This window comes from Falco cherrug, chromosome 17, assembly GCF_023634085.1.
Source record: "Falco cherrug isolate bFalChe1 chromosome 17, bFalChe1.pri, whole genome shotgun sequence".
NCBI lineage: Eukaryota > Metazoa > Chordata > Aves > Falconiformes > Falconidae > Falco > Falco cherrug.
Window position 1 is genome coordinate 4,013,474 of NC_073713.1, and position 114,287 is coordinate 4,127,760.

Genomic DNA, 114,287 nt, shown 5'->3' on the forward strand with positions numbered 1-114,287 from the left:
TTGCACAAAACCCCGGAGGGGGAAACCACTTGTAGCTGCTCTGCAGCAGCAGGCGATCCAAAGCCCCCCTCTTTCCCCGCATGCCTGAGCCCCGCTGAGCCCCTTTTCCCCAGGAAAGCCCAAGACCCAAATTTATCTCCTGCTCCCGCAGCTCAAAAGCAATGCTGGGGAGGTCGCCCCGGCTCTGCTAGTGTTCGGTTTAGGATATCTCAGCAAGGCTTAACACAGAGGAAAAACAACCCAGCCTGGGCCAGAGGTTGAAGGGCAGAGGGTGGTGGGATGTCTGGGCACGGCGTACTGGTCCCATTAAGCAGCGAGCACCATTTCCAGAGCGGAGTCAAGTACTGGCAAGTCACAGGGCTGCGTCTGACCCTGTGCCGTGGTACTACAGTACGGTTGCTTGTGGCTTTTTTGGAATGACAGCTCAAATCTCAGGTCCGTAGTGATCCCTTTTAGCCCTGAAAAACTTCAGGCGGGCGGTTTACAGCCTGTCCCGGACCAGGGTGTACAGGAGCATCCAGCCACGTGCTGAGTGCTCACACAGCCCCATCCCAAAGCACCATAGGATAAACCTCAGCCAGGTGAGAGCCCACGGGGAATAACACCATCCCCACTACGCAAGGTTTACATCCCTCGAGAAGGAGAGGAAGGAGGTTAAAAAAAAAAAAAAAATACAGAGTTAAGCACCATAAAATCTACACTGGTCAGGTCATAAACATGAGGAGAAAATGAAAATAAAGCCACCACCTTCTAGCCTGGCCCGGGGCTGCTGCTGGGGCTCTCCAGCCCACCCAGGCTGCAAGGTCATCACCAGCAAGACACCAGTCCCAGCACCTCGTTGCACCGGTGGCTGGACAACGTGATGTGCCGTCGTTGCGTTGGTAAATCCTTTTGATCCCGTTTAGCACAAGTGTTGGGGGAGTCCGGGGAGGGGGGAGGTAGGCTTGGCCCTGGGAAGACAGGGGAGGCTTCGACTGTGCACTTTAGGGGTGTATCCCTGCCTGTACTCGGATCCATCCCGGGCAGTGACTCTCCTTGTTTCCATCCTCGTTTTCCCCACCCCCCCCAACTCCCAGTCTCCGCCGGTGGGTTTCTGCGTCATTCGGCGGCTTCGAGGTAGATGTTCGTTCCCGCTCTGTCTCAGAGTGACCTGGTCGGTAAAAGCCCTCTCTCCCAGGCGCGTGGGCTGTCCGTGCTCTGTCCCACACCCAGGTTCCTTTTTGTTCCCCCCAAATTTTTTCCTGATTCCCCCCACCCCCACCCCATTTGCTATGTGCTATGGACATCTCCCCCTCTCCCAACCCCTGGCTGCTGCTCAGCCGCATCCAGCCAGAGTAACACCATGCCCTTCCTCACAAACACCCCTTGACCTGCTCAGCATGGCCTCAAGGTGCAAAAATCCAGCTCCTGTGGCTTCCTCCGAAAATTGCAACTCTCCCTGGGCAGCAGGTGCCCGGTTGGGACCGAGCACTTCAGCGCCCGTCTCTTGAAACCCCGACCGCAGCTCTTGGAGCAGGGAGACCAAGGTCCAGCTTCCCACACCGGGCAGGGCTCCCCACACAGCCGGACATCAGCCGGCCGCTGTGCTGCATCGCATTCAGCGGCCGGTTGGCCGTAGGAGTCGCGACAAGCCACCGAACGCTTCTGCAAGCCATCGCCGCAGGTGACGGAGCAAGCCTCCCAGCCACCCGCCGCCCACTTGTAGGAGGGACGTTTGTAGCTCGGTCTCCCACCGTCCAAGCGGTTGGACAGGCTGAGGACGCTGTTGTTGAGGTCTGGGGAGGTCTTGCCCTCCTTCTTGTAGGAGGACTTGTCCTCCTTGCTCTCCTTGGGGAGGTAGAAGGAGTAGCGTACCCGAGGAGGGGTCATCTTCCCCACGGAGAGCACCTCCAAAGTCAGGGGTTCCTGGATGGGCTTGAAAGCTTGGAGGCTCTCGACAGCCGTGCCGGTGCCGCTGTACCGCAGGACGCTGCCCTTCACCATCAGGTCCCTCTCCACGGCCGAGACGATGAAGTGGCCGTTCAGCAGGTACTTGCCCTGCCCGTTCTTCAGCGCCAGGTAGTTGTCGTCACTGATCAGCCCTTTGTAGCCTCGCTGCCTGATGTCGATGTTGGAGGCGCCCGCGGGGATGACCACCACGAAGTTGTAGCCGTGCCTGGAAGTGAAAAGCAGGTAGGGCAGGCCATCAGGCAGGGGAGCATCCCGTTACGGCATGCCCCTGCCCCGAAACTCTGCAGCTACAGCTCGGAGATCTTCCCACCCCTACAATTATCTCCTCCTTCCTTCGAAGATCATTTTGAATCTCCTCCCTCAACAGAGTTTCACCTAGGCTGAGGTCACCCAGATACGGGAAGATGCTGAAACTCCTCTGGCTCAACAGCATGGACCTACCAGAGGTAACTCCATCAGCAGAAACCGACAGCATGTTAAATGTGTCCTGCTCCTTCATCACTAGCACCAGGACAGTTTGCTCAGGACCCCAGGCACCATCTCCAGGACCTTCCCGCATCCGCCCCAAAAAGCAGAGCTGGGAGAGGGGAAAGCGCACGTGGTCACCTAGCACTTACATGGGTTTGGTGAACAAGCCTGAGACCTTCTTGCAGCTCTTGTTGTCTCCTCCGCAGACGCTGCATTTATCAAACTTCTTCTTGGAGCCCAGCTTCCCGTCGCAGCCCGCTTTGATGCATTTGCCCTGGACGCAGACCGAGGTGGAGTCTGGGGAGCAAGGGGTGCCATCTACAACCTGTACAAGGGTGAGCAAAACAAGCTGCTGCATCTTCCTCTGCCACCCCACAGAGCCCCGCAGCTGCGGCCATCCAAGGTGGGGCTACCTGAATCCAGCCAGCCAGCCCTGAGGAGATGCTAGCGGGCACCGTGTCGCCCTTCGCTCATGCTCTGCTTTGCAGCTGGGAATTTTAAGGTTTCTGAGAATTGTTAGGTGGGACTACATCCCTTTCTGGCCCTTTTGATTGCATCGGTGCAAAGGGAACAGGCTGCGATGGAGACACAGATAACACCACCCTGCTCCGTCCCTTGTCTGGCATGCACATCGCTTCCCCGGCACTGTCGTTATCATCCTCTATTTCAGGATCATGAACATATCCCAGAGGCACCTTTCCAAACCCAGAGGAAGACCCTCCATGGACCAACTTCAGCCCTGAAATAAATAAGCTAATACATCCAGGCTGTTCCATACCAGCCTGGTGGATTCCCATCCTCTACAACCTCCTGTTCCATACCAGCCTGGTGAATTCCCATCCTCTACAACCTCGTCTAACACCAGCTGCCCACCAGACAGGGAAAATTCTTGCATTCCCAGGCATGCTGGAGTCATCCTACAGCTGAGATGCTGACCCTGAGGATCTCCCACCCACCTTGGGTGCCAGCACGTAGAAGTAGCCGGTGCCATTAGCCCGACAGATGAGCTTGCATTTATCCCGGGGCGAGACGCCGGAGTATTTGGGGACCCAGGAGACAGAGGCGGTGAGGCGGTTGGTGCTGTGGCTGTAGCCGTTGAAAGCCTCGCACTGCTCCTCACGGAAGCTCTTCCCTGGCACTGGAAAAAATGGGAATGTGCATGGGATCAAGGACCAGCCTGGACCTTCGGCTCCAGTTTTATGGGGTTTTTATACGTCATGCACCCAACCACAAGCGAACTGAGCTCCAGCCCCTTACCTGCAGCAGGGCAGGGGTCCAGGTTGCAGGAGCGGTACTTGACGCGGATGCCCTCGCAGTAGGAACCCCCGTTGGCAGGTACTGGGTCGGTGCACTCCCGCTTGGCCAGCTGCACCCCACCGCCGCACGTCCGTGAGCACTGCCCATAGGGTGCCCACTTTGCCCAGCCACCGTCCACCTGTGGGGATGCAGGGGATGAGATGCTGCATCCCCATCACCACCGGCTCCACCCCAAGCAGGGCTCTCCAGCCTCAGAGCCATCCCTTTGTAAGCAAGACCTCTACCAGCTGCTCCCCAACCTGCCTGGGGCTGGATGGAGCGGTACAGCACCATCCCTCCCTGAGAAATAAGCAATACCCAAGGGTCCTCCACCTCTTTTCACATCCGTGTCTCCCCGCCAGCTCCCCAGCACCAGGAGGAGAGGGATTGCTCAGCCAGCACCCAACACAAAAGCTCAGGGTGACCCCACGGGATGTTTTTGAGGTTCACGGCGCAGGTACTCACCCTGTACTTACTGATGTTATGCCTCTCAACACAGGCACCCTTCAGGCAGAAGCGCCCCTCGCCACAGCCCGTGCCATCCGCCCAGGGGAAGTGCCGGGTCTGGCAGACGATCTGCCCGCGCGCCTTGCCCGTGCACCAGAGCTTGGCACAGTACTGCATGTACGGGCAGGGCTTGGAGCCCACGCCAAAGGCCAGCTCGCACTGCTGGTTCAGGCTGTAGCTCGTCCCCGGTAAGTCTTCGGGCAGCGGGATGGGTTTGGCAGGCTGGTCCAGCAAGCAGTCTCCTGCAGAAGTGGGGATGGAGGGGTCTACTGGGTCCTTGGGGGGTTCTACAGACCAGTGTGGGGTGGGAGAGCATTGCTGCGGGGAGGTGAGGGGTGGCCGCCGGTAATTTGGACAAAGCTGTCCCAGCCACGCGCTGCCAGCGGGACCAGGATGCCCTGGAGGTCAGCTGTATCCCAGACCCAAGAGACTCCATCTCTTAGTAACCACCAGCAGCTTCAGGGCAGGCATCACTGCTGGGGTCACCTCGGCACCGAGGAAGCCTGGCCGTTGCAGAAATGCTGCCAAACTCCTGGTTTCCTTCTAACTTTGTTTGCAGAGTGAGGAGAAGAGTCACTCTACATCCCATCAGCCTCTCCCAGTAACCAACCGCAGGGATGGATCCTGCTCCCACAGGGCAGGGACACAGGTAAGGGGGCACGGGGTGCAGGAGGGCTCACCGTGGCCACTGTCTAGGAAGTCAGTGATGATGGCAGCGCTGCAGGCTGACCAGGGGTTGGCACGGTCGATCTGGATGAGGGTGGGGGACATCATGTGGTTGGTCTTCAGCCGGCCGAAGACCTCCTCGCAGGCCTTCACGTTGTCATGGGGCATGTTGAAGACGTGGCCTGAGGGGGTTTAAAGGAGGGCAGCATGAATAACCCTGCTTGACATGCAGAGCAGGGCCTCACAGATTCTTGAAATGGGGAAACTGAGGCACAGAACAGGGCAGACCACTGCAAGGATTGCAATGGCTGCGGGCAGCCCAGGAGACATCTGGGGAAGGATGATGCTCGTGCACACCCTGGCTCTGCCTGCACGACTGGCACACATGAGCCACCCTGCCAGCAGCATCCCTGAGCCAGCAAGATTTCCGGCACTGTCCCGGCTGCTTTGTGCACGTGGAAAGCACATGGAAGGGCAAGGGAAGATGCAAAGAGAAGGAGACTTCAGCACTCTCCCCGCTCCCTCCTCCTCCTCCTCCTCCCCACCGAGCAGGGCAAGTGTCTCCAGAGGTAGGTGTGCCCTCTGCCTGTTATTTCAGGACTCCTGAATCCTGGATACCCAGCCGAGGTAGCAATCACAACAGCAAACTCTTTTGCTTTCTCAGCAGCTCTTTCCCACCCAGCTCAGGGGGGGTCTCATATGCCCCAAGGTGGAGTTTCCCCATCACTGGATACCGGTTATTGTCTGATCTTCCGGAGGCCAAAACCAGGGTTATTTTGAACCTCGTCAGCTCCTGGCATTTCTCCCGAGAGGAAGAGGAGAGCAGGGAGCCTTACCCAGCTCGTGGGCGGTGGTGAAAGCCGAGGGCAGCCCGTCGTCCTCTATGACGGAGCAGCTGCGCTTGGGGTCACACATGGTGCCTACATCCGCCATCCCCAGCGTGTCGCAGGTGGTGGCACCACACAGGTCCTGCAAGGCACGGAGGCAGCGGGTTAGTCCTGGGGCCAGCATGGGCGTCACCATTCCTCATCCCCACACCATTCCCGGTACCCCACAGGGAGCTGATCCCCAGCCTGCTGGGGGGAGCAGCCCGAAGGGATGGGGACCACATCAGGCTGCAGGGGTAGGAGACCTCAATCCTGACCCAGACCAGGCTGCAACCCTGTGTTTGCCTTTAACCCTGGCACTGGGGATGCTTTTTGTGCATAGCATCCTCCCACGCCTTCAGTGACAGCTTTTCCCACCCAAACGGCTCCTCCAGCCAGGGTGGAATTGGTTTCGGCACGGAGGAGTCAGTCTGGCTCCCATTTTCATCGTGAGCTCAAGGACCGGACCCAGGCGGGTGGATGGGAACATACCTGGACTCGGGGTCACAGCTGACCCCTTTTTCTCAGCTTCTCCCTAGGAAGAAGCAGCCCCTGGGCTGGTCCAGAGATTCCCAAAGCTAAGGGAAGTGCTCCTGCCTCTCCAAGCCACTTTGCAGCCACTCCTCAAGGAGCAACGAAGCCCAGCTGATTGAAGGAGGAACCAGACCAGCCCCCCCACCCCCGACTCAAGAATGGCCGGACCCCATGCAGTTGCTGCCAGGATAGAGGATGGGAAAGGTCTCATCATAGGTGAATCTGCCCTTCTTTGGGATCTCAAGGGGCTTGTGCAACTAAAAAGTCCATTTGAAGATGTGCTGCTGCTGCAGCCTGGCAATAGCCTTGTCCTTGGATGCCCCTTTCCCATGCTGGGGTCTGTCGGTGGCTTGGGAGGGCTGGAGCATCGTCCCCATCCCTTGGTGCTGTCCCAGCTGGGCTGGGAGCTGCCGGGGAGGCTGTGCAGGAGGCAGGGAGCTGCTTTCCACATGAAAAGAAAACGTAAGGGACTTGCCGGGCGCTCCCATACTATAAATAAGTGTGATTCATACTCAGCGCTTGCCCAGCCAAAGCGCCTGGGTTGCTCGAAATCTCGCATGAGCTGCTCTGCCAACATTTCCAGCAAGGTTTCCAAGCTGAAGGCATTCCCGCGCAGGCAGGTTCAGCCGTGGGTAACTAACAGTCCTGATGACTTCAGAGAGCCCCAGCCAAGGCTGAGATGGCTTTACCAGGAGACCTGTGGCTACAGTCTGGAGGCACAGAGCAGACCACGATCTCTGGAGAGGTGAGGTGAAGAAACGCCTGGGTCCGGGCCGGCTATTGCAGCTGGTGGAAAACCCCATCATACAGCCAGGTTCAGCTCTCGCTCCGCAACAGTTTTCCCTGTCAGCTGGGACCTCGCTGCATCCGTGATCCCACTGTGTATCACTGCCGGCAGGAACAAGCAGATGGCAGCCCCGCATCCCTGGTGGCACACCACCAGCACTGAGCACGGGGTGACCAGGTGGGGCTAGCAAGCCCAGGCACAGGGTCCCCTGTCCCAAAAAGCCAGTGCCATTGCCATGCTAAGCTCACCCAGGGGTGCAGCTTGCCCAGTGCCCCCTGCCTACGCTCTTCCCTGAGGCAGTCCCACAGCTGGAGATTTGGGGGGTGAAGATGGGACACAGGGGGATGACACAACATCACAGGGAAGAGGCGGCCGCTCCTGGCTCCCCACTCACTGCTCTTTGAAGAGTCGCTGTTTCCTTGCTGGCACAGCGAGCTTTTGGCTCCCAGCCCAACACCTGCACTGACACACTGACCCACTTCTGGCTCTTGAACCTTGCCTGCCGGCTGCGGGGATGCATCAACGAGTGCCTCTTAACGGGGTTTTCCCAACCCCCTCAGCCACAGCCTCCCAGGGACAGCCCACTTTGAGAGGCTGGGCGGCATCTCTGCACTCTAACGAGGGGTCCCGACTCCCCCAAAACACCTCCTCCAGCCTTGCTGGGGGTCCAGCCTGCGCAGGAGGGGAGGTGATGCAAGGATGGAGTTACAGAGGGGAGGAGAGAGAAAGACAAGCGGTTTAAGGTGGGAAAGCAGCATGCAAAGGGCCAGCTCTGCCTCTGCAGGATGTGCTCGCCATCACTGGTACCCCCCACTGCCAGCCGATACAGGGAGGATGCCCCAAGGGGTTACAGGCGACCTGCTCCATGCACCATCAGGACTCTCCTGCCAGCCTGACCTTCATCTGTGGGTACTTCCATCCCCTGGTGAACTTCTCAAGATGTTCTGTAGGTCGGTTGGCAGGGAATCCTTGTGGCTAGTGCATTAATTTCCCTGCTCAGCGAGCAGGTCATAAGCACTCTCCCTACCATGGGGGTTTCTGACGTGCGTCCAAAGCAGCCCCAAAAAAGCTGAGCCTTGAGCTACAGAGCTCCAAATTCCCCCACAGCATCTGCTGCATGTTAGGCTGCAGCCAGATGTTCCTCAGTGCGACATCCCTTTGATTTTACAGTGGGCCAAAGATGTTCAGCAAACCTGTGCTGGTGGGATGGCAAGGTCCAGGGTGGGTGGGAAGCATGGCTGAGCCCTTTCCCATGTGCATGACGCTGTTTCCAAGAGGCAGGAGTGCAGCTGAAGGCTGGATGTTCTGCAGGACCCTCCAACAAGCACCGGCTCAGGTAGGAAGGTGAAGGTCCCACGGCCACAGTTGCTGGCAGATCTGCGCCCACCGACTGAGTGGGACCGAGCTCCCCAAAGGCAAATCCACGGTCCAGCGTGACCGACATCAGGAAAGAGCAAAACCGAGTGGGAGAGGACAGTCCCATTCATCAGCAACTCGTTGACACAACTGGCAACTGCCTATCAACTGGGCTCGAGATGAAATTTAAGTTGGGGGCTTATGTAACAGCTTTTTGGCAGGGAGATAAGCTTCGGGGTGTCAGGGGACCACAGATGGATACACTCAAGGAAGGCAGATGTCTCCTCCATCGTGTGCCTTTGCACCAAGCTTGCTTTGGGATTTCAGGAATGGATGGTTTAGCAATGTGTAAGAAATGCAGCTCAGCCGTGATCTGCAGCTTTCAAATCGCTGGGAGCGAACCCGTCCCACGTGTGGCTCCAGTGACCTCACCAGGTTTCCATCCGAGATGGAGCTGGCTCGTCCCCACAGGGGTGTCAGCAGGTGTCCTCCTCTTCACAGCCACCCTGCACAGGCAGGAGCTGCTCCAGCAGGCTGGGGTTCAACCCTGCCTCTGCTCCAGCGGGATTTACAGCCGGCTGGGGGACATGGTCCCTGCCCAGGGCAGGGGGACAAGCAGGACTGGCAGGATGAGGTCTCACATGTCCTGCACAGCATCATTCCTGCTCCAGGCCATCGTCAGCCCGCGCTGACCCCAGGCTAGGGGCAGCTGAGCACTGTACCCTTCCCACCCACAAGTGCTTGACCTGGAAAGACGTTTTGGGAATGGTCTCCTGCTGTTGAGGGGAGTTCCCGACCTGTCCCAGAGCCAAAAACAACTGGGCAGGGATGGGGAAGGAGAAAACACAAGTCACTCTTGCTTGGCCAAGCCTGCTGCGGCCAGGGGAGATAGTGGCCATCCCCTTCAAGCTGGGCTTATCCTTCCCCCCCCCCCCCCCCCAGTGATTTGGGGGTGCAGGTGGCAACACCCCTTAGCCTGGCACCGCACCAGTGTCAGCGCTGTGGCGGGGAGAGGAGCAGCCCCCGGAGGAGGCACTGGGAGGGGTCTTGCTGCTTCGGTGTCCCCCAGTTCACAGGGGTGGGAGGACGGCGAGCTCACTCATCACCCTGCATCCCACGTTGCCTGCGGAGCCCTAGTGAAACGCAGCCCGGCAAAGCCCCTTTCCACCAGCCCATGGCAGCTGTGAGGAAGACTCTTGCCTCTTCCTCCCCCCCACAAAGTGCTGGCCGTATTTCTGGTGCTTTTCTTCCAGCCCTGAGCTGGGTCTGCGCGGAGCAGCCAGCATGCAGAGGAGAGGTCCAGGTTCTCAGGAGGACTTCGCGCATGAGTCAGAGGAAGCAGGGAGAGGGTTTGTTTTTTTTTTTTTTCTTGGCAGGTGCCACCATCAGTTCTTCCCAGCTGGAGAGGGGGAAGTGGGGCCACGCTCCTCCTTTTCTGGGCTCAGACCCCGCGTTTCGGGGTGGTGGCTGCTGAGGCTCCTGCCAGGAGGCAGGGGATGGAAGGGGGGTTTCTGCCCCTGCGGGCAACCTGCCTTTGTGCACCTCCTGGCCTCGCTCACCCCAGCAGGGCTTTCTCCGGGCTGCTGGCCAAAACCTGCCCAGAGGAGAGCAAGGGCTGGCTCAAGCAGGCTGGCTCCCCACCTCGCTCCCCCCACCCCCGCACCTGAGGGTGGAGGGTCCCTTGGGAAAAGGGGGATCAGCCACAAGTGCAATGGTGCACAGGTGGCAGGAGGTTAGCAGGGTGCAGGGCTCCTTGAGATGGGGGACGGCTCTGCGGGGTCATCCCCCCTGCACCCACCTGCTTGGTGAAGAGGATGGCGGTGTCCCAGTACTCGGGGTGCTTGTCGCTGACCTTGTTCCACTTCTTCTGCCAGGCGCAGAAGTTGCGGAGGGTGAGGGCGGCGTTGCTGGTGACCTTGGGCCCCTTGTCATCCTGCCCGATGAGGAGGAACTTGACCACGGAGATCTGGATGGGGTTGCGGATGCTGGGGTGCTTGTAGAGGCGGGCGGCCGTGGCCATCAGGGTGAGCAGGTAGTGCTGCAGGTCATCGCCGTGGAACTTCACCATCGACTCGTCCGCCACCACCAAGGTCTCCACGTAACGGGGGACAGAGGCAAAGCGCTTGGCTCGACCCCCTTTCCCCCCCCCCGCGCCCCTGGTACTTGTACAGCGCCTGCAGCACGCCGGGGGTCAGCCCAGAGCCCACGGCGCAGCGGGATGCTCCGGCCCCGACGGGGCGGCCGGGGCTGCGGCGCTGCAGGCGGTGGGCTCCCCCGGCCGCCCCCCCCGCCAGCGGGCTGATGAGATACTCGGCCCCCCGGTAGCCGAAAGCCCCCCGGAGCCCCCCGCAAAGGCTGAGGGCGGCGAAAGACTCCCGGTCGGCGTTGACATCCCCCGAATAGAAGCAGTGGCGGAGGCCGGGGAGGGGGCTGGCGGCGCCCGGCGCGACCCCCAGGTAGTGGGCGGCGAAGGCGGGCGCGATGAAGTGGGCGTCGGGGGAGAGGTGGAGGTAAAAGTCCTCCCCGAAGGCCGAGAGCTGGAAGACCACCGCCCGCCCTCCCCGGGGGGGGCTCGGCGGGGCCCCGCCTGAAGTAAGAGCGGCCGTTGATGTCGGGGTCCAGGCGGAGCGGGGTGACCACCGCGGTGTCGGCCGGGTCCCCCCCCGAGGGCAGGCTCAGCCCCGGGGCGCCCAGCAGCAGCAGCGGCAGCAGCGGCAGCAGCGGCAGCATCGTCCCGGCGCGCTCAGGGCCGGCGGCATCGGGCTCCGGGGGAGGCGGGAGAACGCGGGACCCGGCCCCCCCCTTCCTCTCTCCTTCCTCCTCCTCCCGCTGCTGCGGGTCCCGACGCCGGGGAGAGGGGGGGGGCGGGGCGGGGGGAGCGGAGCGGAGCGGCCGCGCCAGCCCCTGCCCCGCCGCTACCTGCCTTGCGGGGCGCCCGGGCTTATATGGGGCGGCAGCGGGGCGGGGGCGCGGGGCGCGGCTTGGCCCCGCCGCAGCCACTCGGGGCCGGGGGGGACGGCGGAGCGGGCGGGAGGGGCGCCGAGCGGCGGGGGCGGGGGGGCGCGGGGGGGCGGGGGGGGGGGAGGGTGGGATGCGGTGGGATGGGATGCGGTGGGATGGGGATGCGGGGGGGATACGGTGAGATGCGGTGGGATGGGATGCGGTGGGATGGGGATGCGGGGGGGATACGGTGAGATGCGGTGGGATGGGGGATGCGGTGGGATGCGGTGGGTTGGGGATGCGGTGGGATGGGATGCGGGGGGATGCGGTGGGATGAGATGCGGTGGGATGGGGATGCGGTGAGATGGGGATGCGGATGGGGATAGCGTAAGGTTGCGGTGTGATGGGATGCAGTGGGGTGCAGTGGGATGCAGGTGGGGATGGGGATGGGGTGGAGGTGCAGTGGGATGCAGTTGGATGCAGAAGGGGTTGGGGTGGGTGTGGTGGATGCTGTGGGATGGATGCAGTGGGATCTAGATAGGGATGGGGTCAGGGTGGAATGGGGTGGGATGCGGAGGAATGGGATGCAGTGGGATGGGAATGGAGAACAGGGATGGAGGTGTGTTGGAATTGGATGTAGTGGGATGGGGGTAGGATGGGGATGGGATGAGGCGAGATAGGATGTGGTGGAATGGGGATGGGGATAGAATGGGGGTAGGAATCAAATGGGGTGGGGACAGAGTGGGATGGGGTGGGGTGGGATGAGAGGGAATGGGGTGGGTTAGAACGGGGTTGGACTCTCTTCACTTGTCTTCTCGCAGTGGGGAGAGGGACCCCTGCAGACCCCCCAGGGATGCTCCCTCCTGCCACTTCCTGGTCATGCTGGGTCCTGCCTGAAGCAAAGGGGCAGGATGAAGCTCTGTGGCCCCCAGGGTCGGGGTCTGGTTGGGCAGGGGTGTGCGATGAAGCTGAAAGACCCTCCGCTCCACACTGGTATTGGCAGCTGAGGTTTTAGCTCTCAGACTTCTTCAGGAAGATTATTAATATGTTTTTCACAACCTGGGTGAGTCTAGCGCTGAGATCTGGGCTCCTTCAGACCCGCCACCCCAGCAAAATGCCACCCCAGCAGCCCCACATTCTGGGCCTCCAAACCAGGGGTATCCAGTGCTCTCATCCCTAGGGGAACGGCCTGCGGTGCATCCCTCCCTCTGCTCCCCCAGCCCCACTCAGTGACTCCAACCGAGGGGTAAAGGAGCCATTTCCCCTTCTGAGAAAATGCTCAGCCTCCCTGCATGCCCAGGGCCACCAAAAGGAGCACTCGCCGAGCGTTAATACCCGTAATGTCCTCTCCTTTGCGGCCCCAGGACACACCACATGGAGTATATGGAATTTCCCCATGCCCGCCAAACCCAGTGATCATCAGGATGGTGTTTGGGACCAGGGAGGATGCTGGGGCAGCTGATGCTATTGGGAGGTAAGAAGATCATCACGGCTGGGAATTTTTTGGAGCAGGACAGCAAAAAGGAGGGCAGCAAAGAGTTCTCGGTGACCACCTGTGGCTGAGGAACAGATTTATTGATGGCAATAAGCACCCCGACATCGGGACAGGCTGCACAGGGAGGTGCCCAATGGGTCTTTCCCCCCCTGCAGCAGCTGTTTCCACGCAAGCTGGTTTTGTGCCCAGAGGGAAGGATGGACATTTCTGTAATACTCCAAGCTACAAGCAGACATCCAAGTCATGCACGCCCTCATAGCCCACGCTCCTTTCCAGCACTCCGGGTTGATTTAAGGATAAAATTAAGGCCTTCTCATCGTCCAGGCTGGTTTTGATGTGATTTCAAGCTTCAAGAAAGGCTGCAAGCACAGCTGAAGAATTTGTGCATACGTGAAATATAAGCCAAGGCTGTTGCTTAAGACGCAGAGCCCACAGCCTGCAGCCTGGCTCGTTTCGATGCCAGCGCTTCCCCCATGCTGTGGTTTGCTCAGTCGTGTGCCTTGCAGCTGAACTTGTGACCCAAAATCATCAGCTGACTGCACTGGGCTCCATGAATCAGGGATTTTGTTTGCTGGCCAAAGTGCAATGTGTACATGGATGTCGGTAGGACCACAAAAAGAAAAACGGGCAGCGCAGGGAGTGGAGGTGCAAGAGGAAGAGGACACAACCTTGAGCATCTCCAGGTGCCAGGAGGGGATGTCTCCTTCCCACAGCACTGCCCTGTTCAACAGGGCAAGTTTATTCTGGAGACCACAGCAGCATCCAGGGTGGCACATGGTCCCAGAGGTGCCACCTTACAGTGGCAGCACCCAGCTCTGGGCTGAGCACATGGCTCCTGGGGACATTTTGGGAATGAAGCTTATTTGTGAAGCTGTGTCAGAGTCAGTTCCTGAGCGGGACATTGTGCTTCCTCCTGCCCCCACCTCCACTGTTTGCTCTTTGTGGCTTTGTGTTTAAAGACAGTAAAATCTCATTCCTTTCACGTGCAATGGGTGGACAGCAACACTTGCATCATCTCTGATGGTGTTTGGTGGGGAAAGGCACAGCAGAAAACCCCACAGGCTGGGACATACACTGCAAGGAGCTCAGGGGTCTGTGCCCTACAGAGATATGGATGAAGAGCAGCTGGGAAAGGGAGCAGAAAGGTCCCTACGTGCACTGTGAGAGCACCTTGGCTCCAGGTACCCCAGCCTAGAGCTCATCATGCCAGGGTTGGTCATTGCTGTCCCAGGAGCTCCAGCCCCTCCATCCGGTAGATCTTCTCCAGCAGCGGAGGATGAGTCAAACAGAAGTGTCCGGACTTTACCTCCAGCCTGGAGAACATCTGATTGCCTCCTGATGGGGAAAGGCAGGCAGAAAATGCGAGTGTTTTGGCTCTGTCTGAGCTGCGAACTGCTCCGTCCCGTCAGACACTGGGTTTTAGCTGGACTCGCTCTGTCCCGTGATGTTAATGGCGTGCCAGCATCCTTGGGGGTGACGTGAAGGGATGGATCAGCTGGCTGCTCTCCCACAGCCTCCCTTGTCCTCTCTCTCTCTGGACAGGTGGGAATCACCTACCCAAAGACAGAGCTCGGTTTCCAAGCTGGATTGTCTGCTGCCTGCGGTGAGTAGAAAAGCTGCTGAGAAGATGGAGCAGATACTGCCCTTAGGCCTCACCCTTCACAAGCAGCTCCGAGGGCTGCTGGCATGTCTCAGAGCACTCCAGAGAAGAAGGGAGGCGTATTTTTATTTTATTTGTTTGTTTTTCCCTCTAGCTCAATGTGATTTTCCCAGTCCCTGTCACTAGAGAGGACCCAGACAGAGCCCTTGAGCAGTCCCAGGGTTGCAGTATCTGCTCGGGGCGCTTCTATCTCCGCAACACATCTGTCTGGAAGCGGGGTGGGTGAAGGGGAATATCTCTGTTATGTCTCCTGCCAAGGCGAGGGGGCAGATTACAGCGATCAGCCACAACGGGAGGGTGAGGACAAGCTCCCTGCTTTGGGGGACCTCCCAGCAGCTGCCTGCACCCCACAGCCCCTTACATCTGAACGAAGGAGCCAGCCCAAGACAACCCCTTGGTCTCACTCTGTGTGTCTTTCCAGGTGCTTGGGGCTGACCCTGGCTGCTCTTCAACCCCTGGAGTTTGCCTGGGTTTAATGGTAATGGGCCGGATATATGTGGCCTAAGGAATGCACATGATAAGTAGGGAACAGGGATGGAAAATGCCTTTGGACCTCACCGAACAGCTACAGATAATGAGGTGCATTAAGGTATACAAGGTAAATCAAATTTTTGCCTAGAAACCACTGTAAGGTAGAAAACTAACTCACCCTGGCCTAATCCATAACTCGTCCTGATCCTGAAATATCAGTGAGCTTCGAATATATGAGCTGGTCCACAGTGTAGACCCTCCTTCTCCCCACTTTCCTCCTGTTTCATCCGAAGCGCCTCCGGGAAGTGACGACAAGTTATTTTCTTTCCTTTTTCCATCACTGTTGTGATGCCAAGGGCGTGAATTTAGGAATAAAGAAAAAGTGGTGGTGTGGGGGGGAAATCCCCCAAACCTTGCGTATCACCTGGCTGTTCCATTTCAAGAAAGAAATAGTTTGAAATAGCCCATCTGAGAACTCTAGGCAGAAGGTAGAGTGGAAAGGTTGTAGGCAGGGAAAACCTGGAATTGTGAGCCGGTCGCTTGTCCTGGGCTGGAAGGCTGGCAGGTCGAGGGGCTGGGCTCTCACCCAAACGCTCTCCCACATGGGTAGGAAGGAGGATCCTCTCCAGGGGCTGAAGATGAGTCAAAGTGAGCTGTTAGGCGGCTTTCCAGGAAAGGAAGACTTGGAGAAGAAAATCTGGCTGGATCTAGAAAGGGTCATGGAAGGAGAGATGTGCAACCTGAGCACGTGGAGGTCTTAGTCACCTAAAACCTGCCCCATCCTTGGTCCAGGAAGACGCTGAGTTTAATCAGATTTATTCTGGCTGGGATGATAGCAACTGGAGATGGGCAGCCATGGGTTCCCCATGCAGCCTGTGCCGTTCTACGCAACAGGGATGGCAGCAGCACTGTACCCGCCCTGTGGGAGAAGAGGATCTGGGCTTTAAACACCTTCAAGCACACACCTACAACAACAACCTACTTGCAACACAACCAAAATCAAATCGGCCCTCTCCCCCCATGCACGGGTGGGGAATCTCTGTGCCTTGGCTCACTGCTCCTGCAGCAGGAGCATCTCTGCTGCCTTCTCGCGTGGTCCCGTCACGTCACATCTGGCAGAGCTTCGACATGGGACAGAAAAAAATCATAAAGCTCAGTTTTGCCAGATTTCCAGCCAGTATTGCAGGTCCTGGGGTGGCTGATAGTTCATATACCCAGAAAGCATCCAAAATTCCCCTCTTTCTTCACCCCCCTTGGTATTTAAGGCTGTTTTCTGTTTAACGGAAGATAGAGGTTTTTCCAAGGTCTTTTAAACCAGTGAGTGGAAATTTAGAGGAGCTAGATGTGGTCCCACACAGCCCAAAAAATGGTATCACACATTTCTTATCACTCATACACACACCTCCAGTCCGAAGATTTATGGCCCAGGGCTACACAGCTCTGTGTTGCACCCGCCTGCCTGAGGCAGGGTCCATCCTTGATTAATTAGCTGTATGCGATGTTCATGTGAGAAATACATAAACCAAAGATGCAGAAAGACCCAAGCTTGCAGAAGGGTGAAGCTGCGGATCTGGGTAAGCCTGAAAGGTTCTCAATATTATGTACATCTGGAATAAACCTGGGGTGCTGGAGATCTACAAGCCAGCTGCCAAAGATGCTCATCACTCAGGGAAACCATTATGGAGTTCATTCATTTTCCTCAGCCCATAAACTATGCGAGTGTGGGATAGGGAGGAGGGGGAGATTCAGATGTGGGATTGGGGTGGGGTTTTTTTCTTTTTTCTTTTCTAGAGAATAGTATTTTTCACTATTGCATTTCATCATGGCATAACTTGCCATATTTATTTAGCACTCTGTGGGCTGGTTCATAGGAAAAGCAGCCCTGGGGCAGGCTTGGAGGTCTCTGTCAGATCTGGAGGTTTTTAACCCCAGGTCGGATGCAGCTTTGCAAGGGGTTTGGGGAAGGACCGAGCAATCCTTGGTGGCTCTTCTCACTGATGGGCTGGTCTCCGGGCACCTCGCAAGCCTCGAAAGCCAGCCAGGAAGCGGAGAAGCAGCTCCCCAGGGAGTGCAGAGCCTGGGAGGAGGCTACAGTGCTGGAAAGAGGATTTAGCCCTTGATTTTGGAAAGCCATAATAAACCTGCTTCCCTTATAGCCGCTTTGAGTGGCAAACCCACCCTGAGGCGAGGTTGCCCTCTGGTGACACTTGCTCTGTACATCAAGGTATGCCACGGAATGGAAGGCAACGGTTTGCATTACGAGTCAAAGCATGATTAAAAATGGAGAATAAATCCGGGGGTGCCTTAAGATGGTTTAGAAATCAGAGGCAGAATCCTTGCAAATCAAATCAAATAATCAAATGAAATCAAATCCTTCGCTCTCGCAGTACCCAGCTGATGATGCCTCTAGGGCGCCAAGAGCTTTCAAGGCACCTTCATCAGCTGATAAACTGAGGCCCAGCCTGGCTGTCCCTGCCCTTCCCTAAATCCTAAAAATCTGATTTCCCCAGGTCTAAGGGGCTCAGTAGGAATTAGGGTTTCCCCAGCATCCCTCTGACAGCTGCTGAGCCTCACGCACTGTCGGTGCACCGGCTGCTGCACCGGTGGGGGGGTGTGTGTCAAACGCTGCGCTAAGGGGGAGGCAGAGCCGGATTGTTACGGGGTGCTGAGGGGTTCCAGGTACCAAATGTTAACTAAGCACCACTTGTAAGGCGGGGGGTCCCTCTCGTGGTTATGCTTGCGCAGCGGGGGTTCGGCGCGGTGCTTCCAGGTTTATGCCACGTTGTGATGCTTAATTCGCTTGCTGGTTCCCCCACGCTCCAAACCAAGCCCAGACCCCCCCCTCCTCATGCAAACCCAGGGCAAAAACCATCTCCCTGAATCTCACCTGCCAACCTTGGCAGCTAAGGGAGTTTCACTGAAGGTCATTTGACAGGACACGAGGCCAGGGCCCTGATTTAAAGCCCAGCTGCTTTTCAGGGAGGGATTTCTTTTCGCCAGCTTACTTTAAAAGGAAAACTAATGGGATTGCTCCTTTTGCCATCAAGTGGGTTTTGCACTGCAAAATTTTGCTGCTGCAGGACCCGCTCATGGCAGCAAACTCACTGGGATGGGCTGAGGGTTTCCCACCACGCAGCATAAGGCGGCACTGACATCTAGTGGCAATGTTTTTTGAGTTTATAGCTGCTTTCTTGCTCAAATTATTCTCCCATATGTTTTCCCTGGCCTGAGGGCAAAGCAAACAGGGGAACACCTAAAACACCAGCCCAGCACTGCAAATTTGGATGCAATCCCACTTGCAGAGCAAGGAGGGCACAGCAAAGCATCCCAGAGAGCCCTGAAACAGGGCAATCTCGCTGCTGCAGAGCGGGAACAGCAAATGCAACGCAGGTCTCACCCTGGCAGTCAAAACCCCTCTGGGAGCTGGGTGCCAGGCAGCAGGAGCACAGGGCTTGGTCCTCTGGGAAGGATGCAGGAGGGAGCTGCCGGCTGCCTGGCTTTGCAGAGCTAGGGAGATGCAGAGGAGAGCAGGGCTGATGTTTGCAGGCTGTGTGATCAAAAGGGTCTTTAAATCACAGTGACTAGGGAGTTAATGGCTTTCACATGCTCAGCAGCCCCATAGAAAGGGGAGCCGCAACCCCCAGGGACAGGCAAGGTTTGGTGGCAGTGTGTCCTGCAAGGGGTTAAGACACAGGAACCCCGAAAAACCTTGGGGTGCCTCAACCTCTGCTGGCAGGAGATGCGGAGGGGCAGCCAGGTGAGGTTCTGCTGTCTCCCAGTGTGCCTTTGAGCTGGTTTGTAACGAGCCCAGGGAGGCTACAAGAAATTCCAGCTACTGTTTGTTGAGCGAGCCGCTAATGAAAACCAGCGGTGCCTTCCAACTAAGATGCAAGCATGTCCTCTGAGATCAAAGATGCAGCTCTGAGAGCGGAAAGCCAGGAATAAATTGCATCCTGTCGGACAGACATGCCCACTGTCGCCCACAGCCTTACCTGTCCTCATTCAGACCAGGGCCACCACGTCCCTTTGCCCACCCTCAAGGCGAAGCCCAGCAAGATGCACGCCTGTGCAGGCACCTTCACTGGGCTTTGGGCTTGGAGGAGGCACTTCTGGCTTCTGGTCCTGCCCCTGGGCTTTTCTTCTGATTTTAAAAACCAAACTGTGTTTTCTCCCCAGCCCAGCAAAGCCCACCCTGGCCACTACTGAGAAGCCACTCCAGCTGCAGGCTGAGCTCCCTGCCAGGAGAGGAGGGGGCTGCAGGCTCAGGCTGCCCCAGGAGAGCAGCCAAGGCACTGGGTGTCGAGGCAGCACATAAGATACGCAGCCCTGGCAGGATGTCTCAGACCAAACTACACCGTGCCTGGCACTGCTGCTTTTTTAATTATTTATTTATTTGTTAAATTATTATTTCCTCCACTCCTACGGTAGCAAAACCCACACTTTAAAAAGAAGTAATCAGAGCCTTGGCCCCAGGGCAGCACTGCTATTTAGAGCCAGGGCTCTGTGTTTACTATATAGGTAGGGATGTGGCTTTTAAGTGGAGATAATAATAGAGGGGCAGATGTAAATACATCCTCCGGTAAAGGGAGAGCAGCCTTTAACCCTGCACCCCATTGCTCAGCTGTGGCCTGACTCTGGTTTTCCAGGAATCCTGAGTTGCCAAATGCAATTCTTTACCCTTTTGGATCTTTTTAAGATTAGGTTAAGGGAAAAAAGAAAAAAAAAAAAAACCCCACGCAACAACCCACAGTGTAGAGGAGCTGGTCCTTGGGCTTGGCAAGGTTAAAGGAGTACGAGCCCAGCCCTGAGCATGTCCACTCCCTGTAAAAGGTTGAGGAAATCAGGATACGGAGCAGGATAGGACCCACCAGCCCCAGGCTGTGGCAAAGACATCCCAGGGTACCGCAGTGCCGCACAAAGGGTGCTGCCGAGGCCAGGAATCTCATGAACTCATGGGGAAGGAGGGCTTAAGAGGAAAGAAGGAGTAATATATAAGGAGTGATTTCCCTTTCTCCATTACAGCTGGTTGTTCCCTGGTGCTGAGCGGGTTCCCAGCCAGGGACAGCGTGTTTCTGCCCATCTCCTGATGTTTGCCACCGCTGAGCACGTGGCAGTAGTTACCTGGGTTTACAGCCAGAGACTTTGATACTCCTGCAAGGCAATGTGGCTGGGAAGGAAAACTCGGTCTGAAAGAGGGAAATGTGCATTTTAAATGAAGCTGCACAATATATCCATTTCCCACCCACCCCACCCCCCAAAAAAAAACCAAAAAACACAAACAAACCAATAAAATAAAATAAAATAAAATAAAATAAAATAAAATAAAATAAAATAAAAGGGACAGGAGGAGCTGGCTGCATCGTTTTATTCTCGTAGGTATTTTCCGGAAGACTGATTTAGCCCGTTGCTGGAGGAAACCCCACGTGGACCCGGCTGTTGGTTCAGGGCATGGAAACCTCCTTGTCCGTGTCACAGGGGCCCGAACCCTCCGTCCTTGGCTGGGGGAAGGACGTGGGAACCCGGGCGAACCCTCCCGAGGCACCTCCTGCCTCCAGGCTGGAGGGAGATGCTGGCACAGGACCCGGGGGGGGGAGGGGGGGGGGGATGTTGGGGACAACGGGAGAGGAGCTAGCCCGCTCGGGGCAAAGCCTCCTACGGTGTCCAGGTGTGGGAAAGGCAGCCGGGTGCCAGCCCCCAGCCCCTGGGGCAAGACCACCTCCCCGAGCCCCTGCACTGCAGGATCGGGCCCGGCGGGCAGGGGCTGGGCTGAAGGGGTTAATGCTGGAAGAGTAACAGGCTGGAGTTGACACTGGGAGGCAGGCGGGGCTCCCGGCGCCTGATTGGCCTCAAATCGCATCCAAAAGTGGGTTGGTGGTTTTTTTATTTTTTTTTTTTAATAATTTTTTTCTCTCTCTCTGCTGCTGCTTCTTCTTTCTTTTTTTTTTTTTTTTTTTTTTTTTCTCTTTCGGTTCTCCTCCTCCCCCAGGCTCTGGCTGGCAGGGGAGGGGAGTGGGGAACAGCGAGAGATCAAAAATAAACCTCTTATGTCAAAGCCGGGGGGAGAAAGTATAAATACCGCGGGCGCGGCGGCCGGCGCGGAGGCTGCGGGGGAGCCGGCGGAGCGCGGCGGGGCGGCGGGGCCGGGCCGGGGATGGGGCCGGGGATGGGGATGGGGCGGCGGGCGCTGCTGGGGGGCCGCGCCCCGCTCCACCTGCTGCTGCTGTGCCACGCGTGGGCACTGCCGCCCCCCCCGCGGGAGGCGCAGCCGCTGCTGCCCGCCCGCCTGCCCGCACCGCCGGGGCAGCTGGCCCTGCGCCTGGCCGCCTTCGGCCGCGCCGTCGTCCTCCGCCTGCGCCCCGACGCCGCTTTCCTGGCCCCCCGCCTCCGCCTGCAGCGCCTGGGGGGGCGCCGGCCGCCGGGACGGGCGCCGCCGCGCCGGGGGTGCTTCTACGCGGGGGGCGTCGAGGGGAGCCCCGAGGCGCCCGCCGTGCTCAGCCGCTGCGGCGGGGGGGGGCTCCGCGCCGCCTTCCTCCTCGACGGGGCGGCCTACGAGCTGCAGCCGCTCGGGCATCCCGCGCCCGGGCCGCCCTGGCGCCGCCTGCACCGGCTGCAGCGCCGCGCCGCCCCGCCGGGCCCCCCCGCCGCGCCCGGGCCGCCGCCGCCCCGCCGCGCCCGCCGCTTCGTCTCGCAGGCGCGGTACGTGGAGACGCTGCTGGTGGCCGACGCGTCCATGGTGCGCTTCTACGGGGAGGACGTGGAGGTAAGGGCTGCCCCGCCGTCCTGCCGTCCCCCTGTCCCCATTGCCCCTCCATCCCGTCATCCCGCCACTCCTCCGTCCTGTTGTCCCTCTGTCCCCTTCATCCTTCCGCCCCCTCCGTCCCCTTCCTTCATTCCTCCATCCCCATTGCCCCTCTGTCCCCTTCATCCCCTTCATCCTGCCACCCTTCTGTCCCCATCACCCCTCCATCCCTCTGTGCCCTCCATCCTCATGTTCCTCTTGTCCCTCCATCCCCTTCATGCCTCTGTCCCCTTTATCGCCTCCATTCCTCTGTCCTGCCCTTTCATCCCTCTGTTCCCATCACCCCTCTGTCCCCTTTATCCCCTCCATTCCTCTTTCCTCAAGCTCTTCCATCCCCTCCATCCCCTTCATCCCTCTGTCCCCACTGCCTCTCCATCCCCTTCATCCCACCACCCCTCTGTCCCCACTGCCTCTCCATCCCCTTCATCCCTCGCTCTCCTCTGGCCCTGCTGCCCTTCCATCCCTTCATCCTGCCACCCCTCCGTCCCCGTTGTCCCTCCATCCCCTCCTGCTGCCTCTCAGCCCCTCCATCCCCCACTGCTCCCCCAGCCTCTGCTGTGCACCCGGACCCGCAGGCACAAGCAGCCCCGGGGTGCCAGGGACCACCTTGGGTGAGCGAGTAGAGAGCTGGGGACAGGGTGGGGGACCTTGGGTCTGTCCCCACCTTCCCCGGCTGCGGAGGGGCTGTCAGTCCCCGGGGCAAAGGCTGCAGGGCTGATCTGTCTGTGTTTGGGGACACTTTGCCAGACTCAGCATCCATCCCAGGGAGCCGGGGTCTGCACAGGCTGGACACTGCCATGTCCCGTCACTCTGGTGTCCCCAAAGATGAGGGACAGAGGGGGTTAATGCCTTTCTTGCTGCAAGGGAATAGCCTGCTGCAAAGCGATGGGCTTAACTCCCGGATAGGAGCTCGGGCCAGATAGTAAATAAACCAGGGGCTGAGTAATGTGCAGTCCTGCTCCTGAGCCACCTGTTAGCAGCCCAGCAGATGGACCGACAAGCCTTTCCCCAGCCACCACAACCGCAAACGCTCCCCCTCCTTAAACACACTCCAGCTGCAGAGACCCTGCCCATGGCCAGGCTTGGTGGAGACCCCGGGAGCAGAGATCTTGGCCTCTGGAGCCCACACATCCATCTCCAGAGCTGTTGACCAGCGGCTTTCATCAGCATCACGTTATTTTTCACGCCTCTTGCAAAGCCAGTGCCCCCCCCCGCCCATGGTCCCTGCAGTGATGGGTTGTTCGGGTGCTTGGGTCCAAATCCAGGTCTGAAACGCGCTCGGGTCCTTGCAGGGGATAACTCTGCGCCGAAGCTGCTTGGCTTCAGCCATGGGTGGTTTGGGTCCAGGGCTGGAGCTCCGCGGGGAGCAGCCGGGCAACTGAAACCAGGGGCTGCGCTTTGGCTGCCTGGCTTTGCCACTTCTGCCAGCCTTATCCTTCCCCTGGGGGCTTCATCCAGCTTCTCCACTCTTAATAAAGCAGTGGTTTAATTCCAGCCCTGCTCAGGCGGGGCTGGACCTTGGGAAATGCTAAACCTTGGAGCTCCAGCTGATTTCAGCTGCTCAGCATCCCTCAGGTTTTGCTCCTTGCTTGGTTTTGCTTGCGTGCCACCATGCTGGGTTGGCAGGAACAGGTAGCAGAGAATCAGGGTTGACAGATGCTGCGCTGGGAGACAACCCCCCCGAGCAAACAGCAGTCAAGCACAGAGTTTGCAACGGAGTAACCCAAATTCTTAAGCAACAGGCATATAAATGGGGGTGAAAATCACTCTCCCTGTAGTGTGAGCCTGGTCTCTGATTCCCCGAAAGGACAGGGGGAAAAAAAATAGTGTGGTGCATCTTCTGCCACCAGCTGGGCACCCGATGGCTTTAAAGCAACACCCGAGGATCTGCCTCGGGCTACAAGTAAGGTGCTATGTTTGAGGGGGGAGTCACGGTAATGCCCAGCTCATTTTGGAGGAACAGAGCAAGAGTGTAAAGTGATTTGGAGAAAATCAACCAGCTCTCATGTAGTAGTATAAAAAAAAAGCCACCTGCTGTGTTTCTGTGTCTTTTGTTCTCAGCAACAAAAATGCAGGGAGAAGCATGGTTGCTGCTAACTCAGGAGACCAGCCAGCCATCTCACTTCTCCCTAAATACCTACATTTTGTGGGCCAAAAAAAAAAAAAAAAGTGATGGCTTGCTGGTGCTGGTGAGATCTTGGCTGATTAGGAGATGCGCAGGGAGCAGAAAGGTTGAGTCAGAAGAAACTATATTTATATAGTGACTTTTCTTCCCGTAACCACACTTTAATTACCAATTTTTATTAAAGGTCACAAGTATTGTGTGTATTCCTGGTTGTTTTCTTGCATAAGCTGTAACAGCTTCAGTAGAATAGTCGCCATAAGATGCATTCAAGCGTTGCAAGTTAGAATCAATGCCCTGCTGTTGTTAGGAAAATACTATTAATGATTTATTTCTAATCAATCCAAGCCTTATAGCTCAGACGTTAACCTAATTTAGGTAACAAATGTTTAATTCTACTTCTATCAACACTTAGGTAAACTAGGAGGAAATGATGAAGTAAGAGCAGAGCCAGAGTTGAAATTTGGGGGTTTAATCGCTCTTCTGGCTTGATGGTTGCTGCATGGGGTGTTGGAGGGGGCATTAGCAGCAGGACAGTGCTGAGCAGTAACACCTGTGAGCAGCTGGCAGGTTGAGGAGGGCTTGGCAGGATGTGACCTGCAGTAATTAGGAAGAGCCCCCTTATATAAGGGGTGGGTGCAAGGCCCTCAGCTGGTTACACAAGTCATCCTTTGTGTTTTTCCTGCAGAGGAGCCAGAATGTTTGAAGAAAAAGGACCATGAGCATCACTAACAGCATTAAGTGGGGGGTTGGGGATGGGAAACCGAGGCAGGAGATGGTGCAGGGGGTAATCCCTGTGGTGTGCAGGGAAAAGGGCATCTGGGCTGAGCACCTGCAGCACAGGCTGCACTTGCAGGGATGCTCAGCAGGGCTCGGGTGATGTTTGCCGAGACACCTAAAGCAACAGGCAGTTACAAAAACCGGCCGCGGCATCCCCAGCCAGTTGGCAGCTGAATCGGATTCCTGTGGTGGGATTTCTCCAGTCTCTTGGGTGCAGACAAGACGCATTTCCAAGCGTTCCTCTGCAAACACGATGGCTACGATCCCCTTTCTTTCCCCCTTGCTCTCACAAGTGAGGATTCTGCTATCCCAGATTCCAGGAGTTGGTAGTGACTGAGGACCCCGGGCAAAATCGGATTGGTTTGATTAAGCTGGGATTCCTCGCCTGACTTCTGTGGTTTTTTTTCCAGGTAGATCAATGAGGTTTTTGGAGTGCTGTTGCAATGCCTTCCTTCTAAGACCAGGTGGGTGCTGGAGTGCGTGGCATGGGGCACTGCTGGGGTCCTGCTGCCGACTCTCCTGCACCCAGGCTGTCTGTCAAAGTGACCTTGGAGGTAAAACCCAAGCCACCCCAGAGCCTCAGGTTCCCCCCCCACCGTGTCCGGCTCCTAGGCTTGCTTTAGGCTATTTTGCAGCTTGAGCGGGTAAATTCACTTAATCCCTTGACAAAAGGAGCTGACCCCTCCTGAGCCCATCCCAAAGGCAACTGGGGTGGGATTAAAGGGGATCTTTGCAAAGCAAAGGGGGACCTGTGCGGATGCTGCCACCCGCCAGCATTGCCGGTGCTTTTCCTCTGGGATTTGTCCCCCGGGTGTGACCCTGAGCCTGCATCTCCTTCGGTACAAGGGGTCGGAGGACCAGCCAGCCTCCCTAAATGTTCCCCTGGCCGAATGACTCGCTTCCTCGCATCGCCCCGTAATGTTAAACAGCTGCAGCGTTTCAGCCCTGCCGCTGGCGCGGTGACCGCCGATTATCAAGGGCTTCGGTATGAAAGGCACAGCGTGGAGGGAGCTGGCTCCCACCGGAGCAGCCCAGGAGCGGTTGCAAACTGCAGCTCTTCCCGCCCTGGGATGCTCTGGGGACGGGGTTTTGCTTCGTGTTCATCCCTGCCTGCGAAGAGGTGGTGGCAGTCTTGCGTGTGCCTCAGTTTCCCCTGCCCTGAAAAGGAGTCATTTGGGTCAGCCCCAAAAAATCCAGCAAGCAGGGAAGGAGGAGGGGGGAAAAAATCATGTGGCAAAGAGAATAAGGATGGGATGGAGAGCTGGGAAGGCAGAAGGGCAGGCAGGCAAGCAGGCTGGCAAGGTGTCCACCTCTCCTCGGGCTTGCCCCCTGTTTCCCTTGGCTGTCGCCCACATTTTTGCAAGGAAATTCTTGGCCTGGGCTTCAAACCACAGGAGGGGGCTGGCAGGGCGGCCGCCGGCCACTGCGGGTATCCGAGCCAGGGGGTCAGCACGCAGATGTCGCTTCGGGGGAGAGAGACAGGCTGGGATATGTTTTTACCAGTTGTTTTTTAAAAGCTGGGCAGCCCTCGCATCTGACCCTGTGTTTTCTTCCTTCCATCTGTCTGTGCTCCAGAAATCTCTGCGTTTCTCTTTTCTCCCCCCGCTCCCCTACAGAAATGCTGGCTTCTAGGGAGAAAGGCGGGGGGCGGCGGGGGAACCAACCCAAAGCCAACAACTCCATGAACAAACAAACCTACAGCCCCAGGTGGGGTTGAGCATTAATCTCCACAAGCTGGGGAGCATGTCGGAGGGAGGCAAGTGGTGCAGGGGTGTTGTACGGGTGCTGCCTGCCATCCTTCTGCACTGGGTGGGTCCAGCGATATTAGATCAGTATGTGCATACCACAATAATAGTTAGTGTCTGTGTAAGAGCAGTTCCTCCTTGAAAAATAATTATGGTTTAAAACAAAAACAAAACAAAAAAACAAAACAGTTTAGGGATCTCCGCAAGCTTCAGATTCTGAGTGGTTCTCGTGAAGGAGAACGTAAGCAGAGACTTTGCAAGAGCCTGTATCAGAAAGCTAAATCCTTCAATATTATGAGGTTAAAAACAACCACTTCTGTTCTCCGTGCTCTGACTTACATTCATTTTTTTCCATTGCTGACCCTCTGCCCATGCTTTTTGCTGCTGCCGGTCTCATGTCAGGTAATGCTGGTGGTACCTGTGCATGCTTGGCTTAGCAGTGGCGATTTTCTATGCAGCCTGCTCTAGGTGAGCTGCTTGAGCAGGGCGGTTGAACTAGATGATCTCCAGAGATCCCTTCCAACCCTGACCACTCCGTGATGCTGTGGCAGGAGGGGTGTCGGAGCTGCTGTAACGCAGGTGTGTTGGACAACAGGCATCCTCCCTTGTTTTAGGGGGGAAACAGGTGGAATTTGAGGTTCTTGAGACCAGAGGGAGCCAAAGATTGCAGCCGGGGAGAAAAGAGGTAGGTTTTGGGGGGCATCACCAGGCAGTAGAAACCCCTGCACTGCCTCTGCAGCGTGGTGGCTCGGCTGCAATGCTCATACCTGGCCATAAAAGCAGAGCATGGGGCAGAGGAGGGATGCTCCTGCAATCCTCTCGGCCTTGGGCTGCTGTCCTCTCCCCCCACAGCAGGTAAGGGGTTGATTTTCCAGCTGTATTTACTAGCTGGACAGAAATCCTGCCAAGATCTTGAGATGCTGGTTGGAAAAGGCAGGGAAGCACCTTGTGCCCAATGTGCTGCAGTGCCTTGCAAGGAGGCAGGAACCAGTCCGTTTGTACCTCTGGGCTGCCCAAAGCTGACCCTGTGGCTGCCCCACACCTGATTCCGATACCCTCGGGGTCAGACCCACATCCTCAGCCTCTGTGCTGGGAAGGAAACCCCGGAGAAGGCGGCGTTCCCTCCTGGGCGGCTTGTCAAGCCAGAGCCTGTTTGCAAAGGCACGAGAAGGATGGGACAAGCGGGATTCAACTCGTCCGCAGCCTGTTGTTGGCCAAAAGCACTCAGGCAGCCTCTCCTGAGCCCTGGGGATCCTGTAATTTGCTTTTGGCCCCAGCTCCAAACCTTTGGCCAAGCCAAGGCAGTGCAGGTGGATTGCTGCTCTCCCCGGAGCGGTCAGGGTCCAACTGAAACCCAACCAACTCCTGCACGGTCCAGGGATGGGTATAAATAGACACCAGATGGTGGAACAAGTGAATTTGACCTTTTAATCTGCACTAAATAGTTGTTTGTTCGGTTCGTTTTCTGTCTTCGCTTTCCAGACGAAAGCAGGGCGGACGGACGTTTTCCGAGTCCCTCCATTCCTGCTGCTGAAAGAGTTTCTTGGCTGGATGTAACCCTGAGGATGCGAGGGTTGGTGTCCCAGGGGATTTGCCATAGGGATTGAGAGCTCCCAGGTAAAAACTACCGGGATGGAGAGAAACCTCTAATGGGTTAGAAAAGGATGCGGCAGAATTTGCTCCCATGGAAATGAGGGATGATCCCATGATGCACTGCTCCAGCACAGAGCATCCTTCTAGATCTTCGCACACGTAATCTTAGGAAGGGTTTGTGATGGTTGCTTTTAGGAAGGTTCCCAACAGACTTTCCCCATGGGGTAAACAATTCCCCCGGTCCCCTGCAGCAGCTGCTCACGGGGATCTCGCCTGGGTTTCTTGCCTCGGCGGTGACTTCTCCGTGACATTTGTTGCGTGCTTTGGGCTGGGATGTGAGTCATGTCGCGGAGATCTGGCCAGTCTAAATAAACCAGTCTATTCAGTGCTCCCATCATCCTTGCCGGGGCCTGCCCTCAGATAATGAGCCGGGGAGGACTTGGGATACATCTTGCTGAAGCAAAACATCTGTTTATGTGGAGTTGCCAGCGGTGGGGTAAAATGGGGCAGAATAACTTAAAATAGCCACAAGTGCCCTGGGCGAGCAGCTGTTGGTGCAGCAAATATGCTGTCACTATTAGGGGACGGGGGTATCCCCTAAACATCTCCCTCGTTTTCTGAGAAAATGGCCTTTTGTGCATATCACTGTCCTGGCAGCGTCACGATGGGTGAGCGCGCCAAGCCGGCTCCGCTCAGAAAACATGTATTTTGGGTGAAAATCAGGTGTTGGAGAGAGCTTCCACTGAGTCCTTCCAGTTTAATTAGGTAGTGGCACTGGAGTGAGACCACAGGGTGTAATTCATCTGGGGAGGAGAGAGGCCACTTTCTCTTTCCCAATATGATATTGTGTAATAGCTGCATTTTTTTCTCCTGACTCTTGGCTGCGAGCGGGTGCCAAGCAGAGGAGGAATTTCGATGCTCCGATAAGATGTTTACATCAGCTTAAACACCGCTGGCGCGTTTGACATATTAAGTAATCTCTGACCGTCCCAGTTGCCCGAGCTGGGAATGCTGCTGGGCGAAGACTCGGCCGTCGAAGCGGTTTGGCTCCGGTTTGTCGCCAAGGACGTTGGGTTCAAACCCTGCCGACCAGAGCGGGCAGGAGTTTTACGGCGATGCGAGGGCGGTTTTGCACCAGCGAGGGGATGCATGTGGGGCAGTTCCTGTCCTAGGGCAGGGTTAACGCTTTGGGAATAGGCAAGAGCACTCGTGAGGTTTTGCCAAGGGATTTCTGGGTGCCAAGGGTTCATGGCAGGTGAGACGCAGCGTCTGGAGAAGGGGATGCAGGGGTGGGCTTGCTGTGCCCGGTGCTGGGCACAAGGTGTAAAGCATTGCGTACAGAAAAGGCAGCGCTTAGTCTGTCAACCCCAGTGGCTGCCTGAGTCGGTCTGGATGTAGTAGGCTTCATAAATGAGATCCATTTCTCCTTTCCTACCATAAAATTAAAAAAAAAGCCCCATGGCAAAGGCTTTAACCAGGCTCTGCCTGCCTTTCTTTCCCCACAGAACCATGTCCTGACCCTGATGTCCATGGCTGCTCGCATCTACAAGCACCCCAGCCTGAAGAACTCCATCAACCTGGTCGTGGTGAAGGTGCTGGTGGTGGACGAGGCGGCAGCGGGGCCAGAGGTGTCCGACAACGGCGGGCTCACCCTGCGCAACTTCTGCAGCTGGCAGCAAAAGTTCAACCCCACAAGTGACCGGCACCCGGAGCACTACGACACTGCCATCCTGCTGACGAGACAGGTCCGCAGGGTCCCTTGGGGATGCTGGGGGTGGGGGGAGGAACGGGGTCGAGGAGGGATCCCCCCACCATGCACAGAATGGAGCCTGCAGCAATGCAGCTGAGGGGGCGGTTGAATTTGGGGTGCAGAGCACCAGTGGGTCACCCAGCTCTGCCTGGAGATGTTGGGGCAGCCGAACTGGGGACCCCTTCACCCTGCCTTACCCGCCCCGGCGCTGCTCGCAACCAGGATTTCTGCGGACACCAAAGCTGCGACACGCTGGGAGTGGCGGATATTGGCACCATGTGTGACCGCAACAAAAGCTGCTCGGTGATCGAGGACGAGGGCCTGCAGGCAGCCTACACCCTGGCTCACGAACTGGGTAAGGCATCCCTTCCCAAAGGGGTTGCTCCTTTTTCAGCCTGCCATTGCCAGCCCAGCTGCTGGGAGGGGATGTAGCACAGCCCAGCACCAGCATCTCCCGGCTGGGTACCACCCACCGAGCCTCGGGCAGCACTGGGGAGCTCCTGCCACTGTCAGAAGCTGGTTTGCACCAGCAAAACCGCTTCAAAGTGCCCGAATTGGTGTAAGTGGGTGTATTTGCCTGGTGGATGAGCTAAGGCAGGGGAGCAAGCAGTTTTCCCCCCCTCAGTTTGCCACTCCTAGAGATGCCCGGACTGATTTGGGCTGCTTCACCCTGTGTACAGCAGGCTGTACCGCTGAGACAGAGCAAGCTCTGTTTTGTTTAGCACTTCTGATTTATCGAAGCAAGTAGCTTTTGCAGCAATGGAACTGCTTGATGACTTAGAGATGCTCCCAACTGCCCACGCACCGCTGGCAGCAGGGGCTGGGCTTGGGGGCTGCGGCTCAGCGATGCTCTCTGCTCCCCAGGCCACGTGCTCAGCATGCCCCATGATGACTCCAAGACCTGCGAGCGGCTCTTCGGGCCCCTCGGCAAGCACCACATGATGGCCCCTCTTTTCATCCACTTGAACAAGACCCAGCCCTGGTCTCCTTGCAGCGCCATGTACCTCACTGAGTTTCTAGATGGAGGGCACGGTAAGGCTCAGTTCAGCCACCTCATCATTCAGGACAACCTTTTCCTTAATTGCTCAGGCTCATTGCAACGCCTGGAGGTGGGTGTGGGGTGAAGGGGGAGTCGGATCAGAAGGCAGAGAGAGGTTTGGGGTGCCCCGCTTGGTGCAATCTGTGGCATCGAGCCCTGATGCATCTCCAACCTAATTCTTGTGCCTTGCCCAGGCGACTGCTTGTTGGATGCCCCAGCCAGCCCCCTGGCCCTGCCTGTGGAGCTGCCCGGCCAAAAAGCCCTCTACAGCCTGGACCAGCAATGCCAGCAGATCTTCGGCAAGGACTTCCAGCACTGCCCCAACACCACAGAGGAGGACATCTGCGCCCAGCTCTGGTGCAGGACCGGCAGTGGGGAGCCCCTCTGCCACACCAAGAACGGCAGCTTGCCATGGGCCGATGGCACCCCCTGCAAAGGCGATGGGCTATGCTGGGATGGCCGCTGCGTGCCACAAGATGCCCTGAAGCCCCAGGTAATGAGGGGGAAGGGGTTTGGGGACCAGCAGTCTGGGGCTTGACCCTTTGGGATTCCCAAATCTCTGCCCCTGGTCCTGGTGTCTCCTGGTCTAGCTTTGGATTTGCCCGATTTGTTTTCTGGATCTCTCCTTCAACAGCACCTTGCGATAATCTTTATCGCTGGCAAGCCCAGCTTGTAGCTAAATGCTGCCGTATATTTTGCTGAGGCGTGAGCTGGTCTGAACCAGAGCAAGCACCCACAGTTCTGCAATTAAATCATCACTTTTTGCCTGGCTGGGGGAATTAGTGAAGATTTCCAAGTCAGTCAGCAAAGTACTTAAACCCAAGCTTAACTTTAAGCACATGAACAGACTGGTGGAAGTCTGTAATAACTTCGTGTGAAGTATGTGCTTAAGTGCTTTGCTGGATCAGGGTCCCAGCTGGTGACACAGGGGGAGGTGCTGGGGGGGATTTAGTGTCGCTCCAGAGCTTTGCTCACCCTGAGAGTGAGCAGCCAGGGATGGACGGGCTCGGAGGTGGATGTAGCAGCTTCTCCTGGCCTCTTGCAGCCGGCGGTGGACGGTGGCTGGGGCCCATGGAGCTCCTGGGGCTCCTGCTCCCGGACCTGCGGCGGTGGCGTGCAGTTCTCCTACCGGCACTGCGACAGCCCCAAGCCCCAGCACGGCGGCTGGTACTGCGAGGGCCAGCGTGCCAAGTACCAGTCCTGTCACACTGACGAGTGCCCGCCGGACGGTAAGGGACGCCGTGCCCCGGTGCACGCTCACCTCCCGCTCCTGTGTCTCTAGAACCTGTCACCAGGGGTTGCTCCGCTCTCCCTTGAGTATTTATATTTTTTGGTGGGGGGGAAAGAGCCTTCTGCTGGGGGTTGTGATCCCTTCCCGCTGGGTGGAAGGCGTTTGGCATCCCTCCTCTGCTTGCAAGCTTGCTGCGCACTCTGGCGATGCTCAGCTCGCTCCCACATCTCCGCGACGGCTCTCTGAGGACAGCCGTTCCCACCGGCTTCCCACAGCTCCCAGGTCATGTTTCACCTTTCCTTGCAGGGAAAAGCTTTCGGGAGCAGCAGTGCGAGAAGTACAATGGCTACAACTTTACGGATCTGGAAGGGAATCGCCTGGAGTGGGTTCCCAAGTACGCGGGAGTGTCCCCCCGGGATCGATGCAAGCTCTTTTGCCGAGCCAGAGGGAGGAGCGAATTTAAAGTCTTCGAGGCCAGAGTAAGACACCTGGTGATGATAATCACCCCTCTTTCCCCCCTTGGAGCTCAAATGCCCTAATTTCTCCTCTGCCCCCCCACCTTTCCCTAGGTGATTGACGGGACGCTGTGTGGACCCGAGACCCTCTCCATCTGTGTCCACGGGCAGTGCGTCAAGGCTGGCTGCGACCACATCGTTGGGTCCTCCAAGAAGCTGGACAAGTGCGGGGTGTGCGGTGGCAACGGCTCCACTTGCAGGAAAATCTCCGGCTCACTCAACCGATCCAAGTAAGGCACTGGGGAGAAGGGCTCTGCAGAGATGGGCTGGGGGCAGACCAGCTTACCCCTCTCCGCCTCCTTTCTTCTTTGTTTTTTGTTGCAGAAGTGCTAGGTTAGGGATGTTAGGACTCCTTCTAGGTCGCATAAAGCCGGTTTGCTTTCCGTACCCGAATCATTGCATCTATGCATCCGAGCAGCCGGACTAGAGGAGCGCTTGGCTTCCCCTCTCAGCCCTGAAGCTGGGTGGCCTTGCAGCAGCCTGGTCTCCTCCTCAGACTTTGGGAATTACACTGGGTTTATTTCGGGGCAGTATTATGCAAGCCAAGCAGAGTTTATTTCCTAAAATAATAGCTGGTGCTGACACGGGCAACAGGCTCCGTACTCCACTGCAAATAAATCTGCTGCCCCAAGTTGTTTATAATATGTATCTCACCCCAATGCAGCCGGTTGGGCACATATTCAAGAACTGATGTGGGATATAAATAGTTCAATAATTTTTCCCTGGGCTTGGGGGTGAATTTCAGTCCCGGGACTCGGGCATTGAGGCAGCCGCTTCCCTTGCCCAAGATCCCCGTTGCTTTGCCAAAGAGCTGAATTGAAGGCTTTTGTTGAAAATATCGTAACAAAAGCCCAACGCATCCAATTCCATGCGGCGAGGTGACTCACACAGTCAAATTAGATTTCCTAAATGGTTTCCTTCCAGGGAACCAGCTGAAATGGGGCTTCCACTCTCCTATGAATTGTTTGCGGTTGACTAAAGAGAGATTAGCGTGGCAGCTACAGCCAAGAAGAGATCCCATTAAGATCAGGGTTAGGGAGGCCAGGGTGACTGAGAGCACAGTTTGACCTAAAGGCTTTTTTCCAAAATACTCCAAACCTAATTCCTGACCTCAGCGTCAACGTGGGGATGTGTGGAACACGATCCTGCCGGCCCCACGACGTGACTCATGCCAGGATGGCATTTTATTGTAGTGGCACGTAATTACCATAGCATGGGGTGCCGAGGGCTTGAATACCAAAGCCTTCCCGGTGCTGTCCCGGGAGCTGTAGTGCTCCGGGGATCTTGTTTGGGAGGGAGATCCTCCCCCAGCATGGCAAGGTGCTCTGCGCCCTCCAACAGAAGCTCTTCTGTGTCATGGGTGGTGGCTGCAAAACTCTTCCAAAGATGAGCCCAGGGTACAGAGATGCCCACCCATGGATAGGGGATGGTTCTGCTGCAGTAGGACTTGCTGTCTTCTAGGAAAGGCTTTTGAGTGGATATCCAAGTCATCTGCAATATGAGATGCCTGTTGGATTAACTGTTTAACTGCTGATCTGGTTCTAGCAGCAGCATCTGGCCAACGTGTGTATCCTCTGAGCGTACAATGCCAGCAGCGCCCCGACTTACTGCTGTTCTGCTGTTCTGTATCTATCTATAGCTGACGCTATCAGTCAGCATCACCTGTGACAGCACCACTGGCAGAGCCAAGCTTTTAGTCCCAAACACCTCACCCATTTCAAAAGAAAGGGGAATTTTCCACCAAGGCCGATAACCGTGGGGCTGCTCGTTTGATTGCATCGCTCATTTTTGCGTGTAATTCAGCAAAATCTTCCAGCCAAGCATTCATCTGGCACAACTACAGTATTTCCAGCTCCTAAGTGCTCTGGGCTACAGAGTGATGGCTTCAGAGCCATGATCCCGCTTGCCAAGGGCCATCCCTTGCCTGGGTCTCCTCTTAGGAAGTCCAGGAAAATAACCGTGTCCCTTTGCCCTGCACAGATACGGCTACAACGACATTGTCACCATCCCCGCCGGGGCAACCAACATCGACATCAAACAGCGCAGCCACAGAGGAGTCCGTCACGATGGGAATTACCTGGCCCTGAGGACCCTGGAGGGCAAGTACCTGCTGAACGGAGACTTTGCCATCTCAGCCATGGAGCAGGACATCCTCATTAACGGGACCATCCTGAAATACAGTGGCTCCATGACGACCCTGGAGAGGCTGCAGAGCTTCCGACAGCTCCCGGAGCCCCTGACCGTCCAGCTGCTGACCATCGCTAGTGAGGTCTTCCCACCCAAAGTCAAGTACACCTTCTTCATCCCCAAGGATGTCCCTTTCAGCAAGCAGAAGGGCAAAGAGAAGAAGTCAGCCAATGTCATCCGACCGATGCTGACCTCCCAGTGGGTCCTGGGCGACTGGTCCGAGTGCTCCAAGACATGCGGCTCCGGCTGGCAGAGGCGGACGGTGGATTGCCGAGACGTGGAGGGTCAAACCTCCTCCACCTGTGACAGAGCCCTCAAGCCTGAGGACATCAAGCCCTGTGGAGATGTCCCCTGCCCGCTCTGGCGCCTGGATCCCTGGTCCCCCTGCTCCCAAACTTGCGGTGAGGGCATGCGGACACGCAACGCCTCTTGCATCGATTACACCGGTAAAATCACCGCCCCGGAGAAATGCAGCTCACCGGGGCCACCGCCGGCCACCGCCACCTGCCTGCTGCGGCAGTGCTGAGCCGTGCCGGGACAGGCTCGGCAGCAATGCGCCAGGGCAGGATGGCGAGGATGCCACGATCTTGCTCACCAGACTAATAACCACTCTCCAGCGGTTCATCCCCACCCCATCGATGTCTACCTCAGAGGGGGGAATACCGGCAGCAAAATGGGGAGGAATCACTTCTTTTCCTTTCTTTCTTCCTTTCTGGCTGGCTGCTCGCAGGCAAGTTATAATTTAAGGGGAAAAATAACCGTATCTGTAGGGTGTTTCCAAAGAGTTGTTGTTAAATGTGGTTGCGGACTCTGTTTGTAAGGTTCGCTGGGGCTTGTTGCTGGAAAAAAACACGGAGCCTGGCTTTGCCATCGCCCCGTCCCAGCTGTAGGTCGAGGAGGTCCAGGGTGGGCGGCTTAGCTGATAAAATTGGGATCCCTTTGCAAAAGGCTTGGATTGAGTTGCCGTCCCCTCCCTGCAGCAGCGTGGGTGTCCTTCAGCACGGGGAGTGTTTTATCGGCTGTGGGTTTAGCTTGGGAGGTGACTCGCTGGTTTGGCTGGGAGCGAGCCGAGGGCTGGATCCTGGCAGGCACATGGCAGAAGGACAGGCAGGGTGGTCATGGTGGTTTCTGCTGGATTTATAATCCACGAGGCGACAAACATCTGTCTCCAAACACCCCCAGCATCAGCAGAGAGATTCCTAGAGCTGCAGCCCCATGCCTCGATCTTCCCAGCTGCAAACCCAGGGCTTAATTACACCTGAGCTGGCTTGCAGGGCTGCTGTGAGGATTAATTAATTACTAATTCTGCAGTGCTTTGGCTGTGAAACTCCGACCCCCTCTGGAGTGGACACTTGGGTGTGCCAGCATTTCCCCTCCCACCCTTGGCTTTCGGTCCCCTGCATCTTGCTTTCCCAGCTCTGCTTGGATTTTGGAGATAATTTGCTAACGTGGCTCGTAGCAGGGCTGAGCCCAGGAGCAGCAGGTGCTGAGCCCTCTCCTGAGCCCACCACGGTGATGGGTGCCGCTCTCCACCTCTGCTTTCCCGGGATATGTGAAGATGCTCGGGTCTGGCACCGGGTTTCAGCCCTGCTTTAGCGATTCTCAGTCTATTCGCCAGCAATTCACGCCTGGCAAGGCTGGAGCTCCTTCTTCCCGGTGGGAAGCAGCCAGGCCCCCTCTCCCCAGCCCAGCCGCTCCCTGGCCCCGGCACAGATGGCTGCTCGGTCCCTGAACCCCCCATCAAAGCAGTCGCCATCCGTGTGCTGGCAGCAGCTGGTGCCTGGGGAGTGGGGATGGAATTTGGGAAGGTTTTGCCATCCCTGGATGAGCGATTCGGTATTTCCAGGATCCTCTCTCGATGCCCCTCGCTGCTTCCCTGCGGATGCCCATAACCCTGCCTTGACTCCCCTTTTGGCAGCAAAACGTTGAATTTCCCGTGGGAACAGCCTTTCTCATCCGGAGGGGAGGAGGGCTGGAGTTTGTGGTGCCTGAGCTTCCCCATCTGCAGTTGCGGAGCAGATCTTTTTTCCTTGTCCCTTTTGCCTGAGCTGAGCCTGTGTGAGACCCTCGTCTCGCTGGCCGGGCAGGTTTGGGATGGGGCCATGGGTGAGCCACTCTGGAGCTGTGCCGGAATCCCTACCATTGATTTGAAAACCCAAGATACTCAGCTTTTATCTCCCGTAGGTGATTCCTATTGAAACCAAGGGGCTCCAGCCAAGGGCTGAGGGTACCGAGGGCTTGGCTCCTTGCTTTTTTTTTTTTTTTTTTTTTTTTTTTTAGGGAAGAAAAAAAAATAAAAATAAAGACCAGCTGCAGAGTTTGGATGCAGAGCTGTTTGGGCTGTCGTTCAGACCTACCTTCGGGCAATGTTCTGTGTCTGCTAATTAATCTCCAGGAATTTAACAAATAGCTGGATGCTAAAGTCATGTAGCCTTGCAGGGTTATTTTCTTTTTCCCCTTTGAGTCTGTGAGGGTTTTAACTCAAAGGCCAGCATGTGTTTCCTCTCCAGCGTCGTAAACCATCATTTAGGATGGGTCAGAAATTTCAGCCTGAGATGGTGCCAAGGAAAACGTCCGCATTTATCACACAGGAGTCGTGCATGCCAAGGGTCTCTTCCAGTTTTCTATAGTCACTGCGTGGTTGCTTAGCCGCAGCTTCCTAGATGCAAAAACTCCCTGCCATGGGCAAATCCTGCTGTTTTTCCAGCGAGGAGGAGGATGGGGAGCTGCTGGGAGCAGGGGGACCGCAGGTGGCGATGCTCGGTTGAGGTGTGGGGTCGGTCTGGGTGATGGTAAGTGGGATTCCTGCCCTAGCCTTCCCGTAGAAACACGTAGCCTTTATGCTGATTTAAGTCAAAGAGGTTATATATTAGGATATATATATATATGTATATATGTTTCCCTTCAGTGAAGGATTGTAGCAATGTACTGAGCCTCTTGTGTTAGGTATTTATTATAAAATTCTGTTTGGTTTTGTACAGTAGCTGTCTGGAAAAGAGAGGGGAAAAAAAAAAAGAAAAAAGAAATAAATAGTAATAAAAAAAGACTGTCTTGTTTTAACATGCTGCTCCCACATCCCCACTCCGAAACCCGCAGCGGGGTCGGAGAAGGGATGCCTTTGCTCATCGTTTAACCACTTCAGTATATGACTGGTGTCTCCCTCCTCCCTGCTGCATCCAAATCAGGGTGCAATTGCTGGCCGAGCTGTGTAAGCATAACAAATCCTACCGAAATTAAGCTTTGGACTTTGAAGGGGAGGGAAAAATATCGTTTTCTGGGTTTGAGCCTTTTGTCTGTATTTGTTTTAACTTTTAGAGCAGTCTGTTTGTGACTCTGCCTTTACCCCTTCAATAAAGGATTTCCTGCCTCTTACCTCTTTGCATTCGTCTCTATTTGCATTTTCTCAGGATACTTTGGGTTTTTTTCTATCCCAAGAGCAGTGTCTTAAATCTCCCTTTTCTGTAGCTTATCCAGCCTTAAATAAAAGGTTAATTTGGTTTTAAGATGCTGAACCAAAACATTATATGATGGCGTAGACAAAACCCAGGGAGCAAAAATTATTCCCCGGAAATTTTGAAATCATCTCTGTTTTACGGACTGCTTATGAGCAGCTACCTCCTCTCTATACATACATCCGTATAGATAATTCTGCTGCTTACCAGGAGGGCATACAGCCTAAACAGGGCTAAAACAGGGGACGCTGGCTCCTTCACTGAAATATATAATAGCCACGGGTAGTAGGAACTTGGTGCTGTCTCTGTAGGTGCGGCATTTTCCTCCAAAACACCAGATCACTGGAATTTGGTTGATGGCAACACAGATTTTGGAGCTTTCTTGTTGGAATAAGCATGGGCTCATTACAAGGTAATTTGGGTATCTTTGCTTGGGTCAAACAGGCTCTGCTGCTAGATGTTGAATAGCAGCTGTGGTTTATTTTCTGTATATTGGTCCACTGACAGAGCTAGAAAACGATGCTGCAGAGGCTGCCTAAAATTTAGCCGCATGGGAGAGCAAGGGAAAGGGTTAACCCATCGCCATGGGACGTGTCACAACATTAATGGGCACAGCCACGCATGCCACCCTATTTATAACCAGGTGTGACATTCATTTTAGATGACTTCCCCTGGCACCCGTACAGCCAGGTCCTGGGTTTCGGCTCATTAAGGCAGCAGCCTGCCCTGGCTTTTCCCCTACCTTTCTTTTTTGTCGTTTTGTTGCCATTGCTGGGTTTGAGTTCAATAATTGGAATTTCAAACAATGCCAAAGGCTCTGGGATATTACTGGGTAGGAAAAAGCCCTTAATTAATCATAGCAGCATAACCATCATAATTTAATTTTGAGAAAAGAAGAGTGGGATAAGAAAATAAACCTTAGGGGAGCTTCTCGGTCGCCATATCTGCGATGGTACCCCAGAGACAACGGGGGCCAGTGGGCAGAGAGATGCCTTTTGGTAGCCCCATCAGGGGGAAGTTATTAGGGTCAACCCATGGCTGGACCCCTGGCCCTGTGCTGCGAACGGTGCTGCTCCCCAATCAGGGATAATTATATTTTATCAGCGTATTTCCTCTTATGAGGTGCTTGCAGAGGATGTGGGATGCCACAGGCTGCTCCCCCATGCATGGTACGTGTGGAGATGGTGGTTTGGTCCTTGTTCCGAAACCTCCTGCCTCCAAGGGTTGGGATCTCCTGGTCTCCAACCCCACTTATTGCTGGAGAGTCGCTTCCCCCTTGTCTTTGTGCTCACGCTGTTCTTCAGGTCAACAGCTTTCCCCTCTCCTTGGTTTGTACCTGCCCTCCCGTGTGTTTGTAGGTGGGAGCTGTACCCTCTTTCAGCCTTATTTTGCTAAACTTCGCAAGCCAAGCTCTGTGGGCTCAGCTCATAAAATACCCTCCTCGGCTCTGGGCTGAATTTATTATCCCCAGGCAGAAGTGACCATGCTGTCCCAGCAAGGTCACATCGGCAGCTGGTGCTCCAACCACAAATCCTTCCTTATTCTTGATGGAAACATCCTTCCTGATGTGTCCTAGGACCATAACGTCCCTTTTCTGCTGTTATCTTCTGCTTAGCTCATCCATCCTGCTCTTACACCCCTCTGCTCTTCTAGATCTCTCTTTTTCCATACAGATACCTGCAAAATCCATCCTCAGTTGCCCGAGCAAGCAGGCAGGTTCCCAGAGCACCTGGGCAATGGCATTTTGGAGGGGCTGTTGCAATTCAGAGCATCTTAGAAAACAGGCTCCTTTCCTAAACCACCCACTTCAACCTCCTCTTCTGCCGACCAGGATGCTTTAACCCCCAGGACTGCACTCGCTGAGGACCAGGCAAAGCGTTCCCAGGTCTGGAGAGGACATAAACCCCAAATCTTCCCGATGTCTGGAGAAAACCAGGGGTTGCCAAAGAGGGAAGTGGTGCTGGATTGAGCTAAAGCAAATTAACTACGTCCTGGAGACGGCAGCAGGCAGGAGGGTGGAGAGGAGTTGGCTCCTGCACACCGGTGGTAAATTAAGGAGTAGGTGGCGAGTCCTCGAGGGTGGGAGCGAAGAGGTTTTCCCTCCAGAGGTGCTGAGGTTGGGGAGGAGAGAGGAAGGCGTGCAGGGAAGGTGTCATTTGCTGTCGGTGCTAATGGATGCATCCTGCCAGGAGCAGGAAGGCAGGCTCCTAGCAGCACGGGATCTGCTCCAAGAGCCGCTGCAGCAAAGGAAAACGTATTCCACAGGCTGCAAGAAGAGGGTGAACCAGCCTCCAGGCTGGAATTGCACGTTCCGGCAGCTTGAATGGGGTAAGGGAGGGAGAGGTGCAAGGATTAAAGCAAGGGGCCAGATGATACCAGTGACCGACAGGTGCTGTAGCTGGGTGGGTGGGAAACCACGATTTCTGTTTAGACAGACAAAGGAGGCTTTAAGGGGATGGTGGCACAGCCCCCGGCCACATCCATCCTGCCGCAGACAGGACCCCGTTCCTCAAAGCAGCTGCTGGCAGCACGCCCCGAAGGCAATGCAGGACCACTCTGCTAAGCATCCCTGGCTCCGGCAGTTTGCGTTCCATTTAAAAGCTGAAGGTGGAAGCTACAAGTCACCCTTTGAAAGCTTTCTCCTCATTTTCCCACTGGTGTTTGATACCCATCAAATTCCAGCCGGTTAATCCAAGGGACCCCCAAAGTCCCTATATTTCCCTATAAATAAGCAGTAGATGCACAGAGCAGATGTACCACTGAATTACTCAGGGTTTATGTTGGTGTTGCTCCATCTGTGCCCACGAATCGAGCCCACGATGTTGTAAAATGTGCGTAAGAGCAAATCCCCTTACCGGGAAAATATGGGAGTTGGTATTTTGGCAATTCATGGCAACGCCTCTTGCTGAGAAACTGCAACTCCACAGGAAAAACAAATAGTAATAAAGGATGACCCCGTAGCTTAGGAAACCCGAGCAGGCGTAAATCAATACAGCTCCCTCCTTGATTTACTCCAGCAAACAACGTGGCTCCAGGAATGGCTGAAGAACCTCTCCAGATATCAAGGGCTAATAAATTGTTATTAATAAAACAACCCCTTCTGCCAGAATGAAAGGAAATTCACATCAGAGTCAGGCTGGGAAGGCTGATGTGCTCCTCCGTGGTGATGATGTGCAGAGTGCTCCGCATCCCAAACCTGCCAGCTTCCCACCCCACCATTAATTGGAAACCTAACGAGGTGGCAGCTGGGAGGCAGGTGTGCCATTGCAGGAGGTGGTAAGGAAAAGGCAGAAAGGGGAAGAAGTTTAATAAAGGGTGCTTTTTGTTTGTTTGTTCGTTTATTATTATTTTTTTTGCAGGGATGGGGTTGACTGGCTGAAGACATAGGTCATTTTTCTGAGTGAAATCAATGCACTGGCCAGCTGCCCGCCTCACAAACACCACTGTCTGCAAGGCAGCTGGCATTCCCGCTGGGGACACGCTGGTGATTCGGAGGCAAATCCAACCTCCGTACACTGATTTACACCGGCCGAGCATCCTGTGCTTATCTCTGCTGCAGGGGAGACCCGGGCATCCCAGCACCGCTGGTACCGCTGGCCTGATGCTGGGGCCGTGCTTTATTCCTGGGGGGGTTTATGTGCAATGAACTCATTCCTTAAAAAAAAAAAAAAAAAAAAAAAAAAAGGCAAGGTGGTGGTTCACTGTGCAGCTTTATGGCTTCTTTCCTGGCTGCACACGGCAGGTTTAAAGGCTTCACTCAGAGGATTTTGTTATTTTGCCGAAGCACAGCGAGGACACAGACCACGCTGAATTTTACTGTCTTCTAGATGGGAATTTGGGTGGGTCGGACCTCGTTTCCCTCCCATGCAAAGCTCCAGGAGCTTGCTCAGAGCAAGTCTCGAGCAAGTGGAACAACTCACAGCAACACCCAAGCCCCTCTGCTGTGCTAACTTGAAGCTTTACTCCCGAAATTGCCACAAATCGGCGCGTTGAAGCAATTGCACAAGGTGTGACAGGACGGCTACGGAGTCAGCGAGAAAAAGCAAATCGATCCCAGCATCTTCAGGCAGCAGCACCGGCTCTGGGTTGGCTAAAATCACTCGATCCCCAACACTTTTGCCACCAAACCCCCCCCAGCTCAACACTTTTCCTAGCAGCATTTTGAAAGGGAGGGATGGCATCTCCTAGGTTTTTTTTATTAATCCGCTGCAATTCGGGAGTTAGGGTGGCTCGCCACGATTCTCCCTTGCAAATGACTCACTGAGGCGGCCGCGACCCATGCACGCGCGCAGCCTGCTGACACCCCTGCTATTCCCCCCCCCTGCTTTGCACGGGGTGGGGGGGGTGGGGGGGGGTTGCAACGTGCATCAGGGTTGCAGCACAGCTCCCTGCAACCAACAACCCAGTATGAGGAAGCCAAAGGAGAATTAAGCAGCTGAGAGCCCTGGAGAAGGCGAGGGCTCTGGTTTTCTCCCCAGTTTTGCAAGGAATCATCTAAATCAGTCCCAGGGTTTTTACAACAGAGCGGGGAGTTTGGCCTCGGTTTTTTATTTTTGCCAACAGAGCAGCGTGGAGTTTTCCAGGGGCCAGTTTTAAGTTTTTTTAGTGCTGATTAACATTTTTTGGACCACGGCCTTTCAATCTGTTTCCTGCTTCAATTTACTGAGTGCTCATCGGGAAAAAAAATCCCAACAACCCAAAAAAACCCCAAACCAAATCCAAAACCCCACGGTAAAACAAGCCGTGGAGGAAATGGTTGCACTAATCATGTTAAATTAAGCAGTGCTTACCCTGAATTAGCGCAGATCTGGACCAAAATAGAGGGGTGGCTTAATTAGAGACTTAATAACTATAAATTTGATGGGGATGGATGCAAACTGGAGGGTAGCTGGCACAATCCTGGCTCCAGTGGTTGCATGCACTGGAGCACCAGAGGGGGTTGTGCACAGTCCTAGCCCCAGGGGTGCATGCATCGGAGCACCGGGGGCATTGTGTATAGTCCTGGGCCTGGGGGTGCATGCACAGGAGCACCGGGGGTGGGGGGTGGGGGGGGGGTGGGTGGGGCGGGTGGGTAGGTCCTGGCTCTGGAGGTGCATGCACCAGAGCAGTAGGGGGGCAGGATGCACCAAATGCACGGTCCTGGGCCCTGGGGGTGCATGCACCGGAGCACCAGGGGGGTTGTGCACAGTCCTGGCTCAGGGGGTGCATGCACCGGAGCACTGGAGTATGTGTGTGTGTGTGTTGTGCATGGTCCTGGCCCCAGGGGTGCATGCACCGGAGCACTGGTGTGTGTGTGTATGTGCGTGTCGGATGCACCATGTGCATGGTCCTGGCCCCAGGGGTGCATGCACCGGAGCACTGGGGTATGTGTGTGTTGTGCATGGTCCTGGCCCCAGGGGTGCATGCACCGGAGCACTGGTGCGTGTGTGTGTGCGCGTGTCGGATGCACCATGTGCACGGTCCTGGCCCCAGGGCTGCGAGGTTGTGCATGTTCCTGTGCCCCGGGGGTGCATGCACCAGAGCACCAGGGGGGGTCGGGTGCACTGTGTGTTCAGTCGTGGCCCTGGGAGTGCATGCACCCAAGCACTGGGGGGGTTGTGCACGGTCCTGGGCCCCAAAGGTGCATGCACCGTAGCACCGGGGGGTTGTGCATGGTCCTGGGCCCCAAAGGTGCATACACCGGAGCACTGGGGGGTTGTGCATGGTCCTGGCCCCCGGAGTGCATGCACGGGAGCACCAGGGGGAGTCGGATGCACCATGTGCACGGTCCTGGCCCCGGGGGTGCATGCACCGGGGCCCCGGGGGGTTATGCAGGGTCCTGGGCCCCGGGGGCGCATGCACCGGAGCACTAGGGGGAGTCGGATGCACCGTGTGCACGGTCCTAGCTCCGGGGGTGCATGCACCGGAGCATCCCCTGCTCGGAGGGGTGGGGACGGGACGCACGGGAGGCCCCAAGCACCCCAGTCCCGGGGGCTGCCAGGCGCGGAGACCCGCGGGGGGAAGCGGCGGATCAGGCCCGCGCAGCCCCGCTCCCCCCGCCGCCCGCCGCGGGGTGCCCGGCCCGGCCGCTCCCGCTGCTCCCGCTCTGCGCATGCGCCCCCCCCCCCCCCCCCCCCGCCGCGGCGGCCCCGCCCCCGCCGCCCCGCCGCGGTGCACTGTGGGACACAAACAAAGTGCCCGGCCGGGCGGCGCGGCGCGCAGGAGCTCGCACCGCCGGGACCCCCTCCCCGCCCCCCCCCTCCCCCAGCTGCCTGCGCGTGCCCGCGCCGCCCCCCCCCCCGCGCAAACCTCTCGCGGGGGGGCACGCGCGCCCCCCCCCCCCCCCCCCTCCCCCTCCCCGCGCCGCCTGAGGGGGAGGCGGCGGCGGCCTCCTCCGCCGCCTCCTCTGCCGCCTCCCGGCCCGCCGTCATGGCCCGTGCAGGGCCCCGGCGCGGCCGCCGGTAGAGGGGCTCGGCCTCCCGCGCACGCCGGGCCCAGCCGGCCCCACCGACCGCAGGTAACCGGGGCGGGGAGCGCGGCCGCGGCCCGGGAAAGGGGGCGGCGGGTGGCGGCGGCGGCCGTTGGTTCCCCTCAGGGGCGGGGGGACGGCTCCCCTGCGCGCGCAGGCGGGCGCCCACCCCGGGGAGGGCTCTGCCCGCTGCCCCCCGCGGGCCCGGCCCTCTGCCCCCGCCCCGCCGCGGCCACGCGTGGCTCCGGGGGGAGTCCCCGGGGCTGCCCGGCCCCGCGGGGGTGGCACTGCGCCGTGCGCTCCCTCCGCCGCCTCCGCACGTGTGTCCCCGGCCGCCCCCCGCGAGGGCCCGTGCTGCCCGGGGGGGGGCCCGTGGCGCCTGTGAGCCCGGGGGCGCGCTCGGGTGCTGCCCGGGCACACGCAGCCGCGGAGTTTTGACGATGGGGCGGGGGGGAGTTGTGTTGATTCCCGCATCCCAGCGGGATACCTGCTGCCTTTTCCACTGCAGGCTTCTGGGAGGAGAAGAGGGATTCCCACTAGCTGTTAGGCGAAGCTTGCCGTCCCTTTGTTGTTGGGGTTTTTTTTTTGGTGTGTTTTGTTTGTTGTGGTTTGTTGTTTTTATTTTCTTGCAACACCCCTTTCTGCATCTTCTTTACTGCCCATCTGCCGTGGTCTGCAGTGCTGCCTCCACTTGCACCCATGTCCACGCACGATGAGGATATCGTAGTGCTCGTCTGCCAAGATCTGTTGCATCGAGATCTGTTGCATGTTTTTCTGCTCTCCCTCCATGTATTCGGGGTTATTTTCCTATATGCAAACATAAACATTGGCAGATGCTGGGGGGGGGGGGGGGAGTTGCATAGTCTGCTTCTTGCTTGCCAAGAGCATGTTGTCTCCTTTCGTACACACAGGGCAAGGGTACCACTGCCTTCCAAAATCTGCTGTACTTCTTTCCACACACAGGTGTGCTGGGGGATGGCTCCATGCTTGACCACCGCAGCCTGTTAATTATATAAAACCTAGGAGGCTTCTTCCTGTCTGCAAAAACCCGCTAAGTTTTTTTCCACCCAAATAGACATGCACACATCTTCCACCAAAGGCTAAGAGGTGACTCCTCCAGCCCGTCTCCTGTTTGCGCTGCGCAGCTTGTTCTGCCTGCTGATGAGGGGGAGTATGTCTCCTCCTACGTATGTATACACACCAGGGTTATCCCGCTGACTGCCTACCAGAAGCCGGTGCATCCCGCGTTGTGCGTGTTTGTACACATCAGGAAAGGCTCAGGCAGCATTTCACTGGCAGCCTTTGGGAGGCAGGCAGGCAGGCATTTCTCCTACATGCTTCCAAGGAGAAGGTTTCCACTGTTTGTCCTTTCATGTCTTGTATGTTCCCACAGACGCCCAGCGGCAGCTGTTTTGGTGCCTGCCCCCAGACCATAGTACTTCCCTGCTACACGTGCTGGAGGGGTCACCTGTTCTTACCCATTTCTTATCTCTTCTTGGCTGCACTTCATGGCTGCCCGCTACATCTTTCTTTCGTGACTGAGACTTTCAGCCCTTTTCCTTCATGTGCTCTGCTGATACTGCAGTGTGGTACAGTCAGGTTAAGGCCTACCTTGTGTTTTGTTTTGATGTTAGGTTTTTTATTTGCTGAGCAGTCCACCAGAGTAAAAATAAGTAGTCTGTGTACTTCCTTGGGGTCTGCAGACCCCAAGTTGGAAAGCACAGTTCTAAAATAAGTTTCATTTCTCTTTTCTGGTCATACACAGAACTTGTCCAGCCTAGGATCTATTGTGATGTTTCTAGAAGTCTCCTGCTTTCACCCTGTGTGAAGCCCTTGGTTTGCCATACGCACGTGGGGAATTTCTCAGGTTTCCCAGTTACATGTTTGCCCCTGCTTTCTTTCTGTGCTTCTGCCTGACGTGAGGCTTTTCCTTTTCCCCTTTTTTAATTTTTATTTTATTTATCCTTGGGATGTCTAGTACATTTAGCTTTTACTTAGGTGGAGGTCACCCAGTTCACCTCCTGAGTCGATCCCCAGCCTCTAGCTGCGTGTTTTCACAGACGAGGTGACATGTTGTTTATCACATGTGGGGCACGCCTGTGGCACCGCTCTGCAGACCCTGCAAGGTGACACTGGGCAGGAATGGCTTGCATGCAGGTGGGTCACGGACTAGCATCCAGGAGTCTTTTAGTATTTTGAGCGCGATGTGCTTTTCTTCTGCCATCAAGGTCTCTTACTGTAGCTTGACGTCTACACGCAGCACAGATCCAAGGTGTGTGATGCACCTGGAGACCTTGCTTGGGCTTAAGTGCATCTGTTTACAGAGATAGAGCCGCACAAGTGTTAACCTGCTAGCTTACCAGTATAAATGCCTCCATTGATGTAGAACTGTTTATACCAGGAACCAGTTACAATGCTGTAAGTGTCTCTCCCTAGGGACTACTTCTATTTGAACAGCTGTTTTTAATCCGAAACTTTAATTGGTGCGAACACTCCAAGCAGTCCCTTTCCAGGCGAAGGGAATTTCCAGCCCTACTTTAGTCTCCCCAGGTGGATGTTGCACGGATGCTGACTTGTCAGGAGGGAGGATCGCGCTTACTTTCCCACACAGGAGGTTTCGTGCTGGTTTTGTTTGCAGGGTGAGAGAATTCCTCTTTTTGTGACTGTCGGGGTTGTGTTTGGGGGGTTTTGGGGGGGGCGGAAGGTGGGGCAGGGGGACTGTCCTTACGTATTTCTTCTGTAATATGCAAGAGAAGTAGTCAGCAACTGAAACTGAATCCTTGCCATGTTTGTTGCAACAGGAGGTTAATCATGAACTCTGGCAACTTTTAAAAGGGGTGGTTTCATTCTGCGGTGTCTGTAGCAAATGCATGCTGTTAGGAGGGTCTGGTCAGCCGTTTGCAAAAGGGATCAAAAGCAAATACAGCTTCCCTCCTGTGTGAAGTTGAACGAGCATCCGAACGTTATTTTTGGTTGTATCCCGTGACTTGCTCGAAGGAGGCTTTTTATTTTTATGTCCTTCTCGTGAATGGATGTGCGATGCCTGTGATGTGAGATGAATGGTGTTCGTGTGACTTGTCACTGATAAGGAGAAGGTCCAGGGTACTTTGTGCTTGTATTGGTTGCTTCTGATCTAGCATTTCGCCAGCATTGTGTGTTACATCTGGTGAACTTCTTTTTCAATGGGCTTTGTGGAGGTCTGGGTATCTTCCTCTGAGGAGATCTGGTGGTATGTGTAACTTGCCTCCTTTTTAGGTGTTGTAATCCGCTAGCTTGAGCAAGAAGAAAGTTGTGCTGTGACAAAGCAGCGATGCTTTTGCTGGCACGTGACGAGGAAGGAGATGTCCCTTGACGTAGAGGGGATTGTCTGTTGACATTCTTCTATCTCACCCGCTTATAAGTAGGTTATCCCTGCTCAAATTATGCAACTGTGCAGACAGCCAGACTTCAGGAATTCCAAATGCTTCAACGTGTCGAGTGCTGACTTCTAAATTAAATGCCACAGTTGCAGAGTGCGTTCACAGTCTGTCACTTGAAATATGACATCAATCTTGGAATCGCGTGTGGCTGAAAAGGGGCAGCAACTTAATTGCTTGTTTCTTTGAAAAAGTGTTGTGTAAGATTGCAGGAACAAAACTGGGTGAGAGATGTGCCTCTACCTGTAATAGTGGTTTGATATGGAAGCAGGTGGCTAGCTTTTCAGCAGTAAGAAGCAGGACAAAATACTGAAAATGCTGATTTATATAAGAAGTTGCAATGCCTCACTCTTTGTGGCTGCTGCTGTTGCCTTGAAAGATGCAGTTTCTGGTGCATAGATCTAATTAAATAGTTGTGTACTTATTGCTAAGTAAACATAGGAGTCCATTACTCTTAACTTGCCTTGGAGATCAAATTGATTCTTCTAATGGTTTCACTGGATGAAAACAAATGTCTAGTACTGCTTTGTACAAGGTGCCAAACGAAATGGTGGTGGTAGCAAATGAACTGCAAACCTGATAAAATGGAATTTGTGCATACGGATGGGAAGAGAGGAATTGTAAATGCTCGGCATATCATTTAATTCTTACGTTCCGTTTAATCAAGTTATCTTGATTAATCAAGTTAAGGAAGTGACTTAAACTGTGCGTTATTTGTAGATAGCATGTTTTTAATATATTCCAATTTAGAGCTGGGGAAATGATTATTTCACATGAACAGGTTTTTCAGAGCATGTGAAAGATGGGATAATAAGGACTGCAAAATGTGTGCTGGGCTCAGCATGTGGTCTGTGACAGTGGCCAGAAGTAAATCATTAGGGGGAGAGTGGAAGAGCATACACAGACAGCGCGATAATCATTCCTCCATGCATCTACCAGTGGTGACAGGGTTGAAAGTGGCCCGAACTAGAGGGCATGTGCTGACAGTCATGTTCAATAGCGCCAGTTGAACCTGTCCTCCATGGATTTGCCTAGACCTTTGGAACAGTTTATACTTGTAGCTTTTGCAGTATACTGTACAACGAATCTCACAGTTTGTGCAAAAATAATTCCTGGGTTTGGGCTTATTTTTGTTTTAAACCCAGTGAATGGTAATCTCTTCGAGTGACTGCTAGTTTTTGCGGTGTGAGAAAGAATAAAGAATCTTTTTGCAGTCATCACCTCATTTGCAATTTTACAGATCTTTGTGTTCTCAGTTTTCTGTCTTTAGTGGTTTTCGGGTTTTTTCTTTTCCAAGCCGTATTGTCCCAGTCTATTTAGTACATCTGATTTGACCACAGTATTTATTTGCTTGCTTTATCCAAGAAGACTGAATAAAGGCAATTTTTTCAGAGCATTATTCAGATTATTCAGATGCCTTATAATAAAGGGACACTTTGTAGCTCATCTGTGATATCGTTACACAGTAAACATTGATAATGTTTTATATTCCGAAGTACAAATGAACATAGTAATTGTAGCGAGAGCTAGTTTAGGGGTAATACAGATCGTGAAGAAGATTCTGGTTTATAAAGCTGGCTACAGATGGCAGTTGATACGGCATTTTGTGTTTGGATGTTACCAGGAGTCCTTCATGGAAAGCCTGCAGTTATGGTGGGTACTTGCCAGAGTTAAGTCTTTTGGAAGGTTTTGGAAGCATGGAGATGCTATGTCTTGTGGAGACCCAAGAGCCTTAGAAATCTAGAACTTAGTGTGTTTGGGTCTAACTGGTGGGTTAAGGAGCAAGTTGGTCCCATCTTAGGGACAGATGCTTACGTTGTCTTGGAGCTCTGGCAGTTTCTGCAGTTTTCTTCCAGCGACTTGGGTTTTTGTTTTGTTTGGGTGGTGGTTTTGGTTTTTTTAAAAGTGGATAAGTACCCCTGTTAAGAAAGAACTTCTCAGTTTCTGTGAAATGTTCGTAAAAGATGCTAGAGATTTCAGAAAAGTCCTGCATAACTCTCCTTGTCCCCAGCCTGAACTGTGGGTATGGTTCTGCCAGTCCAGGTTTGGCCATACAAGGGAAGAAAGTTAGAAGGCCTGAATAATTGCTGCTCACCTGATAAGGTGATTTGTGGATGAATACAAGGATTTTTAATTTTCAGGGCCAAGAAGAACTCCTTTTAGGCATTTATCTGCATAAATGAGTCATTAGGAAAGTAAAGGGTACACATGGTGCTAAATGGGGGATGACACAATCACATTCCTGCCTTGCTTAAACTTGTTCAGGATTCTTTATAGCTGCTTCCGTTGGAAAGGTGGCTGCTTGTTTATGTGTCTGTGACACCTTGACTAGCTGGCCACGGTCCATGCCGTCTGGATTAGCGATGCCTTTTCGCCTCTTCACATTGTACACAATGTGTGACTTCGCCTTGATCTCTCCCCTTTGCTCTTTACACAGGTTTTTCTGTGGCGTTGCTTGTCAGCGCAGGCTTCCAGCACTTCGGGTGTTAATGGGGCTAGCATGCTTCAGGGAGATTTAAGATTTGCATTGAACTTCAGAAAAATTCATTTATTGTAGTTAACGTGGATTTTGTTAAGGTGTAACGCTTCCTTGCTAATCTGGAATAGAAGTGAGAGAAGGAAAGCTGTCATTTCTTGTAATAAACCTGAATACTTCAAGCAACAAATGAGTTGACAGGTAAGCTTTGTGGTGAGCTAGTAAAAACTAGCACTTAGCCAAATTTGGCTGTCACAAACCTAATGATTGTGATATGCAGTTACAGTCATTTGTTTCTGTAAAATGAGGAGACAGGTTGTCATTTCCAAGTGACAAAAATTAAAGCCTCACGCACACTAAAGTAGGAGGCACAGCTTGGGGGTGATAGCGGAGGGCAGAAATTCCTTCCTGAGTTTGGTTGCTGACGTAATGCACCCAGTTAGGCACTTGTTTTCTCTTGGGGAAAATGAAGAAATATGTGTGTGAGGAAGCACAGGTAGGTTTTTTGGTGTGTTTGGTGTTGTTTTTTCCCCTATTGACTCTTGCATGGATGTAATGCAGTAGTGCTACCGAGAAAATAGTGAGCCATACTGGAAAATTTTGGTATGCGGATGCAAAAGACCATGCTGTTTCTCTTGATATTTCTTTCACATGGTACCACCAAAAAGAAAGGGATTGGAGATTTTGGCTTTTGTTACTAATTTGGGAGGCTGGCTTGAATAATCTTTTTGGTGTATGTTTTTTGTAAGTTGATATGCTTGCAGGGCTTCTGAAAGTGAAGACTGAATTGCTATGGGTAGCCATGGTAAAACAAGAAAAATTAGCTTTCTGGAATTGAACTAGAAGGTTGCTGCCTCGTGGCAAATGAAGGTACTTTATAGATATTTTTTGGCAATTTGCAGTACTTAGAATAATTTAATGTTTAGCCTGGGTTTTGGTGGTTTGGTTATTTTGTTGTGTGTCATTCGTTTTACTGCTGTTGAAGACCAAAGTCTATAAAACCGAAGCCTTGCTTTTTATCACGCAGAGTGGGAAACCGTCATGTAATGACTTTTCTACGCCAAGAAATTTGAGAAGAATTTAACCTGAATTTGCACAGAGCAAAAAGTGTAAAGAAGGTATTAAGATCACATAAAAATTATGCATGAACACTGTCATGGAAAGAGTGGTTAAATCTGAATGTGTGTCTCGGGGATGTAACACATCAGTCCATTCCGTATGATCTGATTATGGTCTGCAGGGCTTGCCTGCGTGAGGATATGAAGAGGACAGTGAACTCACTTGTTGCTTTTATTCTAGTTTAAAAAAAGATGAACCCGCAAACTCTCAGATACGAGATTTGCTCATATGTTGATGGCACAAATGTCTCTAGCATGTGCTTTCAGGGCAAACCACTGTTCGACTAGCGATCTAGTAGTTTGAGCATGTGCTTTCTCAGAGAACCGGTGAAAAACAGAACTTGCAGGGCAGTGAATCCATTGTGAAATATGTCAATACTTTCTATCTAGGGAAGTTTGCACATTAATTTTTATTATGAGAATAAACGTAGTTCAGTATATAACAAGACCTTTTAGCAGTTACTGCTCATATTGTTAAATGAGCCTGACTTTTAAGTACTATCAGAAAATTTGCTTTTATGTGTTATGTGGAACGCTAATGTGAGATTCCTACAATGAGAAGTTTAAAGTGCTGGAGGCTGGGGAAAGTGGCATTTATCTGGTTTGCTTATTCAACCATGTGAAAGCTATATTAGGCACATAAAGTTTATACTTCGCACTGCAGCTTCAAAAAGGCAACAAGTTAAATCTGGGGCCTTTGAAGTAGTGAATGGTAACATTCTGTTCTCTGGAAGAGCTGACTTCAAATGATCACACCAAAACTTGAAAAATGTGGTGGTGGCTGGGGAGAACAAGACTTGGGGCAGGGGATAAGGCTATGAAAATGTGTGGAGTTTCTTGTGTGTTGTTAGTAATAAAGAAAAGCCAGAATCTTGTGCCTGATTACATTCCGGAAGTTCTTCACTCATCCCGTACCAGATTGGTGAAAATTTTACTGTTTTAAATTCTCCCCAGATAAATCTTACTTGAGAGTTCAGCTGTTGCATGAAACACGGAATTTGTTGGAGCCAGCGAACCTCAGTTATGTAGAAAGGTACAGTCTTTTAAGAAAATTACATCTATCTTTATCTGTAAATGGTTTCAAGAAACATCTTGTCTTCTAGCTGTTGCGTAAAAATTCAGTGGCGTCAGATCACCAATTTACATACGGTGCACGCTACTGTACTGCCCTGATTATTGTAATCTCTTCTTTTAATTAGATCCTGAGATTAAGAGCTGTCTCGCTGATCGGTGCACATAATGTATGCCCCATCGGTTCTAACTAGTACATGTTTCTAGCTGAATGTCACCTGGTTAAGTCTGATACTCTGAAAAGATCTAAGCATAGTTTACTTTACAGACGTGTTAAGGGAGAGATGCACAGAGAAGAAAAACACACCAAAAACCTCTTTTTGAGAACCTTTCAGGAGGTTAAAATAGATATTGACAAATACCTGGCAAAAACGGAGGTACTAAAATACTCTGGTTGTTCTGTGGGCCTTTCAGTTAGCTGTTCAATTTAATTTCGTAGTGTGGAGATCTTGCTCCAAAGTTGCTGTTAACAGTTAGCTTCCAGATTATAGCTCAGTTCTGTTACTAGCTCCCTGGTATATAATGTCGAGGTTTTAATTTCATACTGTTGGATTTCCCATTAATTTTGTTTTGTTCCTAGGACTCCAGTTCTCAGTCATTTGTTTTTACGTGTTGTGATGACGAGACATCTTAACCTTTTCATCAGTATTTTTTGAGCCAGTCTCTACGGAAACACTCGGAGATTGTTGCTAAAACAAGTCTTTATGACACTTCATGGGTAAACTCTTTAACCTGTTATTTCAAGTACATGAATTAGTTCTTTTCAGCCGGCTCCTTAGCTTCAGATTGTCTATTCATCTCCTTGTTTTCACTAATAGCTCTATATATCATGTTTTTCAACCGTTTTAATTAAGTTCTCATCATATGTGGCATTTCCTTTTTTTTTTTCCTTCTGAAAAATATCAAGTCAGTTTGACATACTTTAGCTTCAGTAAACACAGGTGGTGTCCCATTTTCTGTTTATTTTCTTATTCTTCCTTCTTTTCTTCAGGTTGTTTGCATTTAGCCAGATTACTGCAGTGGTATACAAACACCTATAATCATTTATCATTAAGAGATGAAAACATCTCTGTATTTTCCAATAATCAGAGCTCCCGCACTAAGTATTTGAGAGATGAAATTAACACAGTGTTAATGTAGCCAAGCTTTCTGGCAGGTGCGTACCACAAAAAGAGACAATCTTTGAACAGTCCTGCCTCTTCTCCTGGTACACTAGCACCTTTTCCCTGAGAACTAAAATACCTGTTTGCGTGTTTGTAGTCACAGCGTCTAATGGAAACATTTGGAGATTGACTCCTAATGAAAGGAGTGGTAACATGTTTTACACACCTACAACGTGATCTTTAATCTTCAAGTTTTATCTAGACTAGGAGTTGTAGCTATGCTTTAATCTCCTTGCTGTATTAATCTAGCACACTCAGTGCCTACGTACAGAGCTCTCGATTGTCTGTCGGTGGTTCCTAAGCTTTTTTGGTTATAAGTTGTTGTCAGCTCTCAGCTTCTCCCATCAGTCAGTAGAGTCTGCTGTGGCCATGGCCATTTGTAATGCTGTGCAGACTAATTTTCATTGGTGAGAAGCCAATGGGACCATTTAGCAACTTAAATTTCACTATGTACAACTTGAATTCCAGCTCGGTGATACTTCCACAGTGAATAATTTCCTGATTTATCTGTGTATTGGTTATCTGCTACAGAGTTGCCTCATGACAGCTGTGAGTTTGTCAGCTGCAGTGACCAGAACTCTCATTTGTCTCTGATTTGCCCGAGACCTAGGTGGTGTGCTGTTCCTGCAACAGAAATTAAAAAGGAAGGTTTACAATAGGATTAAATTCTTTTGCCAGTTTGAGATCAGTCAGAAGAAAGTCTTGCAGGCCGCTTCCTGTAGGCCATGTATACAGGATGGCAAGGGACAAGAATAAATCTTGGAGTGTCACTTTCACAAGGAAATGACTGGTCAGAGCTGCACGAGAGTCTGCTGCAAGTATGTGGCTTCTGGTGAAATTAATGGATGTGGCCTTGGCATCTGTTACCTATTATGGTCAGGCAGGTGACTTCTTAATTCTGTGAGATGCAGGGGTTGGAAGAGATCCTTTCTGAGTTCCAGGATGTATGCTTGGGGGTTTCAAACAGATACAGTCTGCAAAGGACATGCTGGAATCTGTGTTGGCCCAAATAAGTAACTTCTGTGTCTTGTTCTGTTCCATCACTGGGAAGTTTTTGAAGGTTTGTGGAGGCACTGTTACCGAGAGGTTTGGCTTGGTTTGGGTGTACGCATTCCCATCCTTTCTGCTGTGTGCTGGGCGCTAAGGTAGGCTCCTCTTCAAGCTGCAGTATTTCTTCCTAGCAGCCTGCACCCAAGGCTGTCTTTAATACCTCCTGCCATGCTGTCAGAACATGACTGCTGAATTTTTATATCTGACTTTCTTCATTTGCTAATTAGGAAAACGCAACAAAAATCCTTGAGACGCGTTGTGCTTCAAATTATATGTAGAAACAGCAGTTCCTGAAAAATTGTGATGGCTTAACTAATGGTTTACAGCTTTTACTTTGTTATGACCTCGTGGTGCAAGAACAGCAGCTCTGTGATATATTTTTTGTTGGTTTTAATATTCTAAAATAAAAGTAGTAGACCTGTTCCTCTCTTTCATTACCAAAGATGTTGTTTTTTTATGTATCCAGCAAACATCCTGCTTTTATATGCTGAGGCAGTCTTGTAGCTTGAGGAAGACTTTGGTCTTCTTGCTCTGGAATCCGTGTGCTTTTTACTTGGAGCTTTGTAGTTTAGAACCAGTACAACAGAGTCGTTTGGAACTAAGCAAATATTTCTGATTTATTCTTGGTCTGTGTTGCTTTAACAGCGGGCATCGTGCTGTTTGTGTCTTAATATCCATGGTGTAAAAAAAAATTCTGCAAAACAGAGGAGGAAATGGAAGAGCATGCTAAGGTACTGTCCATCTTCTGGCGAACAAAGTCGCAATCAAGTAACAGGAACGTGCAGAAGCAGATTGCAAGAACAGTGCCTTCCCCTGCCCTGCTTCACAGTGGAGATTTGGTAATATGTTGTGATCAGGGTCTCTAACAAGATATTTTGGCTTCTATCTAGGTCCCTTCGGTTCTGTTCAGATAGCTCTGAATCAACACAGCCGCACTAAGCGGACGCACTAAGCGGATGTCTGCCTTGCCCTGTGTGCCCAGAGGGCAGTGGCAGTTGCGGGATAGGGTTACTGGAGTTTTGAAGGAGTGCTGGCCAGGAGTACGCTCTGCTTTGCATGTCAGAACTTTGGAACCCGCTTCAAGGTGATGAATGAGGATGACAAAACGATTTTGCTGAGCAGGCCCTGGGCTCGTCGTGACAAAAGCTGGGGAAAGAGATGAGAATTTTTGTAACCGTTTTTAGGAATTTGCACAGAAATGGGAGCTCTTTCATTAGCCTAATACCTGGTGCGTATCGGTTTCTTTACCACTGAGTAAAGCACATGTTCCAGCATGTGGAGATTTTGAGTTTGATGTGTTCAGCAGCAGCATTGGTCTCTGCCCAAAGCTTACACTTCAATGCTAATAGGAGTAAAAACAGAAAGCCAGAAGAGGTGGATTTTTTTCACTCTCTAGTATGGGAATATACTTCAAGAAGTTAATTAGATTGACTTCTTTTAACACCACCATATATGACACGGTGGCCCAAAACAGTCCCTGGGTTTTGAATGATAAATTGCAGAGGTGATAAGTTGCTGGGAGCCGCAGCATCTTGAAGAGGAGGTGTATCAGCTCCCCTCAGTTCCACACTCAGCTGAAGTTCCAGTCATGCAAACAAGTTTAAGTCTGTACTCTTCTGAGGGGAAAGGAGTCTGTTGTTACTGCAAAAAATTGCACCCTGAACTTTCCCTTAAAATGTATATGTAAATGTTTTCTAATTTTGTCCTTTCAGAAGTATTCTGTTGCAGCTGACCTCCCATCTCAATTTACAATAAAATCATTTGTAGAATAAATTGCTGGTTTTGGCACCCTACTCCTTGTCTCAATGCTTTCACCAGCTCCGAGGATTAAAATACACCTACCAGATTTGCATCATGCAAATCCACTTTTCCGTCATCTGAGTAATTCTTTTCCTATCCACATTAAAGATTAATGCTTTCAGTAGCAATGATAATGTGAGCCGGTGCTGTAACTGTGATCTAGGACTTTGCCATGCCTTCACACATCTTCTTTCATCTCGTGGCATGTTACAGTTAAAGCTTTTGCTTTCTGTTGTCAAAGGGTTTAATTTTGGAGAAACTTGGGATGTGTTAGGAATATGAAACAGGTATTTCATGGACACTGTGGGCCTTTCATGTTCCCGAATAATTATTTTGGAAGAGGAGGTGTGGGATGCTTTTTCTCCTTGTCCCTTGCAGGTAAATGCTATTCCTGCTCTGTCAGAGGACTTGGAGTAAAGAAATAATATGTGCTTTTGCACCTGCCTCCATTTCCTGTCCTGTCAAGGTTTGCCTTAGTTGGTACCAAGCAAGTCATCATGGACCATGGCATAGTTCAGGATTTTCAGATGTGCAAATTTTTTCAGCAATTTTTGTGAAGAGTTGCAGCCCTGGTGCTTTGACTTTGTAAACCACAGCCCTTACAGCGCTCACAAGGAGCTTAGCTAAATGCTTACAAATTCATTTAAGATTGCAGGGGGGAGCTTATTGCTACAACACGTTTCCACGAGTGGTAAACAGTTGAGACCTGGGTGCACGGAGTTCATCTTTCGTCTGAAAATTATGTAGGCTGTTCCCACAGACCTGGATCAGTTAGCGTTATTTGTGTGCACTTACACATTTGAACCATGGCTGCTTCCTGATGGTGTTTTAGTCTGCCTCTGTGAAGCTTAACGCTAGTTTTGAAATACTGCCTGCCACCCTTCTGGTGGCTTGTACCTAAAATTTAGGAAGATGATCTTTTGGAAAGTCTGTTTGCCTGGGGTTTTTCAGAGGAAGAGGTGGCTGCTTGTGAAGCAGTTTGCCACTGCAGCATCCTTGGAAAGTGCTTTTGGGGGGAAAAAAAATAAAGTGGTGAACATGGGTACAAGCTTGTGTGCAAGTACAAAGAAGGTAACAAAAACTTCTTGTGAGTGACACTAATGGTAGATAGAGTCAACAGCCTCAAAAGTTCTGGCATGTGAACTTGTCAAAAGTGGTGTGCCAAAACCCCAATTTTTACAAAATAAGTGGCCTTATCAAATGCAGCACTTGTGGAGTACATAGGAAAAGCACAACACGCTCTGTTATATGCCTGCTAGTGTGAAAGGAACTATTACTGCTAACAGTAAATAGATGGATTGTAGTCCTCAGCTTACTGTGTGAAATTGCTCTACCATTAAAGCTCCCAAGTGCAGCTCTCCGGAGTTAACTTATCTCACCATCAGCAATTCATTGCTGGGCAGACAGAGGTCTTCCCACAGGGATGTCCAGTGTGCAGCTCAAGAGCCTTGTCCAAGAGCAACTCCCCCACCCCCCAGCTCCTTAAAAATAGAAAATGCCTGAAAATTGTCCTCTTCTTGAAGCTGGGAGGAAAAGGACACAGGAACAATTTCAGTGTCTTGAGGTATTTCAGTGGGAGTGGTTTGGAGAATAGAAGTCTGGTTCCCAAACTGAGAGGCCAAGGACCAGGGCAGCCCCGGTACTGAATGCTCTCCTGTTTTTCGCAGTGTATAGTATCACCTCAGCCTTCGTTTACAGACTGCAGCTCAGCATCTATTTCAGGTTTTAACATAACGGTGTTTATGAAGCAGCTAACTTAACACTAGCTCCTTTGTGCACTTACAGTTTGAAGTATGCTGTCCTAGAGGAAATTGAAGTTCTGAAACACTGCATACTTATCTGGATGGTTCATTTCCCCGGTCCAGTCACCCACTGCAGCTAAAGGTTACAGGTTTGCATTCCACAGATTCCAGTACACCGAAGTGAATACTGCACATTGACGTAATTTTGAGCACAGAAACCTTGTGTTTGCCTTCCCTGTTTTCATAAATACCATCAGACTTGCCAGTGGTGGGCTGAGCTCAGACTAGGTTTACTGGCCTGACTTAAAATACGCTTTAAAGCAAAGTTTAGCAAGTGCTGTTGACTCGTTTGAAATGAGAATGGTGTGGCAGCTCCCGCCAGCAGTTTTTTTGTCAAGTAAAGCAAGGCAAGATTTGTGGTGGGAGATAGTACCTTTTATTAGGCCAGCTGGTGTTGGGGGAAACAGATGTGTGTTTAGATACATGAGTGTTTCAGGTCTGAAATAAAAGTAACAAACTCAAGAGTTAAGTACACGCTAAGAGCTGTTGTTGTAATTAAGTTATAAAGTTAACGATACTAACTAGCTAGTTTGAGGGAGCAAAGGGTGCTGGTACCTGTGTAGCACACTGAGAAGGTGACAGAGGTAAGGTGGTCCAGGTCATGCATTTATCCCCATAAGAAGATTTGTCTGTGTCTGGGCTGCTACTGCTGTTCGTGGGACAGTGCTGTAGCCAGTGCCTGAGGAGTGGTTTGGGTTAAAAACAAATGCCAAAACTCAGAAGGTAACTAGTGATCTGATTTACACTGTGGCCTCACAGGTGATCATACCTGAGCAGTAGGGTGGCAGTTTCCTAAGGTTTTTGGGCACTGAAGCTGACCTGGTATTTATGCGTCTGAAGTCTGTTGGTTTTAGTGTTCAGAAACGTCGGTGTTTTCATGCTATTTTGTAAGTTGCCACGGATCAGGATACAGAGGGGTGGAGTGGTAGTTTTGCAGTGCTAAAAAATTACTCACTTCTGTTGTAAAATGATGTAGCTCACTGAGAGACTGAATGCAGACAGCTCTATGAGTTTGTTTCACGGACTCTTCCAAAGAAAAAAAACCCCAAGATTATTTTAGATACCATGTTTCCAAACCAGTGATTTGAGCCATAATATGAGGCGGTAGGTGAATAAGAAGCGAAGTTTTCGGTAGGTACAAGTAGGCAGTATTAAGAAATATTTTTCAATTCTGTAACAGTTACTTTTCCATTTAGACAATGTGGTGCACACTCGTACTGATTCTAAGCACAGAAACTTGACATGTGTTTAATCATTGGCCCAAAACAGTGTATGTGAATTGCTAACTCTTGCTAAAACTTGTTTTTCAGTAGCCTTGAAACAGTAAAAAGGAGCTAAGTTACTTGGAACTACTTAAAGGTCAGGTCTACATTAGTGTTCCTAGGATTAAAAAACCCAAACAAACAAAACAAAAACCTAATTTTTTTATTAGTTGTATGGTTTTGTTGTACAGAGTTGTAAGGCTTTGATACAGTAGTACTTACCTTCAGGCTGCTTTTGGCTAATAGTGAAGAAAATTCTTTTTGCTCTGGAAGCCCTGAAGTGCTTGCATCCAAATTGTCACCTTCTCCGGAGACCCGTGCTTTGGTGGCGAATCCCCCCATGTTTCCAGCGCAGGAATGCACACTGGAAAAAAACTTGTCTCAGAACTGTAAGTCTCTGTGGCAAAGTTGAGTACAGCCCATTAAATACAGGCTGAAATGTCATGCTGAGAATATTTTTAAAACTTTTGGAAGTGTCTTTACATTTCAACGTGTTTCTCGTGAACTTTGAAATACTCCAGTATTTTGTGGGCCAGGATATGCGGGGGGATGTGGGGAGGAGGAGCCGTGCCGGCAGCAGCTGGGAAGGAAAAGGCAACCACCGTTCCTTTGATGATACCAGCCCCAGTCCCTGCTTAGAGAATCGCTGATGGTTTGTGGCTCAAAGATGAACAACTTTTCCAGCTCCAACCCACTTATTGCTTAGTTTATGTGCGCACCTTGATCTCCCCACCCCAAACGCTCCCAAGTTACAGTGTATATTTAGTTCTAGTTTATGGCTCTTTAATCACTCCTGAATGTAGCGCCCTATACCTTTATGGTCTAATGACTGCTGCCGTGGACTGCTTAACAATCGGTAGCTAATAAGATGTGACAAAATGTCATTTTGAAATGGTGACGATCTAGAGATGTTCGACTTGAGGTGAAGTTGTTGTCTTGCAGCCCTTTACCCTCTTTCATCACTGTGACTTAGTGTAGCTATAAAAGCGCCCCGTGCCGCTGAAAGATTAACAAAGAGAATTGAACCATTTTATAACCTGGCTGAGCTTTAGCATGCTCATGCTTTTCATGCGGAAAATATTTTCATATTGTTTAAATTGCCTTCTAAAAATATTTGACGTTTTTACTACCTCATTAACTGTAACGAACTGATACTGTTCCCCCTCCTCAGCCCACCCCTTTTGATTTTTCTGAAAATAGCGTGCATATGCATACATCCTTTGTCCACGCTGAAGCCTGTGTAGGAACCACTTGTTTCAGTGGTGGTGTCAGTGCAGTGAGGGGGAAGGTCATTTTGCAGAAGTGACTTAACAGAGCAATACCGTACATTCATGGCAGGCACGCCGCTCCTGTAATAAATTTAAATCAATTTATTGCACATCACTGACTTCCGCTATTTTATTTTAACTTCTGTAACCAGATCAAGGTCAAGGAAGCAAAAGATGAAAGGAGAGGGGAAAGGAAGCCAGAAGGGGAGAGGCGGGCAGGAAGGGGGAAGCAAGACAAGGAATGGTTCGGAGCAGGGTAGCAGAATAGAGCGCTCCCACTTAAGAGACTGAAGGGCTCAGTGTTACTCGTTCAGATGAACAGAGAAGGAAAATAGGTTAGCCTTCTGGGTGCGTAAGAATTGGGGGGATCGCTTGCTTAGGTTTTTCTCCATGTTTATAATTATGTATTGGTACCGTTCCTAAATACCAGGCACACCGCTGATAGTTCTTGCAAATGTATTATTCTTTTTGTAGCCCGTTGCTGAACAGAAGTACTTCTGGACTTCCGATGTGCCAAGGAAGTGCTGCAGCAACTGGGAATTCAGAAGGAAGGGTATCCCAAGGCCATTTTAGAATGCACTGTTACAAGATTTTACTGTCGCGTTTTGGTCTGAGATCAATTAAATATGCTTTTCATTTGATTCATGCTGGAGAACAAACAGTCTGGATCTTCAGATGCCTCTTGAGGTCGATATGTTTTCTTTCAGTGAAGGGAATGTTTTGCTTGTGCTTAACTTCTTCCTCTGCAGTAGTGTGAAATTTCATTTTAAATCCAAATGGCCATTATAGTTTCACTCAGACTTCATATATATGTTGTTAAGTGTTAGTTAATCTGTTCTCTCAAACAGATATTTTTCCTCTTGATACTGCAAAGCCTTTCAGACAAAGTGAAATTGTAGGAAAAAGAAGAAGCCAAGTGTAAATGTCTGTAGAACAAGGTGGGCTCTGACAGCTGCCATTTAAATATGTGCTAAGACTTGTGAGATTTGTGGTAAGTTGTTCCAAACTTGCAGTGCTCTTTGTATCTGCGAAGTTCCACATGAGCAATTTGCAAGCGTGGTATGTTTTTGCATACATTTAAGGGAAAGGAGAAGGATGATGTGAAGAAGCTGGCTGACTCCGGGAAATAATCAGATCCAATTATGTTGCTGATGTTTAACCACCAACTTCACTGAGATGATGTTTCTATATCATGTTAATTGTGTGAGTCATGTGGAACACAGAAGACTTTTCATGGAACCTTGGGGAGGGCTTAAGAAGGTGAAACGTGGTGGCTTATGTTTCCTTTACAGTGAAATAATTCAGAAATAATTGGAGAGAACCCAGGAGCTGATTTTCCTCGTTCAGAGATGCTCCGCTCTCTGCAAATAGAGACAGCCTTGGTGGCCAGAGAAGTTCCACTGCGGGGGCCGAGGACGTCTGGGCATATTGCACTTGGCTTGGCACGGCATCTTTCCTCTGTGTATTGCAGAGAGATCGAGTCATGGATCAGCTTCATCCTCCTCAAATCAGAGGCATTTATTTTTCAGATACTGCTGCAGCCTTAAAACCTGCGATGTGGGGCATGCACCCCTTTCTCCTCCTTCAGGGCCTTGCACACAAACCACGCATCTGCTCCCACACAGAAGAGAACTGGTCCCCAAGAGGGCAGTTTTGTACTTTTCAGAAGAAAGAAGTTGCCCTCCTCATATTACTTATCGCATATATAAAATCAGTTTATGTGTATTTGATGTAAACTTAAACTTTCCTTTGAGGTTTATAATCCATTGTGTTTTTGAAGGAATTTTCAATAACTTCTCATCCTTGTCCAAAGCTATTTATTAAAAGCAGCTTTAGGCAATCAGTACCTGCGCTACAGCAGGAAAGCAGAGCTATTGGCAACTCTTATTTTATGTTTACTAGCTTGAACTCTGTCCTTTGGAAATTCATGCTGTAGTTTCTCTAAAGCTTTTCTGGTATTAAATACCTTGTCTGGGAGATTTGCTTGCTCCTGCACACTTGTAGTGGACCTGAGCTAACAACTTTTCCACTTAAAAGAAACGTTTGACAAAGCCTGTCAGGTTTAAGAACCGTAAACAATAGTTTCATGGGCCCAGAAAATAAAAATACAGGTTTCTCACACAGATGATAGTTTTAAAAATGCTTTCTTTTCAGTATTACAACATCTGTTTTTCCCTAAGCTGTGTTAGGAATTTGTTTTGAGTGGGCAGTAGCAGAAATGTGGAAGATGATATTAGTGATAAATTGCAAATAATTTGATCTGCGTTTTTGAAAAGTACAGGTAGGTAATGGCATTCTGTAGAGTTAGTCCATTGCACAGTCTGAATCCGAGGAAGAACCTGACCCTAGAGAACTAGGCTGGATTTTCTTCATACAGAGTCTTATATCAGTGAAGCCACTTCACTTTTGCTTTCAGAGATGAAAATGACAGTTTTCCTCTTTGTTCTAGGGTACCTGTGATCTCTCATATGTGGAAAGAACGCTAGCATAAAGGTGAAAAAATGGGTGTTAAAACATTCACTCATAATTCCCCTGCTCACAGTCAGGAGATGCTGGGAAAGCTGAACATGCTTCGTAACGATGGACATTTTTGTGATATCACCATCCGCGTCCAGGACAAAATCTTCAGGGCGCACAAGGTGGTTTTGGCAGCCTGCAGCGACTTCTTCCGTTCCAAGCTCGTCGGCCAAGCAGAAGACGAGAGCAAGAGCGTGTTAGACCTGCACCATGTGACAGTGACTGGTTTTATACCACTCCTGGAATATGCTTACACAGCAACACTATCTATTAATACAGAAAACATTATCGATGTGTTGGCTGCAGCCAGCTACATGCAGATGTTCAGCGTTGCTAGCACGTGCTCGGAATTCATGAAGTCCAGCATTTTATGGAACACGCCCAACAGCCAGCAAGAGAAGGTGCTGGATGCAGGACAGGAGAACAGCGCAAACTGCAATTTTACTTCTCGGGATGGCAGCCTTTCTCCAGTTTCTTCTGAGTGCAGCGTAGTGGAAAGAACCATTCCTGTTTGCCGAGAGTCACGAAGAAAGCGCAAAAGCTACATTGTTATGTCTCCCGAGAGCCCCCTTAAGTGTAACACACAGACAAGTTCCCCCCAAGTGCTGAATCCTTCAACTTCTTACCCAGAGTCCAGAAATCAGCCCGTGGACTCATCCTTAGCTTTTCCCTGGACTTTTCCTTTTGGAATTGATCGAAGACTTCAGTCTGAGAAGGTGAAGCAGGCGGAGAACTCTAGGACTTTGGAAATGCCTGGACCCTCCGAGTCCAACAGAAGAATTACAGATTACATGACTTGTGAGAGCACAAAAGCCAGTTCTCCCCTTGTGATTGAGGAAGACGTGCGTGTCAAAGTGGAAAGGTTAAGTGACGAGGAGGTGCACGAGGAGGTATCACAGCCTGTTAGCGCATCCCAGAGCTCTCTGAGCGATCAGCAGACGGTCCCAGGAAGCGAGCAAGTGCAGGAAGATCTCCTGATCAGCCCACAGTCTTCCTCTATAGGTATGACCGTTTCGGGCGTTGGATACATGTTCAAATAGGCATGTGTGCACTGTGATTTTAGTGGAGGGGATCTGCCTGTTTTGTCATGCTTTACTTTTGAGAAACAGCCTTTTTTCCCCTGGTTTATGGAATGCTGCATGTAAACCCCAATGGGGGATGAGGCTTGGAGCTCTTCTAAGTAACTTTGCAGAAGGCAGCTAGGAAAGGTAAGCCTGTTGGTAGACCTCCTTCTTCAGCAGAGATCGATAACCCTTTTTACCTCTAGTTGCTTGGCTGGCGAAAATAATTCTGTTTTCCTTCATGTCAAAGTGCATGATCTCAGCTGAGCTGCGACACCAAATCTAAAAAACTTGTGGCTGTAGCCACAGAGGGATAGAATGGTACTTTGCCCCAGACTTAAAACCTTGTATAATCATGACAGAGAGCCTTTGTAAGAAGATTTGCAAAATAAGTGGTGGAACACTCTCATCTTAATGGCCCAGACGAAAACAAAACCACACAGTCATAATATTGAGAATCTTTCCATTTCTGTGGGATTTGGTTCTCAAGTTGCTTCTTCAAACACTGCCAACTGCTGAGAGAAACCTTTTTTCCATGAAAGACAATTTGAAGCCCGTTTTGGGTTCTTCGAGCAGGCTGTTGTTTAATAATAGCTAATACTTAAAGGTTACTGTAACAATCCCTGTTTTCCTCTTTGTGCAGAATGCATTGAATGGCTTTTAGTAAGTCAGAAGATAGAGAGTTTGCAATATTTCTAGTGTAATTGCCAAAATTTTGCCTGAGTCAGCTATTTTGCTTTCGGTTAAGTGGCTTGACCTGTACTCGGTAGAGTTTATTGAAAGATTTTTAATAAAGCCTGTTTTGTTTGAAGAGTGTAAGGGTGGCAGATGTATTGGTCTGCTTCATTCAAATAATGTATACATGAAAGGCTGCTTCAGTTAAATAAATAAATAAACTACACAACAAAGTAAATAAATGTAGCCTAGTAGCCTGCATTATTTGTTTTGTTTGGTCAGCATAACACTGTGCCTTCTCTGAAGACAGCGAGCGTTAGATCAGTCAGACCATTCCAGGACTTCAATATATCATCAGTGTTCTTAAACTATTCAGGTAATAAAAAGAAATGAAAATATTTTCCATTTATCCCATCCTTCAAGACTTTATGTTGTTGGTTTTGCTCATCAGTTCTTACAGCTCGTTTGTTGGTATTTTAGATTGGCAATGCTTTTTCCAAGCAAAAATGATAGATTTACTGGAGACAAGGCTGTTTACCTTTTCTGAGAAGCAGACTTGCTATCAGTTTAAATGTAAATGTTTAAGTGTAGTTTGCCAAAAATAGTGTGTAGATTCAAAACTAAAAGGAACAATTTGTTTGCTGGGTAGTCTCCAGGAAAAGTGGTCCTTGTTCAAGAACAGGTTTAGTTTGAGTCAGTTTTTAACTCATTATAATAGGAACTTTGGAAGGCCCTTGCCAGGGCTATGTAGAAAGAGATGCAAATTGTGTCATCGATCTAATTGTACTGTCACAGACAAAATAGAACAAGTAGAAATAGTGATTAGAGGAAGTTAGAAATAGCGTATCAAGTGAAAGGAGGGAGTTTTACCAACTATAAACACTGTATGCAAGCAGCTTAAAAGAACAAACTGGGTGTAAACTCTGGGTTACAGATGAGTAGTATATGATCTACGGAAGGTTTTGGAGGACCTCTCCTATAGTTAGAAATACAGAAAAATTTCATACTCAAAAGTGGCGTGAATGAATTGGGGCATGAGAATGTGAGACTAGGACTGGATTGGAGAGAGAGAGGTGCCGCTGGATGCTAGAAAATCTCCTTTCCTAAGAGAGTCTTAGCGTTAATAAAAAATACTTTGTAATGTGCTCCAGTAGCCAGGCACCTTACTGACTTTTGTTCTTGCTTCAGCCAGTTTCCTGAAATGATTTCTGTTGACAAGCAACTGTGCACATCTGTCTTCAAAAGGTATCTCTTTTTGAAGCCATTTTGGGGAAAGTTTCCCGTTTCCTGTTCTGGGTTTTGTACCACTGAGGTCACGTACCTGACCATTTGTACGGCATGGGGCAGAGGATCTTAGGCTTTAGTGATTATAAAGTTTAAAGTTAAATGTCTGTTATTGAGGATGTTAGTACAGCATGTTCTTCCTTCAAATGGCCACAGGGAGAAGAAAAACGTGCTAGGCCAGAGTCTTCAAAGTGCAAATCTGTTCTTTCTCTTTGAATATGTTTGACTGAATATTTAGCAGTCTTCGCATAACATTGTTAACTATCCTCAGAATAGTTTTTATTCACATTTTGCTGTAAAGAGAAGCAGTGCTCTTGCTTTTGAGCACAGTTCACATGTACCTAATATATGATAAGGCAGGCTTTGTAGCTAGAAAGCACTTTTTACCTCCCCAAAATGTATTGCCTTATGCAGTAATATAAGAACAGCAAATGGAGGCAGCAAGATATGTTAAAAATGCAGCTTTCTCTTCCCTGAACATATTTTCCTTGTGTAATTGCATATATTTATCTCAGTGTTTTATAGTGCATTTATAAAAGCATTCCTGCCTCTCTTTCTGATACTGCAAAAAGCTCTTATTCACTCTTTGGGCAATTTCAAGAATTGTTCATTTGCAATTTATTATATTTGGAAGCACTTTATAATATGGAAGGAGACGTGAAGCAGGGCCTTGATAAATAAGTCATTATGGTTACAACAATAGCTATGTCTGAGGAGATATTTTCATAACTCATTAACACTGTTTCCATTTGAGAGGTGAAGGCATAAAATTAAACCTAAGAAGAGCAATTTGGCTTATTTTTCAGTAGACTTTCAGTTAAGTATTTCATGAAAAAGAAGAATAAATCAAAACAGAATTAACTTTTGTAACTTTATGGATTGCTTAGTTGCTGAATTTCCCAAATGTAATTTGTCAGCTCGTAACAAAATCAAAAGTTTTGATTCTCTTAGTGTCATTTTTAAACTGCTGGAGGTGCAAGTTTCTTGCCATCACTGGCCCCAGAACGTGGGGTTGCGTTAAGACAATAATCTTGCACTTCAGCAAGGTTTTGTAGAACACACTGACCTTTATGGGGCAGCCTTTTTTGGAGACACTACTCTCATTCTTTTTGACAAAATATGCACATTTTCTGCTTTACTTTCCATGTCTTTGTTCCTTCTCTTTGGTTTTCCATTTTGTCTGACACTTGTCATTGTAGACCTAGTGATACTTGATTTTCCTAGTGAGCTTTAGAAGGGGGTTCCCAAATTCCAGTTGCTCATGTACCACTCTCTCAGAAAGCACAATTCTTTTTACCATAGCAGTAAGAGTGGCTCCTAGCACTGTCCTAAGCTTCTCTTGTTCTCAAGATGTAGGTGTAGAGGGAGATAGCTTCCCCCATCTGTTCTCATCTCATGTGGATTCAGTGGTAGAGACCCAAAGCCTGCTTGACTGTTCAGAAAAGTTCAAGCGGTGCTTCGTGTGCAGCCTCAACAGAGGGAGAGGGAGGCGAGATGGAATTACAACTTCCAAGTGACTTTCACGCTACTAATCGTGCATACGTAATGATTTAGGAGCCCCTGTGTTGGAGAGGAACAACAGCAATTCTGATCCTTTGGAAATTTGGCGGAGTTCAACCATTCGTTTTTGTCACCTCCCATTGCACCTATAGACATCATCAGAGGAAGAGGAGGAATGCGAGGTGATCCAGTCGGCTCTCTGCGCTCAGCTTAAAGACAAAGCAGGGCAGGGTTTATCGTTTATCTACATAATCATAACCAAACCAAGAGGATTTTTATTTTTTTTTATCCAGGGGGTATAGTTGGCGTGAGGTGGGGGTACCGGTTCTTACAATTGTTTTAGTACCGTACCACCATCTTCCCTCCCTGTTAGGGTGACATCAGGCCACAATAACCTTGCGTAATACACCTAAACAAGGACTTAATGCCAAACTCCAAGGGGTGATGAGGGAGGCCCATCTGAGCAACAGCACATCAGGTGAACGAAGTCGTAGCTTTGCTTTAGTGCTGCTTAGATTCTGCTTCCAAAATGCACTTGAGCTACAGTTGTTTGAATGTCAGTGCACTGAACAAAGCTCTGGTTTTGTGTATAATTTCCCTTGCAAACAGATGCGTGGTCTCTTTTGTGCTGCATTTCTAATTTCTCAGAGGGCTCTTCCTGTCTCAGTATCTTATCAATAAGTGAAGACGTTATCAGGGAACAGATATATTTTATATATATATAGATATATATGGAAGATTTGGAACACAAAAGCAATGTAGTGTAGCAGGATGGAACTCTTTATTGTTTAAGAAGTCTTGAAAATTGATGAAATGGTCCCTTTAGGTGAAGGTAACATTTCTGCTTTACAGTGTTAGTACTGGATGTGTTTTGAAAACTCTGGCTGTATTTAACATAGATTCTTTCCATTTTCTAGGTGTGCCAAATATTTGCCCTTTATTGAATTGTCTATTTGCTAGATAATCTGTGCAGAGGAGAAGCTGATTTGGAACATGTTGCTTCTGGGTTTTCGAAATGATTTTCCCAAGACAATTTTAGTATCTTATCACCCAGGAAGCAGTGTCTCTCACAGATTTGGGAAAGCAAGCTTTATATGTATTTACCAGCCCCCCCAACCCTTTTTGAACACTTATTTGCATTAAATTGCCCTTTTTTCTTTGCCTAGGCTCAATAGATGAGGGGGTTACGGAGGGATTGCCCACACTCCAGAGTACCTCTGGCACTAACGCTCATGCAGATGATGATGATCGGTATGTACCAATGTAGTGTGCAAACTGTTCTGCAGCAAGTGCTGTGCTGTAATTAACCTACCCAGCCTTAATCCCAGAATGTTTAGTTGTTTGTACATCTAATTCTCTGTGTTGATCAACATACAATCAGTGCCTGAAGGTTCAGATGCTGTAGAAGAATGTAGGTGATGAAAGTCAGAATTTGCTTACCTGTTCCTTCATTTCCTGTCTATTTCCAGGCAACACTGGTGAAGAAAGATATTCATGTTTTTACTGTTCCTTCATCACTGCTCTTTATTAATGCCAATTTGAAAAAAAATCTTTACTGTGAAACAGGTGTGGTAGTTGCATGCATGCTAAAGCTGACGTAAAGGCACAAAAGCAACAAAATGAGAACAAGTGCCTAGTCTTGGCTTCACCAGAGATTGCTATTGCCATAAACCACAGAACAGGCAGAGCAGCCTGAAATCTTTTCTCCCAAACTTTCTGCGTGTAGCTTTTTACTAAGATGCTGTGTGTCACTTTACTGTAAATATTTAGCGGTCTTTTTGGCAGAGAAGGCCAAACCAAAATGGGTCTCTTTGGTCAAAGATGTATCGTAGTTCTCACAGACCGAAGCGATGTACCTGCAAGTGGCCTACAAGGGTACACAGAACTGGTTTGACTTCTATTTCTTTGCTTTTGCGGTGTGTCAAGTGTGTGTATAGCTAGCTTTTGCATAGTGTTTTGTTAGACAAGTGGATCTGAGGAAGAAGTGTGAACCTTTGGGAGTTGTTCCAGAAACTGTGTCAAGTGAAACTCCCTATAGAGATAACTATCAAGAGCTGCATTTTCATAGCTCGTAAAACCTTTCCTGACATTTCCATCTAAAACCTGTCCCATTGCAGGATTAAATCTGGAGGGAAAATAACTGCCTAGATAAGATTTTTTTGCATGACACAGAAGATGTTATCTATTTGCTAACCAACCTCAGTATAAAAATAATACCCAGCATTTAGGGTATGAATTGATAGTAGGAGCACATGTTACATTAGAACTAATCCAGGTTTTTTAAAGCTATAATTCTAAAGTCAAGTGGCATACATATTTTCAGCAGAGGATTATTTCAGAAATTTCCTATAAAATTGCAGAGCTTTGGTGCAAACTGCACAGAATAATTCAGGATAAATAAAATCCTTTAAACGCACTGAAAATTCCCACTTAAAGGTCTCTTCCATGCAGCAAAGGAAAGAATATTTGCCTTAGTTTATGCCCAAATTTGAAAATAATTAGTCTCAGAGTAACAGAAGCATCAGCAAAATGAACTAGAATTTGCATGTAGTTTATATCACAGTAAGGAATGAACAGATATGAGAATTTTGGACTCCAGAACTAAAATTTTCTACCAAGTGATGTACTTTATAAATTCAAGTGAAAGTGCCAAGACTCTGCTTATTCTGTCAATCAATTAAATGTGTAAAATGGTGCTTTCAAGTCCCAAAAAGTTTTCTTTCACAGGCACGTATGTGTATGCCTGTCAGGATGGGACAGGGCATTCTGATACGCTGTGACAGCCCTTTGAGCACCGAACTTCTAAATTCCCATTTCAAGCACTGGATGGGCACATCAGCAAATAAATACAGCCTGTCATTCTCTGTGTAGCAATTTGGGCACACAGTTTTGGGTGCACAAGAATTCTGAGTAAGATAAAATGTATATCTCTAGCTGAATCAAATGAAGACGTGATCAGTTAATCATATGGATGGAGAAAATTTCCCCCTCTTTACTTTTGTTTTGTTGTGGTGTTTTTTTTTAAATGCACCTTTAGTTTAAGTCCATGTTGTACATTGCTTTATTAGCAGAAATTCTCAACATGTCAAAATCAGTTGTGAGTGGACAATGCAAGTTTGTAGTGAGAAATGGGGGTTTTTTTTGGCAAGTATATGTTATATTTCTGTTCATAAAACAAAGCAAAAGACTAGTCCATCTAAAGGTCTTTCAGTATTACATCCTTACCACCATGGAAACAATCATAAATATTTCAAAGTTTAAAACATCTTATCTCTTCTGTTTCTGTGTTAATAATTAACGTCATTAATTGGTCCTCTTCCATAGTCAGCGTTTCATAAACAGCAGGTCACATGTAATTGTTGTCAGCTTAATAGACACACAGGAATTTGTTACGTATTAAAACTACTGTTTCACAGTGAAGTCTGATGCATTCTTTCTCTGATATTTCACATTTGGATTGTAATATACTTTTCTGACATAGATCTGTAATTCAGCCTTGGCTGGTTTAACAGTTAGCCTCTGTATCAGTTTGCTGATTTAAAAAGGAGTTGCAAAGACTCAATTATAAAAGAACTCTCTGATCCAATATAATGAGAGCCTCCACTTTTCTAAAATAAGTGTTATTTACAAATAGATAATGTTTCTAGGCTCACTGAGCATTTTGGCATTCACATTTGTCAGAGTGTTGTTCTACACAGTTAAACCTCTTGGTGAAGAGAAGAAAAAAATGCAAGTAGAATATTTTAACCTTGCAGTGAAAACATTTTAAACCTATCTCTTTGTCTAGCTGTTAGAGAAATTATCTGAGATGTTAGACGAATCTCAACTGTTAAATGCCACATTTAGCACAAATTGCATGCCATTGAGTATATATGGAGAAAAAGAAGCAGGGGAGAGAAAATATGTTTGTGTTTTAAATGTAATTTGTTCATTGTGCTAAGGTGCGCGCTTGTGTCACCAATAGGTATTTCAGCCTGCTTGCAGTGTAAGGATGGAAAAAGACATGCCAGTCACTGGTAGCTGGAGAGCCTCCTGATTGCCATTTGATCTGCTTTAATCAGCCTTTCTCATTGTGAAGCTTTTATGTAGGAAAAACCAAAACTTTATTTTCAATTTCTGCTGGGAAGGTTGTCCCCGTAGCGCTTCTCCTGGCTGTTTCAATTGCAGAGAAGCTGGCACCAGTACAGGCTTTGAGGATGAACTAGCCTGAGAAAGCTGGGAAAAAAAAGGAGGGCTGTGATTCCTAATTTCTGTCCTAGTTTGAGTGTCTCCCTAGGAAGCTCTCAGAGCACAATGCGCTGTTGCCTCCTCACAGTCCCTTAATACAAGAAGGAGGGAGGAAGAACCTGAGAATTGTGTTACCAGAAGCTGAAGTTCTCTATGAAGCAAATGTCGCAGAAAACAAACGCAATACTTATTTGAGCACACTACCTGTGTGTGTCTATGTACATCCAAGAGCAGGAGTTCTGGCTGGCCAGCCTGTTGTCCCTTTTATCAACCCTGCATCGCAGCTGTCGCTTCTGTTGCACGTAGCTGTGAAAATTTTGATTGTGAATTCTCTGATCAGCTGAGTGCAAGGAAACCTTTTCTGAAGGAACGTGCCCCTTAGCCAGACTGTGTGACATTTGTCAAATGCCAAGTGAGGGGCAAGTTGGCCATCCTGGGCCCAGATCCATTTGGCCATTTGATTACTAGGCTGTTACGGCAGCTGAACTTCTATGCCTTACACGTTTTTTGCAATGTTGTTCCTTTTTTTTTTTTTTTTTTTTGATAACAGATCGGTCTGTTGGTCTGTGTTGGTGGAGTTGTCACTGGTAAAGTGGAAAGTGTATGGTCATACCAACTCCAGAGACAAAACTAATGTTTCCGTGTCTGAGTAGAGAAAAATCTGTTCTTTATCTAGTGATCTGCTCACAGGGAGGGAGGGGAGCGCCAGGGTTTGTCAGAAATTTGGTTAGACAAATCAGAACCCGTGTTTACAAATACCCTCATTTGTTTCAAGTGGGTCTGATGAGGCCTCAGCTGGCCTTTTTAGACCTATACACGGCAGGGAACTACACTCTGCCAGGCCCAGGGCATGAGCTGGTAACTTCCCTCTTGGAAATACTCCCTTTAGCAAAGATCAACAAGTATGTCAGCATCTATGTTTTCCACAGCTCTCTAGGACCCTATTGTCTATAAAAAGAATCGAAGGACAATAAAATTTCTTCCTTAGAGCAAATATTCCAGTTGCATGAGAGCAGAAATCCTTCTGGGTTTTTACAGACTTGATTGATACTGAACTCCTGCAGGAAGCTCTTTCATCCTGTGTGTATCGAGGGAGAGCTGGTGCTCCCTCACTCTCCAGATAAATTATACAATTGGAACTTTTGCTGCTGACACCCATCATTGTATTCTGAATTCAGACGCCCAGTTCTCACAGTTGTATTGACATCCATTTCCAGAGGAGATAAAGACAATTAAGGTATTGATTTTAAAGAGATTACCCTAGTTCTTTGCCGTCCTGTGCTGATCTGGTCTGTGGATTTTTGTATGATGTAGGAGAATGTATTTTTGCAAGGTGCACGTTTCATTCCCGTGAACATTAGAAGCCCACAAATTCAGCCGAACCTTGAAACCAGTAATCTGGGCTTGAGATGGAAGCAGAGCAGGGAAAGGATTTGTTCAGTCAGGGAGACTTTCTGACTGTGTGCAACAGGAGACATCGTTGTACTTTTTTCTCAATAGATTTCAGACATTACGGTTTAGTAAAACTAAAATTGCATTGTTCTGGCTGTGGAATATTCCGGGTCAGAGCAGTTCCCTGCTGCCAGTGATGTCTGATCTTCTGTCAGGCTGCGAGCAAGCTGAAATATCTATTTCAACAACAAATATAGACCTTAATGCTCAGGAAAGGGAAACCCCAGGTAAGTACAAACTCCTATTGCTATTATGTTTGTACCAGCAGATTTGTTTTTAGTTTACTATGCCCTTTAGCAAAGCAAGTTCCTTGCCAGAGGACTGGGATTGTAACGCTTAAACAGTTCCCTTAAACAGTTTGCAGCTAGAGGCTATGGAGAAGCAATTAGTCAGTTTTAAATAAATTACTTGGAAAGTTAAATCATTCCTTTATTATAGTCTGTGTGCTGTTTTTTAACATAGAATCTTTTTAACAGAGAATAGCTTGAACTATTCTCAGAGCTGATTGAATCAGACAAGGAGCAAGAATTGATTAATTAGATTAATATTCTAAGCTTAACAATATGTAGTTGTAGATACTAATGTTTGTTCATTGGACTTGGATTGAAATGAAAATGAATGGGCTTTAATTTTGTGTGTAAATATCACTGAAACTGCAAAACACTCCTTTGCTTTCCAATTTGCTCCGTTCTTTAAATTCTGCCTTCAGGGACTGTTTGCTGATTGTAAGTCATCGATATGCTTGAGAAAATGCCCATGCCTGGAAAATAAAGTTCAGTTTGCAGCTGGTGCTCAGACCTGTTGCCCAAAGAAATGGAAGGCAGAGGTTATCCTCTGGTTTTGTTCAGGTGTGTGAAGTCAGTGGCGATAAGACTTCAGATGCAGGTCAGACGTGTTGCTATAGAGGCAGAGATTTCCAACCTAGATACCGATTTCAACAGAAATGTGAAGCGCTGGTCTTTTTTTTCTTCTCATACAAATGTGTTCAACGTTCACATTTCCACGGACAAGGCTTCTTAGGTTTTTTTTTTTTCTTTAGCTTGCTTGTAAATCAGTGAATTTTTTCTTTGTAGTTTGGAGAACGTTCAGTATCCCTACCAACTCTACATTGCTCCTTCTACCAGCAGCACAGAGAGACCCAGCCCAAATGGTCCAGACAGACCTTTTCAGTGTCCAACCTGCGGGGTCCGGTTCACTCGCATTCAGAACTTAAAACAACACATGCTTATCCACTCAGGTAAGAAACGTTACTGCTTCCAAAAATTGCTCATTTATAGACTCACAGGGTTTTGCTCACTGTGCTGCAAATAAAATAATGCAGTTCTTTTTTAATCACCTGCCAAGTGCTTGAGGACCGATTTCAGAAAGATTGGTTAGAGGTATGTCTCACTGAATGCTTGTTTTGATACATCAGATCTGACTGATAGCTCTGTTCATGGATGATTAGCATTTGTGTGGACTGAAAAAAGATCTGATTGTCTGACACCCATCAGAATAAGTCAGTTTCATGATAAAGGTTTGAGATGAAATAAAGTATACTGGGGTTTTTATTATACTAAAGAAGTGATGTAGATCGAAATTCTTCCTCTTACATGTTGTAATTGTCTGCTGTGTTTTAGAGGGGACTTGCAGCCATAAGAAACTACGCTCTATCTAATGTCTTTGCATTGAAGAAAGTTGTATACCTTTCAATCTCAGAGTGTTTGGAGGGATTGCAGGACAACTGGATTGGTTTGATGATCAATTTAGGTGCTACAGATAGAGTACAGGTAGCAAAAGGTTCATGTGAATGCCTCCTCTGAGTCTTGATCCCCAAATTGGTACATTTATTTTGATTCCTAACAAGTATGAACTCCTAATGTCTTTGCTGTCGGTGTTCAAGACCTGTCAGCGTTATCTGGCAGTAGTGTTGACATTTGAGCGAATGAAGGGGATATTAAAGGGTTATTGCGCTTTAGCACTGAGCCTCATGGTTTAGCATCTGCTGGATTGAGCTTGACTCAAGCCCGCGCACAGATGCTGTACTGTTTTTGGGCAGAGCAACCTCAATGTCAAGATGTAATTTTTTCCACTGTCAGCAATTATTTGTCAAAACCTTTCAAGCAAAATGACCAGACTATGTTTAGGCCAGCGGTAATAATACATGTTTAATACAAACTTTGTGGGCATATCAGGTGCAAAACTATCCCAGGCTGGTTGCTAAAGTCTTAACTGACAGCAGCCAGACAGGCTTCAGCAAAGCATCTGTGGCCGACCTGTCAACTGGCAACCCCTGGGCAAAGTTGGGAGAGATTTAAATAGCTGTGTTACAGTAATTAGCACGCAGAAGAAACTCTCAGAACTTGCAGATGTTGAAAGTGTTTTCACATAAGCAAAATGGCTGAAGAGATTTTCCTCGGACTTATCAGAGGAAGTAGATGCCCTTGGACAGTACGAAAGCATGAAAAGTTTTAGCTCCACGAGACAATATTCTAGTATATTAACTTGCTTTCACATGCTTAACAAGGAGTTTCAGTGTAACCGTAACTACAGCTTTCTCTGTATAAAAGCCCCAATTAAAAGTTCAGCTCCCGCTTTGAATGTAAGGAAAGCAGAGTGAAAGACTGGTGGAATTAACAGCCTGGACTGATGCACATTCAGCCTTTTGAAAAATCCTTTTTTTATTCCTTGACAGCCCTATTATGAATGGAGCTCCATATTCCAGATTCTTGGCCTCGTGTTTGGATTTCCACACTTTCTGGAGTTCAGTCTTTTTATTAAATCTTAACTTTTTGGTGATTCAGTCTATTATGTTGTAATAGTTCTGTTTGGGTGTGATTACATACTCCCAGCCACTGCAACATGTTGCAGAGCTCATGTGTTTTAGGGTTTTATTAGTGCCTGTGATAAATGAAAAATGAACGCCTAACAGAATTTCTAAATTAATACAAGAAAAAAATGAGGCATGAACCTAAACTGTCTTAGCTGTCTGTCATGCAAAGTTGCTGAAAATTCTTGTATAGAGAGGTTCCCACGCAATATAAAGGCTGCTACTTCACCCTTTTATCACCATTCCTGCTGCATTACAGGGGCATCCTTGTGCACAGGGTCCCCCTGCCAGAACACTTCTCTGAGGCCAAAGGCAGCCAGAAAAAAACACTGCAATTAAGGGTAGTCTGATAATTGCATTGTTGGGAACCAGTCTGGCACAAGAATCTCCCGAGATCAAAGGAGTTCAAAGATGGTTTGAGATGACTGCTGCATCAGATAGTTTTTGGCTGTGGCTCAGGACCTTATCCATAGCATAATCCATGGAGGCTTGTGTTCGTTTTGAACTGTGGGGAGGAAGGCGCGCAAGCGTTATGGACAGGTCACATTGTTAGGAAATTTTTTGACAATTGGATCTGAGAAAACGTAGCTCTCTTCTAATTGTTTCTGCCATTTTAAAGTGAAACGGAGAATTTCTTCCTAAACCAGCGCTTTGCTGTGAGTGGCCACAGCTGCTGTGCTTTCGCTGTTAGGAGTCTGGAAGGATTTTGCCAGTGACCTCTCATTACAAAAGGTGAATGTTTTGGGTTTTTTTTCCTCTCTCTTCCGCAGGCATTAAACCATTTCAGTGTGACCGCTGTGGGAAAAAGTTCACCCGAGCTTACTCGCTAAAGATGCATCGCCTGAAGCACGAAGGTAAACGCTGTTTCCGGTGCCAGATATGTAGTGCCACTTTCACTTCCTTCGGGGAATATAAACACCACATGCGGGTTTCCCGGCATATTATCCGCAAGCCTCGGATTTACGAGTGCAAAACATGTGGCGCCATGTTCACCAACTCTGGAAATTTAATCGTTCACCTGAGGAGCTTGAACCATGAAGCGTCAGAGCTAGCAAACTACTTCCAGAGCAGGTGAGGTGCACAGCAAAAACCTAACAGGGAAACGTGCCTTTTTTTTTTTTTTAATTCCTTTTTTCTTTTTTTTTTTTTTTTCTTTTTCTTTTTTTTTTTTTTTTTCCTAAATCATCTTTTCCTGCTTTCAGGGCAGCCTGCTGTGCCTCTCATCAGGTTGCCAGCTAATTCCAGTCAAATTCATTCTTGCGCCACTCTCTGTTGTATCTGATCTGTCTTGCAGCGTCTAAGCTATATAGGAGGGCACTGAAGAATCGAGTGATATGCAGAAGCTGCTTCTGGGCTACTTAATTTCTCTTTTCAGTGCTGTCTGTGGACAGGCTAATAGTGTTAAGTCCTAGCATTCTGTGCTGTAGCATCTGTGGAGTTCTGTAAATGATTTGCTATTCAAAATCTCATACATGGCCTGTGCGCTTACATAGGGCATAGCCTTACGACTTCATTTTAAGTACTTGCTTGATGGTGGATGTTGTGGAAAGATTGCATGACTCTATACCTTCTCTTTTTTCATTTTCTAGGTAACATATTACTAAATTATTAGACTAATAGGGTTTGGACTAGTAAGGGCCAGTTGGACATCTCGTTTATCAGGGCACAAAAGTCTTGGCATATCTCATAAGCACACTTCACTAAAGACTATTAAAAGGCTTCTGAGGCATCAGACTAGCCTGTATTCTCATACTGAAATAAATGTTTGTAACCATTGGAATTTGAGATGGAAAAATGTGAGAGCGAATGAGGAAAGAGAAAGATAGATCTCAGCTCTTAAATGTATGGAGAGAGTGCAGCTTGGTGTGTGCCAGTCATCTGTATTCAGCAATGCAAAAGAAATGTATTGTAAATGTTGTGGCATCTACAATAGCATCCCTGGTGATCTCTAGACATCATGCTTTTTCCCCTACAAAACATTTCAGCATTTTGTCCTGTTATCTCAGAAGCGAAGTAGGATGAAAAAACTACGAAACAAACCAGGAAAGCCAGTCACTGTTTTTTCCAACAGAATATTGTTTAAAAGTACAAGCGCTTCAAATCTGTGGGTTTACACAGTTCTTGTTCTTAGCACTTGTGCCAAAACTAGAGCGAGAACTCTTAAGGGATGATGATGCCATGATTGTGGTAAGCATTTTATTGTTGTCGTCGAATTAAAGTCAGATTGAAGTGTGTGATTTCAGTTGTCCGTAGGCCTTCCTTTAGTTTGAATGTACAGACACTAGGTTTAGCCTAGTTGATTGCAAATCTGGATTTGAAGCAGTGAATGCTGCTGTCATGTAAGAAAAGGACTGCTTTAAAGTGCATTAATACAAGGAGGAACAAAGCATATAAATAAATGTGCATATATGTAACATGTATATACTTGCCTCAAGTACAAACTTACATGTCTGGTGCTGAAAATTTGCCAAGAAACCTTATTTTCTTTATGTCCTTATGCTCTGCAAATACTACTGGAGAGTTTCGTAGATTTTCTCTGGGTGCGCTCAGCCATCATTTGGTAAGAGTAAGTTACAGAGCTGTGGTCCAGAAAGTACTGAAACGGGAAGGAAACGCAATTCCTTTCTTTTCACAGTAGTGTGATACGTGTCAACATCACAGAACACCGCTGTGGTTGGCAGCCTCCGTACGCTTCCAGCAGAACCCTTGCCTCCTTGCCTCATGCTTCTGTTTACAGCCTGTCCCCTCTTAGAGGAGTGCTGCTGCTGTTTCTCGGGTGGGTCTTACCTCAGTGGTGGAAAAGGCCCACATCTTTGCCAGTGCTGAACTCATTTTTGTTTCTGTTTTTAAAGGTTGAGTGCGTGCTTTTTTCAATGGGGTTTTCAGTGCCGTATGATGTTCCAGCCATTAACTTTCATTCTCATCCAGGTGATACAATCTAAATAACAAGTTGCTGTGTAGGAAATAATGGATGCAAAGCGATGCGAAATAGCTGCCTTTGAATACATTCTCTGTGTGTTTAAATGAGAACCAGGTTATAGTGCTTAGTGAAGTATGTCGCTGTGATGATCTTGGAGCAATGTGAAATGAGTATCTTTGTTCTCTGTGCAATGCAGTGCATAGCTTGTGTGATGTTAACTGATACACAGAAACTGATATCGCTAATGTTTGTGTGAGAAATGACATTTCTCTTCTGTCCTTTGCCCCTCTTCTAGTGACTTCCTAGTACCGGACTACTTAAACCAGGAACAAGAAGAGACCCTCGGGCAGTATGAGCTAGGGGAGCATGGCTTTGAAAGCAACTCTTCTGTCCAAATGCCTGTCATTTCACAGGTGTCGTCAACTCAGAATTGTGAAAGCACTTTCCCCTTGGGGTCTCTGGGTGGGTTGGCAGAGAAGGAAGAAGATATGCCAGAGCAGCCAAAGACTAACGCCACTGCTGAGGCAACCACAGGTGACCCTCCGAAACCGGAGCTGTCATCTATTACTATTGAATAATTCATGGTTTGGTTTCATTTTTGTTCTTTGGAAAGTGCCTGTGTTTGGTCCTGTACATTTTAATTTAATTTTTTTAAACAAAAGTGGGGAGATTTTCCCTTTTTACTTTGTAAGCTACGCTTTAAACAGAAAACTGCAACAGATGTTAGATTATTTTTCATGACTGAATGATCACTTCTGTGAAAATATTTAAGACTGAATGCACAAAAAGATCTTGTCAGAACATCATGGAAGCTGTGATACACTTCTAAAGAAGAACAACTGATTCAGATCACTTTAACTATTTCTTCTTCCACAGTTAGAGCAGCTCATTAAGTTTCTCTTGCTTCTGCAGACCCTCTGGTTAAGGGAAAGAAATCAGAGGAAACCTTTTTAAAATGACAAACAAAAGGATGCATTGGAAATCATTATTGAACAGTTTTGACTAGTTTTGAGTGGATGCTTTAATCTTCTGCATAAAAAAAGAAAAATGACACTTCCTATCTCTGTGCCTGCTGTTTTTCAAAGCGCTTACTGTAACCCTTTTCTTGGAAACAGTAAGCATTTTTGAAACTAACAGTCACAGGCTTTTTAAAAACACGTTGTCCCTTTTCATCTCAGATGAATCAGTTTTGACAAACCAAGAGATGTCATGCCAGGTATTCCTACTTCTTATATTCCAGTCCTTTTAGAAACTGCTTGATCAGGTAGCCTGTCTAGATTTGCCCATCTAAGGTTAGACGTGGAAATACTACGGTCAGGAGAAGTCTGATGGTGCATAATGAATTGAGGATGATAGGAAAGTGTATATCCGTGCAAGCCTGACAAATATCTCATGACTGTATCTTTCTGTAGAAGGGGGACCTTCTACATGAAATGTATGAAAATGAAGGTTTTCCCAAACAGAAATTCTGAAGTCGTGGCTAGATTGTTTGCAGATCTGATCACTTCCCCCTGTCATGTATACTGTATCTTTACTAATCTCCAAAAGCTAGCTAGAGGGAGTTTACAGATGGGAAAAAAATGAGCTCTTTTGTGTGTTATTGCACATTTTTTTGTTTATACATATGCATGTATAGTTTCTGAGATTTTTATTAGTCTGTTTTGGACAAAACGAGCAATTTACTCTCTTTAGAGGCCATCTTTCTAACCCAACGGGGGGTTGTTTACAAAAAACCTATATAGCAATGATGAATTGTTCCTGTTTCAAAACATTTTAAGTCCTTGCCAACTCGGTTTATTAAAGGCCATTACTCCAGCTACATACACAGCTCAAGTAAGCAATAAATTGAAAGATTTGCAATTTCATTTTTCCATATTTAGAAAAAGCTGCAAATTTAGGGTGTGGGATTTTCAGAGCAGTGAGTCTTGTTTTGTCGAGGCTGTTTGGGCTATAGTACTGCTTTGAAACCTAAATCAGGAAATATATTAGGAGGTTTGTGATTTTTCTTACTGCTTCTTAAGTTAACTCGGTGTTTGATGCCAAATGCCTGTCGCCTACAGATGACATGCTGAGCAAGTAGGTATTACCTGATCTTAGTATTCCAAAGGCATGATATACTCCCTTAGTTTTGAATCTTGGTTGGTTGTTGTTTTTTTTTTTTTTTAAATTGTTGCTTTCTGTCCGGATTTGTTTTAGGCAAATATGAGGAGGAAATGAAACCAATAGAGAAAGGTTGCTTCTGAAGAAACAGAAGACACAAAAGTCGTATTATATGGCAAGATCAATTTGTATTCAGTTAGCTTAGGCAGCTTTGATACTCTGTAGGTCTGAGTTGTTTCTACTAATAGCCAGCTTCCGTAAGGAAAAAAGTTTATTGCCCTTTGGAAAGAGCTTAAAGGGTTTCAGTGACTTCAAAATTTTTCTCTGCTGTGTTTTAGGTCAATAAACCACATTTTAGTTAGATAGAGCAAAAACATTTGGGATATAAGTCCTTTCCAAGTTGCTGGAATGAAGTTTCTCCGCCAGATCCAAAGGGTGTTTTAGCATCACGCTGCAAAGAAGTTCTCTGCTACAATTCAGTCTTGTATGTCTACCTGTGTAAGTCTTCTTAAAAGGGCTTGAAGGAGAAATTCTTCATTTGGGATGCTGTACTGTGAATTAGTCCAGTGTCTGTTGATGGGCTGAATTTAAAGACCAATTCTCTTCCAGTTCTGATTTCTGCAACTGAGAAGCCAGTGAGACAAGACAAGGTCTTTTGCTGAGCTTTATCCTGAATTATAGGGCTATGAAACTGAACTCACATACATAATTTGCTTTTTTTCTAACAAGTGTTACTCCACCTTGCAGGTATGAGGATCCTTTGTGATTCATGTAGTAAAAAGTACTTCACACAGAAACACATTTCCAGACTGTACGGATGTAATGATCAAAGGTGGTTAGATATAAACGGACGTAATCTTCTGTTGGAATCTGATCATTTTCACCCATTAGATATTTTGCTGAACAGTTTATCAGTGAGGAGAAGTGCAAATACAGAATAGACATATCTGGATATTGGATTTTTAAGGCTTAAAATTTTGTGTCAGAAGGCAAACTGCTTTCTGAATACCAAAGAGAAGGGGAAATAAAAGCTAAGACGACTTTGCAGCTCTAATCTGTTCTTCCTTGAAAAGAAATGAGTATCATTAACTGTTAACACCTTGGTACAAGGCAAGTCATGGGTTTCATTGGTCATCACGCTATGTTACACATTCTCTTTTTAACCCTGTAATCTCCGTGAAACATCTTAATTTAGTTCCCACTTTTCAGTCTGATTCAACTGCAGGAACAATAAGAGTTTTTAGAGGATTTTTTTTGTTGGTTTGTTCAGTTTTAGGGTTGGGTTTACTTGTTAGTTCTCCTGTTTGTAATCGTTTCTTGTTAGTATCTCTTTTCTCCATAGAAGTGAACACAGATTAAACACAAATATTGTTTTATTTCTCGTCCCTAACTTGTTGGAAGTGTTCAGTTCTTTGAAACACTGGTGTTCTTCACAGGAGAGATGTAAAAGCATAGGACACCTTAAAACAATCTCTGTTGCTAATACGCTTAGATTCCAAATTGAGCAAGATAGATATCTAACTAAGCTAGAAGAAACTTGCCTTAAACTACACTTGGGATTAAACCTAAAGTATAAATTTCTTTCAGTACATTATCAGAGGATTTTGAACTCTGGACTGCATTTTCTTTTTTTCCTCTTTTTTTTTTCTTTTCTTTTCTGTTTTTTTTCTGTAATTTTTTCTCTCCTGCCCCCACACCCCCGGAAACCCCCATTATTTGGTATGCATTTATGTTTCTGTGTGACAAGGATCACAGAATCACGGAACAGTTGAGACTGGAAGGGACTCTGGAGGTGATCTAGTTAACCCTCATGCTCAAAGCAGAATCAGCGAGAACAGGTTGCTCAGTCAGATTTTGAATATCTGCGAAGATGGAGACTCCCCAAGTTCTCTAGGAAAGCTGTTCCAGTGTTTGACCACCCTCACTGTTAAAAAGGTTTCGGTATGTTTGCATGGGATTTCTTGTTTTTCACTTTGTGCCCACTGAGAAAGGTCTGGCTCCATCTTCTCTGCCCCCTTCTATCCAGTAGTTTCACAGATGGATAAGATCCTCCTGAGCCTTCCCCAGGCCGAACAGCCCAATCACTCCCAGCCTGTACGGCAGATGTTCTAGTCCCTTTCTCATCTTTGTGGCCCTTACAAGTTGTTTAGAATTTCTTCCAAATAGCTACACGCACAACACATTGCAGCAGTTTCTTTGTCAATGAGTAGTCTCCAAATGAATTCACCAAATGATTTATGTCTTGTTTTTTGCGTATCCTCCTCCCATGCGGCACCAATCTTTGCACTCAGTGGAAAATCCTGTCCTCGCCCATTTATTTTGCAAGCAGAGTGCCTTTACTACCACAGAACTAGCAAGGTTCTGCCGTATGCCAGGGACCCGGATTCTCGGAGTCTGTGTGGGGTCTTTACTCCTTGCATATTGTGTAGAGCAGTACGTCTGATGGGAACAATGGGAGGGGAAGGGATAGGCTTTTTCCTGATTTATCATGGTGTTTTGGGAGAGGGGAGAAGATTCAGAAGCTTTCTATTTCCCTGCAAAGAGTGGAAGAAAAAGAAGTTAGGTTTTCACTGTGCGGGAGTTTTGGCCAGGTTGTAAGGGTTTGTTTTGTTTTTCGATGCAGACACATAGCACAACTCCCCTGGAAGTCCATGGGGATACCTACACATTTAGCAGCTTAAGCTCCCCGTAAGAGCTGCTTGTCACTGTTCTTACACCACATTAAAAAAGGTGTGTGTTCCTGACGATTTGTCTGTCTTACTACAGTTTGAGTTCAGTTGTCAGGCTCGCAGATACTATGGTCAAGTCTCTCATACTGAGAGATTAGTAGACTAGGTTATTGAAAATGGTTCTGGGTTCACATGTATCCTGAGTCTAAAAGGTATGAATTTAAACTTTTTTAAAAAGTAATAGCTGCCAATGCAGTAAAATATATTTTATAAGACTATGATCCCTATATGTCCCTTACGGGATAAAATTTTATTGTTTTTAAGCTATGGTTTAAAGTTTTTATATGAGGGCTTCAGTCGCTTCTTGGTTGCTGGCTTTCCCCTCCAGCCCCAGGATGTAAGAGCACTGAGACTATTGCCGGTCTCTCTCTGAGACGAACCATGAAGCATTTTATATGCAAATAGAACGGGAGCTTTGTGCACCCTGCAGGGATGGAGAAAATGCAGATGCAGGAGCACCTGTCGCTCCTACATCCATTACAACTTCCACACCATCAGAATATGGAAAATAGCTAATTTTCATTCAGATCGATTAAGTTCGAGTTTTGCTTATGAGGTGAAACCCAGTTTTGGAGGTTTCTCATCTCCAGTTATGGACATAATAAATTCCATAGCATCTTGATGACAGATAAGAGGGTTCAAGGCCGGACGGTACCTCAGCCACATCAGAGGTCCCTAGCAAATAGAATCGGTTCAACGTATTGGAGGAAATGTACCATAAAAAACAAATGTGAATTTTTTTAAATGCAACAGTACTTACTGCTCTGGGTTTTTGTTAACTCAATGTGTGCTATCACAGTAATTCAGTGTCCCACAGGTCTCAAATCGGGTTGCACTAAAAAAAAAAATAAAATAAATAGCTGAATCAGTTTCTGGTGCTGCCAGCCTGTGTGGCAACTGTACCTGCAGTCTTCCTGAGGGTTGCTGAAGTCCCCAGAGGAGTGATTTTGTTTAACCATTCGTTTAGCTGATGCATGCTTTTGATATTCTGACCTATAGCCCTGGCTACACCAAGTTCTTGGACAGCTTCTTTGCCCTGTTCCTGCAGTGCCTTCACTCTAGGTGCTGCCCTATGGTGAAACCCCAAAGAGGGAAAAGAGTAAGCTGGAGGAAAAAATGTGAATTAAATTATTGTTGGGCTTCTTTGTGCATTTTAGTAACAGTGAAACCCCCTTAACTGTGCCAGTCTCCAGTCACCAGCCGTATATCCAGTCGTCATCTCATCCACAGTACAGCTTCTCTTGTTGATGCTGGCCACAGCTAGATTACTTGGCATGTTTATTGACTTAACAGAATTGTTTTTTGGTTTTGGTTTTGTTTTTTAATGTATACGATGTTTAAATACACTTCACATTTTATATAATACTATCTGGCTATTAGTATTTTTCAGGAACCATAGTTCTTGGTGGCTATATATATTTTTGTGACTTTTTTTGTAAACTAAGTGCCGTTTCAACGTTACAATCATTTTTAGAGTTATTGTAATCAATGTGAATATCATGTTTTTTCAAATCTGTTCTGAGCCTGTAGTGTTTGCTTTGTGATCATATGTGTAATGTATATATTCTGTATAGTTACATTGTATTGAAATACTAGCTTGTTTGATATAAGAACAGTATGTATTGGGTACCTTTTTGCTAGCCTGGTTGTTTAATCTTTAAAAAAAAATGTTCTAAAATACAAAAAAAAAATAATCTCCAAACTGGTCCCATTATAGGTCAAAATTAAGGGGGGAGAAAAACTAGTTTTGAGTGTCTTTGGATAGAAACATGAAGCTTAAGATTTTTCATTAAAATATTAATGTTTTATGGAGTATATCTTTGCTTTGTGTCGTTATTTAACTATACCAGAGTTGGCTTGTAGTACAAAAGACCAGCTTTGACCTTGCAAAAGAAGGTGCTGCTCTGTTGCTAGAGCCACATTCTCTCATAACTTTTGCTTATAATTAGTCTTGAGGTAGTCGAGTACGAGGAGAACTCGCTGTTGCTGAAGCTGTCATTGAGAGGAAGATAGTTTAAAGCACAGCAAGCATTAATAAATGATTGGAGAGGTCGTATGAGTAAAGAGTATTACGAATAAAGTACACGTTTCTGTTTAATTTTCCATTGTATATTACATTTCCTTTTGTTAATGTTTTCTTTTAGGCCGTATTCTGCAAAAGCGGTGGGGCCGCCTTTTGAACGGGGTTTTATTGATGGAAAGCCAGCCAAGAACGAGCCTAATCAAATTAGTCAAAGCAGAAGATGTTTATAAAGGACAGTAGACAGAGTCACCGTGATTGCAGCTGTGTGAGCTTCAAAATAGTCCTGAAACAGCCTAGAGTCACGGGACTTAAAATACACCTCTGCTGTTTCTGGCACCCCTTGCAATTAAATTAATTTGCCTCCTACAGACCCACCTGTCTGACCGAGCTGGGATGCTGGCTGGATCAACACATAGCTAGGGCACAGGTAGGAAAATGGAAGTTTTGTAACCGCTTGGCTGAAATGATTCGAACTCTGCCCGGTAGCCTGTGTGAATAACAAGCAGGCTGGCGTGGTTCGTATGCTAGCAGTCCAGCGGTGTGCAGCATCTGACACGGGAGCGAAAAGGAAAATGGAAAAGCATGCCGTGGTGCAGAGTAAGCGGCCGCGACGAACCTTGGGTGGCGGGGTTTGAGGAGAGTGTCTAAACTCCCGAGTTCTCAGTTGCCGGAGGACCTCGTGTAGGGGCAGAAGTATTTTAGCAGAAGGGTAATTGGGAGAGGGAACGTATCTGGTGAAGGCTTTGGAGAGAATGAGATGTAAAGGCTCTGCCTCTGTTGGTCTCCTGGAAAAGCAAGAATTTAGCTGCTTTGAAGACAGACAGACCCAGTTAGGAGTACGCAGTGATGCTTAGCAGACCGTTACAGATCTAAAGCCTGTATATGAACATATACTATCACAAAGCTAAGGCACGACTGCTAAAACACATACCTTTGATGGATATCGAGGTTCAGACTTGTGACTGGAGCGGATTTTTCCAAAGCACAATCATATGTTGTAAGTTTAGCATGAAACATCTTTTAGATGTCCGTAACAAAGCACGAGTACACCACTGAAGTTTTTCTGTGGTTTTTCTGTGGCTTCCTTATAGCGTTGAAGCATTTTATTCCTGACAGTAATGAAGTACTATTTCTTTTGCACAGTGGAGAGCGGCCGAGATGAGATTGAACTCATAGCTACCGAGAATGTAGTAGAGCAGGGAACAGAGTTCTCCCAGGGCTTACTGCACCATTCCTACGTATGTGATATCCTGGTGAAAATGAAGCTGCTAAGAGAAACCTGGCTCGGATTAAGTATAAAGCGCTTTTCACGAGCTGCTTGTGTATGCTGCATCTCCAGAGTACTGAGCGTAACTCTTGTCATCGCCGCTCTTAGAGCAGAGATTGCTGTGAGACCACGAGCGAGCAGAGCAGGGGTAAGTGCGTACATGGTAGAACCTCGGTGACAGCTCGGAGCAGTGTGCTCTTCAGTCCTTCTGAGTTGGGGGATCTGTTAACGCTTTTTTTTTTCAGAGGAGACATGCGCTTTTCGGAGAGCAGATTTACACTTGCTGCTAGTAGCCCTGATTTTCTTAGCTGCTGTTCGCAAATGCTTTAGAAATAGCCTGCAGGCACCCAGAGTGAGACCCAAGTGCTTGAAAACCACTTTAAAGGCTTGAATTAATTGCCTTTGATCGCAAGTTGCCTTTTTCTCGGTCTCAGGGTCTCCCGGTAAATATTAGAGAGTATACGGGGCACCTATCTGTATATCTTGCTTGCACCTTTACCTCTGGTTGTTGAGATTTGAACTCTTCTGTCCCACTGCTGAAGTCGATGGCCGCGACACAGGGGAGGTACTTTGCTCGACTGCCTGTTAATTTGCGTGGCTGCGCTACTATCGCTGACTCCTAGACAGCCCCCTCCCACAATTCACATACAACCGATCGGATTTACGTGGGAATCCATCCGCCGCATCTGCCAGAACTGCATTCCCGGTCTTCCTATGCCTGCATACAGCTAGATCCTGTGTTTTGTAACACATCCTTTAGAAGGTAACAGTTTTTTCTCCCAGAGTACTGCTTGTTCCCCTGTACGCACACGCGTGCACACACTCACAATCTGTATGTGCTCATTCAGAAGGAATCTTGAACAACGACCATGCAAAAACATCAACTGACCAACTCCTTCCTTGCTGCTTCTCTACAGAAACAGCTGGCATTGCTGGCTTTTTCGGGGTTAATTCTCTTACGAAACAGGTTACTCGGTTAAACCCCCGGCAAGAACCTGGCTTCGCTCTTCTGTCAGCCCGTACAAACTGCTCTGGAGTTTGGAGTGGAAAGCAGAGGCATGGTTCGCTGCGATCCTGTGCCCATCTCCAAACAAGCTTCTCCTCCACAGGGAGGCAGGACTTGGGGAGAAGATACAAATTGTAAGGAAGCAGAATATTTTCTGATCTCCAGAGGGGTCTGTTTGGAGGTGGCGAGTGCTGATGGTACTGCAGTGTATTTTTCTCTTTTGTTTTTTTTCTCTGCGTAGACTCTTGACGCTTTCCAGGCTATTTCTAAGAAAAAACCCCAATGTCAGCTACAAGCAGCTTGCTGTTAAGTATCAGGAAACATCAAATAAATATGGGCAGTATCCATTTATGCCAAAACAAAGTACAGTCCTTAATTATTTGTTGGCTTAAAGCATTTACGTCTGCAGTGCAGTATAGCTTTCAAACTACCTCGGGCCAAAGATAGCTGTGACAGAAAACGAATGGTAAAGTGGATGAACTGAATTCTTTGGAGGCCGGGGAGAAGCCTCCCAGGTGAGTACACCTCTGAGTCGGAGGGGAATAACCAAAAGGGTTGGGAGGGGAGCAAGGAAACCATGATGTGTTCGTGGGCTGGTGGAGGTGGTGACTCTTGATTCCAGGATCAGTTTTGTGTGTGTAAGTGACGAAGACGTTTTGACACACACACAAGGAGAAAGGATCCCTCAGGGTTTGCTACCACAGCACTGACGGGTAACGGTCCACTGGCTTCGGAAGAGCAAGGTAAATTACAATCCCAGTCCACTTAAGCGTTTATATAGTCTGCGTTTCCAGAAATGTGTTCAAATTGCTCCTGAAGAGCTTACCCATTTTGTGAACTTCACTTTTGCCAGTTGCTGCTCTGACTCAGCGCAGTGTATTTTACAGCCTGTGTATTAATGGGGTGCACAGAACTGTGTTGGAAGAGTTTATGTGCATAAACAGACCCTTGCACTGTGTAAAACAAAACCAGAGAGAAAAGACACCAAAGCACAGGACTAATAAGCAACAGAGCTCAGAAAAGCAAAACATCTCTCCAGGGTAGGACTTCATCTTCCCACAATTTAAATGAGAAAAATAACAAAAATCCTAACAAAACTTTTTATATAACTTCAGTGTTGCAGTGATCAGTTTCAGGGTTGACATGACAGCAATTATAAACAACAGTTATGCAACTGCCTCGTTGATTGAATTGAAATTAATACAGAGAAAGAAAGAGCCAAACAAAAAGAAATGGCTTTGGGTTGACTTTGGTATGTTTTAAATAAATTAGAAAATGCTCAGGTCAGCCTTTTTTTTTTGAAAGTGAGCGCAAGCCCAGGGTGAAAAATCTCCTTGAAGAGCAGACAAAGTGAATTGCTCTAACAAATGCTATTTGTCTTCTAAGGCTTACACCTCCTTTTTTTTTTTTTTTTTTTTTTTTTTAACCTGACAGTGAGGTAATTCAATATTTTAATTTTGCTCAATTTCTTTTACTTTAAAAAAAAAACCCACAACTGTTTAACACATTGTATCGTTAAGTTAAAAAACTGTTTAACACATTGAATCGCTGATTCCAGCGTCGGTGATTCACACCATCTGAGGATGCCCACGTACGCGTGTGTGCGTACACATTATTTCCTCCACTCGCCATCTGGCAGGCGTTCGGATGTTTTTGAGTGGAACTGAAGGCAACGTGGCTGCTGCACGTTGCACGGGCAGCGTCTGGTACCTTGGAGAGGAATGCTTCCTTAGTGTGAGCACCATTTGGGAGCGCTTGGATTCACGTAAAGAAAACTCAAGGAAATTTTTAGTCTAGCTGGCTGTAGCGGCAAAGCCCCCGTCCTGCCTGAATTGTACAGTAGTTGCACCCATCTCGTTTGCTGCGAGCTGTCTGACGGAGGCAGGATGTAATTACTGTTCAGTCCCATTAATGCTTTTGCATGGACACGAGCTAACCTCCTGGAATTAATTTGGCGTTGAGAAGTAGGTGTATAAAACAATGCCAGGGAGCATCGCTTGTCAAAGAAATACCGTGGCTTTTTCTGTTTCTCCAGGATTTCTCCTGTTGATTGAGGGAATAACGCACCCAGGAAGAAATGGCGGATAGGAGTTAAACCTGTTGTTGCTTTGCTCCTCCTCACCTTTCCCACCCTGAGTAGTAGGAGGCAGAGGAGCCTGGAGCTTGTCGCTTCCAGTGGGAGACGAGGAAGCAGATTTGGGAAGCTCCTACACAAGATGGGTTTGCTACACATCCCACTGACATGTGTGCTAGCGTGAGTCATCCAGGGAATTCGCTGCTCTCTCTGCAACAGGTTCAGTGAGCAAAGTGCCAAAGAAAACCTGCAGAATATAGCACGCTCGCTAGTTGTATGTGCGCGCTCGGCTGCGGTGAGCTTTTGTGCTGCATTCCCTACCAGGTTTGCCACAAGTAGGCAGTGGGCAGGTGGCTTCATCCCCAGCAGCCTTGTTGAGGAAAAAAAGCTGGTCTAGAAGCTGCCTGCCTTCGCTGTTGTGTTTCCAAAGGCCCCTGTTTACACTTGTCTTTCCTGGGCCCGTAACTCAGCGTTGCACATTGCCCTTGGCGTGCTGCTAGGTGACACGAGGAGTGCAGTTCATGTAGCGATCTCGTCGTCCCTGCTTGCCTTTCCTTTCTTCCATCTGTTGCTGTGGATTCTCAGGTAGCCAGGAAAAAGGGAAAGCTCGCATGGCCTTTGACATCTCTCCAAGCCAGAAATAAAGCACTGGGAGGTTAAATTTTATGTTTGGCTTAGCTTTCCCCTCTGGACACGTGAAAAGAATTACAGGAGCTTGATCTATAGTGTGGCTAGGCAGCTGTGATGGGTGCTTTATTAAAGTCTATAGCAATCAAGCTAACACAAACCAGAGCCTTCCCCTGCAGCTTTATGTAGCCCTTTAAAAAAGTGATGGATGTTTTGCAGCAGGAGTAGGGGGAAATTAGTAAGTTAGGTTGAACTACACAACAGGATAACCAGAACAATTAATAGCCCTTAATGTGAAATAGCAAGCTCTTGGCTCCTCGAATGTTAGATGGTTTGTAATCCAGGGCGGATTGCCTTTAAAGTATGGCTCTCATCAAAAGCGTGGCTAGAGAGCCCTCAGCACAATAAAGCTGTTCCATGGAGAGGATCCTTTTCGCTGTCTGGGGTGTCTTACGTAGGTTTTTTTGCTACTGGTTTTGCCCCTCTTTGTCTGAGCACGCTATGGGAGCAATGCAGCTCTGGGGGAGGGAACCGGCTGCCTTTCTTTTGAGAACTGTTAGCTGAACTCTGGTGGCAGTGGTGCCTTTTTCCCCATCAGTTGCCATTTGTGCAAATCCACTGAATCAGCTGCAGAGCTGGAACTGGGCACGATCTGTTTTTGTCTTTATTGCTAGCGATGATGCCAGAAAGCCTGCAGCTTGAATTCCCATCTCAAAGTGGGTTTGCGGGACCTGTGTTGTGAAAAAGCTTTTCTTTTGTTTGCTGTCCAACACAGAGCTGGATGTTGGGAGAGACAAAGAGTCCTAACGGCACAGAATGCAACTTGCTTGACATACCAGGGCACATTTTCCTCTCCTTCAGCACCTTGGCTATTTTATTCCCTTAATTAACCTGAGACATTCCATTTTCTAGGCACCTGCTAGTAGTCCAGGCAGATACTTACCTGCCGCCTTTCCTAAAGCCAGAGAAGGAGGGATGAAACCTCAGCAGGAACAGGGAACAATCAAACCACAGCGGGAGGAATCAAAGAGAAAGAGGCAATTCCTGCTGAACAAACGGCACTCTTACCAGGATATAAAAAAAAAAACCAGCCTCCTGGATCTCCTTGCCATGTCAGTCTATGCAGGGGCTACAGGCGTAAGTCTCCATCTCCTCATACTGTAACTTAGTGTTTTATACCGTGCTCTGTGCTGTTATGGCTTTCTCTTACACGGGGGCAGCCACATCATTTCAGGGTTTCGTGCATCATGAGACTAGGACAGAAGTGTTCTAGTGCACTTAAAGGCTGAGGTCCTCATGCCCATAATATTTTCTATACAGCTGCATAAAATTCATTCCTATGTTGTCGGTTTTTTTTAATCAGGGGTGTCAAGTACATCCTCTTTTGTCATTAAAGCTAACTTTATTCTTAAACTCATGAAGGGAGACAGGGGGAATGATGAAGTGGACTTTTGGTCTTCTAAAAGTGTCTTGGAAATAAAATTAGTGGATTATGGTAATTATCCCCAAAGCAAGAATATAAAACCTGCAAAACTGGAAACTAATTTTCACTGCAACTCTTTAACTTAGAAAGTAACTTTCATTCTGAGTTGGTGGTTCATTTTGAAAAGACAGACTTTTTTTTCTTTTTCTTTTTCTTTTTTTTTTTTTTTTTTTTTTGACAAAATACCTCTGTTTTTGAAACTGCATCCTGAATATGTCTCCAGGGTTTTTGTTTGGTGGTTTTTGTTTTGGTTTGGTTTTTTTTTTTTTCATGTAATTTACCTTTAAAGGTTTTCTTCCTGACTTGGAAGACAAGGTAATTTCAGAGCATTAACATTTTTCACAAAGAGGACGCAGTTCCCTGCAGGACTCTGGCTTAGCCTTTTGGCAGACTCGGGAAGCCAGCACTCCCTGAGAATCACAGAACCATGGAATCATTTAGGTTGGAAAAGACCTTTAAGATCATCAAGTCCAACCGTTAACCCAGCGCTGCCAAGTCCGTTACTTGCATTCAGGTCATGTTTGGGAGTTTGGCTTTGGGGCAGAGGAGGTTTTTGTCACGGTTTTCAAGCCTGGAAAACAAACCATTCATTCCCCTTGTGAAAACCAAAAGGATCTGCGCTGGAAGGTGGCAGCCCACCATGAAAGTGCATCAAGCTATCTGCAGCCCTCCTTCAGCTCAGCCTCGTCCAGGATGGAACCATCACCATAACCATGGAGCAAAATGCTTGCCCTCCCTGTTCTCCTTGTAGAAAACCAACCTAATATCCTTAGAGCAGGAGAGAGGCTGGACTTAGTAAATTGCATTAGCATATTGGCAGAGGTTAGATTCCTGTCCTGGAAAAGTGTCCATAACAAAAGAATCTGTGTGATTGCCCTCGGGTCCAGCAGCCTTGAGTGACAAAAAGCAGATTTTGCAAAGTAAAACCAGTTTCTGCTGTTACCTTTGCAGCCCACAGTCCTTAAACAAAGCAGTTACATCCCTGCATAACCTTGTGGTGAAGTCTCTGAGCCAAGTCTGAATTTAGCTTGTGTTTTTTTTATCTCCAGAGGTGTTTCATTAGCTCAATTACAAGTGACATGTTCCACTATGCGCTGCTGACTGAAAAAACTCAGCCAACCTAAATCCCTCTCCAAATAGAATCCAATTAACCTCTTACTCCCCCTTCCTTTAATCCCTCATGCCTCATGACTTGTTCACAGCCTCACCTTTTAAAGAAGACCAAAGTAAACTACCTGACATAACTATGTACTTAACAACTGAGGTGCTTGTACTGGGTTTTTTGGTTCGGTTGGGCTTGGGTACGTGCTGTTGGTGCCCAGAAAGGAAGAGCCTGTGTTTTTTTGTGATGGTGTCCAGCGATGGTTCTGTCGCAGAGCTCACCATTTGGGCAAGTGCATCACTGTCCCCATCTGTAAAAGACAGGCAGCGATCCTCAGTAACACGTAGAAAAGTCGTTGAACTCATTAGATGCGGATGTCTGCGTAACTGCAGAGACCACCCCGGGACATAACCGTTGGTGCAAATGTGCTTGCCCACGACTGGGTTTGCTCGCAGGAGCTTCAGATCCCGGTTAGGCATTGTTTGGGAGGTGGGTAGAGTGCCTGGGTGTTACACCAGCTTCCTGCTCGGGGCTGAGTTTTGCCCTAGATCCATTAATGTTTTGGCAGCGGTGCTTCCTCGCTGGTGTTGTCAAGACAGTTAGATGCTGAAGTCATCAGTAAGGCATATAACCCGGAATGGATGGGGTGGATCAGTGACCTACTTTAACATAACGAGTCTTGCACAAATCTGACCTTGTCCCCGCGACCCACCCAGAGACCTCAGCAGCACGATCCACTGCAAAGCACCCTGTGCCCTGCTCTGGTCCTGTGTTGAAGTCTCAACTAGCAGGGCAGCGAGTCCATCAGCTGGGGCCAGGAGCTGGGAGTTGGAAACCCGAAGTACTTGATTTGGCTACAGCCCCGCTTTGCAAATCCACACAAACATCTCGTTTTCTCCATATTTTTTTTTTCCATTGTATCCACAGTCCATGTCCTGAAGAACTCGTACTCCCTGTGAATTAGTGGTGGGATTATTGCTGGAATTTTGTCTGCTTGCATGCTCAAATAGGCTCTCAGTCAGGGTCGAGATTTAGGCTGCAGCAGTCGTTGGGTTTGGTTTTGTTAGCAGACAGTTATTTTTAAAAATAGCTCTGTTGTTGTTTTATAAGCATTTTCCTCCAAACATGACTACAACAAATAAATGGTAAACTCAGAGAGGGACACAAAAGTGCCGGTGAGGACATACCAGCCCCGTGGACTGATCAGAACAGGTTATGGCAGAGGTGTGGGGTTACACCCCATAAACAGAGACATACAGGAAAAGACATTCAGAAAAAATCAGTCTCTTCCAGGAAGGATGCTCTGTGTATTTTGTGGGTCTTGGATCAGCACGATCCAACTCTCTGCGTTCCAGCCAAAGCTAGTTTTGGAAGTGTTGCTACAAACGGCGCCATAAAATTTCATGTCTTGGTGCAGTTTTTATTCTGGTAGGTTTGAACAGCCTGAAAAGCATGTCTCCTAAAAACCCGGTGCGTGGACTGGCACTGGGAGTGCCGTGTTACTGTCCCAAATGGGTTAGTGTGTTATGTGGGATAGAGTGGACAAACAGGCATCCGTCCTGGGAAGGCTGACAGGTTCTGGATGGGAGTGGGGATGAGTGCCAACGTGGTGTTTTGGTGGGGCAACATGGGCAGATCGTCCAGACCGGTGTGTGCCTGTCTTTATATATGTGCGTGCACGTGTATATAAATACACATGTGCACGCACGTATATATTGTGGCAGTTCGCTGAGTGATAAAACAGGAGGAATGCCCTGTAACGTGGAAGGGCAGCGACGAGGCTGTGCTTAACTGCAAAGTCAATACAGAGAGAACTAGTCTGGTCAGGTTTTCCTTAGATGATTGTCTATATATTCTCTTTGTGTAACATCTCTCTAAATCGTAATTTGAGGGGCTTTTCTGCTTTTAATGATCCTTTCCCTCCCTTAGATTTCCTTCCCATCCATCCGTCCTATCTTTTGCCGTCTAAAGCCCATCTTCGCCAGTGGTCCCAGTGGCCTTCAGACACAGCACACGTCTCCCCGGTCCCTCGCCGCAGCCGGCAGCCTCCTCCGTTGCCGTCACCTCCAGCCAGCTCAGGGCTGCTGGCTGCTACCAGAGCTTAGGCAGTTGCTCTGCTTTGCACCCAGCTAACGCATCTGCGTTTTACGTAGCAGTGGGCCCGATCCCAGCGCTGATCTAAGCCTGCCTGGAGGTGCTTTCCCCATCTCCTGAACCAGGCTGGGGCGTGCACAGGTGTCTGTGTGGTTCAAAGCAGGGGTGACCCGTGTCCCTCGGTGCTTTGGGCTCTTTGAAATCCTCACAGTACTTCTGTGGCTTTAGCCTCTTTCTTCTTTTAATGTTCTCTGTTCCCAGAGATGTTTTGTTTCTGCCTATCCCCTTAAGAGGTCAAGTGCTTCCAAAGGGAGGTTAGCCTGTAGTTTTCCACGGTCTCAGACTACTCTGCGCACGAGTGAATTTGTTCTGTGATAATACAGCTGAGCAGGCAAAACCACAAGTAAATCAGGCTGGGGTTTTTTCCCACTTTTAATAACAGTTTACTATTCTGTAAGTGCATGTAAAGCACATGCCCTATTCCCCCAGCCAAGGAGCTTGACAGCTTGTCAGCAAGAACTACCATAGGTCTAGAGTGACTGATTTATACAAGTAAAAGCACACGTGCCAAGACCTGGCAGCAGCTTGCTCCTTCTTCTTTTTTTTTTGTAATGACTTGGCAACCCTTTCTCTTCTCCTTCATCCAAACTTTTGCCTTTTATAGTCTTTGAATAACGCCTTTTCTTTTTCTTTTTGTAATGTATGTAGCAGTTTCCCCTCCCTTCTCTTTCAGCCCTTTGCTCTCCTTATCTGAATTGGCCACGGGACAGGAGATCTTGGCCTCACAACAAGCAGTTCTTGACTGAGTATGCACAAACCTGATTGCACGTGGACGTGTGTTTTTGTGCACGGGAATGGGCTCATCAAGGCTTCGTAACGCTTTCTTACCTGTGCTCTGCTGTTCCCATGCTCGTGTGTCCTACGTGCTTGTGCTAAAACCCACCTTCCTTCGCAGAAGTATGTGAACAGCTCACGCTGGTGCCGTCGAGTGTGTATTAACGCTGATTCCCATGTTCTCAGTGCGGAACGCTCCTTTAAGGAATTACACAAATTTGTCCGCCTATCCAAGCGGGAATTCTTCGGCGCGTGCGTACACAAACGTTTATGACACCCTGCATGATCATACAGCCTCCAACACAGATTCAGACTGGATTATGTATGAGAGTTTATCGATTTGCTGTATCTCGCTCCAGCCTGTGTTCAGGTAGGGCTCCCGCACAGCTGTGCAGCCCCGCGGTTCTCAGACACAAGCATTCTTAGGCACAGACAGTCTCTCACACATAAGCTTATAGATTTATGATTTGTTGTGCGAGTGGAAAACAGCTGCTGCAGGCTAATCAAATACAGCAGAAGATTTAATGCAAAATATTGAAAAACACTGTCTGGTAGGAGGGTGAAATTCTTAAAAACATGCTGGTCTCATGGCGCTAGGCCAGTGCAAGAAGATTTGCACCTGGCCATGATAAACGTCAGCAACGGGTCTGGAGGAGGCTGCTTCCCCCTTAGAGGGCTGCCAGCTACACGGGCTAAAATTCACATTGGCTTTGGCCCTGCAAATAAGCTACACAAGTCTGAGGCTGGGGTTTTTCAGGGGTGTACGAGCAGAGCTGCTTAGCGTGGACTGGTAGGAGAGAAGAATTGTCCAACTGGAGCACAAGCGTTGCAGCACATTGGCAGAGCAGGTTGAAGTTCTTGCTACTGGCTCGCTCCTGCCCGTCTCCGTGGACAAATGGAAAGCCTATTCCTCCAGGGCTGTCAGTTCAGCACCTTTCACCAGTTCTGCTAAGGCTGCAAAGGCTTGGAAATAATTAACTGCAAAGGAAAGAATTTCTTCTCAGGTTTCTGCTGACTGACGACACAGGCAATTTATGATGCCACAAGAAGCTCAGGCTGGGATTATTTCTGTGTAACTCCCAACGCTGCTGCTTGGCAGCTTAGTGACTGCGTTGGAAGTGACTGAACTAGATTTAATACCTTGTGGATTTGAACTGTAAACTTCCACGAGGTTGGAGTTCGGGGGCTCAGCTCAGCTGAGTACAGACGAGAGCTGTGGCACTTGCAAGGTCCTCGTCTCCCTTCCGTGGTGCCGGGTAGGTGGGACTTGCCAGCACAGCTCTCCTCGTTCGCACCCGGCAGGTATGATCTCACTCGTCCATCTCCAAAGGTGAGACTGCAGAGGGCTGGGCTGTGAAAATAGCACGGGATCAGTCTTCAGAGTGCCCTTCCCGTGAAACCTTGGCTTGGCAGGCTCAGCGGGGCTGCGCTGCCGCTCTGGAAAATGAAGCGAGCGGCTCCTGCTTCCTCGGGTGCTAGGCAGAGCAAACGTGATACCTGAGCAGGGCACGCAGATGTCGCGGCTAAAGGACAGGTGTATTTTGTTCCTGTCTGCTCTTGCTCTGCAACAGGAGACGGGAGGCTCCTGCTCCAGCCGTGGGATTTGGCTGCAAAAAGAAATCCCTCGTTGGCAGTTGATGGTTGCCAGTTTAGTCCCTGTTCTTTACATGCAGATGTCCTGACTGGAGACTCCACACACCAAACCAGCAAGTCAGTTCTCCTGCCCACCCTGCCGTGAGCTGAGATATAAGATTTTCTAAAGAGAAGGGCCCGCTGATGTTGCACAGGCGTGCAGCTCGCCCCCCGCGACACCCGGTCTGTCCCGTGCACGTGTGCTGTGGGTACCTCCCTGCCTTTACTGCGCCTTCCCAGATCATGGGGCGAACAGCGCTGTCCCGTCTGCTCTTTGCAGTGAGACACCAACTGCACATCTACGTGTTGGTGAACCCACAGCTGTCTGACTCACGGCTGACAGGCTCCACTCTGCCAAGGAGCCCATATTCCCTTTCTTTGTGGGTAGACGGCGCTGGGTGGCATAAAGCACACCCTGCAACGCGCCGGCCGGGGATATGAGAAGCATCTGTTCCTTCCAGATGTTCAGTCATCTCATTGTTCGTTAGATTTGAGGACAGGAACCCCCTTCATTTCTGTGAGGCACTCGCTGTTCTCAGATGTCCGGGAGAGTGTGTGGGGTGTGGGGAGAACTGGCTTTGTGTGACGCCAGCAAGGAACAGAGACAGAGGTTTCGTGCTTTTTGGAGAACACTTGAAAGGCCTTTGAGCTCTGGCTAATCTCCATTGTTCGTGTGTTTTCCGGCAGCAGAACGAGAGAGGGAGAACGGAAAGAGGCAGGAGAGCAGAGCTGAGAATCAGAACTGGAAGCCTTTCCCGTGCTCAGGCGAGCTTGGCAGAACCCATCGTGGCAAATGGAGCTGGACGCGACAGAATCCAGGCTTAAGCTTGGCTCAGATCTTAGACCCAGCAGAGCCTCCTTAGATCTGCAGCAGCTTTGTAAGTAGATGAATGCATTTCAGCCAGCCTCGCTGAACCGGACACGAGTGCAGCTGTCGAATTCAGCTGTGCGACAGGGCAGAGGGTAGCGCTGCCCACATTTGGGGCCCTTTTTTTGCCCGCAGCCATTTTTCTGATTTCCATTCTCCTACGGACTTCTCTTCTTCTTCCGCTGCTGGTCATACAAGACTGTTAAAATGACACATGCGTTGCAGGCTTTCAGCCATTAATATAGGTAAGCTGAGGCACAAAGCTGCAAAATTACCAGTAAATGTGTAGCAGAGGTGTGTGTTGTACTTGAAAGGCACCGAATTCTGCCTTAAACCTCCTCTGCCAGCACGCCGATTTGAGCCCCGCGTGGGCCATTCGCAGAGCACAGTTTTGGTCTGCCTGCATCGTTATATCTTGGCTGATGAGCGGGTAGTTTGCAATACGGGGTGCCCGTCTGAGTTTGGTTTCTGATGGAGACATTTCCAAGCGCAACGATGCCTAAACCAGGCGTGACTTGAGGAATAGAGGTAACGTGGCTCTTTATTTTTCTGTATGGGTTCAAGCAGGTGCAGACTCGAGCAAGGTCGGAGTAGAAACCTGACGTCGGCTAGAGCAGTGCCAGAAAGAGCTGTCCCTCCCTTCAGCGTATCCCTCGTACTTCTATCCACTGAAGGAAAACGCTGTGCAGCCCCCAAACTTTCCCACTCAGTCCTTGTTCCCTTTCCTCTGCACCAGCAGAAAAGCTTTGTTAAAAAAACCCGAGTCATTTTCAGTTTGAGATTTGAAATGTTTTGTTCCTGACGGTGAGTCAATGCTTTTTCCAGTCCCTCCCCCACAATAAACAAGTGCAGGCTGAGTGTGGTCCAGAGGAAAATGTGAGTTACACATGTCCTGGCCACATGCTTCTCCGGTACCAATGATAACCATATGGTGGCTTTCAGACCCCGGCTCTCCGACGAGGAGAAATGTTAGCCAGGATCGGTGCAGGCTCCTGCAGAATAGATACGTAGCCCAGCCTTGCCTGTAGCTGCTTGTGTGCACCTGGCAAACACCTTCACAGCCTAGTGCGGCTGTAGCACCTCGTTTTGTGGCTCTCCTTCACCTAAGCTGAGGAGGACCAGGCTGATGAGCTGGGCTGAGAAGCTCCTGGAGCACAGGAACCCTCGTGTAACAAACTCATCACCGAGCCCGCAGCTCCTATTGCTCTTCTCCGCTGCAGCACTTTGCTGGGGAGAGGGCAGCGTGCTGCCCATCCCACTCCTTTCCCCGTGAGCACAGAAACTATTTTCTGTCCTGGAAAAGGAAATTGGAAGCGTTGGGGCAGGGCAGAGACAAGCCTTGGGCTAGTTTCAAGGTTTAGGGGCAAACCAAGTACGATAGGTGCATTCTAATTTTGGCATCTCGCTCATTTGGGATGCAAATACTGCCTACCATGCCAAGCTGGAACAGCCCATCCACTGCTTGTCAAATTTGAGGAGTGGGATAGAAGCAACCTTGTCCCAAAACCAGTGCAGGAGCCCCAGCGTGCAGCAGGCCCCGACGCGTGTCACACACCTTGCACGACACTGCTGGCACACCGTGCGTGCAGAGCTGCCGGCTCCCCAGAAGTTAGCAGCAGCAGCACCATCTTCTGCAGCGTAACAGGAAAGCCAAAGCCCAGGTATCCCAGAAGACTTTATTCCCATCACAACCTAAATACTTGGCTCATGGCAGAAGGTCCTCTCACGTTGTCTTAGTTCCCTTTCTCCGAGCTTGCCTGGCCTTTGCTCACCCAGCGTGTGAGATTTCCCCGTGCGTTTCCCATTCCTCTTTGGAAAAACAGCTCATCCTTGCAAGCGCTCCATATCTCACCTGTGTTTTGACTTCCTTATTTTCAGCTGCCAGGGGAGCGAACAGGAGGAGGTTCATTGATTATTTTTAGCGTCAAATCTCAGCTCGGTAACCTTTATTAAAGCTAAGCTAAATACACAGCAAACATAAGCTTTACTCAGGCAGCAGTTCACAGGAACTTGGCAGGGGCCTGCCTGCATTTCAGAATCCTTGTCCTTTTTCTAGATGAAAGCCCTGCAGAAGGATTTGTTTTTCAGACAGAAGGCAAGCCAAGTTGGTGATTTCATCCCAAGGCAGGCTGTGTCAAGCTGGTCCTATTCAAACACGCAGGAAATCAACCTTGGAGCTCGTTCAGAAACGAGGATGGAGAGTGGGGGTAGAGAGGGGGGCCCTGAGGAGGACAAGAGCTTGGATTCTGAAACCGAGCTCGGAACAGGCAGGGAAGATACCTGCTGTCAGTGTAGTGCTGCGGGGACCTGTCCCGCGCCTTTGGAAGGGTTAACTGGCCAGGTTGCAATTAACATTTCTTAATTTCCAGCTCTTCCAAGAAGCTATCCCATCTCTGCCCTTGTGGAGCCCTGCGAGGGGCACGCACGGCATCGCTCTGATAAGAGGTCAGGTGGCTACCCCAGGCGAAGGCAAATTTTCCCGGAGTCCCCTCATTCCAGGACATTCTTGCCTGTTTCAGGCAACCATTGTCTAATTAAAGCAGATGTTTTCTGAGCCTAAGTGTGGATTACTGAGGAGAGAAGGAGAGAGCTTGCTCTGTGCAAGGGAATGGGGAGAAGGGAGAGGGAGGTGGGAAGGAGACTTTTGCGAAGTCATTCTTTACAAGCTGGTACAATGATCTCCGCTTTAACATTTGTAAAGCAGCTGTATAACACCTGTGGCAGAGGGGAGGCACCTGATGGCAGAACTCAGAGCGTTTGCTCTTGCGTCTGCTGCAGGTTCTCCGAGATTTTTGGACAGTCCCTTCCCAAGCAGCAAGGGAAGCACAACGGAGAAAAACTTGGTATCATTTTATTTGCTGCATTTCTGCAGCTGCAAACTTGCCTGTTGCTCGGAGAAGACATCGCTCCAGGAACTTCCATCGCTATGCAGCAGGGTTTCGAATACAGCAAATCACACGGGAAATCAGTGAGAGAAACCTGTTTGGGGTGTATGTGCGAGTGTGTGTAATTCTTCATCCCTGAGTAACATCTGCAGGGGCTTCTGAGCAAGGCAGGCAGAATGTGCTGTCACTGCTAGAAAAAGCTCAGACCTGCCCCTTTGTGCTTACTGTCTCTGCAGAAGAACTCCAAGGCCTCCAGTCCTTCCTTTCTAGCAATTGCTTTCATGGATCCAGCTTGTAGTGGTTTGGGGTTTTTTTTCTTCAAATCAAGCACTTTCTGATGTGAATAATACCAACAAAACGTTTGCAATTTGGCCTGGAGGATGGGAAAAATGCAGACACCGTAAGCCAAGGCAGTTTCTTAATGTCTATACTCATTAGGTACATTTTAACGTTAGTGGCTGGTGCTGGAATCTGCCCACGCAGGCTGGAGGCTGAGGAAAAATTATTTGAACACATCTGCTCCAAGAGATACTGTCAGACTTGGGGAGCATCTTGTGGTAATTAGGGGAATTCATTTCCTTATTTAGTCCAGCAGAGATTTTTTCCCTGATTTTTTTTTTTTTTTGTGGGATCCTTTAAAATTTTATTTTCTGCATTTGTGTTTTTTCAACAGCTGAAGGGCTCCCAGGCAAGATTCAGACCCTGTGTTCACACAGCACCTTCTGCCCCGTTGCAAAGCACCGGGCAAAGCTGGGTAAGAAGTCTTTTGGAAGTAAAGGAAGAGAAACTCGCAGCCACGGGCTCGAAATACAACACGGAGTGGTAGACCATGATTGCCTTTCCCCTTTCCTGTCCCTGCTGTGTCTTCTCCCTCCTCATTTCCCAACCTACATGTGTGCATCTGCTTTGCAGACAGAAAGCCCCTACGAGACCCCAGTGCAGGGGTTAAAGCAGACCACTTGCCTGAGCGTTCCATCTGAAACACTGCCCTGAGCTCTCCCGGTCACTGCTGTTCAGGTGGTCTGCACTTAGTCGGGAAATTGGGAAAGAAAGGGGCTGAACTGGATCAGCCAGTCGACATCCCAGGCCAGAAGCATCTTCTTCTCCTTTCTGCTGCTCCTGCCAAAGGTGGAGCGGTACCTGTCTCCCCCAGCTCAAAACTCAACCCCCCAACAACTTTTGTCTCCTCACGAGAACTGTTCTACAAGGTCTCTTAAAGAAGAGCACAGCTTTAAGGTCCTGTCCTTTTTTTTCCTGGGGGAAAAAAAAAAAAAAAAGTGTGTGTCGGGCTTTAATATAGTTTAAAAGCTCGTTTTGAAGAGCTCGTTTGATGTCAGTTGTGAAATTCTGTACGTTTTGTTTCCATTCTTATTCTTTTGTGTCTTTAAAGCAGTACATCTCCAAATAACATTTTTGCGTCCTGACCGCACATCTCTGTGCTCACTCCTCGAACATTCATGCTTCTCGTAGCGTTGAGCAGTGACAGGGTTATGTTAACCTCTCCGCTTCGCTGGGCACATGTGTTGCCTTAAAATCAACACAGCAGCTGCAGACACTGACATCTGAAACAGTCCTGGCTCTCCTTCCAGCACAGCGTTCCTCTCTGGGCCGCGTGGATCGCACAGCGTGCCTTGCAAGGAACACGGGCCAGAAGAGCTGGTGCTCAAGGATGATGAACTAGCCAGGAAAATCCAGGCTCTCGGGCTGTTTTCTTCTTGGCCAATCTTCCCACCTGAATAGGGGACCTCTGAGATGGAGCCGTGTGGGAATGCATCGGCTTTTGCCTTGGCACGGGAAGGGTGCGTGCCCTGGTCTACAGACACCCAGAGGTCCCCCACAGAGCAGACACCTAATCCTGGCACAGGGGCTTGAGCCCAGGGAGATGGTGTGACTCGCACGGAGCCGGGAGCTGAGCACAGGCAGCGTGGCTCCCAGTTTGGCTGGCGAAGTGGTCATCTGGGAGCCAGCCCCTGGGGTGGTTTTCCTTGGCATGGAGGGAGCCGCCTGGGCGGCTGGCTGGATTGAGCGGGCGTTGATGGGGAGGGTACGTCTGCGGTGGGTTCACTTCAGGCCAGGCTTGGTTTGGGACCAGGTGTGGCTTGACCCAAATCTGCCAGTTAAGCTAAACATGAGCACCTGGCTGGGTTTAAATGCTGCTCCTCGGGGGAGGAGAGCTGGCTAGCCTTGCCTCCTGCCTGGTGAGCTTCTGCTGCCCTGCCGGGGCGCTGGAAGCTTGGAGAAGAGGACCGGGACCTCTAGATGGGGCTGGGGTTTTGCAGGAGGTGAATGTTGGGGAGCCTGGTTGAAACTCCTTTGGGTCAGACCCAGGAGATGAAGCTGTGCTGCTTTCAGGATCCTGTGGCTGGTGATGCAGAGGAAAACCAAGGTGAGAAGCGAGTGGTACAGCATGATGCTGATGCATGAGTGCTCTTTGAATTGAGGAGGGGGGATAAAGCTGTGTGGTGGCTGTATTTCTATCTAAGTGTGCTCTGGGGAGTGGAGAGCTGGGGAGAGGAGGCAAGGGGGGGTGTGTTTTAGCTCTTGGAAAAAAAACCCCACGTTGACAAAGCGAAGGTCATCTAGAAAAAGCCTGAGACAAGGCCTTGATCTAATAATCTTACAAAAGTAATGCAGGGTTTCCCCATGCTCCTTAATTTCTGTTTTTAGCTCAACCAGCTGCTGGAGCCCTACCTCAGGTGGCCAGGCTTCTGGAAGCCCTTTCCCTGACGCAGGGACACGTACCAACAAATGGCTGTCTTGAAGAACTGAAGCTTTTTGTGGAGCAGCTCTCTGTTTGGTCTCCAAAGGAGCCTGCTGAGAAGACAATGCGCCCAGAAGGTGCCCGAAGTGCTGGGAGGACGCAGCCACCAGGAAGGTGGTGAAAGGTAGAGGGAAGAATTGACTTGTGTGAGCTGTCTGAGATGCCTGGGAGGTGGGCTGGGGGGGTGGGGGGGCTGCATCGTTCCGTTCCTTTTACCTGCACCACCATCGTGTTGATGCTGAGATCGGAATAGTTTTAATTTTACTCCTGATTTTATGTGCTGTGCACAGATCATAAAGCCCAGGGATGTGGTTGCCCAGTGGAGGTGAAAGCTGCTTACCTGACGTGTCTGGTGAATAACAATGAGGATGAAGTTACACGTTTCGGAATCGTTTCTGCTGTTCTAGGTGGGTGAAGCTCTGCCACGCAATGGTGGATTTCCTTAAGCTTTGTCTGTTCCTTAGCGCCCGTGTCGTTAATTTTCACATGGCTTTCCCAGTTGTTTTTCCCAGCCTTTGGAAGTCAGATGCTCGGAGGTGACTGCCTGGCATCTGCCCACGTGAGTTGTGAGGTGGAGAAGACTGTGTCCCAGGAGTGTAGTGTTCAGCAGCTCCTTCTGCCCGTGCCGAGCGGAGGTATCCCCCTTGGGAGGGGGCCTCTGAATTGAGGGGCAGCCTGTGGTACCTTCCTGGGTGATGTTCTCTGCGTGGCGTGATGGATGGAGAGCCCTCCCAGGATGGGGGGGATGGAGGCGGTGGCCATGGGACCTGTATCTTCAGGAGTCTTCGTTGTTGTCTGGTACTGAGAAATGAGCGGTTGTCATGGTTACCGGCCTCCCCTTCCCGGTCTTGCCAAATGTCTTCTCTGGAGCCTCGGGCTTGGAGCAGGATTCAGTGCTTCTCTCCTGTTGAGATCATGCTCTGATTCCAAGCACCTTGAATTTCAAACATGCCTAGCCTGGCACGCTGGTGTGATCCTTGTGTGCTTTGGTATCCCAAGAGCCTTTTGATGCTCCTGCTTACTTACTGATCCCCAAGACTAGGAAAGGAATGAACGAAATGGAAACAACCCGTGGGGATGCGTAGGGATGCAGCCCTGTGTTCCCAGCTGGGCAGGTGTAGGGTGCCTGGGTGGGCTGCGGGGTCTCGGTGTGGGCAGTACCTCCCGTGGCAAAACTTCAAGGGATCAGCGAAGGTCTATCTTATCTCTCATCCTTGTTCTCTCATTTCAGACCACAACATGTCTAGTCACGAAGTGACCTGAACCGTGAAGGTTGGTTTCCACAAACCTTTTGGCTTGAATCTAACTTCCCCCCACAGCACATGCTCCCCTGCCCCTTTTCTTTTCCTTTTGTCCCCTCAATGCCAGTAGAGGAGCCTTGAGTGACAGTTGAACTGGTTAACAAGGTGGTGGTGGTGGGGGGGGGGTTGGTGGTTTTTTTTTGTTTGTTTGTTTTTGAGCTGGTTTGGTTGGCATTGCTTTAGAGAGTGAACCGAGCCCTGAAAAAGGGCTCGTGCAAGTTGTGCTGGAGTCCTGTGCAGCAAGGGGATGGTGGCAGGGACTGGAGCAAGGAGAAGATTCTTGGAGCAGGAGGAAGGTGAAGGGTCTCAGAGGAAACATGAGGTCATTTCCCTTTTAACGTAGTACATTTCAGAGATACTTTAACAATTAATATCTAAATCTGCAGCCCATTATAGGGCTTGGCAATGTGTTATTTTATAGTCTAACAAATGGGAGCCTGCCTGTGCTAATAGGTTGAATCCCTGAGCTGCAATAATGGTTACTATCACATGGAGAATGATAACTTGCTCCTCCCTGCCTCTTTTGCGATGAGGTCAATTACATTTACCATTTAAGGGAGATCGTCTTCCAATTAAAATGATGAGGATGCAAGGAATCCACTTTTGCTTTCTTTATTTTTAAACTTTAATAGTAATAATCATTACCAAAAATCTGGGAATGAGGGGCAGGGGAATCTCTCCGCCTAGGCAGCCAAGTGTTACGACATAGCTTTGGCTTCAGGCGCCGAGGCTGCTGCTAAGCCCCTCCGTAGCCCATGCGGGAACATCTGGTCCATCTCCTGATGGAAGGTCAGCCCCAACAGCCGGGCAGCGCAGTCTGCTCCCGGCTACTGCGCAAGAGCCTCGGCTGGGGGTGCTGAGCAGCCGGGGCTGGCGTACGAGGCACGGAGCTGGGGTATGTGTTGCTCGAGGCTCTCCTGGGGATAGAGCCGAGCTTGCGAGGCCGCCCTGAGGGTCAGCATCCTCTGTCCCCCTCTGGCTCCTGGGTGGCTCGAGTGCCCCAGCAGAGCGCTGGGCTTGCAGGTGGCCTGGGCTTCCCCAGCCCTCCAAGCAGGGGCCTGGGGAGGTGTTTGTGGCGTAAGGTGTGGATGAGGCGACCTTGTGGTTAGCGCGGTGACGGCTTTCTCCTTTGCCAGCCCTACAGCTGGTGCTGTTGGCCAGTAGTCGCTGCTCTGCCCCGCTTACCTGGTTAAGACCAAGCTTAGGTCTCTCAACCTCTGGATTAACTAACCTGCCCATGATTTTTCAAGAAGATGTTAGCTTTCTTGCGTACAACCCCCTTCATTCTCCAAAACCCTCTCTGACTTCTGTCTGGGAGCTTATTTGGAGTAGTGGACTAATTGTTCACTAACCTGGGGCTCGCTGGAAGCAGAGAGGGGATTGCCTGCTGCATCTGCTTTGGGCGTTATTGGTGAACAGCGTCACAGTGAAGGCATTAGTCATTTAATTAGCATTAATAGGGCAATTATTATCTTAATAAAATGACTGATGATGACATTGAAGTTGCATTTGAGGTTTAACAGCTGCAGCAGCCCGACTGAATTGTGTGTTTGTTAATCCTCAATGAGGGTGTTCTATTTCACCGAGTGATGTTTATTTAACATGCAATAAGTGTCTTAGCAAATCTCTATTAAAGGCATATGTGGAAACCTTAATTTGAGGCACTACAGAAGAGAGTGAGACTGTTCAATTCATAAAATCCTATTTGAACACTGTGAGCTCCAAAACCCGGCCAGTGCCAAAGCAAACTGTATCCTGTAAGCTCCGTGCCAGATGTCTCATGTGGGGTATACTCAAGGTCCAAAGAAAATAAGGTCTGAAGGGAACAGTTTGGCCCTTGAATCTCCGATGCAGCCTATATAAAGGGGTTTCGTTTCCATTCAGGAAATACAAACCTTTTCTATATGGATCCTGTTCAAAGCGTGTTTGCGGAACAATTCTTCCCAGCAGCAGCGATTCTCGGTAACACCTACGCCTGTGAGCAGAAACTAGATCTGGTGGGAAGGTTTGGGAAAGAGCCTCGACTCCTCTGAGTTCCTGGGCAAGACGAGGCAGTGATGGGGTCAGAGGTGTCCCCGAGCGGTTTGCGTGGCACCGGTGGGCGCTGGCCGTACGCGAGGCACCCCAGCTATTCCGATGGTGTTCCGGGTCAGGCGGGCGATGAAGCCTTAGCCAACCTGAATTTATTTTTCTCATGTGTCCTGTGACTTTAGGTAGCTCGCTACCGTGGCTCATCATCCTCCGGGCAAGGCGCTCCAGGATATTGGAGAATTAACCTTCGGGAGGCTGAGGTGATGTCCCTGGAGAGCCCGACTTCGCTCTGCACCTGGCCTGTTTCTTTCTGGGTGCCTTTACGTGGTATTTTGCAGGTAGGTGCGTGTTCCTTTTGCCTGTGTTCGGAGACGTTTGGACGTGAACCAGGTCTGAACTGGCACCCTCGCAGCAGCGGTGAACTCAGTAAAGAGTGGGATCCTTCAGCGCTGATTTGGCACTGAATTAAGGCAGCCACAGGACTTCCAGTTGGCTCAGACACGGGTGTAGCACATGTATAGACACGACACGGGCTTTATCTTGAGCTTCTCTGACTTGTGCGGCAATTCAGCTCCAAATTCAAGCGTATGAACTCTGAGGCCAACCTCCCGGGCCAGGACCAGGACATGTGCTCAGCGTTCCTCCCGCTTATCCGGGAACCCATCCTGCTGGGCGAGGGAGGGATGGGCAGCCCTGGCAGCCTTCACGGCGTGAGCTGCGTTGGCTTTGGGTGAAACGCGGGAATTGGAGAGGGACCAACGCTCGGGGCTCCTGGGACCTATGGCCAGCCCTGTGCCGTTTCCTCAGGTGAGGGAACGTCATCTCTGTGAAACGTGTTTGCTGGGATGAAGCCTTCTGCACGTCTGTATGAGGTCATCTGCTGTAGTGGGAATGTCTTGTGTGTTTTCTTATTACAAAGGTGGTTTTGAAGCGTTGTCCCAACTCGGAGAAGAGGCGGCAGGGCTGGGAGGATTGCCTGAGGCTATCTGATGAGGCAGGGGCAGCCTGGCGTAAAGCTACTCCTGTCCAAGGGAGGCCATTCAGATCCTGTACGGACAAGACTGGCTTCTCCCTCATGCGTGGCTCCTGTTGGCTCCAACTCATGCTCTCCTTTGGGCTGGCAGAAGGTATGGCTGAGACCGCTTTCCAGCTTGCTGGGCTGTCCTTGCTGCCCTGACCACGTACCCAGCCCAGGTCCTAGCAAGCCCAGCAGCAACCAGCTGGCTGTAGTGCTCCGAGCCCCTCACAGCTTTGCTTGGGGTGGGAGCCTGGCTGAGCACATCCTAGCCGCTGTGTGGGGCCAAAACCTTGCCGCTCTTGGCTAGCTTTTTACCTTTCCTTGCTTGTAATCTCTTCAGGGCGGCGAGCCAAGCAGGCCCATAGGCACGATCGAAACATGGGATAAATATTCCGAGTCGCTTGATCTATAGGAACAGGCGCGGTGGGGAGGGAGTGAGTTAATCTCCTCCGTGCTCTTGGCCGTGGCAGGGCTGTTCCTGTATTCCCCTGCGTGCCGAGGTGGGGGGATAAGCTGGTTGCAGGGAGAACGCTCTGTCCCTTCCCTGGAAGAAGAGATTCATCCGAACCTTCCTTCTGGGAGTGGTCCTTGGTAGGCAGCTGAAATTTTCCTTTTCCTCTCATCCCATGACTGCTAGGGAATATCCAGTGCCTTGCATTGTCCAGAATAATTCCACTGTCCAGAGGATTCACGTGTCTCAGTATCTGTAGGCTGGCTGTTTCCTTTCTTGCACTTCTCGGCTGCTTTCTCCCAAGTTGGTGCCTCCAGCCCTTAATAATTTATCTTGCTCTTGGTAGAGCAGGTGGTTGTGGGTTGCCTGGAGGGATACAGCTAAAACGAAGCAAAAGCCGTCTCTGCTCCTTCCCTGCCTCTGCCCCAGCCCCAACGGCCGTGGCTGTCGTTGTGCCGTGGAACGTGCAGCCCCTCTAAAACACCTCTGGTAACAGAATGGAAGTGAAGTGGATCCCCACAACCCTGGTTTCAAAGGTGTCTTAATTCAGTGTCTCAACCAGTCTGCCGGCTTTCCAGTACTATCAATCCCACTTAAAAAAAAAAAAAAAAAAGCCATAAAAAAGTACAGAAGCTTAGCAGCAGCAGAAGTTCTAACTACAATTCTTGCTGTACGCGGTTGCCCAAACAGGTGGGGTGAAATGGGTGCGAACCCGTGTGCAGCGAGTTGGATGGAGCGGTGTCAAAGGCAGGTGGTGAAAGGTGACGCGATACCCTGTCATGTTCAAGATGTCTTGGATTTCTGGCGCAGGCATGCGAGTAGAAGGGTGAATGAGAACTATGTTTGAGGGAGCGGGGTGAGGTGGTGTTTTTGAGACGGGAAGGATTTCACTTCTGATGGGAAGTGTTCTGGGCTTCGCTTGCTTTCCTCTGCTGCCTGTTCCCAGCTCAGGCAACTCCTCTGTTCTTCACTGTGCTTGCCCAGAGCTATCGTATGTGACTGTTTAAACAGCCGTAAGCCTGTTTATTTACTAAGGCTATAAATTATCTTGAAATCAGAATTCATCATTGTGCAAATACCCTGTTTTAACAGGCAGGCTGGCGCTCTGCTAGAATGACAAGAGTCATAGACCTCCCAGCTGATCTGCCAAGTCTCTGTCAAGGGCAGGTGTCTTTGCACGGGCAACTGCTGCCTTCCATAGATCCAGGCAGGCTCAGAGGCTTGATTATTTATTTTTTTTTTCATTGTGTGTTGTTTCACTGACGTTCGGGAGAACGCAGCGGCCAGTGCAGGTCTCTGAAGGACAAACTGCGTGTTTGTTATCTTGTGCTTGCTGGGATTTGCTGGGAGATAATGGACTAGACAGATCATGAATCTCCCAGGCATTAGCAGCAGTTGTCTCCAAAAGAAAGTACGAGAGGCTGGTATTAATCAAGGAATGAGCTTTTCCTAGCTTTTATCCTCACCCTAGCTAGCAATAAGTAAGCCTGTTTCTGAAGGACGTGGCTCTTAAACAGCAACAACAGAACCAGCAGCATCCTGTGCGGTGTTACTGGGGTTGTTTCCTTGACCGTTAGGCTTTCTGAGGACTCTGACTCTGACAGTAACTGGAAGAACTTGCCTGAAAACACGGAAACATCGTGCATTTGCTATGTGAAGTGTAAATCCTTTGTCCTGTAACTCCTGTCTGAAATGCTGGAGCTCGGAGATTTAACCAGCCAAGGTTAAAAGCCACCGGGGTGGCTGTCGTAAGCTGGTGGTCCTGTGTTGCCCTGGCCGTTGCGTAGGTTGTAGGGTTTTGCAGATGTTGATGTTTTTTCTCTCCTTAGGAGCCCCCCCCTCACCTCCAGCTGAGTGCAGCCCTAGCGGTCCAGCGCCCAAATGCCGTTGGTGAGCTGTGTTGATCGGGTTGACTCACTCTGGCAGGTTTGGTAGCAACTGTTCATCATCCGGCTTACCTGTCCTGCACTGTGTAAGCCATCGCCTCTGCACATTTCTGGAACCACAAAAACTGGAGGTGGAAAAGATCTGAGGTCATCCAACTTCTCCGTTTTCCCCCTATGGGGGAAGGCTTGTTCCCTACACCAGATTTTCCTGTACTGGGTCCAGTTTTAAGTGACTCAAGGAGCAGGGTTTTCATCGTTTCCCTTGGGAGCCTGGCAGATTTCTCACCATGAGAGATGTTTTCCTAATCCTCCACCTGACCTGTTCCCCTCCTCGATTCCAGCTTTGAGTGGACAGTGTGAAGCTGCAGTGGGTTAACGCTCATCACATTCCTGGAGTACTGGTTAACTCTTTCTGGGTCACATCGACGTGTGTCCTGAATAAAAAGGCTTTTGAAAGGAGGATTTTACGGTGCCACTCGAAGACCGACAAGCGTCGATAGCGTAGGTAGGGCGAGTACCGAGCGCTGGGGTCCTTTATAGGAGTTACAGGTTTGTGGGGTCCTTTATAGGAGTTACAGGTTTGTGGATAGTTTTCTTCTATAGAATATAAGCGTACCTGCAACTGGTGGAAACTGGAAAGTGGTGAAAGCGGTGCACAGAGCTGGTGGCAATTGCTGTTTTTATTTTAGGCTTTGCTTGTGCCTAGCACTTAGTCAAGAAGCTTGGGTTTTTCTTAACAAGCTGAGGATTTTCCCATGGATCGCTTTCTTTGCTTATCCTGTCTGTGCTGCCAGTGCTGTGTAACCGGTAGCTTGACTGTAATGCTGAAGTAATTCTTAAAATATCGTCTGCTAAATAGATCGGTCATGATAGGATAAAGCAGTTTTCCATGAAAGATGAGTGGGATCAGACCTTGGATTCGGTCAAATGGGAGCCCGCACAAGAAGGGGGAAATAAATCTTTGTACGGTGTGGCCGTGCAAAGGACAAAACTAGAAGCAAGCCCAATGGTGCGTCGCTAAGATAATTCCAGAAATATTTAGGGCAGGGTGGAAAGTTGGTAGCGCTTAAGAAGTCTGTGGCAGTGTAATGCATCATGCGATGGGAAGCTTTGTGTTTTGTCGAGGATGGCTTGGGAAGCCGTTTCGTGGCTCGTCTGCCATGAGTGGGGTCTGGAACCCTCGTTCTCCGTCCTGGTTTGACCAGGCGTAAGGAGCGATGCTGCATTCACGCCTCTGCCAGGGAAAGGGAGGGTGCCTGTGGGGCCGCGCTCCCATCCCGCTACCCTCTGCGTGCAAAGGGCTGAACCCCTGCTTTCTGGGGAGGGGGAGGGGTTTCTACGTCCCGATGAGCACTGTGGTTGTGTCAGGGGGTGGGGGGGGGCAGAGCCAAAGACCATGACTAATGGTAACATCAAGAACCGCCTTCTGCATGGCCTGATTCACCCGCTGCTTGTACAGATTCAGTCTTTCCTGCAGGAATGTTTGATAATGCAGCGCACACCGCTGAGATCACCCTTCTGGCAAGCGCCTGCTGTGGTATGAGACCCAGGCATCTGGCAACACGTTGCTTATTGCAGTCTCCAAGGCAACCCTCCATGCTGTTCTTCTTGGGAAGCTCTGCCTGCTCCTAAAGAAGCTGTCCTCCTCCTCCTCCTCCTCCTTACTGTACGCGCGGCAGATGTGAAAGATTTTTACCTGTGCCAATGAACTCTAGGCAGGGACGCTGTCGTTCCACGGAGCAATGCTGCCACGAGTATGGCATTTCCCGCTGGAAGATGCCGCCTGTCCACTCCCTGTGTCACAAAATGTCTTTCTCTCCTGCTAGCTGCTCTCTCCATGTGCTCTCCAAGCCCGTCACTGTCTCTGTAGCCAGCTGTGTTTGCACGAAGAGTCTGGGCTGCCACGAGGATGGCTGGAGGCTTCTGCCGTGGCAAGGCTTTGCATCGCTGGCGCGTGCCGCAGAAAGAATTAATTTCAGATGAGGGGTCCCAAGGTGGATGTACCGTTCGTGCAGTTGTTCGCAGCATTAAAACACTTGTGCTCCTGGTAAGGAAACAGCTGAGCTGCAGCTCGGACGGCCGTGTCCCACAGTGGCTTGTCTGAGCTTCTCTTGAGCAGGAGCTGCCCGTTGTGTCCTCGGGAGGAGCAGCCACCGTCTCCGTTGTGGGTGTTCAGCCTGGCAGGTCAGAGGGGCAGTTCCCTGCCTCCAGCCTTCCACGAAGGAGTCCTCTGAGTTGCTAAAGCTCAGCCTGGAACTGCGGCTTGAGGCGTGTGTTCTGCTCCCGCAGCTGGTGGGGAGGCTTCTCTTCTGGTTCGTTTTGGGGTTCTTCTATTGGTAATACAGAAACTGGGGTCTGGCGTTCCCTCCTGGCTGAGGGCTGGGCTGAGGCCAGTGGTATGAGGGTCACCAAGGCTCAGTGCTGGGTCCTGCGCGTGGGTCACACCAGCCCCGTGCAGTGCCACAGGCTTGGAGAATGACAGCTGGAAAGCTGCCTGGTGGGGAAAGACTGGGAGATGCTGGTCAACAGCCGGCTGAACACGAGCCAGCAGTGTGCCCCGGTGGCCAACAGCATCCTGGCTTGTGTC

The 114,287-nt window shown here is 49.3% G+C and overlaps 3 protein-coding genes and 2 long non-coding RNA genes across 17 annotated transcripts; 4 read left to right on the plus strand and 1 right to left on the minus strand.

The window, feature by feature from the left end:
- Positions 1 to 1,292: 1,292 nt before the first annotated feature.
- Positions 1,293 to 11,288, minus strand: ADAMTS15 (ADAM metallopeptidase with thrombospondin type 1 motif 15). Its single transcript, XM_005437648.3, is given in 10 exon segments — positions 1,293 to 2,155; positions 2,568 to 2,743; positions 3,375 to 3,556; positions 3,676 to 3,853; positions 4,180 to 4,463; positions 4,902 to 5,069; positions 5,724 to 5,856; positions 10,229 to 10,580; positions 10,582 to 10,982; positions 10,984 to 11,288. Coding segments are annotated over 10 exon segments (2,832 nt in total). The 5' UTR covers positions 11,161 to 11,288; the 3' UTR covers positions 1,293 to 1,374.
- Positions 11,289 to 21,099: 9,811 nt separating this feature from the next.
- Positions 21,100 to 38,129, plus strand: ADAMTS8 (ADAM metallopeptidase with thrombospondin type 1 motif 8). Its single transcript, XM_027803202.2, has 9 exons — positions 21,100 to 21,756; positions 29,541 to 29,780; positions 30,008 to 30,140; positions 30,650 to 30,817; positions 31,019 to 31,317; positions 31,870 to 32,053; positions 32,362 to 32,534; positions 32,625 to 32,800; positions 34,551 to 38,129. Exons 1-9 carry the CDS (start codon positions 21,148 to 21,150, stop codon positions 35,281 to 35,283), a joined length of 2,715 nt encoding a protein of 904 aa, XP_027659003.2. The 5' UTR covers positions 21,100 to 21,147; the 3' UTR covers positions 35,284 to 38,129.
- Positions 38,130 to 44,550: 6,421 nt separating this feature from the next.
- On the plus strand, positions 44,551 to 89,111 carry ZBTB44 (zinc finger and BTB domain containing 44). 12 transcript variants are annotated; one of them, XR_008735442.1, is made up of 8 exons: positions 44,551 to 44,705; positions 63,533 to 64,602; positions 69,287 to 69,371; positions 74,873 to 75,036; positions 77,379 to 77,462; positions 86,502 to 86,645; positions 86,750 to 86,807; positions 87,524 to 89,110. XR_008735442.1 is itself a non-coding variant. In XM_055728527.1 (6 exons), exons 2-6 carry the CDS (start codon positions 63,585 to 63,587, stop codon positions 86,608 to 86,610), a joined length of 1,677 nt encoding a protein of 558 aa, XP_055584502.1. In that variant the 5' UTR covers positions 44,551 to 44,705; positions 63,533 to 63,584; the 3' UTR covers positions 86,611 to 89,111. The 12 variants fall into 12 exon arrangements, 7 of the variants coding, with proteins under 7 accessions (XP_055584502.1, XP_055584499.1, XP_055584504.1 ...); XR_008735439.1 differs by having other exon boundaries at positions 77,379 to 77,679; positions 86,502 to 86,807; positions 87,524 to 88,787; positions 88,895 to 89,109; XR_008735440.1 differs by having other exon boundaries at positions 77,379 to 77,679; positions 87,524 to 89,109.
- A 9,529-nt stretch (positions 89,112 to 98,640) lies between these two features.
- On the plus strand, positions 98,641 to 101,921 carry LOC129737526 (uncharacterized). The gene is made up of 2 exons (XR_008735445.1): positions 98,641 to 99,377; positions 99,503 to 101,921. It is a non-coding gene; the product is annotated as an uncharacterized LOC129737526 (long non-coding RNA).
- Positions 101,922 to 103,531: 1,610 nt separating this feature from the next.
- Positions 103,532 to 112,160, plus strand: LOC114015467 (uncharacterized). 2 transcript variants are annotated; one of them, XR_008735444.1, is made up of 7 exons: positions 103,532 to 104,638; positions 104,920 to 105,137; positions 105,304 to 105,420; positions 105,513 to 105,648; positions 106,245 to 106,285; positions 108,528 to 108,683; positions 109,265 to 112,160. It is a non-coding gene; the product is annotated as an uncharacterized LOC114015467 (long non-coding RNA). The 2 variants fall into 2 exon arrangements; XR_008735443.1 differs by having other exon boundaries at positions 105,513 to 106,285.
- The last annotated feature ends 2,127 nt before the right edge of the window (positions 112,161 to 114,287 follow it).

Bases quoted from the DNA above. Each gene is read 5' to 3' on its own strand.
- ADAMTS8 (XM_027803202.2), top strand. From the start codon at position 21,148: ATGGGGCCGGGGATGGGGATGGGGCGGCGGGCGCTGCTGGGGGGCCGC. The intron at 21,757-29,540 runs GTAAGGGCTGCC...CTTTCCCCACAG, and splicing joins TCTACGGGGAGGACGTGGAG to AACCATGTCCTGACCCTGAT. The intron at 32,801-34,550 runs GTAAGGCACTGG...TGCCCTGCACAG, and splicing joins GGCTCACTCAACCGATCCAA to ATACGGCTACAACGACATTG.
- ZBTB44 (XM_055728524.1), top strand. From the start codon at position 63,585: ATGGGTGTTAAAACATTCACTCATAATTCCCCTGCTCACAGTCAGGAG. The intron at 75,037-77,378 runs GTAAGAAACGTT...TCTCTTCCGCAG, and splicing joins ACACATGCTTATCCACTCAG to GCATTAAACCATTTCAGTGT. The intron at 77,680-79,823 runs GTGAGGTGCACA...CCCCTCTTCTAG, and splicing joins GCAAACTACTTCCAGAGCAG to TGACTTCCTAGTACCGGACT.